At 25.5% G+C, this 144179-nt stretch overlaps 1 protein-coding gene across 1 annotated transcript; it reads right to left on the bottom strand.

Annotated features, from left to right (window-relative positions):
- Positions 1 to 39110: 39110 nt before the first annotated feature.
- On the bottom strand, positions 39111 to 124268 carry LOC129609605 (pair-rule protein odd-paired). Its single transcript, XM_055521626.1, has 3 exons — positions 123174 to 124268; positions 41032 to 41201; positions 39111 to 40128 (listed from the first exon to the last, which is right to left on the bottom strand). Exons 1-3 carry the CDS (start codon positions 124204 to 124206, stop codon positions 39352 to 39354), a joined length of 1980 nt encoding a protein of 659 aa, XP_055377601.1. The 5' UTR covers positions 124207 to 124268; the 3' UTR covers positions 39111 to 39351.
- Positions 124269 to 144179: the final 19911 nt, after the last annotated feature.

Genomic DNA, 144179 nt, shown 5'->3' with positions numbered 1-144179 from the left:
TTTTTGGCATTTTTAGGGTGTTCGGGGTGGAGGGGGGTTAAGGAAATATTAGAGGGGTAAAATTAAACATTAGAGGGGGGAGATAAGTAAAAATTATGTTCTACGAAAACTTGTTTCTAGCAAAGATCTATGTACATATAAAATTTCAGGTTTCTATCTTCAAGGGTGTAGAAGTTTTGTAAACAGACACACGGATAGACGAACGGACAGAGTGAAACTAATGAGCACTTTTTTTCAAAAATTTTTTGGAAAAGTGCTAAAAAGTACATGAAAAAGACAGCAAAAAGTGATATTAGTATTAATTTTTAAAAAAAAAATTTCTGACAGAAAAAGGAAAAAATTTAGAAAAAAAAAATCAAGCGATATTTGAGTTTTCGTAGCCTAATGCGTTAGAATATTTCTTTCGATAACTATTTACCTTATGCGGGTGCCGTAAGTGACTGCTATGACACGAATTTCAAACTAAATTATATGAGTTCGGGTTTAACAATATTCGTAATTTCTCCGGTATTCAGAATTTTGCTCTCCCCACGATTGTAATTTATAACGAGGGTGATTATGTTCTTAAAAAAGTATATTAACTTTTATGATGTACCTTTAACCTTTACAATGTAAATAAGAGAAACCTTTATCACCTTATTATACTTTAAAAAAAAATATTAACATTTCTTTAATCATTAAGCAGATAAATTTTGTTGCTTTATTTTTGGTTAACACCAAAATTTACAATTCTTGAAACTTTTCTTATCTTCGTCATTGCGGTTGTCTGACATTTATATGTCTAGAAAATTTTCCAAAACTGTCAAATTAGTTCACGGTTGTCGTAACAGGGGTCCGAATTTTTCATCATTTCCCATATGATTTTTAAATCAGTTTCAATTTGGTAAAATTTTTGATAATAGTTGGTTGTATAGTTAAATGCATAATTCACCTACACAAATATGTAAAAATAGAATATTTCAACACAAATTTAATTTTACACTGGAATTTGGGGAAACTGGAAGAATGACAATGAAAGTTTTTGCGTTATATTAGTTATTATATATACAGACATACAGTAAACTGATAGATCAAAGTGTTCAACAAAAAAAATTTTTATTTTGAAAGTTTTAATTCAAGTTTTCTCAAATTTAAAGTGCGTTGGTTATTACCGACCGATTGTAAACAATAAGTACAATTGCAACAAATTTTGGAAATAAGAAAGCGTAAATAAACTACTTCTAGAGAGATGGCGGTCTGGTAGTCTGTGTGTGCACGCGAGTATCTCAAGTTCGGCTGATCCGATTTTGATGAAATTTTGTATGTGAGATTATTTTGACTATGGCACGGATTTATCAACTTTTGGGATATATCAGGCCTTTTGAGCTGGACTTTTTGTGCGTCAACTTTACATTTTTGCATATATAAAGAAAAATAATCAACCAATTTCCTTGAAATTTAATATTTAAATTTGGGGTGCTAAAATAATGAACCTATAAATTTTTTGGAAAGATGAAAACTCTAAAATCGAACTAGGGGCGGAAATTCGAGTAGCACAAAGCGAAATTCTGTTAAGACTTTAAACTACATTTTTCTATGCATGTTAGCTAAAAACTTGCTAACTTCCTCAAAATTAAAAAGGAAGTGTTTAAAATACATTTTCATAATCTAATGTAACACTTTCATTAATCTAGGCAATATATATTGCGATCCGTTATGTGCTGATCACATCAGATTTTTCTTATTCTGTTAAGTCGCTTCATGGCGATCTAAATACGAGTATCTATGTATTTTGTCGTTTTCTTTTATTCTTCATAACAAAAAGCTAATTTGATCAATAATTTATTCTAAAATTCAAGTTAAGGGAAAATTTTTAGTTCTTATATTTTCTATAATATGTAATTTATGTGATTATTAATTAATATTCTCTTGAAAAAAATAGTACTGCAGCGTAAATAGACGCAAAATTTGTTTTCATTTTTCGGTGTGGGTTCTGTTAATACCTTTTTTTGTTATAATTGGAATATAAATCGTAATGTTTTATCGTTCAGGCTGCTTAACAGGTTTATTCAACTTGTGACTAATAATTCTGTAAATTTGTCATTTTATTTTAGATATAAAGTAAATTTAACTTCAACACACTACCCAAGATCAATTAAAGTTTTTGGAAAATTTATCAAATAACAGTAAAAATTTTATATTAATTTTTTAACAAAATTCAAGCATTTAAATTAAAAAAGAAAGTGTTTCAAAACTTTTGTTTAAATACTGCAAAGTTTTAGTTTTTTCGCAACCAAAAATGGTTCTTAACAAAAACAATATGTTACTTTAAAGGATGCAAATAGAATACGCAGAAATTCTGCCTTCAAAGTCTGACGTCGATTTGAAGAAAACAAATTAAATAAATTATTGTGTGAGAGAATATATTATTGATAACCAGAGAACATACTTTCTACAGCACCAAGAACAAAAAACAAAAATGTAAACATTAAAGAAGGGCTCTTCTGAATAAGAACAAAATAGAAAATTATAACAAAAAAAAAAATCAATGCATTTGCAACGTGAACAGGAACAAATGATAAAAGCGTAAAATAATGTGGGCGGATTTATTGTGTCAACTAACTTCGGACTTGTGCAATCAGATAGAAAATGAAAATGTATGAAACGTGTATTTCTGTGCTATATTCCTTCTCTTAGATTTTTATTTCTTATTTTACAATACAATATTATGTATGTATATTATAATTGTAGTTCAGAGGATATAAAGAATTTTCTAACCTGTCAACAACAGATAAATATTTATTCTCATTCAAAATTTTCTTTTTATAAATTTTGTAAAATAATGCAGTGTATACTGTTGTAGGCATGTATAATAAAACTGTCATACTACTCATAACTGTTTAAGATTACATAATTTGGAAATAAAGTCAAAGTTACCCTTAATGTTCCGTTCTTCATAAATTTTAAATGAAAATATATATAAATACATACTTATCAAAAATCTAATTATGAGGGAAGCTTTCACATTTATAAATAAATATACGTTACATATTCTAGTCTGCATCTTTTGAAGTCTGGATACGTCCTAATAATTATTATTCAAAATTTACTTTAAAATAAACCAAAATATATCAAATGCAGTAAAACAAAATTAAATATGAGTATCAATATACAATATATCGTCGGTTAAAAAGCAGAAAGCACTAAGTGCATTTTTTGAGAATTCGGATTTCATAGATGAATTAAATCAGAATAATTTAATCTTTGTTGTGGCAAAAAATCATGCAAATCCAGAATGACCAATCCCACTGCACTAATTGATTAGTTTTACAATTTTACGATTTTTTCAAATTGACTTTATTTAAAACACAGTTTCCTGACTTAACGCTTTCTGCTTTTTAACCGACGATATATCTATGCATACAAACAAACATATGTTATCCAATAATAAGTAAATATGTATGTATATGCTGCATTCCAATACAAGTATGTGCACTTCTCGCGTATAACTTTGTTTTTTCTGATCAATAATATCCATCCTATACCCTCTTCATGCAGCAAGCGTATACGATGGATATCATTGAATAAAGTTCCTGAGGAAACCCCCGCTCCATTTTCAGAATAGAGGTTCTGATTACGTTTATTTGAAACAGCAAAAAAATTAGTTTTTTTTATTTTTTTTAATTATCAATTGTAGGTTCTTCAAATTTTAAGTTACTTTTTGAGTTTGACGTGGTTTGTTTTTTTTTCTATTTTTGAAAATAGTTTCCAGTTTTTGATAGATTAGTTAAATAAAATCTGTAGGCACAAGTATACGTTTGAACGTCTCCATTGTTAAATATTATTACTAAAGAGTAAAAGAAAAAAATTATTTCATTTATTATAACTTCATATTATATTCATTATAACTTTTTGCCAACTAAATTAAAAAAGCCCTAATATGTTGCCCGACTGCCCGTCTTTTATTAAAACTTCTACACCCTTTGAGATATAGAAAAGTGCTAAAAACATTCTTAAAATACTAAAAATACCATTTTTTGACAATTTATTCATCGAAGCCACAAAAGTTTTTTGAATTTCGCGTAACCAGAAAAATAGAGAAGCGTCATAGTTAAACATTAAAATGACAAAGTGGCCGTTCAAATTATGGCAATTCAAATTAATATTGTTTTAAATTCACCTGTTAAATGGAAATTTCTAATATACAATTAAAATGCATCGATAATTTAATAGTTTTTTACTATGTATTATATGTATATGTATTTTGTTTAACGCAATATTTTTGAATTTAAAAGAAGAGAAGAATATAAAAAAAAATCGATTTATGCACTAAAAATTTATTTATTTTGGCATCTAAAGTTTGGATATTCTCTCTTCTTTTGATGTAAATAAAGGATTTCCAAAAAATGTCATTAATGAGCAGGTTGTTTAGAGTCTTTGTTTAAACACAATGTAATATTATAATATGCGTGTATTTAATATGTTTGAGCTGGCAAAAATGTCATTTATGTTGCTAAATATTTGGAGTACGTGATAATATTTTTGTCCTCTTAAAAAATTTTTCTAACTTTGGTTTTTTATTTCGGTTTTGAAATTGATATAAGAAATATCCTACATAAATAACTACAAAACAAAAATAAAACTAAATACTTGAAGCAAATGGAAAACAACATAACAATGGGTGTTAAGTTTTATACATGAGATTATGTATATTCTCATATAAAGAATTCTTGACTGTATTCAAAACAAGAAAATAAAAAATTAACGAAAAAAGATTTTTCATGAAAAATTGTAAAAATCGATTTCAAGTTTCACTAGAAATTTGCACAAATAATAATCTTTATGGCTATAAAGGTCCCCTTGATTTTTTTTTTACTCGTTTGTTAGAGATTTGTGGATGTGAAAAAGAGAGAAGTGATAGGTGGTGTAGCAATTTTATTGTTGCACTTTATGATCTTTATGGGTTTTTGAGAATTTGAATTTTTTTTTCAATATTATTGCAAAGTTATTTCCAATGCTTTAATGGGAATATTTAGAAATTTTATTTAGTTGCAGACTCAAATGATTTAAATGGATTTTTGATATTCGGAGTTTAAAAAAATAATCATAAAATAAATTTGTATGTGATATTTAAAGATGGTAATTATAAAAATATGATTTTTTGGGATTGTTTTCTAATTCTATTTGATAGAAGCTGTGATTCAAAATTATTCAATAGAACCAACACTTTTTGTATTTTTTTCCCAAGTTCCTCGCATACATAGCTTTTATAAAAATCTAAAATAATAATATTTTGTTTCTTTAATGCTTGTTCTTACTTTTAATTAAAATTCCGTTTACTTCGCCGGTTCGGCCCCTCAATTAGTTCTACATTATAAAGTATTAAATTTTTGGAACATATAAAACTTTTACTCATGAAAAATATAAAACTTAAACTAGAATTTATTCTAGGGATTTATATGTAAATTCACAATCTTGCAAATTGCCATAAGACCTTATGTGTTGAACTTTAGGTTTTTGCTTTTAAAATTTTAAAGATTTTATTAGAATTTAAAGTTTTATTAGAATTGGTCTACGATATATATTTTTTCTATGGAGATGTAAAAATTTTTTATTTCAAAAGTTATACAATTTTGTTAATCTTTTTAATAGTGTGATTCTATAACAAGAAAACCGTAATGTTGGAAAAAATATATAAATTTCTTCTATAAAAATTTCAAGGAAAGGTGCTTACTTTTTGATTTCGCAATTTTTTTTGTTTCCTTTTTTTTTGTTCTTGAATAAAAAGTCAATAAAACACTATCCAGATGGTCCATAACTGAATTTTTTCCCTAAAATAAAACTACAATAACTATAACAAAAAAATCTTAGGCTAGTCCACTCGTTTTAAACAACTGTTAAAGTTTCGGTACAATAATCGCGAACAGAAAAACAAAAACGAAAAGCGCAGGAATAAAAAAAAATCTTTATTGCCCATATCGTGCATATTGATCTTGTCTCATGATAAATTTTTTTATAGAAGAAAAATAAATAAAAACAAACAAGAATGTTGAAAAGCGACGATCAGCGCGAATCACTTCCTTGGAAATTGATATAATGTACTAGGAGGACCTTTAAAAAATAAAAGTTAAAATCAAAAGAACAGGAACAAATGCATTTTTGTATTTTTTTTTTCTTTATTTGTAAGCGATATGAGAGGCTAGTCGTGTGCAAAATATTTTTAATCTTAAAGTGAAATAAAAAACAAAAAATAAAGATTTCGAATTATGAAAAGGGTCGTATTTAGTCAATCTACATGTGTACAATATTGTATTAACATTTTTACGTTCGCAACTATGGAAAGTAATAAGGCGAGTGTTATCATTATAAAAAATTTATCCATCCCTACCTTGATCTGCCCGTCTGTGTACTGATCTATCGATCAAAAACCTGAGATCAAGTGGAATCGTCCAACCAAGTAATATTGGGTCAATGTCACACTTCTAAGAAAATTACAAAAACATTTTCTTGAAGTTTAATATATAAGCTTTGTTTCACCATACAAGTAATCGGCTATATTTTCGAAGAAGTGAAGGATTGGAAACTGGAATGAGTCAAATTGATATGTTTGACCATTTTTAATGGAATAAACAATCGATTTTCTCGAAAAATTTAACAAATAGCATTTTCGTGAAAATTAGGTTCAGAAACGTAGGTCTATTAAGAATTGATTTCACATCTTTCAACAACATATTACTGCACTCATACTGCACATATTGCTGTCATTTTAACATTGTGTCGTGCTTTTACATGGACAATTACACAATTATATACTGGATCAGCTTTTGTTCATTTTGGTTAAAAATTCAAGTTAAATAAATTGATCATGTATTTAATTAAATAATTTGTTTTTTATGAGAAAAAACTGTCCGTATCAAAATTTTGATGTCTGTACCGTAAACTTAGTACTGCAAACTTCAAGTTTCTTTAATACAACCAAAGTTCTGTCCAATTTTTTTTCCGAATAATATAAAATATAAAATATATTTTCTTTTAATTCTAAATATAGATTTATACAAGATACGTTATTACATACTTGGTAATTTAATAATTTTGCTATTTTTAGGTTCCATCTCTGCTGCTATCCAATTACATTTTTTAACTCACAACCATTTAATATCCTCACTTATGTAATTTTTTGTAGTGTTTTGTTTGTTTTTTTGTATGAAAGTACCTGCAAAATTCCCTATACGTAGTTAACAATTCGATTACTGTGTAATGTTTAGATTGTTGTTGGTTGTTGGATGATTCAAATCTCAGTTCTCGATTTTAGCTCGTGAATATTTTCATTAACTCAAAACAAATAAATGTGGACGAAATAATTTTTGATTAAAAGCTATTCGAATGCAGAACAAATGTAAAGATATGTAAAAAACAAACTGATATTCTTTTAAAATTGTCCTATTAAAAAGATAGTTTACAATTTTTATTGCAACTTCCATTATGTAAATTTTTTGTAATTGTATATTATTTTTTATGATGATCATTATTACCTCTTATATATAGCTATTTTGGCTATTCCGTGCTAATAATAGATCCTTTATTTGCTTTCAAGCATATTCCAAGCAAATCTATTAAAAATTTACTTATTGATTTTACCCTGTCTAGTTACAGCTACATTTTATATACACAAGTGCATAATTTGATTATTGTATCAAGACTATAAGACATTTTTAAATTCTTTACAGGTAAAAAAAAGCGAAAAACTTGCTCAATAATCATTTGAGCCAAAACAATTTAAAAACTATTTTGCGACATTAATATTATTAATTTCCTTGAGGCCCAAAATTGTTTTAAATTTAAACTTTGTATTTTGAATTTTAAATTTACGAAATACGTTTTAAACTTGTACTTTTCATTTTGAATAAAATTTTGGCCTTTAAATTCTTAGGATTTAAACAAAGTTTTTTGTTTTTAAAGTCCGATTCGGACATAAAAATATAAAACGGTCGTTGTTGTTGTATAGAATGATATTTAAAAATTCTCTGTAAAACTCTTATCTAACAAGTATTTAACCGACCGCATTGTGTATACAACAAGGTAAATCATGTGATGGCAACAAATTTTGTATATCGAGTTTTCGGTGGAAACACACTTCTCCATAGTAGGTGAGTGTAAAAAAACTATTTTTAGTAACCTGTCGGTCAGTCGACCTGTGTGTGCACGCGTGTATCTCAAGTTCAGCTGAAACGATTTTCATAAAATTTTATATGTGAGTTTGTTTGTTTTGGCTATGTCACTAACCAACTTTTGGGGTATATCAGTCCTCAGAAACTGGACTTTTTAACGGGAATGTTTTACACTTTTGATCATTCTGAAGAAAATATTTAATATATTTACTTTAAATTTCATATATAAGCCTCATTCGACCGCTCGCGAAACCTACTAATTTTAGAAAAAATCAGGTTTTAGCAACTGGACGTTTATTACGGGCCAAGTATACATTTCTGCTTATATAAAGAAAAATAATCAACCGATTTCATTGAAATTTAATACTTAAATTTGGGGTGTCAAAACAATGAACAAATCAATCTTTTGGAACGATCAGGGCTCGGGAACTAAACTGCGGGCCGATTTCACATTTTTTATCATATCTATGGAACTAATTGATGGAATTTCTTAAAAATTAATATTTGAGTTCTGGTTGTTAGCAAAACTAACTGGCAAGCACTTCGGGGAATTCGGATGGTACAAAGCGAAACTCTACTAAGAGCCAAATTTACATTTTTCTATGTATGTTAATTAAAAGCTTTCTAAGAATATGAAAGAAGTATAACAGGCATTGTTATAACATTCTGTAACACTTTCACTTAACTAGACAATACACATTGCGTTCGGTTACAACCTGATCATTGGTGCAGTGGTTATGACACCGGTCCTTTAACCGAAGGGTCCCGGGTTCAAACCCCGGTCAGGTCACTATAAAACTACATTCAATATTTATAACTTAATTACAATACTTATATAAATATTGTACAAAGTAATTTTCAAATATTCATAATATTTGATATTAAAAATTAAGAAAAATAAACATTAAATATTAATAAACTTAAATACCTTAATATAAAGAAAAAACTACGGCAGGCTAGTCACCTGCTTAGTTAAAATTCTATGACGCTATGAAACTAGTGCATGATATCATGCAGTAGCCCTATGCTCCTCCTAGGAGTGAGCAAAAAAAAAAAATGTGTTGACTACATCAGATTTTTTATTATTTTCTTAAATATTTAAAGGTTAATTTTCTAAAATTTACCTAAAAATATGCAATTTTCCACTCAAACACAAAAAATTTACTTTGTACTTTTCCTCACATAAATAATATAAAAGTAGAATTTTCTTGAACCTTTCACTTATTGAAACTTATATTAATAAATCATTAAACAAAAGTAAACATAATTTATTTTTATTCTCCTTATATGCCTTTCCTTTTTCCTTAGACCACAAAAACTTTTTCAATATTTTACGGACCATTAATATTGCTATGTAGGATGTAAAATTACTAAAAACGCACAGTTTAGCATTTATTTTTTTGCATTATAAGTGCTTTTATTATTTTTCTCTGAGGCTATTGTATAAAATAAGATTTCGTATATTGCTTTGCCCCAAAATAAAATAAAAAAAATGTCCCACAATTTTATAATGTTTATTTCTTTTTCTTTTTGGGAAAAAGAAAAAGTATAAAAAGTTTTTTAAATCCGGTTCCGGTGGGCCAGCAAATATAAGAATTAATATTTTCTTAAAGACCTTAAAAGAAGAACAAAAATTTTGTGAACCAGCGAAAATAGATTACTTCCTTAATAGTTAAGTCCAATTGTTATAAGATTCATAAAAATTGTCATTTAAAAAAGGAAAATGAAAACAATCTAAGAATATTTTTGGCAAAATATGAAAAAAAAAATTTAAAACATAATTTTTTTTTAATATTTTTTATTTACTGCGAAATGTGATTTTCACCACTATAAAGCACTTACGACTATTATGGAGTTATGGATACGGCATATTTTTTTCAAATGATGAGCTATAAAATATTCACGTTATCCAGTGATAAAACGCAAAATATTCATTGGTAAATATTCGTTGAAAATCAAATATTGAAAACCCTACATTATTACCAAATTTGATATTTTTTTAAATCAAATTTTTTTTCAAAAGAACAACGGGAATAAATAAAAATGAGATCACTTGATAGTGATAAATAGAGCTTCAAGTAGATTATAGAATGTCCTGAATTTTACCTTATAGTTTTATAGAAATAAATATATAACAAAAATTCATCCATAGATTGCCCGAAATAAAGTATAAGATAAAAATTTTTCGCAAAATCTACAATTTTTTTTTTTTTGAGATATTAAATTATCCTTGATATCGTGAAATTAACCAGGAGGAAAACTTGCCTTGCTAATTTTAATCAATTTTCAAATATCTTCTCAGTCTTATTTGAAGTAAAAAATGCACTCAAATGGCTGATGGTTTTTTTGGTTGAATCTTATTTTCGCGATAATGCCGACAATAATTTATAAATAAAAATCTCTTGAAAGTGTTAATTAAAAAATAGTTTAAATCTATATTTTTCGACCACACTTTCAAGAAGGTTTCTCAAAAAGTTTTAGAACTTCCAAAGCTATAAGTTTATAAAAACAAATAGGACGAATTGTAATAAAATCACAAGGAAGTAAAACAAAAGTTTCTTAAAAGCTAAGGACATATATAATTCAATGTACATTAAAGATGTAGATTTGTAAATTTTGCATATTTGCTTGTGTAGACCAAAAACATTTCAATTCCAAAAAATAAAATTTTAACTGTTGTGTGTTATTGTACAGAATTAAAATGATATCATTCCTCACGCAAAACTTGAGAGACGTTTACGATACAAAATTTTGTGGAAGGGAAGATTTTGAATTTAGCAAAGGGTTGAAAAATTGAAATCTAAGAAAAATTTTATACCACATTTTGTTACATATAAGTTATAGACCTATAAAAAGTTTAACTCCGGTTACTTTTTGGCAGTTCTAGAAAAATATTTTAATGAAACTCAAACCGAAACGTAATTCAATTTCGATTGACGACATTTTTTTCTTTGATTTTAAAACAGCACAAAAACAACCGTATCAATTTTAATATATTATTGACTAAACGTAACAGCTTTTAATTAGCAATAATTTATTTATTCTTTATTTCTCTTTTCTCATTCTTCGTATTGACAAAGTCAATTCATTTTTAAATAAGTTTGTGCCAGAAATTGTCATCATTATTATTGTCATGCGTACACAGTCATCAATTTGATTTTGAATTAAGCAGCCAATTTTCCGCTTGCTTAATATCAAATAAAAATTTTTATTTTAATAAATGTATAGAATAACAGAATTATGAAACAATTAATATTTTCCTTGCATTTTTTAAAATCAATTCAAAAACTCGGTGTTCTCTTTTAACACACAGAGTTTTTTAATAGGTATACTTAATTATATACATAGAGATATATGACAATATATATATTTTTTTCTTATTTGTAGAACAGAGTATATAATTTTAACGAAAAAAAAGTCGGCCTCTTAAACAATTATCAAAATACATATTGTATTTATTAATTTTTTATTCTAAAAAAAGTCCTTTTATTTTACAAAATTCCTTTAGACATATAATCAGAGTTGTCCTATATACATATGTATATAAAAAAAGGAAACTTATTACCACTCACTTTGTATTTTTATAAAATTTACAAAAGGTTAATTTTATAGTTGAAAAGAACAAACATCAGTAGCACTTCTCACTATAACAAATACTGTTACATTTTCTTTTAAATCACTGCAAATAGTGTTGTCGTTATGTGGTGACAATTTTTTTTTGGAAACAGCCTATATATTGTACCTAACTTGAAGCAGCTGCAGGCAGTGCAAAATATGAATCTTTACTTATCACTTTATATCTTTATTCACATACCTGTTTCAGGAATATTAGTATTTTACGTAACATATTGAAATTTATTAACACTAATATTTTACAATAAATAAAGCATTTCCCTTTCCATGACATATCTTAAGCGTGCCTTTTAACAATTGTACACCGCACATAGTGGTTATGTCTGTTTTGTGGATTGCAGCAACTTTTATCTCCATTTTGCTAATAGCGAATTATAAATTTTTTTGTGGTCATATGGGTAGTATAAAAACTCCGATTTATTTGAAATGCTTACTCAAATAAAACGTAAATTCAATTTCAAACGCAAAATTTAAGTTTTTTTTATTCGTTACATTTTATTCCTTTAGCTGTGATTAAAAAACTCATCATCCATAATTCATAATGGGGCGCTCGTGCAGAATTTTAATTTGAGTTTTGGGTTTTTTTTATATATGAATTTTTATTTCTAAGTTTTCATCTTATTTTGTATTACGTTTACTACGCTTTGTTTTGATTCTTCTTTGTTAAACCTTGGCGGTACGATAGATTTTTTTTTATTTTGTTTAATTGCTTTTCTTATACTGCCCTTTTTTATCCACCCTTAAATGATCGAAAATGTCAAAAAGCGATTTGAAGTGTTGTTTTTTTGTGGAAACTCAGCGGTGGTTAAAAGCAAAAAAAACACGAAAAGAATATGTGGAAGAAGTGCGCGGTATGTTAATATTTTTTTTATAAAAGAAATCTGGCAAGCTCTAAATATTTTCTCCTACCGATGAAAGAACAGAAAAGATTTAAATTTTAACTATAAACCTCAAAATAGGTAATTATGAATAGATTCTAGTAGTCATTTTTTTTGAACCCTTGAGGCTCGAATCCTTGTTTTAATATTCAATACGAAAAAGATGTGAATCATATCTTGATGTGTTCCTTTTTTATGTATTTCCTTTTTATTAATAAATATCAATTTTTAAGCTGTAGATTTGTACGGCATGGTCTCTTTATAATTCTGTTAAGAGTTTTTTGTGGTATTTTATATAAAGAATAAAACATATATGTATATAGATTATGTTTTGTTAAGATACCTTTAAATTCAGCATCTTTGAAAGTTTGTTGTTTGCGATTGGTTTCATGAAATTAACAACAATGTGATTATGAAAATCTTTGTTAATGGAGCAGTTGAACAATTATTAATAAAAGCTTCCACATTTTCCTATATGAAATACAAAACTTATACATTGAAAATGCGACTGTAATGTTGCTGTTATTTTTCTAAGGAAAATCAACGCATGCATATGTAGCGTATTAATCAAGACACTACTTTTATAAATTTTTATATCTTATATTTTTCAAAATTTACATGTTCGAATATTAATGCAAATTGTAGTATGCTACAAAAATAGCAATAATACAATCCAGATTTATCGTGATTTCTTGCCTGAAAGACAATTACTTTAAGTTGCATAAATTTTCAATTGTATATAAATTGTCGCTAACATTTTGCCGCTAAATTTCCGAGTTTTAAAATTTTGAAACCATATACATATGTATGTATGTATACTCGTAAAGTGTGTATATTGCGCAGAAGTTTGTGTGTATTAAATTTAGTAAAAATATATTTTCGTAAAAGAAAGTACCTGTCTTTTTTCTTTCAAAAGACTCATTTTTTGACTATTTGCTGTAATGAACTCACAAACATTTTTTAAATCTTGCAATTGCAGAAAAATAGGGGTGGACTTCTTCTACCGCGGCATAGGTGAATTTTAAAAAAACAAAATGACCGTTAAAATTCGGCGTTAAAATCCGTTTTTTTTTCAATTTTTTGATATCCTTTTTCTTCTAGACGGTAACTTATAAGATTCTGAAGTTTTGCATCTTTTAGATACACACAAACACTTTATTCCGTGGGAAGAAAATATTTTGCCAATTCGACTCTTTCTGAAATTACCGCTTCTGAAAATTTGAATTTTCAGCGTCTTATATTCCGCAAATCGCGACCGCAAACTTTTCCAAATTTCTATAAATCGAGAAAGCTAACAGGAAATGACATGCCATTAAAAAATACAATTATTTATCTCAACTCACGCAATTAATCGTTGAATTCAGTATTGTGTTAACGCCTCGTTAATATTTTTTTAATCTTATTCTAAATGTATGCAACCTTTTGATATATTTTAGTATATTGATGAAATTATGTAATATAAACAAGTAAACTGAAACTTTTCAGTCGATATAAAACGACCAAATTATACCCTGCACTTTGGCAATCTGAGTTTAAAATTTGTTTTTGAAATATCTGGAATTAGCTTTCATTGTTGTATACCAAGTACTCAAACCTGACAAACCACTCTATGGAAACTTCACGGACGTGTCTGACCTATAATTGGACACACAACTGCCAAGTTTCATGAACCTAACTTTATAATTTTTTTGAATATTTCAAATTTGCTTTTGGAGTTGTGTGACAACTACCGAAACCTGTGAAGCCAATCCATCAAAATTTCAGGGATACTATATCATTAAAATCCCAAATATTCAAAGTTAGCTTTTGGAATTGTATGGCAGCCACCCGAATCGGTGCAGCCATCGCACTAAAATTTTTGGAGCATATGTAGAATGTAATTGAACACACGTATACAAAATTTTACATTTTTACCTTTATTAGTTTTTGAAGTATATAAAATAAACTCTTTGAGTTGTATGGCAGCTACCCGAACCCGTTTTCCGAATTAGTTCAATTACAATAAAGTTCGTCCTTGGCACAAAAAAAACAATTTGCAAAAGCTTGGTGTCGATTGAATTATTCGTTTTTGAGTTATGAGGACCGGTATATCTAAATCAACGCAGAATTTTACGGTTAGCAAGAATATATATATGTATGCCCATACCGCAGAGTTAATATACATACCAAAGTTAATACAAACCATTTGTTTGATCAAACTTCATTTATTTCAATGTAAAATATTTTTTTATAGCTATTTAACATTTCACACTTCCATCACCATTTCAATTCTTAATGGTAATGTGCTTTTGCAAACACTGTAAGTTCGTTCGTTTCAGATTTATTAATTGTTTTTTTTTTTTTGTTTTTTTTTTGCAAAATATATTTTAAACTTAATTAAACTAGGTAAACAAATATAAACCAATTATAAAGGGTGAAGTTTAGAGTTAAAATAATTTAATGGCTGATAGTTAAACGTAATAACATTATTTTTTTGGTTTCATTGGTTTTATCTGACGTATAAAAACGTATAAATGATTTTTTCTCAATATTTGTAAAAAAAAATTTATTTGTCGGCGTTTTGATGTCGGTTAAAAATCTTTTGATGTTCATTTTATTGTGAGTTGATTTGAAACGAGACTTAAAAAAGATAAAGTAGCGAAACAATAATTTTCCAATGTTGTACTGAAAATTTCATAGTAACTCGCAACAAGAGAACAAAACATTTTAAAACAACGTTAACATTATGTTCTTATTTAATAGCATAGGAGTTTTACTTTGATTTTCGAAACAAATCATGAAATATCGCAGTGACAAGATTTTGATGTGTGCATGGAATAAAGGAATTAAAAATTGAAAATTTTCAAAGAAAATATAAAATGATAAAAAATTTTTTATTTGGTCCTTAATTATGATGCTACGACTTAGTTAGATTTAAAAAAAAAATAAAAGAATTAAAAATTACTGAAGAATTAAATTTTTTTAGTCAGTGTCGTTAATCTCAATTCCATTCAATTATAATTAATAAGTTTTATATTAGCAGAATTAATATGTTCCAAATTATGGCCAATTGGATTACTTAAATTTATTAAAAACCACATGTATGTATATTTTCCATTCAAGAAATTAGAGTTGTAACTAAAATTAGAAACCCTAAATTAGCATTTTTATTAAAGAACCAAACGTTTTCATAATTAAATTTTTAATTCTATACTATTGTCGAACAATATCATTTTTAGAATATTTTTGTCAATTGATTGAAAATTATCCAATTTTTACTGTAACAAAATTAGCTTGAAAGGTTAGCTTGAAAACTACCTATAAAAACATAAATAGAGTTGGGTCTAACCAATGGTTTGTAATTTGGCACTTTTCCCTTCAACAAATAAAAATACTGTTATTGCAATTAACAATCTACCCATGTACTATGTACATTATTAAAATTACTTTCATTAACATACGAAAAAATTTCACATATTACATACATTAAGGTTGATGCAAAAATAAAATTAAAGAGGCGTTAACTTAATTCTCGAATTTAAAGGTTAATAGCGTGAGTTAAAAATAATCATTATATTCCTTAATGGCATGTTGTTTCCCATCAGCTCTCTGCATTCATAGTAATTTTAAAAAGATTGCAGTTTCGGAAATGTAAGGTGCTCAAAATTCAAATTTTTTAAATTTTAAGGTGCGATAACTTGAGAGGGGGTGCAGATGAAAAAAAATTTTCTTTTAACGAAATAAACCATTTATTAGTGTCTAAGACCTGATAAAATTTCAGACTCTTACAATTGGAAAACAATATAAAAAATTTGGAAAAAACGGATTTTCAATAACGGTATATTTTAACGGTATATTTTAACGGCAAATTTGTTATTTAAGGTTCAAAATGTAGTGGCTGGTTTCTTCTACGTTACGGTAGAAGAAGCCAGTCACAACATTTTTACGTCTGCAAACTTATTTTATTTAGTATTTTTAGGTTTTTGGAGGCTTTAGCTTTTACAGGGGAAAGTTAGGTAAAAATTTTTTTTTACGGAAATTAGTTTCTAATAATGGTGTGTGAAAACAGAGTGAATCTAATAAGCTTCTTTTAAAATTTAGAAAAGTGCTAAAACTTATAGATTGTCTTACAAAATTTTCAAATCGCCACTTGTGATTTCAATTTTGGTTTATAGACATGTAAAGTCCCGCTGAATTACTTTTGTCACTTTTCTTATAGCAATACACTCAGTTTACAATTTAATATAAGGTGTACATATTATTTTATTTGTGCTTCTATATGATGATTGTACTATAGTACGGTGGTATAAAGGTTATTTTAGTTGAAAAAACTTTTTCAATGATATGGAAAATTGAAACCTTTTACATAACGCAAGCAGTTTATAAATACTAGATATAATAAATTTTCAATTTTAATTGAAAGTTATTCATTTACCAATTTTTAATTACAACCCTTTTTTGTGATCCTAAAAAATCCTTTAAAAATTTCAAAATATAAGAGAAATACAATCAAATTTCAATTGAAAAAATAATTTAAACTTAGTTTTTGAAAAACAAGTAAGGGCTCGTTTAACACAAATATTTCTTATCAATGACTGCTCTTGAAAATATTTAGCTAATTTCAAATAGATACAAAGTTTTTCCAAATAAATATAGGCAATTATTTGGCCACAATTAGACTGTGCTTTAAAAAAATTACGTACACCAGAATCCGAAGTTCTGTTTTATGTATTTTTACAATTTATACAGTGTAATAAAGTATATGTGTTTTCGTTTGTTATATTGTCGAATCAAACGATGCATACCTGTTATTTTTTCTTATTTTAATTTTTTGCGATGTCTGGATTTCGCTTTCAATATACCTGAGAAAAAGCAACAAAATACGAATTTTTTCCTACAGTTTTCTTTCCATCCTCATTCTTATCGTTGTTGTAGTTTTAGTTATATCAGTTATGAAAGTTGCGATGGTTATTATAATATTAATGATGATGATGTTAGTTCTTCTTGAAAATATTATGAAAAAATTAAACATGCAAAAACAGGACATAAAAATTTGTTATATCGATCGATTAAATAAATTTATAATATTATTATATTCTGAGTTTGGTTATGGCTACAAGATAATTATATAAAAATAAGGGAGAAATAAAAATATCCAGTTGTTCTTTCTTGCATAAGACATTTAAGTAACAACTGCAGTAACTGTACTTAATAAACTGCGAGTTTATTCTTTAATTTGGCCGGCCTATTTGCATGCACACTCTTTGTTATAATGTTGCAATTTAAACAAAAATGCTTTTTAAATAATTCTACAACACTAGTTGGAACACTGAATTAATGTTAGAATATTACAATATTAAAAATTTCTTATGCAAATAAATTTTTGCAAGAAACCTTTTTCTCTAGATAAAAATTTTTATTTAATTCCCCCTCTCTTTTTAAAAACTATATAAAATGCGAAAAATACCATTGAAAATTTATGCACCTAAATACCGTGATTTTATTCATCATTCGGTGAATATAGAAGGAACCAAACGAAATAGCTCTTGATTTTTTTTTAAATTTTTACATCGTTTTTTTTTAAGCAATACGTTTCGTAGGTCTAAGATTTTAACAATATCTAGAAATTAAAATAAACGATTTATTTTGTCGAAATAACATTTTTTCCAACAAGTTTTCCTTCAAAGTTATCGCTTCTCAAAATTTTCGCCTTATTTTCGAAAATGCAAGCAAATATTCCAAATTTCTCTTAAGCAAAAAATTAACGATAAATTTCTATTCATTAAAAAGCATAATTATTTTTCTTAAATCACCTCATTAGACGTAAAAGCGGATCTTACTAGACCTGAAACACGTTTGTAATTTTTGCTTTTTCGCCGAAAAGTATGCAATATATTTGTTCTAATAGAATTTTTTTATATTATAAAAATTTCTTTAAAAAAAAAACAAATATTTTAATTTGTTCAAGCGAAGAGTGCCATTTTGCAAACGATTGGTTTAAAATAATTTATTACAATTCTGCTTAGCTGGATGTTTTAGAAATATTTTAATCAAACTATAAACGTTCAAGCAATTTTTCTATATCTATTATGAAAAAATATTCTACACGTTGAACGTTTTCCATAAGATTTAATCAATTCAAGACTATAAATTTAATTATCGGACAAGTGTGTCGTCATTTAATTAAAAAAATTCAACAGATAAAAAATGAATAATAAAAAAATTTTTATTTTGAAAATAAAAAGCAAAAAAATGTCATATTTTCGAGAATTTATGGGCAATGTTAGATTATTTTTTATTCGCACTTACTGTGGGGTATTTTGGATAATGTTTTGGTTGTTAAGGTATGTCAATATTGAGATTTAGGTGTTCTCAATCTTTAGGCTGCTAACGTAGCTTTATCATTAACGAATTATCTAAATTTCGTACTTAGTTGTACGAATTGGATAAACAAGCTTTCTGTGCTCTTTGTTACTTTTTTTCTAATACGCTTTATAAGTTTTGAATGTTGTTTCTAAAAATCCCTACATAGATTTGTAACTTTTTGTTGAATTTTCAGGAACAATCATAGAAGTTCTCCTAATCTGATACATCATTTCATATAATCTTAACAAATCTAACCGTCTTATAATAAACAAGTCCTATTGACAGTTGTTTAAATTACAAAGCATAAAAAGAATGAAAAAAAAAAACAAAAAATGTCAGATCAACAAGTTTGACTATCTTCCTTCTCGGGAATACCGTATTACATCTCAGGCTCCCCGCTCTGAAAACAAGTGAATGGAATTTAATTTAAGTATTTGCAATATATTGCAGGTTAAAATCCATTGATAGAATGATTATACGCAAATAGCAAGGAATTTCGGAACAAGTTAGATAAAAACGATTTTCTAGTTCAATTATCGATCTTCTTACATTCAGATCTCTTCAACCGCAAAGTCAGGAAGCACATTTGCTTCCTGGCTTTGTGGTTGAAGTTTTGCACAAGCTTTTATGGCTCAATACCATAAATTAAATTCTGCCAAAACTCAACAAAAGGTGGTAGGGTACAGTGATATCAATACATAGCTTTAATATTTCAACCAGTAGGGTTATAATATTTCAACTCAGACTTGCGATGCTTTTTGTACTTTCATTTGGAGCTTAACATCAAATAGTGAATAAATAATAATTTGATAACTTTTTTATAATACCATAATATAGCGAAAGAGTAAAGGCTTAAAGTAGGCATTGTTTAGCAGTTATGTACAAGCCATTGTACTGTTACTTGTGATTTTCTATAATTGATAAAACGGGACCGGTGATCTTGTCTCTCGGGCCTAAAATAAAATATACTTTTTACTTAGCTATAAGACCACTATTTAGAAGTTTAGGAACTTTAAGTGAAAGAAATGTTGGCACAAGAACTTATGGCCATAAAAATGTCAAGATGAATAAACATGCAAAAGATTATTCAAACGTGGAGTTTGAGCTTTGTATAAAAGATTTTGAAATAAACCATCTCTTTTCAGAATCAATAAAAGAAAAATTAAAGAACTATATGCTAAATTTAATCAAATATCCAAGGATGGGGTATATCCAAGTCAGATCAAACTTATTCTAACATATCAAAAATATACCAAGCCTTATTACTCATCATGTAAAATCCTGTGCCATGGAGTTCGAAGAGAGCAAAAATGCAGTTCGGTATCACTAAATACGTATTCGCACCCGCCGCAGGCGAAAAATTATTTACCAAACAAAGAAATTCCTAAAAATTTAATTTAATTAAAAATATTGCATAGTCTTACAAACAAACGCAGAATTTAAAAAAAAAAACACCTCAAAGTCCAAATAGCCTTCTCATCAAAAATTGTAAATAAAATTTTCGAAAATGAAATTTGATATTAAAATAAAGTGATGTAAAAAGAAGAAATGTTTGTTTAAAAAAGGAAATAAAAATATTTTGAATAAAACTTAAGCTTCTTCAAAAAAAAAAACGAAATTTGGGTTTCGTTTACAAGCGGTATAAAGTTACAGTAAACAAGAGTTTTAAGATAGTTAATGCTTGAATTGAATTTTAAGTTAAGCATAAAATTCATTCATGGAAGAGGCTTAACTATAATATATATTAAAATGTTTTCCGCTGCAACAGTTTAGGACTTTAGGTGAAGTAAAATAAAAAAAATTTGATGTGATCAGCACATTACCGTATTACCCAAACTAGGTAATACACGTTGTGACCGCAATGTGTGAGCCTAGTTTAGGAAAAGTGTTATAAAATATTATGAAAATGCTTTTTCTTTTCAATTTTAAAGTAGTTGGCAAACTTTTAGTTAACACATCTAGAAAAATGAAAATTTGGCTATTAGTAGAATTTTGCTTTATGTCACAAAAATTCTCTGAAAAGTTCATCATTTAGTTTCGGTAATAAACAGAACTAAAATATCAAATGTAAAGAAATTCCATCAATTTGTTTTGTGGATATGGTAAAAAATATAAAATCGACCCACAAAAAGGTCTAGTTCTCGACGTCTGATATATCCCAAAACCTGATCAATCCTTGCCACAACCAAAATAATCTCACATATAAAATTTCATCAAAATCATTTCAGCCGAACTTGAGACACAACAGTGCACACACAAACCGATAGATAGACAAACCGAGATCCTTCTAAAAATAGTTTATTTACGCTTGCCTACTATAGACAAGTGCGTATCGACCGAAAGTTCGACATTCAAAATTTGGTGCAATCAAATAACCTACCTTGTTGTACGCAATGCGGTCGATTAAAATCGGTAAGAAACTCGGGAAGAAAAAATTCAAAACTACAACATGAAATATGTATGAATGAAAGCAAAATATTGACAAGAAATTTGAGAAACTTAAGCAGTACAAAAAGCTGAAAATTTACTTTTACATTATATTAAATCGAATTTAGTACTTAACTATTAAATCGCAGTACTTCTTCGTTTTTTAATCTTTACTAGTATAGGATATGATCGACATTCGACAAACAACAGAGACAACTGTCGTTTATTCAAATTATATTCAAATTTTATTAACACTATACTTAATTGACTATACAGAATAAAAGTCTCATTTTAAGCAAAATTTTAGCGAATACTTTTTACTTATTCAAAATTTGAAATGTTATTTTAGTTATACATCATTTTCTTTTTATCTTAGTGGTTATTGTATTAAGATTTCGTGGCACTTTATTTATTGAAAATTTAACTAACTAAACAAAATTAAGAAACGAACAAACTTATTAGTTAAAATACAAAACAAATTTAAATAAATTTACTAAATATTTAACATTTAGAAAATATATATTTATATTTTAAGTATTACTTTCAAAAGGAAATTTTGAAGGCGTCAAATTCTGAGTAGACTTAGCTTTGTCTGTCGCCCGTCCATCCGCCCGTCCCAACAATAACTCAGAAACTAAGTGAGTTAAGTTCACCAAATTTTCAAAAATGATTTGTTATAGTAAATGCCAGAACCCTATTTAAATTGGATATGGTCGGGTTTCTGGTTCGGGTAGTTGCCATACAACTTCAAAATTTATTTGGTTATATCTCAAAAACTATGAAAGCTGTGGTATTGAAATTTCACACAACCGAATATACTATTAGGGCCAACGGTTTTGATAAAATTCATAGAAATTGCTTGGCTTCTTCTGGGAGCTGCCATACAACTTCAACAGTAGTTTGGCCATATCTAAGGAAATATTGAAAATATTTTCTTAGATATGGCCAATCTAAGAAATCACAGTACTGAAGTTTTCCTTAAATTAATATGGTAATACCGCTATTAAAAGTCATAGTCATTACCATAGACAGATATGGTATATTTAATCGGACATACAATAAAAAATTCGAACGAGTTTCTGTTTTTTATTTATTCCTAGCAAATATTATTCTGAAAAATTCGAGCATTTTATGAAATAATTGCTTTGTAACACAAAAATATTAAAAAGGGGAACCTTATGGAAATTTAATCTATACCTAGTAAGTGCTTTATTTTCCTTTAATAGTAATATGCATTTAAAATGATAATTTCTTTTACAATAAAGCAGGGTGATCATTTTGAACACATCTTTTGGAAATTTAATATTACAACAATTTATTGTGAAAAATTAGGACAATCACCTGCTTTTTCATAATTTTCTTTAGTAAAAAAATTAATTTCAACAAGTCCTTTTAATTTCCAACAAGTAAAATTATAATGCGGGTTGTTAATATTTAAACAATATGAAGGGAAATTAAATATGAAGTTTTTGATATGATTTTTGTTTTTGTTAATTTTCAACATAATTGTCCAAAAATTACAAAAATGCATTTTATACCTACCCACACGTGATTAAAAAAAATCGATTCGTTACATCAATATTTTAGGAATTATAATATTTATGTTATACTCATTATTAGGAATTAATTATGAAATATTCAAAAATATTAACTTATGAATTTTTGAAAATTACACGAGATTTTTAATCTAACCGAACTTCTTACATCGAACTATACATGGAAAGGTTTAAAAATGACTCTTGAATTCAAAACAGAAGTTTCGCCTGAGTTCAATGAATACTACCGAATTTAACAGTTCGTCAAATACTATTATTGCTCACTGTATTTAATAGACCATAAATAAATATAAAAGTAAAATTTCATGCTGTTTTAAATATTTAACAGTTTTTTTTGAATTTTCAGTTTTTGTTACTTTAGTTTCAGAATAATTTCTGAAATTGAAAAATTTTTTAGCTTTTTTATAAATTTGTTAATAGAAACTAAAAAAATTTTTTGAATGCTCCTATTATTTAGTTTATTTAGGGGGCACATTTTTTGAAAAACTTTCGAGAAAACTGTGCTTATGTATTATCTTGAATTTTGGAATTTGTCGAAGGAACTAATTAATATTAAGTTTTGCCTGTTACTTTTTTGCATTATTGTGTTTAAACCAGTACGAACGAACGTTCAAAGGGCCTTATCATTTGTAACGCTAAGAAATAATTGTCTGAGACACAGACTTAAGTATATGTTTTTGATCAGCGTCGAATTCTGTGTGAATTTACCTTTTTTGTTCGTATGTGCGTCCGTCAGTCCCAACGATAGCCCAAAAACTAATTGAGCTAAGTTTATCAAATTTCCACAAATGATTTATTATAGTAAATGCCAGAACCTAAAATTTAAAGAGGATATGATCGAGGTATACTGGTTCGAGTACCTCGATCATATCTGAGTAGTTTTACCATATCTCAGAAAATATTGAAATTATAGTATCTACTGAAATATTGCAATATATGGTAATACGGACACTTTAAGTCATAATCTACTCCAAAGTCAGCTATGGCTTATTACTCATCTAACTTTATTTTTTGTAATATAATATGGTTGTACTAGATTTCTTTTATTGTAATCGTTTTGTATATTACCTCATAACAGGTAATCAGAGTATTTGGTATAGAATAAGACAAAACAGTTGTCATTAGTTTGAAGGTAATCTTTACACTTAATACAAACTTTTATTATTAATAATTTCTCGGAATACAAGCTCTGGCTTTAGCACATTTATAGAATTAATGGAATCACAAAATTGTTGATAATAAAAAAGTTCGAAATTCGATATTTTTGATAATAAAAGTTCATATAAAGTTTATAATAGATTTTTGTCAAGTTGGAAATCGCTATTACAGCAATATACATATATACAAATAGTATTTTTTATACATATATAAATAAGATATAAAGAAACGTAAATCTTCTCTTACTCCAAAACTTCAATAAGAAAAACGAAAATATTTATTGCAAATTCAATATACCACATTTTAACATAAAAAAAAAATATAAATAACTTATATATATACATATATAATTTATATAAAATATAATAAATATTTATGTATAATGCAGCGTGTTATTTTATACACATGTATAACCACATAATTGCATATAGACGTATAAAGAAGAAAAAGCAATCATTTGCCAACTAATTTATTTACTAACAAAATAGCAATTGAGCAGCTGCAACAGCAGCAATTTTCTTTCAAGCGATTGCAATTGAGCACCATGTCTTTTACCAAATCAAAAAAAAGAAACGAAAAATTGCAATCATATAAGAAAAAATATAAAATGTGTACACAAATATATATAAACATTTCAAATCAATATAATGAAACAGCAATGGATGAATCTTCAGTTTTAGTTTATTTATTGGTTTTTTGTCGTTTATTTTTTCTATAATATTCTATCTATCCATCTATATGCACTATATTTTATGCTGAACAGCAAACTGAGTTCAAATCGGCAATAAACTCTCATATATATTTCCATGATAGTATAGAAATTAAAAATCGTAAATAAAAATATGTCAAGATCCGCATTTCAGATAGAAAATTATGTCCATTTTCATTTCGTGTATTAATAATTTTTAGCGTTCAGTTGTGTTTTTTTCTTGCCGTATTTTTTTTTCCTATCATAGGAACATCCCCAACAAACTAGCCTACCTTATATTACATCTTTGTAAGCAATTGTATATAAAACTTACATTACGGGGGTATAGCAATATTTTACTTTTGTTTCTCTGTTTACGATTTATAGAAATGGAAAAGACGTTTTTAGGATTGAAAAAAAAAAGTAGTCATCTTCTAGAATCAGAAATTTTTTGATTGGTTTGGCTTCTTACTTGCCTTATTCTTATCTTGAAAATTGGAGTTTTTTTTTTTTTTAACTCTCTATGATTTGATAATAATTATGTTCCTTTGAAGAGTCAAAGAAATGCGATATCAATATTAATGGAATTTTTGATTTGTGCCGACTTTTAAAATTAAAAGTTTATTCATGAAAATTTTTGTTTTTATTGATGACGATTATTCTTAATTTGGTATGCCAAACAACATGAAAAGAAATGAAACACAAAAAAAGAAACTGTTTTAAAGAATAACCTAAAAAAAAGTTTTCAGAATAGGACGCAATTAATAGCTCTTACTCGAATTATAAGTAAAATATAATATTTTTTTCTAATTTATTAAATGTAAACTCAATAAAACAAGATAACGACCATGAAATTAATTGGCATCTCCAACAAAGTCATCTGCAGTGTTTTCGAAGTATTAAAAATATTTAAAAATTGAATAGAATATTAATAAGGATTTCGAATAAAATCTTAATAAGGGCGAAATTTTGAAAGTACATAAAATTTTGTTAAAAAGTTAGTAAGTCGCATGAAAATAACGCTTTGTTTCTAAAGGGTGCCCCACAATTCACTCAAGAAGTAGTTACGATAGCATATACAGGTTTATAATTAAAAATTGTAAATTTTTTATTGATTTATATAGTATGCAGTATAGGGTTATGTATGGAATAGCATATCGGGTAAATGTCCTCTGCGACTTTGCTGGCACATACGCACTATTTTGTTGAAATTTTGCATGATTGTTTTGCATAAATGTGACAAAATTTCGTTGATACAGCGCTTAATTTCCTCCTTCAAGGCGTGGGTGGACTTCAAAAACCCCCAAAAAAACGAATCCAACGGCGTTAAATCGCATGATCTGGGCGGTAAATTCTGAAAATTACACGACCAGGCATGCTGTATGGCATGTGGCATCGTCTTGTTGAAACCACATGCCGTTCACATCCATATCTTGCAAGTTTGGTAGAAAAAACTGGATTATCATATCCTGATAACGATCACCATTAACCGTTTTTATCTGACCAACTGCATTTTCGAAGAAGAATTTTCTGATGATTCTTTCAACCCAAAATCCGCACCAAACAGTGACACGTTGTGGATTTGCTTCTCAACAAAAACTTATGGACTTGCTGAATCCCGAATGCGGCAATATTGTCGATTAACAAAGCCATCAAGATGAAAATGAGCCTCATCAATCATCACTGAAGATTATTTTTTCGAAAAATCAGAATCCACTTACAAAATATTGCTTAGCAATAAAAATGTGTTGTTCTTTTTTGAAGCGCTTCATTTTTAATAGCCCTGAACTGTCAGCTGTCACGCTTTATTTTCTTTTTGGTTGGCAACACTTTACCGCACAAATGACGCAAAATTCAAATCTTGCGTGAATATTTGAAACTCATACTAGAATAATTGGATATTATTATCCAAATGTGTTAACATTACCATACATATATTTGTCTGTACACATATATTACATTTATAATGTATATTCAAAAATAAAATTTATGTAATTTCAATGTTTATTATAAAATATGATAACATAAGCGCTAAAGAAAACTAATTAATTAAAATATTATCGAAGTCTTCAAAATAGAATTAATTTTGTTTTGGTTTTTTGTTTTTTGTTTTTTGTTCTAAAAATGCTCATGTATTTATCGACTTATTTGCTATAGTGGTGGTCCGTAACAAACTTTTCAAATATTTTTTAAATAAATTAAAATTTAAATAGAAACAAGACACTCCATAAGGAATTTATAAATAATTTTTTACTTTCACTTAATCTAAACAAATTATTTAAATTATGTGAATTTATAAGAAATTTGATTTCAAAACATTGAAAATTCTACAATACACTTGCCACTCTAGACACAATGTATACATATTCAATTACTTCAGCACTTGCCAGATAAAATTTTCTAAAATGAAAATTTTAAAATTTAAGATTCTTTTAAATAAATAATAAAAGTTCTTAATAGAAAAAGCACGTTTATTATTTTATTTAAATTGTTGATATAAACACTAAATAAATTTATATACGGTCAAGTTAACTTACACTAAATAACAAAATTTGTGAAACACTATGAATATTTTTTGACATGTTCAAAATGCAGAAACAATGTAACGTTTACCTTTGAATATACTGTTACTCTTATATTAGTATCTACATCAAGTAACGTGCAGTTAAAAAATTACGAAACATAAGTGTTTTCGGCGAAATATTGATGTCTTCTTGTCATTATAACTGTCACATAAATTTTTTATGCAGCTTTTTGGAAGTTGAACTTGTATTGTATTTTTTTTTTGTTTGAGGTGAGTGTTTACACCACTTATTGTAAGTATTCTATGAAATACTGACACCAATCGATCCTTGAAATATTTGGTGTCTTTTGTAATACTATAGAAGTCCATGAAGATCACTAACACGAAACGAACAGCGCATATTCTATTACAGTTGCACTGTAATTAAAAGATAGGATAAACTTTGAAACCTTTTCTCAACTATAATGTTGTGAGGATAGCTCTTGCTTTAAATTTTATATTGGCTTATTAATTATTAAGCTTGAAATTTCGTTGAAATTCGGCATTCTATTTATTAACAATTCTGATAGATTCAAGAAGAATAATGTTTCATATTGATTTTTAAACATCAATCACAGTATATTTTGTGTCTTGTGGATACAAAGTTTTCAAGTAATTTTATACAATGTCGTATAAGAAATAAATAGCTGCATCAAATTTTATCAATTTTGTATAATAAGAGAAAAAAACCGATGAAACGACAACGTGCATTATTTTCAATATTACAATGGTGCTGATAATGCAAAGGTTAAAAACCAATTTTGCACCTACAATTTCGAGGTCTACATATCTATTTTTGCTTCAAAATTTTTGTTACACGCTTTGCATTTATGAAGAAATTCATTTATTCTATGTTTATCCAGACAGCAAGACCACAAATTTGGAGTATTATTGCAGTCTATTAGTCTAGAAGTTTATTAAATGAATATATATATAAGTTTTTATACATATGTTTTTGGAATGTAATGATGTTCAAAGTTATATGATGATATCCACGCGCCCTATGGTGATTATTAAAATTATATACATAAATTTCTATTAACCTATACATATTGTGTGAAATTACTAAATTAGAATATTGTTTGAGAGAACATTATTTTATTGTTTTCATTACCTCCGGTCTAAATATCTTGAGGAGCATAATTAACAAACATTTTTTTTTATTTTCTTTTATTTTAGTTTTTTTTTTGTTGCTTTGTTTCTTTCCAAGCAGATCAACCTAGACAAATTACTTTATTGACTTGTATTGAAAGTATTATGCTTGTACAGATCGGATGTTATTGCTTATATAAAGTCTGTATGTAATTTGGAAATTATGAACAATAATATTAAATACTGTTACTGTTAAAATATACATTGAATAATATTCTTGCTATTTGCTCTTGTATTAAAAGCACATGGCTCCTAAATGGCTATTAAGGAATATCAAAATCTTAATGAATACAAAATGTTGTAATGCGAAAGAAGAACGTATTGAAATCTTAAATCTGTTTGGATGCGTATACAGTTTAACATAGTGAATGTGGCATGGAATGCTCTTCCGTTTTCTTCTGAGCTATTAAAATGTTTGTAAACATCTTAAGGCGTTACAATAAATCATTAGTATCAACTAAATGTAATATGATTATTTTATTTCCACTGAGAATGTAAATATATTAAAACCATTAACCTATGTATGCGTAGATATACATATAGTATGTATGTGTAAATATGAAGAAATAAAGAGAAGAAATTTTATCAACATTATTTATTAAAGTGTTCAGTTTAAAAGAGGAAAAGTTCCCTATTAGTAGAACAATAATAAGCTTATTGAATATTTTTCATGATGTGATCGAGTAAGTACTTTGTAGAGTTGAAGTTTTTTTTTTTTATAAAATGTTGTTTAAATTAAATTTGGTGGATATTTATATACATTTATAAAAAAGTAATCAGTTTGAAAAACTCTGGTACAGTTTGCAACACTATCTTTATAAAGTGAGCCAAGAGTTAGCCAAAACTATTTGCGTCGGTATCTTCAAAAGAAGAAAATTTAAACTTTGTCTTAGTGACTGTTTATGAAGAAAATAACTTCCAATATTTGAGAAAAAAACAGGATTAAGAAAAAATTAGATAGACCCTATAAGTTGAAGAGGTCTTCACTTTAATTAAATATCTTGAAAAATAATGCTCATTAAGATCTATTTGTGTATTTCAGTTTTCCATTTTAAAGTGTTTTAAGTTTATAGTAAAGCATTTTATAGTAAAGCTCATTGCTTTGAAAGTAAAAGAATATTAAATATTGATACCACACATTCATAACTACCTCACATCGAAACCGAATTCATGAAGAATTTCATAGTCCCACCTTATTTTTTTTTTCAATTTTCAATATACTACTGCTGTGCTGAGTCATTTCATGTAAATAATTTAATTTGCAAATTTATATAATTGTGTATGCAAGTATGTTTGTATATATATATTATAATACTTACTGGTACATCTAGGATTTTATATTAGCTGTTAATTTATAGCCTATGTGTTGTAGTACATATTTATTCATGTTCTCCAGGACAATCATATGATTTAGTATTTTCCATTTTTAAATGGCCAAAAAAATTTTGCACTTTTTCATATAAAAACATAAAATTAAAAATTCGCAGCATCCAATTTTGAATAATGAAAAATAAAATGAGGAAATAATTTTAACTTTTTTTTAACTCATTGAGGTCAATTTTACTATATATCAGAAATTTTTATAAAATGATTAACATTACAAATGCATAATTTGAAATTAGCTTAAAAGTGGTAATTGAATGGTTGAATATTTAGAAAAAATAAAGGATTAATTTCAATATTGCTAAATTGAAAAAATATAGCAATTTGATCTTAGTTGGTGTACGGCAATTAATCTTAGAATTACAAATTATAAATATTTAGGATTTATGCACTTATAGGATATGTTCACATAGATGTAAGAATTTTAATTCTATAGAATAATTTAAGTTAAAAATTAAAATAAGTGAAATGGAATTTAAAACTTTGCAATTACATTTTCATAATTGTTGAGTTTGAGTCTTCTGCAAAAATGTATAATATGACAAAATAAACAAACCGAAAATTGGTATACTATTCATTTATTTCCTAAATCATTTATTTTAAAAATGTTGAGGTTCGAATTGAGGTTTGAATTTGCTGTTTTCAGTAATAGAAACACAAAGTAACACTATGGAGTTCGCAAGTTTCCAAAATAAAATCTTATCTGTGAATCTTGCCACTAAATAGTTTCTGAAGAACTTTTGAGGAAATTTCCACATTTCTATAATAGGGTAACAATTTTTTAAAAAATTATCAATTATCATTGTATATGAAAATTTAATCTAAACATATGAAACAGAAACAAACCTTTGGCGTCTCATACTGCTTATTAAATATTAAGTACTCTGATGTTAATTTTATGCTCTACTTCGATTAATTTTATGTTTTCATAAGTCATTCGTATATACATATTTATATAGAAATTACCAATTTGTTAACACAGTTTTTTTAAATTGTGTACATACTAGTAATTAGCAATATCTGAGTAATAATGAAAGTATACTCCTACAATCTTACATATATTTTTATATAAAATATTGAATTAAAAATCGCTTTTTTATAATCACGATCAAAAAATGTTTATGTTTTTGTCAATTACAAATTAAATTTCTGTTCTATTCGTGTATAATTTCAACTATAGTTTCTAATCCAAAAACATAAATAATGCAAATGAAAACCAAATAAAATCGCAAATCGAAATTCATGTAAAATTATTAAAATAATTATACACATATATATGTATATTTATACCCGGACGAACGTATATTCGAAGGGTTTTAAATTTGGCTTACCGTTTGTAACGCTAAGAAATAATGATCTGAGATATAGACCCAAGTGTATGTTTTTCATCAGTGTCGAATTTTGAGTCGATTTAGTGAGGTTCGTCCGTCTATCCGGTCCTCCGTCCGGTAATGCTTGATAAAAGCCGTTGAAATTTCTCGACTGTTTGTGAAAGCTTCCATACAACTTCAAAAGCTGAAATTTTGAACAAATTAGTTTTGTGATGTGGCCATCATTTTCAGTAAAACTCTTTTAGATTGTATTGGTTTGAAAGACAACTACAAAGCAAGCGGTTGTATGAAACTGTAAGCCAATTATCTTCGACATTTAAAATTATTTATTTGTACGTGTATCACAGAATTGACACGGTCAACTGTATCCATTCTGTTTTTTTGTAATTGTAATTGAAGAAACCATTGGTTAATGTAAACATTTTTAATTCCTCAGTCTATATACTACATATAGTTTAGAACTTTTATTTAACTTGATTGCTATGTAAAAATCATTGCAGTTTGCACTACAAAAAACGTTTTTAAGTTTAAAAGTACTTCATTAAGCAGCTTTTTTCATTTCAAAAGTATGCTCAATCTACATTCTGGTAATTGCCCAAAAGTTTTAGCACATTTCGTACAAGTTGGAAAAAAGTGTTAAACTGTTAATTAGTTTTTGTACGAGCAGTCGTACTTTCCGGGCATTAAAACTTTTCTATACCATTTGAGATATAAAGCTGGAATTTTATGAATTGATATATATATATCATATGATATATGTTGATATATGTATGTTGATATACGAGTATATATACAGATTTAATAAAATTATGGCCTTTGAAAGTTATTTATCAGGAATAATATTTCCTTTCAAATTTTTGGAATATAACTATAATTTTCATTATGTTGACCAATTTTAATCAAAATGCTTCAAATTTTATGTGAAGAAATCAAATTAATTAAAAATGCAATGGAAATAAGTTTTGTATGATGTTAAGAGCATAAAGTAAAATATTACAAATAATGTCTTTCAAAATAATTTAGTTTCTATTGTTTTGTGCTATTATATTTGCTAATTTTGTGACTTATTATATTAAACTTTACTTTATTCTTTCTTTTGAAGAGACTTACAAAACACCCTGTTCTAACAAAGCGTTTTACTTTATTTAACTTCATAACAATGTTACGTGAATGTAATTATGTTTTGATTCGTATGCTGCATGAATACATACTCACCTTACTTACATACTTAATATAAATTGGTTAAATTAATGTGTGTATGCATAAGGATGCATTTGTTATATGTTTTTTCAGTTTTATATTTTTATTATAAGGTATAAAAACATATTTTGTTAAAATAGCGGAAAAACAAAAATGAAAAATATAAAAAAAACTGCATGTTCCAGAGATGGTTTTTGTTTTTTTTCTGTTTTCTGTTCAGTCTGGAGATCAAATCTGTAGCAATAAATTTTCAATTTTCACAAGTATTCAATAGGAACAAAAATTCAAATTTTTTATTATTCATTTTTATTGTTCATCATATACTCGTATTGTTATAGAAAATTTTCTACCAAAAAAAAAATTAACAAAAAGTAAATAAAATGAAAAAGGTGAAAAAATATTAAATTTTGAAATTTTTGAATTTTTGAATAGGGGAGAGACATGAAGTTGAAAGCTAATATTAAGCTTCACCCGTGTGGTTAAATAAATAAGATATCAAATATTGCTTGTCTTATAAAGCAAAACAAAAATCTGATGGGGTCAGCACATAACCGACCACAATGTGTATTGTCTGGTTAAGTGAAAGTGTTACAGAATATTATAAAAATGTCTGTAAAATACTTCTTTCCAATTTTTAGGACATTAGTGCCTGTTAGCAAAAACAATGCAAAAGCGGCACGCAGTTCCGTTTCCGAGCCCTGATCTTTCAAAAAATTTATAGATTCATTGTTTTAACACTCCAAATTTGAATATTTAATTTTAAGAAAATTGGTTATTTCTCCTTATATGGACAAAAATCGAAAATTAACCCGAAAAAAGGTCCTGTTCCTAAGCCCTGATATATTCCGAAAGTTAATCCGTGACATAGACAAAAAAAACTTACATATAAAATTTCATGAAAATTGGTTCAGCAGATCTTGAGATAACTCTATATGTCAGTTTATTGCCATCACGTAAACTACCAAATTGCATACAATGCGGTCGGAGCAGGGCCCTATTGCACCAATAACATATTACTTTTCATTTAACAACTTACAAAATCAACTTAGTTTTTTTTTGATAAGATAAGTTTGTAAGTGTTGCACCAAAGTTTTACAAATTTCAATGTAATTTTTATAATTTGAGAAGAACTTATCATTACAGTTTTACTTCTTATTGGATTCAGTTTTGTTAAAAATATCATAATTTAAAATTAATTTTGTGTTAAAAAAAATTAAATTCCAAACAGTGTGCGAGCAGGTAATCACTAAGACAAAATCTTTGAGGTTGGCTAAACCAGGAAAAGATTGGTACTATTCTTGAGACCATCTCTTTGGTCTTTGGAAAAACCGGACTTTAGTAATAATATTTAATTTTTTTCATTGCTAAAATAAATTATTTTTTTATAATAATTTGAAGGCCAAAAGGGATAACTCGAAAAAAACAGGCACAGGCAGAGTCCAACAGTTTTGTTAACAATTGCTGCATCAAATAGAGTGGTTAACAATTGCTGCATCGGACATAAACACTGGTTCCTTTCGCTACCATATGCCAATTTTTACCAGAATATGGTCAATTGTAACATGTTATAAACGAAAGTTTTCTAATGTATTATAATCAAGTTCATAATTTACACTTGATCGTATTCTACGATCAGATGCTTGTACTGTGATTTTACCTTCTTCTTCAAAAAGATTTTCGAACATATTAATTTTTTAAATTAATTACAGATTTTTATCGCAATCTTAAACTTTACCCGAAACTCAATCAAAATTTCATTATTAAAGTACTTATTACCTTAATTACTCTTTCAAGAATGATCCTTGGCTTAACTTTGTCTTAAACCTTATAATACAAAATTAATTTACCTATACCATATACGTCCAACATTAAAATAGTAAATATATTTCATATAAAACTACGGCACCTACCTAGGAAACTCAATGATGTAAGAAACTGATGCTCATGGTTATCTCCCAGGAACGAAGTAGGAATAAAAAAATACCATATATGTAGGTACATACGTGTAACATATATAAATATTTTGATAAATAATTTTTTTATTTAACAAAATATGAAAAGCGAAATTATTCCAATCAAAAAAGCCGATGAGTTATCAAATACTTTAATGCAGAGTGATAAGTAAAAATTTTTTGGTGCAAATAAAATGCCTATTTTTAGATAATTTGATAAACTTATCCCTTATCAAAAAATTACTTACTATTTATTTTTTTTCTCAAAAGAAAAAAATTACTTACAGTTTTTTTTTTGGTGCAACGCTAATCTGATAATCGAGTGCTTTTTAGTTTTGATAAGCTTATTGAATACTTACCATTTTCACTTTTGGCGCAACAAAAATTTTACAAATTTTTGAAGTTAAGTTGAAAAGTAGTAAGTGATAAGTGGTTAGTGCAATAGGGCCATACCACTCTTTTTACTTGGTTTGAAGAAATTTTAATTTAATAGCCACCAAAAATCTGATTTTCTGAATTAAATTCAAATTCGCATTTTTTTAAAGAGAGGGTAATTTTTAATTAAAACGAGAAAAAATGGAGCTGAACGTATTAACTCTGTGATACCCGTACGAATTTCTTATCCTATGTGCAAGTTAGGCATATCCCATAGCTGACTATGGGACAGACTATGACTTTAAGTTGCCATATTACCATATTAATATATGCAAAATTTTAGTACTGTGTTCTTTTTGTGTACAAAATTTCATGGATATGGCCAAACTACTGTTGAAGTTGTACGGCAGTTACCACAAAGAGTCAAGAAATCTGAACGATTTTTATAACACATAACAATAGTTATGATATACGAGTACTTGTTTTCACGAGATTTCCATACATAATTCCAATAATTTCTGAGATAATGCCAAATAACTTTTGGAGTTGTATGGCAGCTACCAGAAGGACTAAGTAATTTCAACGACTTTTATCAAACATATTGGCCCTGCTAATGTATTTGCTTGTGCGAAATTTCAATACCACAGCTTTTATAGTTTCTGAGACAGCCAAATAAATTTGGAAGTTATATGGCAGCTACTCGAACAATTACTTCGATCATAACCAATTTAAATAGGATTCTGGCATTTACTACAATAAATCATTTGTGAAAATTTTGTAAATTTAGCTCAATTAGTTTTTGAGTTATCGTTGGGACGAACGGAAAAACCATTATTTCTTCTACTCTTTTTCAAAATAAAGAATTTAAGGACAGAAAACTTATTAACTATTTAACAACTATTTGATTATACATAATGTCGCTTGCTATGTTTTTCCTACAAAGAGAAATATTAAACATCTAGTGAAGTACTTTCAAATATTAACTTGAAAAATATGTGGGTTCAAAATAGATTTTTAAGACTTTGAACAGTATTTTTTTAATTGCTACTTTTAAGTTTTATGTTCAATTTAAACACCTTGTTTGTATAGAACAAAATCTAAGGAATATTTTAAAGCAAATAATTGAAAAAACTATGAGATCGAGTATTAAACAATTGGTACTCGTATAGGTTCCTTTCTTTCAAAAATTCTATGGCTGTAATGGTAGATCTAGTTCAATTTCTATATTGAGTAAAGTTTCAGTTTTATCAGTATTGAAAACATCTGTAAAAAAATTCTCCCATTGTTGTTCAATCAAATTTAAGCTTTTTCCCTAATTTATTATTCTTTCTGTTTTAAATAATTAAATTTATTTCATTAAATTTGTTATAATACTTACATAATAATTTTTTTTTAATACAATTTTTAATAATTTCACATATTTATACATAATTTCATACATAAATGTATGTATGTATTTATTTTATAATTGTTTTTGTAAGGATGATTTCATAAATTTCTACATTAAATAGATAAAATCATAATCATATATAAATTTTTCAAAAGTTAGGTCCAGTTTAAAAGAGGTCAATTAGGTCCATGGACACACGTTATTCAAAATAATCATTTATGCAATTTATTATACGAAATTTATTTCGAAATATTTTATTTGGAAAATTTCGTAGTTATTATTTTTTTAAATTTTCAAATTATTTCAAAATATTCTTGAATGGGACATGGTTCTATTTCAGTTTTAATAAATTCATAGCTTATAGAAATTTTGGAAAACACATTTTTTTAACCAATATAATGATGAAACCGTGAAAGACTTTAAATGTAAAATTCTTTGAAATTGTTTTGTTTTTGTTTTCGTGAAGCTTTCCTGAATAGATCTACGTGTAGAGAATTAAGTGCTTAGAGAATACTTCTCTTAATATTAGACGGCACTATTATTTTTCACATATATGTTTAGTTCTTCACGTTTTTGGAAACTTTTCCAAATATTGATTTTAATTATTGGTTATTCTTTGATTTTATGCGATGAAAATTTGAAATATAATAGGTGGTTTCATATAAATTTGATTAATTCAAAGAACAATATTGCAATTTATTGTTCAGTTTGCTGATTAATGTTACAAAACACTCATAGTTTATTATCGTAATTTCAATTATTAGTCTTTCGACATATAATTGTAATCAATTTTTTGTGTTAATTAAAAATAAGTGGCTTGAAAGCGTTAATGTAAGTTTAAATTATGAAAGCGATATTTAATAACAAAAGGTCCGAATTGGATTGGAAAATACAAGAATAATGTAGAAATTTCGAATCACATTTGTTATACAAATATCATAAACGTACATATAGGTATGACTCAAAAGTATACATATATACCTACATATATAAGTATAAGTACAAACATACATTGTAATAAATAATTTATGTTTTTTAATATTTATTTTAATTGTAATTCGAATTTGTTTTTTCTTTTCTCTTTATTTAACAGCATTTTATTAACAATTTACAGAAAAAATTATTTTTATTTTATATAATTCTTTTAGATTTATTAATAACTTTTATCAATTTTTCGATATTTACGTATTTGGTTATCGAAATTCGGTCACATTTAATTTTATTTTAAAATTTTTGTTATTTTTTTTTAATTCCTTAAATTTTTAATTGAATAAAGTTTTTGTTTCATTTTACATTTTTCTATTCATAATAATTATGTATGTATGTATGTAGTGTGCTTAATAATATAATATTCATTTTTTTGTTTATTTTTATTATTAATTTTAATAAAGATTGAAGTTTTTATTAAGCAAAAGAGAAGCAGCACTTTTTAGGCACGATCTGGTTATAAAAAAGTTTTTTTTCGTGTATGTATATTTGAATATGTTAAAAGAAAAATTTATAATTCATGTGTTCTTGAACTTTAAAGAATCGTGTTACTATAATTAATTTAAAACTCTAAGAAAAACTTATACCCAAATGTACATATGTAAGTAATACCTTATAAACAATAGATTTTAAATTATCATTATTTAATAATCTATAAACATAGCTGAAGCATAGCTGAAATTATTTTTAGCAATTGGTTAATGTGAGCTAAATTACGATATTTGCCACATGACCAATATTTTTATGATTAAACTATTTTAAATTTTATATTAAACCAGGTATTCCATAGATTGATTTGAAATTATTGGGAACACAAGAAATATTTAATATGGGTAGTATATTTTATAAATTGGGTAAACATACTTTTGTTACTCATTTTGATCACATGAATTATATAAGTTAAAATTAAAAGTAAAATTGTTTTTATATTAAATAAAAATTTTTTAAGTATTGTGCATGAAATTAGAAAATTACATTATAAATTTATTTCAATATTTTTATATATATATGTATAAGCTCTTGACATTCAAGTAATACATAAAGTATTATCAAGCTGGCAACACTGACATAAAGTACATTCTAAGTTATTTTAACAATTCACAGAATAAAAATTATGAAGGAGATTAAAAATATTTAGCTGAAAAATTAAATCACAACAAAAAATTCAAATTTAATAAAATTAAAAAAAAACATTGAAAAACTTCTCAATTTCGGAACTTGAAGAAACCCTCTATTTATTCATGTTAAACAAGAGAGTCTTGAGACACATTCTAAAATTAGATATTAATGTCCAGTAAAATATCTTGTACTATTTTTTGAATAGTTTAAAATTTGTTAGGAATTAATTTAATAAGCAATTATTTAAACTATTAGTTTTAAAATGAAAGCTGGTACAATCTAAAATAATTTCCTGTTAAAAAATTTATGCTGAATTTTATGTTTAGAATTTACAATTTTTTGGTGTTCTAGAAAATTAAGTGAAATCTTATAAGGAATCAAAAAAGTTCGAACCTTATAAAATTATAAAAATGCTACTACACATGTTCCTTAAATACAAACACAAAATTTTATTTATTTTACGTTTGTCATTTTGTGCTTCAGAAAGACATACTGGAACATATACTGGAGCTTTCTGGATTAGGTTAGAAATAATTAAGGTTACCAAGTTCATAAAAGTTGCATAAAACCGTTCTATGTTGGCCAATTGAAATTTGTTCCGTGTTTAACAAAAATTAAAATAAAAAAAAATTAAAATAATTTTACATCGAAAACTGTTCTAGCTTTATTTTTCAATTTTTTATCTATTTTACAATTTGTTCATAAGTTTTTTTTTTACAATTTTTTTTTTTGAATTTGTTGAATTCATGTTTGATAAAACTCTAAATAATATTACAATTATAAATTATTAACAAAGATATTTTTATTTACTTTTAAAATTGCCTTTTAATCTAAAGAAATTAGAGTGAATTTTTGCATTTTTTTAAATTAATTTTTATATTTTATATAGTTTAACTTTATAATTATTAATTTATATGTATTTTAAAATTTTATACAAAGCAGACTATTTAAACTTAATTTAGAGTTCAAAATAATTAAAATGCATTAAATAATTGAAAAAGTTATAAACGAAAAATAATAATCTACAAAAAAAAAAAAAAAAAGAAATTTCTAATTTACGACTAATTTCAATATGCGGTTGCAGCACCGGGATGCATTAATGCATGATGATGGTGATGATGTCCAAAATGATTCAATGGATGATTCATTGTATCTGTTGTTGTTTGAGCAGCAGCAGCTGAATGATACCAATCAGCTGTTGTCGCTGGATGATGTTGTGACGGATGATATAACAAATGATGATTATGATGATGCCCACTTACTAAAGCAGAAACAGCAGCCGTGCTACCAGGTGATACTGATGCTGATGGCGATACATGTGGATGATGTGGATGATGGGGATGGTGATGTGGATGACTTGTTGCTGATAATGCTGGTGGCGGGCCTAATGGTGTATGCAAATACGACGAATGTAATAATGATGACGATGATGTTCCACCTGTTGTTGATGATATTGATGATGGTGATGATAATGATGCTGGTGATTTTGAGCTATTTGAATTATTATGTGATGTTGTTAAACCACCAACAGTACCACTTTGATTACTTAATAAATGATGATGGTGGTGGTGATGCGAATGATGTGGATGATGGTGATGATGATGTAATAAACTATTTTCTTGTTTAATTGATGATAATGGTGATGTTTTAAGAACATTCATATTACTATCATTATTGTTATTATTATTACTATTATTATTATTGTTGGTATTATTGCCGAGGCGTGATGATGCTGATGGGGGTGTCTGTGCCCCACCAGTTACAATGCTTGATGAACTTGATTCTTCCCCTTCACTATCATAACCATGATGTGTTGGAGATTTCTCATCCGTTGTACCGTGGACCTATAAAAACAATTTTGAAATTGAATATTAATAAAAAATATTAAATAAATATGTAGGTTAATGATTAAGCTAACAATAATGAATAAATAAGGTTCAAATAAGGTTCAAATTTTCAAAACAAATAAGAAAAAAAATTGGATCACACTAATGATTTTGCACAAAACCATTTTTCCGTTGAACAAGTGCATTGAAATACTGCTTTCAAATGCAATCTGCCAAAAAAAATCAAATCATTGTATACATTGCGGATGAGCAAAGGAAAAAATTTGAAGCGTAAACATAATTCGAAGGTACGATATATAATTATATTTTTTAATGGCATGGTATTTACCCTTAACTTTTATGGAGAAACTTGAAAAAAAACATATTTTACATAACGCCTATCTTCAACAGTCATTTAGCCATTTGAGAAGCCACAGTACTAATTTTTTACAAACAATTAGAAAAATGTTTTCGATTTCGAAACGGTAAACAGTAAAAAAATGACATTTTTAGAAGTTTGACGTGCTGTAACTTTTAGAGCGGGTAAATATAGGTAAAAATTCTCTTTTAAAGAAATAAGTTTCTAGCAAAGATCTGCTTGCATACAAAATTTCAGGTTTCTATCTGAAACTGTTTTTAAGTTTGTAAGTAGACAAACGGATGGAAGAACGACGGGCGGACGGAGCGAATGTTAAAAGTATAACTTTTAGTATTTACAGTTTACTTGTTGAAAAACTGCTAATTAATAGCAGTAACAATATCAAATAAAAAGGAGACTAATTTATAAAAGAAAAAGAAACAGAATATAAATTCAAAACCTTTGAAACAATTCAAATAATTTTGATGATTGAAGAGTAAATTGTATAACATGATCTGACATAATATGGGTAAATAAAAATAGCACAATAAAAAAACACTTACTTTCATATGCTTCCTTAATGATGATGGATGAGTGTATGATTTATCACAGCCATTAACACGACAATTATATGGTTTATCGGATGTGTGAACATGCGAGTGTTTCTTACGATCTGATGAATTTGCAAATCTTCGATCACAACCTTCATGTTCACATTTAAAAGGTTTTTCACCTGTAAATTTAATATAAAAATAAAATATTTTAATTAATAAAAAAGTTTTGTTGTTCTTTATTATAAGTTTGACTTTATATAGCTTACAAATTAAATTGAATTAATTAAGTTAATTATTGAAATAATATTCACCACTAAAAAAAAACAAAAAACCTTAGTTTTAAAATGGAGTTGAGCCCACCCAATTTGTTAATTATTATTTGTTTTTTTTTTCAATTTTTGCTTCGACCATTTTATTCTTAATATTATTAATACCAATCAATAAAGGTACACTAATCTACAACCATATATAAATTGAATTCTCATCACATTAGATTTTGTGAATAATTTTAGCCTTCTCAATAATATTCATAACGATATTCATAGCCATGAAGTATATGTATAATGTTCCTTATTTTGTAAAGAGAACTTTTGCAACTTGAGAAAAACAAAGACTTGTTATTCAAAAGTTATGTCTCAGTTTTTGGTGAAAAAAAAATTATGAGTTATCGTAAAATCATTAACGATGATACTAAGGTCCGAAATTTTCCGCCTACCTATCACATTCAAAGAAATTTATTTCAATTTTCGCATTTGATATTTTTTATTAAATATTTCAAAAAGACACCAGCAGATGGATAAAAATTCAAAGAATGTCCCTTGGGTATTGGTAAATCATCGTCACAATATAATGAACATGCATATACTTACTTAAAGCCAAATAATTTTATATACGAATGACAAGAGAAGAGAAGACCCAGAAGAAAAAGGCTCAGAATTATTAATAAATATTTCGAGGCGAAATTTAAAAAATGGATAAAACAATAAAAATAAAATTACTTTGCAGTCACACCAAAAAAGCAAAATTGAATATCCAAAATAACCAAATTCTGATTTGAAATAATAAGAAAAAGTAATAATTTTGGAAGTGATATCTCCTTATATTTCATCTTTAAATTTTTGGAACTTTGGTGGCCTATAAAATTCTTTTGTGGACAGGTATGTTATATCATCAGGTATAAATACAATTTCATTTGAAAATATTCTGGTATTTTAAAGGTATATAAAAATTCTTTTCGTTTTTACACTACCAAATCAACAAAGTACAGTGCTACGCTTTCAAATTCGTAACAAATTTTGCTATGCTAAATATACTTCTCGTAACCACCTTTTAAATATTATACTTTTGATAAAGTTTTCAGTCACGGAAATCAATCGTATAACCTCGAACTTATTTTTGATTTTAAAGAGAAATTTTTAGTAATGAATTGTATATTTGTAATTAATGAGCAAACTGAATTTTTACAAAATTGTTCTTCTTAGAAAATTAAAATTGTTCACAAGAACGATTCCCCTGATACTTGACTTTTTTCGTATTTACTCTTGAATCAATGCATGCAAGAATTATAAACCGAAATTTAAATCAAGGAAAGATCATAAATCAACTAATATAAATCGGAGTAAAAAGACGTGTTTGTTTCGAAAAAATGAAAACGTTTAACCCCTATTACAGTTTTTGAATAAATAAAAAATTTTTGCAGAATTACTTTGAGCAGAGTTATGCGTAATTTTCAGATTGTTGAATATTAAAAAGTAATTTGAACATAAAATTAACTTGAAAAAATTAATTTTTTACAAAACTATAGTGAACTGATGTAAGCGCACAGTATCAAATAAAGATATTAGTTACAGTTATAAAGTACTCCAAAATTCGAAACAAAGGTGGAACTTATAATTATAACCAAATCAGGCCTATATACAGTCCAATGAACGTAAAAAGTAAATAACTATTTGGTCAAAGATGAATTTCATTATGAGCCACTGTACATTTATAATATAAAAAAGGTAATAATAATGATTTATGACCGATTTACTTCCAAAGAATACAAGAGAAAAAAAAAGGAATAAAAAATAGCAATAATTCTTGAAAAAAAAAACTCAGACAATACCATATTCTTTGTATTATTTAGAAAACACATACATACAAATACACTGTGCTTGTATACATAAACGTTTTTTAAAAATTATTGTTTTCAAAAGCAAAAACAAAAATTAATATTTCACTTAAATATTTCTCTCCTTCGTGTAAAAATTGATTTATAAGTTTGAAAGTTATCGCCAATTAAGAACAGGAAAATTATGCAGTTAAATAAATATTTAAATAAGAGTTGTGAAAGAGATAGGAATTGTTTGGTAAAGAAGAATAGTGCTAGTTAAATAACAAGTGCACATTTATAGTAAACTATTTACCTGAAATTACTGACCGTCACTGATTAAATTCAGCAAAAAATTTTTTGTTATTGTTGAATAAGTTTCAGTGTCAAGTACAAGATTGATTGAATTTGTATTTGATAAAAACAAAAATATTTTAATGTTTTCGATATCCCGAATTTTATAGAAGTTAGTTGAATGAAAAATTTAAGAATCAAAAACTATTTTCAGTTTTCTTTTAAGATTGCCATGAAATTAAATAAATTTCTTTTTTCATTTTTTCAAATGTTGAAATCGTATGCCTTTATAAATTATAAAATCAAAGAATGCTTACAAACAATAGACATAAGTGTCATAGCAATAATAGGCATCAAAATTTAATTTAATCAGTACGCAAAGACATTTTGACATTAAAACCTTCTTGAAGCACTAATAACGTTCTGGAAATACAATTTACACAAGAAATAATGCAGAAAATCGGTGTGGAATAAATTAAGTTATTAGTTACAATAAAATAAAGTTATGTTAAATAATAAGACGAAAAAGGATTTTACCACAAAAATGGAAATTTCTACCAAGGTTTCAAAAATATGAGAATTATAAAACCATGTTATTCAAATTTCTAAGCGAGTGTTGACTAAATAAACTAAAAATAAAGGAATCTGAAATCGAATAAAGATCTAAAATGTTTGTACATATATACATACATACACATGTTACGTATAAAAAATTTTCTCCTTTTTCGGATATGTAATGCAAATACGAAACAAAAGAGGAAAACTGAAAAAAAAACTCATTTTTGGCAATTAGAAGCGAAAATAGATTAAAAAAATTTTTTATTTAAAAAAACTACGAAAGATTGCAAGCAACTACATAATAAGCAATTTATAATGCACACATATGTACATATGTATGTATATGGCGATGAAAATTGTTTTAAAACAAATAAAGGTAAGTAAAATTGATGTCTTTGAGAAAATTTCTACAATCTCTAAAAATTTTTATATTATTATTAAAATGTACAATACAAATTGATAAATTTAGAGTATACAGTGCAATTTAACTTATGGTCACCGTAACCTACATTTGTACCTCATTTGTAGTAATAAATATGGGAAGAAGTCTAGTTAAAATCGCTTAACATTTTTTTAATATCAAATGTACGAAAATTTATTAGGCATAACCAAACTGAACGGCTGCAATTTATAAAATTTACAAATTGTTGTTGGCAACTGCACGAATCAAAAATAATTTTTTTTTTGTCTTTATTTTCTTTAATTAGCACTTAATAAAAACCGAAACCTGATCAATATTTGGGGAATAAAAATTGTTTTATTCATTGGTTAACTTTTCTCAATAACAAAACAAAATTTTTTTTCTTTATGAACAAAATATTTTAATTCAAAGTCTCATCTTACATTCACAAAACATCAGAGAATATTTTAATCAGGAAATATTTTTATCCAACATCAAGATAAGACAAAAACTTTGTCATTTCATTTTTTCCCTGATATTTCATTCTATTTCATTCTATACGGTTGCATTCTTATGCAATTTGAAAAGCAAAGGGAATAGGGGGGATCAATGTAAATTTTAAGAACATATTTTTAAGGCGCCAATAATAAACTTTTTTTTTTTTCATTTCTCACTTGTCTTTAACAAATTATAATTTGGTAAATTCCTGTTTAATTTAATCGCTCAAATTTCTTTCAAAAAAATTTCATCTATTCTCGTCTTTCTCATAATATATGATATTCGAATTTTTGTCTTTTAAGTATTGGTTAATATTTTTGAAAATCGTTTCTTATCTTTACCTGAAATAAAGGAGTGTGAAAACGATTAAATAACATAAATTTAATAAATTCTAAACATACACACATAAAAAATGTGATTGAAATTAAACTCCTTTAAAGGGATTTTTTAGTCTTAGCTTTTATATAATCAGATTGCTTTTTAGGGAAACAAATGAATCAATAACAGTTGGTCTCGCTTACTATTTGAGGAATTTACTTAAATAACGTTTTTATTTTGAATAATTCTTTAACTTATTACATATTGGCAGATTATTTTGTCACGCTATTTTTACTCGATTTTATGCTTCAAAAATATTTCTTTAAAATTTTTATAATCACATGATTGAAAACCTCCCAATTCTCTTGTTGCAAAATTATTTCAATTCACTTCAAATAATTATTGATTTTAATATTTGACAAATTTTTTTCCCTTTACCTTAACAATAAGACACTTATATTCAGCAGTTTTCATTTACGTTTACAATAATATATAAGTATATAGATAACCCTAGCTTTAAAAATTGATCAACGCTATCTTATTTGTCCTACCTTATTGTTCCTAAATTCTTTCTAAATTAATTTTTCTCGCGAATTTCGTGGTAAATGTGTAGATAAATTACGTACAGCGACAGCCATACATATAATATGCAGATACATTTTAGAATTTGGCGATTCAACTAACTTATATAAAGATGATTTTAATCAAAAATGTTATGTCAAATAACGTTGAATCAGACCAGTGCTTGTGAAGTAGCACTTTTCTCTTGAATATTTTAAGATACTGGTTTTAAAAATAAGGTACTAATCTATTTAAATTATTTTCACTCATATAAATTTTTTTTCCATATTATTGCATACACATGGGATGACAAAAAAAAATTTAAAAAGCGTAACAATAATGATCGAATTCAATGGTCAAGTAAGTGGGTTAAGGTAAACAATTATATTTTTTGATGGATTGGCGTTTAACGTTAGAAAATATTGCTTTGTTAGATATATTTTGGAAAAGCTTGCAGTTTCGAAAATATACGGCCTTCAAAATTCAAATTTTACGAATTTAGGCAGATAATATAGGAGAATATAGCAGCGAAAAAAGGGAATTTTCTTTTAAAAAAACAAGCGGTTATTTTTAACATGAACTTTATCATTGCAATGTTTTGCTATATACTTTCGCGACACAAATTGCCAATCACTAAAAGATCTTTATGGTTTCGTCAGAGGGGCTATAGTTTTAAGAAGGAAAGAGATAAGGAAAAATATTGTTCTATAGAAATAAGTTTCTAATTAAAATCTATTTGTAAATATCTACAAATCTTTTTATAAAAATTTCAGCTATCTTAAAGGGTGTAGAAGAAACAGACACACAGACGAACGACAGACGAAGAGAAACTATAGCAAGCACTTTTCTTTCATTTTATTAGAAAACTGCTAAAAATTGAAAATATTTTAAAAATTATGAACATTTGAATACAAACAGCGACCTTCTTCAAAGTTTACTCGAAATTTATGTAAAATTAAAATAATGTAGTAATAATCTTTACCATTTGATTTTCATCAACAGTAGACCGATATAGTCAGAATATTCTATGCGACTACAGAATATGATACTTATACCAGACAGACTAAAAAGCTAAACCATTCTTAACAACCATAATATTTTTTAATTCAAGATTTTAATCATTAATAAAAAATCAAGAATATAAAGTCATATATTGTATGAATATAAAAATGTATGTGCGCATATGTATGAACATACATACTAACAGAACTATGCATTGAAATGAATAAAAATTTTCAAAATTTTTAAAAAACTGAGAGAAAAAAATCATCTATCCATACACATAATTTGTAATAAATTCTTAAGATTTTGGCTCCAATTTAAAAAAAAAAAAGGAAAAAATTTAGAAAGAGTTGTTTCAACTACCAAGGTAATTCGGCAATTCGTTTGTTTTTCTTCTCTTTTACTCTTTTGCTTTTAGTTGCACGTCTTTTCATTTGATGTTCTTCTGGAACCATGTCTGGCACGTGTTTCATGTATTTTGAGATATAAAGAATTTAGGGTTCTCCTTAATAAATTAATAAATTGAAAAATAAAAATTAAACCATAAGTGAGAACGAGATTTTTGATGACAAAAAAAGAAAATAAAGTCAATACTATTTTAATTTACCTTTAAAGGAATTTTTATTATCTGCTCGTTCACATCTTACAAAAATTTTATTATTGGTCGTTTAAATAAAAAAAAAATTATTTGACTTTTTCCATTTCGCTATAATGTAAAATTAATTATTTCTCAATAACAAAAAAAAATTCCAAACAAACGGAAAGGGCTCGAATTAAGTTGAAAAAGTAATTTTAGATATTTAGTCATAATCTCAGGATTTGTAATAATTTTGATTTGCATTTGCAAACAACAGTTGCAATATGGATTTAATAAATTAAAACAACATTGTCTTTCTAGTTTTATAATTAAAATCATTTTTAAAATTGAAGTAAATTCTAGTAATTCTAGAATTTGAACAAAATTTTGTCTATATGTCGTCCCAGTTTTTATGATGCATTAGAAAGCATTATATTTTCATTTGCTGAGAATTTTGACATTGTAAACTCTTTAAACTGCTTCAACATTGATAAGTACCTAACTTTTTATTCTTATACTGTACAACTTGTAAGTAGCACACTAACGTCTAAATATGTCTAAATACAACTATTTTAAATAACTGTTAGTAGAAAAATTACGATGCGAGAATAAACACTAAATAAATTTTTAATTTATTTTCGAATAAAATTAATAAATTTTAATTTTTTTAACACAAATATCTAAAAACCTTAATATAAAAAAAAAAACTATTTTATAATTTATGATTATTTCTGTTTATTTTGCAAAAGAGGCATTCATTTTGAATTAAATTGTTTCACACATTTTTAAATTTAAACATACATGCCATTCAAATGTCAACAAATTAAAAGAATAAAATACACATTTTGGAATTTAATTTATGATACAATAAACTAATTAAAATTTAAGAAAAAAAAAGAAACTGTCAAGTTATAAAATTAAACATTTTACAACAAAAACACCAGTAATAAAAGCTATTATATCAAAGCAGCATACTTTTAACAAGTTTAGTGCTTAAAAAAACAAAGCCATAAAATTTTATTGTTGTACGTTGGCAAAAATAAGAAGAAAAATTTTGCAGCACCAATACTACAAAGTATGGTACAGATTTTATGTTTTATGTAGCGAAAACTTGTCCCGTGTACGAGTTGAGTTAGAAAATGTTTTATCAAGCATAAGCATTTCTGATTGTAAATTCGTTAGCAATGTGAAATAAAACTTTACAGTTCTGGCGTATTGTAAATCTGAAAAATATATTCAAATATTTTTATACAACTTAAATTCTGATTTATGGAATATTTCTTACAATATATTAGGAGTGATCGAGCATATTCGATTACAGTTAACTCTTAAGTCAGCACTGCACTAATTAAAAAAATTATAAATTTGTATTAAATTTCAATCAACTCTTTAGTAGACAAATAAATAAGTATGTTTTTGAAAGGCATGTCTTTTCAGCGCATTTCCAAAAAGATTGTGTGGGTTGACATAAACTCTTCTGCTCTTCAAAACAGCAAATTGAAATGTTATAAACAAATTAATCTTAATAAATACCTTGCCCCTTCGAAACAAAATTTTTATTTGCTTCTTTTTTGCTTGATTTTGCAAATTTAAAAAAATTCCTAGTTTCTGTACTCGCAGAAAAAATAAAGTACACCTACTATAAAAAAAATCCCGTAATTTATATTTTCAAAACTCCTTTTGTCACAGACGGTGACACAGCAATCTACTCGTATAATATTCAAAAACGTAGTAAAAACGAAAACTAGGAAAAAATTTGTTTTACATTGGGATTTTTTTTCTTACTTCTTAAATTTATTGAATTGCTTCTCCAAATTTGATTTAACTTCACTTTCGAACACACCTTGTTCCTTTGAAATTATATAGGTTTGAAGTAATAATAACCTTGTTGTAATTAGACCTAGTTTCTATGCAATGTAATATTTTTTTTCTCCTCCTAAATATATGCAAAACATTTTTTATTACAAAAATTAGTTTTCAAAATTTTAAATTAGTTATCGGAAATGTGCTGAAGTTATCGGAAATGTGTGTTAAAGAACAGGTGATTTAACTCGAATTTTTTTATTATTGATTAATTCAATTTAAAAGGCACATCAATGGGGAATATTTGAACTTTAGTAAAGTGCAATAGAAATAAATATTGCTTTGTTGAAGCGAATGATAAAAACAAGTTATGGCATTGACAGAAAATTGTAACTTGTATCAAGAAAAACATTCACTTAGTATAATTTCCATCAAGAACTCTACTATTTTGCTGCCTTAAATTTCACTAGACTTTCTACTTAAAGCTTACCTATACATGTTTCGTATATTATGTACACCTAACAAATTTATTGATTAAGGAATAAAATTTTCTACCATGTCTTCCATTGCAAAGTTATCTTTGAAATTCTATAATAAACTCCCCAATATTTTAATAACCTAAAACATCTTGCATACTTTTCGTCAAATAACTCACTTTTTAAAAAGTTTTATTTGTTTTAATAATCCAGAAAACCATCAAAAAAGAACCAGTTTAAGCATGTTACTTAAAAGTTTACGGATTTGAATTTGTTTTATTGAAGAATAAGGTCAGTAACTACTAAGTACAACGAATTAGAATAAAAAATACGTACTGTTATATGTGCAATTTTGCTGTTGATTTAATCTGTACTTGACTTTATGCTCCTATTTAAAACTTTAAATGTTTATTAAACTCTAATGAATATTCTTTTCTAAATTTAGCTATTTTTTCCCAATTACATATATTTATATAAAATATGTGGTTGTTATTATTTTGTTCAGTAATTTGCAAAACGTCCTTTACAGATAACATCTTTAATACTAAATATTTAAAAAACAAGAATAAAATTTTTGTTTTCCAGTTCCAACGTTCATCTTTTAATTTCGTTTACAATTTTTTTACATCTGCATCTTGTATAATTAATTTACGATATTTTCTAAAGATTCTAATCAAAAAATTAGATCCAACTAGATGAAATTAAAATAAAATAAAATTGTGAACAATTAAATTTTTTTCATAAATTTAAAAGCTATTAAATTTTAATTTTCTATAAAAATCTTCATTTCTTTATTTTCGCGTTAAAAATATTCTAAAAAGAGAAAAAACCTAGCAATAAAATTTAAATTAAAGTTATTAAATTTTGAAATCATCAACATCTTTAACTTTATTTTTATGCTATATTTGTTCATTCTTTGGGGCTAAGAGATCATATGTACAAGAATATACACACACCTTTAAAATATAAAAAAAAATAAGTGGTAAAAAAGACTATGACATTTTTTATTTTACTTTTTCTTTTTCATTTATATAGCTGACATTAACAAAAATATCCTATTTTTTATATTTTTATGATAATGCGTGAAAAAACCGTATAGACAACAAAACATAATATTATTTTTATTTATAGAGAGAAAAGGACATAGTCATAAATAACAACAAAAAATCATAAAAATAATATAAGAGAAATAAAAAAAAATATATTCAACCAAAAACATATGAGTTCACACCCTTTTTGAACAGAGAATTCAAAAATTGAAATGAGAAAGAAAAAAACAGGACATTTTTTTCCTTTTCCTATATCTTTAGTTTTCTCATTTTTATCGTTAACGTTTCTAATAAAATGTTGTGTGTATGCGTATGTTGCATAAATTATAATTTATAACTAACATCAATACATTGAAAGTATCTAGTATTTTTATATTATGCTTGTATATTAAGAAGAATATTATGTCTATATCATTGTTATTGAATGTCCTTTTTATATATATATATTACATAATGGCATAATGTTTTTCATCGGAAAACCTCTATTGTTATATATCAATATATGTATGTATATGTGTACAACTTCATCTTAATATATAGGAGTGTATATTCTTTCAAATTCTCTATTATCCTTTTAAACGTGGATATAAACATTATTATAAACATTTACAGACAACAGTCATATTAACAATGACTGTTCAATAATAAAAATGAGAAAAAAAGTAAATTTTATTCATTTTGTATTTTTTTAAGAGTTTAAAAACTCATTGGAGTTGTATTAATAATGGATATTTCATGGAACAACAAGGCTATACACAAAATTTTATTTTGACCCTGAAAAAATGTTTTTTATTTTGTTTTGTTTTATGGTTTTTTAATGGTTTATAATTTTTGATTGAATAATGTTTGTTTGTATGCTCATGTATGTACATTATAAGGGTGATATCCTTTTGACCGCAATATTTATTTAAATAAAAGTAAAATTTAATCAATTGATGTACAGATTTCAATGTATGTGTGGTGTTTTATCTTTAAATTTAACAGAGTTTGTGATTTACTGGCATTTCGCTCATAAAACTTAAAAATAAAATTCAGGGAATCTATTTGAATTTTATTGGAAAAAATTACATTAGATTTATAAAAACTTTATATCTAAATGTAAAAAGAAATTTAGGTTTTCCCTCAATAGTTTTCTCAAGAAAATCAATGTTTCCTGTTCTACATAGATCTCTTTTCAAAGATTCATTTATTGTAACAATATCCGCATATTCCACTTACTGTAAGATTCCATTATCTATATTATTCAGGTTGTAAGTGTATCCCAATTAAATATGGCCGCAAAGACTATAACCGCAAGTATGACTTTAACTGTTACTTAAATTTATCATGCTCAAAGAACATATAAAATACTGCACTAAAATGCTTACCACAGCAAATTATGTATATTTTAAGAAAATCATTCGGTGGATTATTCCAATAACAAACATAAAGTTTCGAACATTTTCTATTCATTTTATTGAACTAAGTCTGTTTAAGACTATGCCAGTATTTCATAAGTAAAATTTAGCTAAGATTTTTTAGCCTCAAAAACTTTTATTAAATTTGATGCTGTACTCGTTTTTGGTTCTCTTTTCTTAAAACGTTCAAAATTTATTTATTTTTAATTTCCCACTTGTAGAATCCATTACAAATTGCACCTGTGATCACCTTCAAAATCTAATTTTTCATTTGATTATCTTTTCTATACATTGCCCGAAAATATTAACAAAAGCAATAATAGATCATAAAAAATTTCTCCAATTGAAAAAGAAATTTATTTGTCGGATCATTATTTTTTTTAAATTGTCTTTAAATACAATTTTTATGACCCATTGTTAAACAATATCAATAATAAACTTATGATCCTTAAAAATATGCAGGCTAAAAAGTCAAGAGTTTAATTTTTTTTTTCAAATTTCATTCATTTAGTTTTGAATTAAGCGAAAACTGTCATATTCTTTTTTTTTTTAAATAAAATGAAAAAAAGGTGTACGCTTTCACATAATAAATTTTATATACGTACATAACTATTGTATATAAATTCGACATTTATTAAAATATAAATGGGGACATAAAGTATCCTTTTGAGGATTCAAAAAATATTAAATTCTTCGTTAATATAAAATAATATTTAGTGAAATATAAAAATCGGTTTTATTATCAATATTTTATGCTGTCATGATTAAAGATTCAAAATTTTATTTGTAGAAAGGAATTTTCTCATAAGAATTCTTTTATACTTTTATGTATAAAGGACCCACATTTTACATAAAAATGAAGTTAAAGTTAAAATGTTAATCAGAGTTTGTGGTCTTTAGTGCTCAGCAATAAATTTTATTTTATTAATAAAGGATTAATCCTTAAATTAACGAAGAAATAAAAGAAAAGGTGAGGAAATTTTGTATTTTATGACAGAATTTTTTTTTTTTATTCCTTAAAAGCGATCCTTTTTAGTATTTCATTTTGTTTGTAGTTGATGATCATATATTGCATATTTATATATATTTATTAAATTAAAATAATTCTGTATTTTACAAGGACAATAAGCTTTCAACATTCCAAAAAATAATTTTATTTCAATAGATGAGTTGGTGGTGCCTTTTATATCTCAGCAAAATGTTTAGACTTTTTTACTTTATGAATATTTTCACTTTGTCGTCGATGATCTTTTCTTTATTAAATTGGAGCAAGTTGGCCAAATGTGTTGTTTTTAATTTAAAACATTAAACTTTAAAAAATTATTTAATTTCTTAAAGAAAAAAAAATTGTTTTATTTAATTGTGACTTTCAGCAAAAATTTATTTAGCGATTGTTTTTTAAATAAAAACTTATTTTTAATTATTTTTTTAAAAAAATTAATAATTCGAATATATTTTCAAGTTCAAAGTTTAAATTTAATTTAGAAATAAAAACAATTAAATTTCAATACTTTTCTAGCTCTATATAATTTCGAAATTGAGTAAGATTGATTCAATTTTAAAAGACTGCAATCGAAACCTTAACGAACTCGATGTTGAAGTAATCAAAAAGAAAACCAAAATTCGACTTGAAGAAAATGATTTTGAAATGCGAATCTAATTTTTTTTAAAAATTTTTAAGAGTTTCGTGTTTAACTGCCGAACTTATTGGAATAGAGTAAACAAATGTTGACTTATTGTGTATATTATGAATTCAAATGTCTTAAAATGATAAAAATTATAAAACTGAGTTTATTGTCGAATTCTATACAATTAATATTCTATTTCTATTTGTCTTGATCTATCTATACATTTAAATTGTTTGATCCACCTAACTTACATTATAAATTCACAAATTTAACAGGTAATACCCAAAATCATACTTTTTCCAAATTTAAATTATTTCATGTTTTTCATTCTCCTAAATAAGCATTTCAAATTTGATTTAATATCCTTTTAAAATAACTTTATGAAAAAATCTTATTATAAATTCAAATTCCTTTTGTTCCTATATTTTCTTAAATTTATATAATTTTAAGGACTCACATAGGTATTCTTAAAATAAGAAAACAAACAAAATTGTATTTGCCTACCAAAAATATTTAAAAAAAAAATCATAATATCTTAATTTTTTTGTTTATATACATATATATTTTCCATTTGTGTACTTTAAATATTTGCTGAAAAAAATCTCCCTCTGACTCCTCTGTGTCATAAATTCGACTTTTAAATTTAAATTTAGAAAAGAAGCAGTACGTAGCAGCATTTACATAAATTTACTTATGGGGCTAATGGTAAAACATTACGCACATTTTCCTTTGATTTTTTAAGAAAACATTTCCCTTCCCCTAAAAGTAACATTATTTTAAAATAAAGTAAAATTAACTGACAATGGCAGCATTGATTAAATTTTTTTTAAGATAAAAATAATAATAACAAAAAGAAGAGAAAAAATGCAATACGTTACCCCAGGTAAACAAAAAAAAAAAAATGAAAGTTAAAGTACTTTCATAGTCTTAAAATGTTAGCCATTTTTAAGCTTCTGCCTGTCATAAATTTTCATACGCAATATGAATTAAATAACATAATATAAAATACAATATTTATATACATATACAAAAATTGTTATTTGCCCTCATACACAATCATATTTATGTACATTGAATTAGATGTATATATGCATGTATAAATATATTCAGATATAAAGTCGTAAATATTGTAGAGAGAAATTTAATATAATCAAAATTCGAAACATAAACTGAGAAAAACCTTCAGAATTTTTAGCAAGAATTGAAATTTTCTGGTTAATGGTTTGAAAATGTGGTCAATACTATATGTACGTTTTAGACGAAAAATAATATACATAAATACGCACTACTACATGAGCATATAATAGGAAATTTAATAAACGCACTTACATATGTACATACAAAAATAAATTTAAATTTTATTAAAAAGTTTATTTCTAGGTACTTTTTGAACGTAAATTTATTTATATAGTATATATATCAAAAACATATGCACACACCTAAGTAAAAATGTGTAAAAATTTCTGACGTTAAAATTGTGATTGTGTTAGTTTATGAAAAAGGAAAATTTTCATCTGTCAGTTATGTATAGTATGCGTATGTATAAAAAGTAAGCCACCCTCTATAAAACTTTGAAAATCTGGAACTAAGGGTGAAAACATTAGAATATAAACTTTCAACATTAAGAGAGAGAAAAAACATGTAAAATTTTTGAAAATAGGGTGAATATAAAAAAAAAAAACAAGAAATCATGGATAGATAGGGCAGGGTGAAAAAAGATTATACGAACTGTAAATAATGTTGCTGTTGCGTTTGTTGTTGTTCTGTCTAGGACTTAAAGGATTTGTGGAAATTCTATATGAAAATTATATTCATATTTCATATTATTAAATCAATGTATGTTTGAATATTCACACACATGCCTACATCGTTTATACTCGTATACATTATAGTAAATGTAAATATCAAAATGTTTCTACATGCATATGTAAACAAACATATTTTTTATATACATAAATAAAAACTGTCAGATACTGAAAACATATTTTCATATTCACATTTGTGTGTATGTAAAATCTATATCTATTTCTGAAATTCAATGTGTATGACAGTACATATATGTATATACATATGTATATGAACGCATTATATTGTATAACAATTGAAAATAAACGGCTTTTTTGTTCTTTTTATAAGATGTGTGCTTGTGTGAAGTAACAATAGAAAATATTGCCATACATAAATATTTGGGTATACATATATAAATAATGTATATACACACATTTTATTGTTGTTGATTTGATTACTTTCTCATGTTACGTAAAGGATATTTTAGATAAAATAATAATAATAAAAAATGAAAAAATAATAACTGAAATAATCGAAAAAGAAAATAGAAAATAGGAAAATTTAAGAAATGGGATAATAAAGTTTGTTTATGTAATTTTACCAAAATATACAAACCTTTCTAAACCACATGCCTACCTACCCATATTAACATATGGAACTGTCTATTACTGTTCTTAATAGTTATATAATATAGAAATAAGTATATAGGTACGCATACTACATAATACCGATTTTGTAATAAGCATTTCTAACACTACGAAAGTAAGTATAATGAATGAATAATGGTTATTTTTAGGAAATTTCATAATTTAATAAAAAAAAATTGAATTCTCTTACACTTTCGAACTTGAAGAAACGAAACAACTATTCAAATGTTAAATGAAATTTTTAGAAAGTAATTTAAAAGATGCCTTACAACATTATTAGTGACGAAAAAAATTTTTTATTAGAAGCTTATATATTTATGTAGATTTATGTATGTGTAAAACAAGGCCATTCAAAGGCAGAATTAACATCATTTATTTATAAAAAATCTTATTAAAATTTACGAACACAAATTCCATGTAGTAGAGAGTTGATTCATAATTTTTACACATTTTTGCAAATTTTTGAAGAATGCGTATAGGTAAGCAACAATTTTACATTATTTTTTAATTGAATCTTATATAGAGAAATACAGCTTGGTATGAAAATATTGTATTGGTGCATGATTTAAATCCTGTTTTTTATACTAAATTTGAATAATGCATAGGACGATTTCATTTCAAAAGTATATGAAAATATAAAAGATAATCTTTTAATAAAAACGAATTTTACATTGTATTAGATTACATACAATTAAAAGATTATCTTAATAGTAATCTGCTCCAGTCTAAAAGTTAAAAAGTATTTGATCAATCCTACATACTCATTACGTTTTCAATGTTCTATTTATCCTATCCCCTCAAATATACTCATTTATAAATAAATACTCATTTTTCTTTGTTAAACTCTTTTATTAAGCCATTTTTGCATTGAATGATTTTATTTTTGATTGTTCTTAAGAGTACAAGTTTTGCCACGAATTTAATAGTTTGTTTTCTTTTTACGTTATTAAGTTAACTTTGATGTAACAGCGTTATTTAGCTACATACCAAGATTGGTAGTTAATTCCAAACAATTAATGTTGTTCAATTTTTATATCGGGCACAAATTGACCTTACCAATATACCCAAATTACCCCCATGTTCCTTCTATTTCAAGGTCATGTTTAAAAAACAATTCATTTCATATTTGAAAAACTTTATCCTCCATTTTGGTTTTTGAAATTAATTTAAATATTTTTTATTATTTATAATACAAAACTTATAAGATTCAAATATTTTTAAATCCACTTATAAACATATTAATGCTTGAATCTCATATCAAAGAACATTTCAGTAAATATTTTAATATGTAATAATATTTTTATCATGAGAATTCCCTTACACCTATAAAGTACTTGAAAATGTTATTGTTATGTCATCATAATTTAGTATAATCCAATCTTAAATGCTTTACCTTTTAATAATTTAAGAAACAAAACAAAAAATAAAAAATAAATAAATAAAGATCTCCCGCAGATGGCCTAAAACCAAAATACTAACAATCCAAGTACAAAAACAAATATCCAAAACATCAACAAATAACACCCAAACAAACCACCTCTTTTGAAAAGAACACAAAAAAATGAAAAACTTAAGCGAGTAACGTAATAATAATAAAAACAAAAACAAATAAAAAAATAAATGGGTACATAAGCCTATATAATAGCAAGGCGGCATAATAAAAACCGCTTTTATGAATGGAAGCTTAAAGGTCATTTTTACACCACACATAACGTATCTAAATTGGGTATGTGATAAACTTCAACAAATTACTTAACAAAATTTATGTACACATATATGCATATATACGTATATCCATTACGGCTTGCATGTGTGTATGTGCTTATATTTATGCATAAATTTCTCTTCAAAAGTATCTTTTCATACCCGGTAGCTAGATTTTGATGTGATTTTCTTTTATTGTTACGATCTTCTCTTATTATTTCTTTCTTGTTTTCTTTAAGAATGTTGAACATACGCGTACAATGTTAACTTCCTAAAAGAGATAATGTTGAAAAAAAAAACTGTGGTGACACAGAACAAACCAATTTCTTCTTTTCTTCTATATTGTTATTTTATTTTTTTTTTTCTTTAGAATGACAATTCGTAACCACCCGCGGGATTTAAATAAAAACACATTATCTTTTTAACCGATTTAGACTTATTTAAGTATAAATCGTTTTTAAATTTTTTTGCCGCTGCTTCCATTTAGATTACGCATGGATATTTAATATGTTTTGTGCATGTATGAATGGATGGATGTATGTAAATGTAAAAGAATTCAAAATTTTCACAACTTTATTATCTTTACATTGTATACTAAAAATTGTTTTTATTCTTGCTGTAATTTCATTAAACGATATACAAAATCATTATTGTTATTTTAGCTTTTGTTGATCGCTAAATTAAATAAAAATTTCATATGCATATATGTACAAAAAGAAGTCTTGAAATACAAAACGTTTTCTTATTTTTTGATATTTTAAGTAAAATGGTCATTTATGCTGGAGATAACGCAAGAAAATGTCGCAATTTTATAAAAGGTATGAAAAGAAAAATCCTTTCAAATTGTACAACTTTTTAACGATGGCCTGTTAAGAACATAAATTTAGAATCTCGTATCATATCGTAAAACCTTTTGGAAATTGAATTTATTATATACTTATGTGTTTTACATTTAAACATGCAAATGAAAAATTTGAAAATAATGTTAAAAACAATTGTTGGAAGAAAACATATTGAGTAACCATGCTACAAAATATAAAATAAAATTTACCGACGGCATTTTGATCACTGCACTCAATGAATAAGGTTTCATATTTTAATTTTTTGTTAATTTTGAGTCTTTTATTTCTAGAAGACTTTCATTGCTATTTTAGCTATAAATTTACTGTTAATTAGAATTTTGCTAAAGTGTATTGAAAAAATTGGGGTTTCTTCTTTAACTGTGTTCAGACAAAAAGTTATAACATAAATATTATGTTGTGTCAGATATAAAAAAATCAAACCTTGCAATATGAACGAGCTTTATGAAAACTTAAATTTCTAACGGCTAAAAAGGAATATTCCAACAAAAAAAAACGCAAAATACAAAATGGCTTAAAATATTTTATCATTTCGAACCTCTTTGCTTCTCTAATTGCAATATATGACTTTAACAGCATTCTATTAAATTTATCCATTGTAAAAAAAAACCTTTTTAATAAATTTGTTATTGTAATACAGCCACCATTTTTTAACTTTATAAATTTAACAAATTTTTTCAATGAACAAGAGAAAAAAGTATTAAATAACAAGCTTTCAAATAAAGCCTTCAAAATAAAAATAAATTTCTATTCTTTTTTTTGCCACCAACAAAAAATTTTTTTAATTAAAGTTTTGTCTACACGTTTAATTTATTTTATTCAAACAATAAACTCCCATATTCACAATACAGCATAGTAGAAATTAATAATGTTAAAAAATTCAACACCCACAAAAAATCAAATGGAAAAAAATAAAACTTCTGTTAAAAAAAATCCTGTTAAAATGGGGCGCATAAAGCCTTACGATACAAAAAACAATAGAATGTCAAAAAGTAAAATTAAAAATTCTATTTCTATTAAATATTTTGCTTTTTCTTATTTTGAAAAAAGCGGAGCGGAAAGGGTGGGGAGAGAAGGAATCATCAACAACGATAGCAGGCTTAAAAAAATTATGCAAAACTCAAAACAAATAAAAATACCAAAATAGAATCCTTTATAAAAGTACTTTTGATTCAAAAAGAAAAAGACAAAACAAAAATAAAACGGGGGGGATTAAAAAAATCCAGATATATAAACAATGACATCTAGCGCGTAAAAAACACAATTACTGGCACAAAAGATTGGAAACTGAAATCAAATGATTTTTGGTATTTTTTTTAACACGCATAAAAAACACCCAAAAAACAGTGAATTTTATATTTTAAAAAAGGAAAAAAAAATATGGCGACAATATTCCTTTTATTTTCCTCTACAAAAAATCTATTTACAATCACAAATGCAAACGTTTGATATTTTTTTGTTCATTCATTTTTTGTGGATTGTTCCATATTAACATCTAACATTTTCAATAGTCAATTTGTTTTGTGTTTTCATAAATATTTTATGTTGCTTAAACTTTAAAAATAATGTTTCAAAAAATCTCAGAAACTTTAAATTTTTAAAGCTGGCTTACAGATATTGATTAACAAATCACTAAAAATTCTACTAGTCTTTTCCAACTTTACAAACTCAACAATCTTTCAAATATATACGTGGCTTCAATACTCCGTAATTACTAAAATCAAAGTACCGAAATAGGATAAAACGCTTACAGCTTATTAAACTGAACTACTACACATTCAATAATCTATGACTCGTGTCAGTATCGGACGGAGCAATAATTTTGGTTTTTCTAAATTACAATTTTTTTTGTAAGGCAATATTTCAGTCAGAATCCTTAACATAAAAAATTCTGCTTTACCGACGGTGAAAATAATCTTGTTTTACTGTGGTGAATAAATTCGCAAAAAAATAAATTTAAAATTGGAATTTAAACCTTTACACCTTTATAATTTTTAATACATGTTTATATGTATGACATACATATACGAGTATTTACGCAAAATTTACATATAGATACATAAATACATTAGCTTTTTGACAATTCAAGTTGACAATTTTTAAAAAAGTCTGCCCTAATTGAAAATTTCATTGTGATGGAAGAAACATGAAATTAAATTTATAGCTTTCGTACACGCACATTAACAGTTAGTCAGAAATACCGAAAGATTGTTTTTATATACAAACAAATACATACATATAAGCAAATATGTCATAAACAGAAATTTTTCAATTATTTTTTTTTTGGTACGAAATATTTTGTAACCTTTTTATAATAATTAAAAAAGATGGCGTATTGTATTTTATGGAGCACGTGACGAAAAATTGTGTTCTAAAAAAATTTCCCAAAAAATTAATTGAAATTTTTGGCTTTATTTGTTATTGAAGTTATTACTTATTTAATTGGCAAGTAACTGTATTGGAAATTTTATAATTTCTAACTATAATTTTTTTGTATTTATTAAATGATGGAAGGGATTTAATTTTTTGTCAAATACATAATTATCTTTTAAACCTTGGTTTCACTTTTCACATAATATAAGTTTTTGTAATAATAACTGTACTCTTGTAGGTACTCATAAAATTTAAATATTGTGTATGTACAAGTGTTATATTTGAAATGCATTATGTACATATGTATACCGAAATGTTGCGCAAATCAATTTTTATAAGGTATCTTGTTCCCACTAACAAAACAATCTTATTTTTTGGCTGATTATATCATTTTATTGTATTTATTTAGGACAAGAACCGAAATATTAAAAAAATATACGTAAAACGTAATATTTACCGAACGCATTGCATACAATAAGGGAGCTGATATGATGGCAACAAATTTTGCATTTCCAGTTTTTGATGGGAGCGTGCTTTTCCATAATAGGGAAGCGTAAATAAACTATTTTTAGAGAGGTCGGTCTATCGGTCTGTCTGCCTGTTTGCCTAAGTGTGCACGCGTATATCTCAAACTCGGCTGAACCGACATTGATTAAATTTTATGTGCGAGTTTGTTTTTGCTATGTCGCGGATTGATCAAGTTGTGGGATATATCAAGCTTTGGGAACTGGATATTTTTGCGGGCCAATTTTAAATTTTTGCCCATATAAATAGAAATAATCAACCTATTTCCTTGAAATTTAATATTTAAATTTGGAGTGTCAAAACAATGAACATATAAATTTTTTCGAACGATCGGACCTCGGAAACGAAACTTGGGGGCGATTATACATTTTTACAATATCTACGGAACGGATTGATGGAATTTCTTGAAATTTGATATTTGTGTTCCGGCTGTTACCGAAATTAACTGGCGAACTTTTTAGAGAAAGATGGCTTGGCGCAAATCGAAACTCTCTTGTAAGAGCCAAATTTACAATTTTCTAGCTTACTAACGCCCTAAAAATTGGAATGAAGTGTTTAAAAGGCATTTTGATAATTTTCTGTAACACTTTCACTTAACTAGACAATACCCATTGCGGTTTGTTATGTGCTGACCACATCCGATTTTTTTCAATTATGTAGTAGGTGATAATGCTGGTGTTATAAAATATTTTAGTAAGGTTCTAACAAGAAAAAAATTAAAATTTAACCTTTGCTTATTTAGATTTTTGACAAAAGTTTAACAAGGCTAACATTTTCAAATAAGATTTTGTTATTGCTTGAAAACTAATAAGCGTTTTTTAAATTTTAATAAATAATTGTCAGGGTATAAAAACGCGTTAGCAATTTGAAATATGTAAGAAGTTTCGAATGGCTACTTCGAATAATAATTTTCTAGCAGAGAAATTGACTTTTTATAGAACACTTTGCCTGCTGAGAGCAAAAGAATGCAACTTAAAGTAAGCGAGTTTTAAAAGAAAAATATTTCAAATTCATTTATAATTTATCTCAAAAGTATAATTTTGAAATATTGTTGAAAAACTAAAAATTGCAATAATCATTAAAAGAAACGCTAAAATTTCCAATTAAATCAGACTAAAACAATCTCATTTGCAAAATATTTTGTTAATATTTTTGCAATTATATTTTTTGGAACCCTCAAACATTAATGATGATCTTTGTTTTCTGAATACCAATCATTGTTTTATTGATTTAGTTTACCTTAGATCTTCTCGAATTTCAAAATTAATTTTCGTTTTGCTGAAGATATTGCAATCAAAATATGAAAGATGAGAAATTAAAATCGTCATCTGTTTTCGATTAAAATCTTTTTATTTATTTTCTATTCCTTTCATGTCATAACTATCAAGCTCTATTAATCTTTTCGATTTTTCTTCTCGCATTTTTGTTTATAGCTTCGATATTATAATATAAAAGCTTTGTACTGCGTATTTTCAAATTAATTTTAGTATGTGAAATATTTTTTTGCACTTTAAACTCTTTTATTACACTCAAACCTCCTTTTACAAATTTTCAAGATTTTGTATATTACGTACATATATATGTACTTATAAATATTACATTTTCTGTATAATGTAAGTATAACATATCATACAGTATGTGTGTACAAAATGTTAAACAAAATTCTATATGTATATGAACGTTTGGTGGAGTGCCTGCAAATGAAAGATTTACAATACTACTCATATACTTATGTATGTATATATAGCAAAAATATTATTAAATGCCTTATTAAAGGAATTGTTAACGACTCGACACTAAAGTTAATATTTGGAAAACAGTTTCTAAATCCATGTAGTGATGAAATCCATTTAAGGATTTTACCAAGAAATTCTATATTTTTAAATTAAAATAAAATAAATGTATTTACTGTAGTTAACGTATGTATACATAGTTCTGCCATACATGTTAGTATAAAGTTATTATTTTAAAGTACAGAACACGTGAATGTAAAAATAAAATTCGTATGAGTGTGATACCAACTAACGGTTGCGTTAAGAGCACTTTAAGTTACAGCTTTTAGGTTTAAACATAAAGCGAATTTTTTCTCTTTAACTTAATTAATAAGGCAGGAAAATTACAATATTAAAAATATAAAGTTATTAGAGAACACTTATGCAAGAAGAAACGAATCTCTTCTTCTTCATTCAACATCATAAAAAGATTTTAAAATAATTCTTTATGGTTTTGTTAAACAAAATAAAGGCAACATCATTCAAAAATTTTGAAATTTAAGTTTTACCAAAAATTGTGTTTAATATTTAAATTTTAAAGAATGCAAGCTTGTGCTCTTTGTAAAACAGTTTCTTAATGTAAATTTCAAGTGAGTACGGAAAAATCAATTGGTTTTAGAAAATGTTTAACTTTAACTTTCTTCTAAATCGCTTCAACAGTAATGTTTAATGAAATGTAATCCAATTTAAGCTGATTAAAGCCACAGAATATTTTTGTTTCAATGGGAAGTTGAAGAAGTTCTTTCTTTATAACTCTTTTCACTTAAAATTTAAAAATCATCAACATTTTTTTAAGGATGCAAAATATTTTTTTATAACTACAAGAAAAATAAAATTTTCTGATAAACGATTCACATACTTCTATTACTAAATCAAGTCAAGTGCTATAAGTATTAAATTTTAAAAACATAACATAAAAGCTATTCATTCATTCCATAGATGAAAGAAAGCACCTTTACAAAAAAAAACAAAAACAAATTCCTGTAACAAAAATTGCAATGTAAAAATCTATTTAAATAGAACAAGCGCTATACTTCTACATAAGTAAATATGTATGTATATGGAAATTGTATAGAATTTTACTTGCATTTCGTTGCAGCCGTTTCAAGGATAACAACAAAGTAAAACAGAAAATAAAAAAAAATTAAATAGTAAGAAAAAGTTATTACAAGAAAAATTGCTAATAATCTAACAAACTGGTAACATGGAGAGCGATTTATAAAACAAAATATGAAAAAAAAAATATTAAACATTTTGCATTTATGCTCGAGTCTCGAGTGAGGTTAAAAAATGAATCCTGAACGATATAAGGGAAAAAAACAAAGATGCAAAAATGTTTTTGACGTTATTTTCTGTTCTCTTTTTTTTCTATCTCCTGTTCTTCTTCCATGTAACAGAAATTATAGAAAAATTTTTCATTTGATAAAATTACACTCCGTTTTCACAAGAAAATTTTGATGACCACATGTTTCTTCTTTTTGTTTCTTGCTTTAATAATACCAACATCGATAAATTTTCTAAGAAAATAAAAGAGGATACTATACAGGGCACTCTGAAAAGAAAAGATTTCATTCTGAAATCTAATAATAAAATCTATCGCTAGATGACTAACATAAATTACAAGTTTTTTTAATCTTTAATTTAATAATTGCTATTTAGTTTAGATTTTTGTATTCACACGTCATATTTAACACGAAATATGATGCGTTGAAAAATATGTGTTACGAAACGCCAAGGATAACAAGTCAATTACAATTCAAATTCAAAGCTTTCATATATTCTTAACATTGGAATATATTCAACAACTCCTTCAACATTCAGCAATTATTCCCAGATGTACAACTAAAAACCAAAACATACCAGCTATACTAGTATGATAAAAAGTCTTGTGCAGACCTTGCATTATTTTTAATTTTTTTTCTCTTTTCCAAGTTTATGTAAATTTTTATACAGTGTTGGCAAGTTGTTGTACTAGGCGAAGTAAGCAACAAATGTTTTAAATTTGTTGTAAATTTTTCTAGTTTTTAATGTTATATTTTTTTTTATTTTTCGCTCATATGTGATCTTGTTACAGCAATTTTTTTCTAATTTTAAGTGTGTAAGTATGATTAAATTTGATTTACAAAATGACATGAAGAGTAAATGTTAATTTTCTTGCATGCATGAATGTAATACAGTTTTGACAGGATTCGTGATTTGTACATCGGGGTGTTTGCAAATTTTCTTTTTCTTTCAAAGTTGCTTTGAATTCAATTTTACTTTTCGGGTTTTTTTTTTCTCTTTCATAATGAAAAATTGAGCAATTCTTGATTTTGGTGTTCTAAGTGAAATAAATTATGTTTTAATATTTGTAAAATGAAGTTTTTGAATTTGAATTTTTTCTATTTGTTTTGTTGTTTTTTGTAGATGGAAAGGAATTTAATTTTCAACATTCGCAAGAGATGTCAATAACAATTTATATAAAAGGATGTTAATTGAATGTTGTATTTATAATTGTAAATGCTGTAATCAAATGAATAGAACAAGCAAAAAAAAGAAGGAATATAAAGTGTACCAATAGATTTATTACACTATAGAAAATAATTGTTTGCATACAAACTCGTTTCAATCATTTTAAAAATGAAATTGTTTTCTTCCTCAATTATAAAATTAAACAATATTTTTTACTTGCATGATAATGCAGTAACGTGCGTTTCTAAGAATTGTTTAGCGTACAGGTAATAGGTTGATGAGTGCAATTGGAAAATAAGCATTTGGCCTGCGTGTTTCGAAACCTTGTTCCTAATAAAAAAAATTCCAGGTTTGTTAGATTTTTATGAAATACACAATAAATATTTATTTATTAAACATTTGAATTAGTTTTATTCACTGCAGGGAAATATTTACAGTAACATTGAGAATCCAAAGTAAAGAGTAATGTTCAGCAAAACCGGATATTTCATAACTTGGGGGACTTGATTAAAATAAAAATAAATTATTTCAAATTTTGTGGGCGATAAATGTGGGGCTTAAGATATTTTATTCAAGTTATTTTTATACATTTTCTTTTCATTTAAACAATTTATATTATTCGGTATTAGTTTAATTTTTGCATTGGTTTAGTACGCCTTATGTAAATCCTATTACAGGCTTAAAATCACAAGTATTTTAAGTTTAGGATGGGAATTTAATGAACTTCATTGCTCAGAAGTACAAGTATTTAAATTGTTAAGCGAATGTAGCTATAGTCTACCATAGCTTTACAAATATTTAAAATAAAAGAGTATGTCAGATTATTTCAAACGCCGATAAATTTTCCTCTAAATTTTAACTAATTATATCAACTGGTCATTTAGTCACCGCGTATAATAAAAATTTGAAATTTAAAGAAAAACCCTAGACGGGATAAAATAAATTTTTGATTTGAGAACATTTATAAGTATTCAATAGTTTTTTTTTTTCAAATTTTATTTTAATTTTAAATTTATTATCACTTAATTATAAAATAAATTTCAATGGGTTCCTTTTTTTTTAATATTAATATAAAAGAGAAAAAAAATTTATAGACGATTTTTCAAAGTGTTTAAAAGCAGAAAAAAAAATATTTTTTTTTTTAAATCCTTCATGTAATCCAGTCAAAAATTGTAATCCTTTAAAAAAAAAACGTTTTGAAAAATCCAAATTCTCCAAAAATTTTTTAACAAAAGAACCAAGAATAAAAAAAATTATTCATATTTTGTTCCTTAAAAAATGTTAATACAGATTATATTTTAAAACATAATAAAAATACACGACTATATACGCATGAGTGTGGTACAATGTATACATAAGTTTGTATATTTTGGATATACGCAGACATACAAACACAAATCAATCCTTCGTAAAAGAACAATAAAAAAAATTTAAGATTTAAGTTGGTTTCTTCTATTTTATTTCATTTTTCTTATTCAACATTTTGTTTTTTTTTTTGTAGTTTCCAAAAATATAAAAAAAAAGTCAAAAAGTCAAATCGTCTTAAGCAAATGAAAACATTTCAGCCCCGTTTCCTTTTCTGCTTTGATTTTTTCATTTGTTATCGTTTTATTTCCAAAATTTATTTGTTTTTTTTTTTTTTTTTTTATACGATTTCCATAATGTTCTTAAAATCTTCAATTTTTTTTAGGAACAAAGCAAAACAGAACAAAAAATCAGAAACTAATCTTTGTAAACTGTGGAATACAACAAAATCATCTCCTTATCCCAGATACTTTTTTTTATTATCTATATGTTGTTGAAAATCTGAACACAAATCTGATAAATCGTTGTCATAATCACCATAAAAAAATGAAATAAAAAAATTATGTTCATGAATAAAAGTTTGTGTTCAAAATTTTTATATTTAAGTATGTATATAATATTTATACATAAGTATGTTTGTTTTTATATACATAAATTTATTATACAACACATTTATTATGTCATTCAGTTTATTAAATACAACGAAGTATAAAATTTAGTAATTTAGTAATTTAACGATTTAAGAGGGTCTCAGAACAGAATCGCTTTGGATATTAATTTTTCAATGTTTTCAGATCTAATATTTATTCAATCTTTACTTCTATGCAATCCCTTTATGTTTTTGATCAATGGACATACAAAAAGAGTAAAAGAATTTTCATAAAATCTAAATTATTTTTTTAAGTAAGCCAGTACTTAAAATAATTATTGAATTATAAATTTTATATAAACTTCTAATCAATGAATATTTTAATTACAATTGTTTTCACTAATCTACATATATATATAATACGCTATATGCCATATGACAACCCTAATTCATTTATAAATTCCTCAATATTAAAATTGTAAGTTTACGACATATTGGGTGTCTACGAAAATGCAAACCTTTAATGTAAAGATTTTTTTATAGCCGTAAGAACGTATGTTCGAAAGGTATTATAAATTTACATACCGTTTGTAAAGCTAAGAAATAATGGTCGAGATAAAAGAGTCGATATAACTATGTCTGTCCGCCTGTCCGTCCGTCACAACGATAACTTAAATAGTAATTGAACGAAGCGAAGCGTACCAAATTTTCACAAATGGTTTATAGTAATAAATTCCAGAACCCTTAAATTGGATGTGATCGAAGCGGTGGTTCGAAATTCTTTAACTTAAAATAAAATTGATGTCAAATATTTAAAATTGTAGACGCTCATTCTCTTTTAATTTTTCGTTCGTACCAAGTTTATTTTTAGGTCCGTTGTTCATACCTATTTTAAGTTTATGAAATAGTATTAAAGACATTACTTTTAATTGATATCTTACTCTACATAGATTGCTTCACCTTAATATATTTGTATATTATGTTCGGTAAATTACCACTATCGGAATTTTCAAATATCAACTTTAATAAATTAACTTACTATTCATTATTTCACATTTACTTTACTGGTAGTATAGTTTACTGCACTCTAGTGGTAGTAATACTGTACACAATTCATCAATTACGACTCCAACAATAACAGCTTCCTTGACTTCTAAAATGCTGTAATACGGTACCAATACACAATTCAACTTATACGTATGATTTGCCGAATTGTGTATTAATTCGGTATTATTGCATTATGGTAGTCAAGGAATATTGAAATTATAAAGTAGCGTAACTATTAACTCCTCATTTTTTAATATTTCCTGAAATTTTCAATATTTCAAAATAGTCTGTTGTTTCAAAATAAAATTGACTAAAGTTAGAATTCAGAATTAATGTTTTGTCAGAAATTGATTTCTGAACCAAAGTTGTACAACGCAATAATTATATCAACTAAATTTTAATTATAACATAAACATAAGTCACAGATCATATTCGTATTGCGAAAAGAAATATTCAAGGAATCCTTAATAAAAGAACTCAGATGAATCGGCTGGAAAACTAAATTAATCTTTGAATTTTGCCTATTCTTCTTTTTGTGTTGAAATTTTTAAATCCTTTTATCGAAAATTGGAATCTAAATGTGGAGAAAAAAAGTCATTTTTTCATAATTTTTGTGTTCATATACAACAAATCTGACATTTTGCCAGAACGTTTTTAAGATTACGTTAAAAAAAACAACAACAACAACAATGCACTACAACAATTTTTGGTTCGTGCGCTCTAAAAAAACATTTAGTTTTAGTTTTTTTTCTGTTTGCCTCTTCCAACAACAACAAGTCGTCGTGATATGGTGTGTCAACAATAATTTTTATTGCAGATACATTTTTATTCTATGTTCTATTATTTTGTTGCTTTTGTTGTTTTAATTTAGATAAATACAACCTGGTGATGATGGTACAATATGGAGTAGGTATCTTTTATAATAGGTGTGTTTGTGTTCATGTTGTTGTGCATGTGGCGAAATATATTTCATATTTTTTTGGTATTAGTACAATAAATGTTGCACAAAAAAAACAATCTATATATAAAAAATTTAAATTTTAATCACGAAAATATTTTATTAAAAATTTTACAAGTTGTATACTATGTATATATGTATAATAAATATTTGTATATCTACATTTACAGTACACACATATTTAATAAATTTGTATAATTTACAACATTTAAGCCTTACATAATTTATCATTTAGGGAAACTATTTAACATTAAAATATAGGTTAATGTGACATCATGAAAATAACTTTTCCTATGGTGTGCAACTAAAATGTAAAATACTTTTTAATCTATTGACTTGAAATGTTGTAAAAAAAGTAAAAAAAAAATTGTTGCAAAACATTAGAATGGTCTCGTTTTTTGTGTCACAAAAACCATTTTAAATAATCTAAAAGAATTTCAGTTCAATTGTAGGTCAAATAAGTAAGCATAAGAGTAAGAAGGTATGCAATATAAAACAACAACAACTTTTGTTTATTCCGTTGATTGCAAATTGTATAATAAACTATAATTTCCAAATAAGAAATTTATACAAATGTTGCAGTTTACAATTTTATTAGGCAATTACTACTTAATGGGTATCAAGCGGTTGTTTAACATTTTTTAAAACAAAATGATTTTGCATTCATCTCATTTCTTGTCCAATAAGCAAATTGTTTATTTCATCACAAGAAATTTTTTTTTTACCTCAACCCGATTTCAAGCTATCTCCTTTCGAAATTCATAATATTTGAGTTTTCAGCGCCTTATATTTCGGAAACCACAATATTTTTCAATAAAGTTGGGTCAAACCAATGGTTTGTATTGTAGCACTTTTCCCTTCAACAAGTGAAAATTCTGCTTTTAAATACAGCCTATGTGTAGCTATCACACTATTATATTTATTTTCATTCATATACAAAACTATTTCCAGGATTGCATATATTTAGGATGAATATATAATATATATATATAAATATAATATATAATATATTAGGATATAATATATTAGGATGAATATATAATATAATTATATATGCAGCCTTTGAAATAAAGCAAAAATTAATATAAAAAGAGGTTAACATAATGCTCGATTCTAAGGGTTAATTGTGTGAGTTAAGAAAAATAATTATATTTTTTAATTTCATGGAATTTACCGTTAGCTTTTTGCGTTTATAGAAATTTGGAAAAGCCTGCGGTTTCGGAAATATAAGGTGTCAAAAATTCAAATTTTACGAATTTCAAGATGTGATAACTTGAGAGGGGGTGGAGATGGAAAAAAATTTTCTTCTAACAAAATGAACTACTTGTTAATGTCTAAAAGCCCCTAAAATTTCAAGCTCCTAGAGGCTGGGGTCTAGAAGAAAAACGACATCAAAAATTTGGAAAAAAAGGACTTTAGATAACGGTAAATTTGAGCGGCCATTTTGTTTTTCTAAAGTTTAACTATAGTATACCGCGCAAGGGGAAGCAAGCCACTGCCTTTCTGCGTTTGCAAAATTTCAAAAATGCGTATGGTTTCACTGCAACAAATATTTAAAAAAGGCCATTTTTAGGGTTTTTGGGGGGTATAACTTCTAGAGGGGCGGAGATAGGTAAAAATTTTGTTCTACGGAAATAAGTTTCTAGTGAAGATCTATGTACCTATTAAATTTCAGCTTTCTATCTTCAAAGGTGTAGAAGTTTTGTAAACAGACACACGGACGGACGGACGGACGGACGGACGGACGGACAGAGTGAAACTAATAAGCACTTTTTTCAAAAAATTTTTTGGAAAAGTGCTAAAAGTTATAGTTATTTGTCTTAATTGGGTACTTAACCATCTCATTTAAACTACTTTAACGCTTCTTTAAATATGTAATTATCTTTTGCTCATTCTAAATCTATGCAACCATTTCAAATATTTTGTTACATTAATGAAAACTTATTATGCAATGAAAAAGTGCTGAATCAAGAAAAGAGCTTTAGTTCAACTTAAGAGATAAAATGTAGAAAGTATTAAAAAATATACATATAAAAATGTTTTATTTACACAAGCAAGGGCCAAATATTTTTAAAATTGGATCCTGAATATGCTTTATGGATAAGTAAATATAGAGTCCAGTTATTTTTTGTATATGAGGTCATAAATTGTAATATTTTATAGATTTATTACTTTTAAGTTGTTTGGCAAAAAAATAAAGATTTTTTTTATGCGTTAAACAAAATTTTATAAGTGAATTTAGAAATTCTTCCAGTAATAATTATAACTCTGACTTAATTCTTTACATACTCTGCTTAATAAATTACATATGCAATTGAACATAAATTAATTTATTTTTTGGAAGACAATCAAATATTTCTGCATAATTTAATTTTATATATTGAATTTTATGATGGAAGAGAAATTATATTTTAAATGTCCCTGTAAAATTATTAACCCAGTAGCATTTAATTGTTACTAATTCGTTTTATAGAAGAAAACTTAGAAAACAATATTAAATTTGGTTTGGATTAATATTTGACCTCAAGCGTTTCAAATATAAAGTAGTCATAAATGAGTTTAAGTTTCAATTGTGTGCAATAAATTAGACTATTAATTAGATAAATATTTATCATAACTTAGCGTTGTGAACTTTATTATTAAAATTTTTTAAGTAAGAGTAAAATTTACAAATCATATTAGAGTAAAATTTTATTTAACAAAATAAAACAAAATTAATAATTAAAGTAAGTATTCAGAATAATCAAGATTCGTACAAATATTAATTAATCGAATGATCCCAGTTTCCCTTATTTAAATTGTTCAAATAAGCTGTTCAAATTTTGTACAAGCGGATCAACCCGATTCTGTTGTTTTTGTTTTTTTTACAACTCGCACTGTAGTGATGATTGAACGCAAAACTAACTGAGTATTTCCATTTTTTCAACCTGTTAGCAATATGATTATACACTAGCTATTAAAATATATTTCCGGAAGTTATCTCAAGAGCTACATTCCCTAAAAAACATAATTTTTATTGCATAATTTCAGTTCTTAGGTATTATTCACGAATAAATTTATTAAAATTAAAGTTGCTTCTGTGGAGAAAATAAAACAAGATAGGGTTAGCGCTTCAAAAGAAATTTAAAATTAAAGTAACATAGTCTCGATTAATTTGCGAGTGCCATCTCCGCAAAATATAAATATTATAATATAATTATATATAATTTGAGGGAAAACAGGCTTTTGTTAATGGTTAAACTCAATAACCACTAATATTTTGCGCTCACAGAATAAAGAAAAACGTTTGTCTTTTCGATGCAATAAATAATTAAGAAATGACATTTGTAAAACTTTCAGAGACACATTTGTAAACAAACACGTGCGAGCGGACGAGCAGACAGAGTAAACGTAAAAAACACATTCTATCCAATTTTATTAGGAAAGTGCAAAGGAATTTGTAAGATTGCTGGTCAAGAATATCCATCTGTTTTTTTCACCATTACATCATTTTCTTGTATTCATACCATTTTTTTTTAAGTTTACTTAAATTTCAAATACAGATGACCCAATAATTAAATTTATTAGATCTCGAAATAATGTAAGAAAAATTTCTTCAACTCTACAGTCATAAACGTGACTACTTATACATTATATATTATTACTCTAAAGGAATGTCCAGGGAAAATTAATCCTCAAATTTTAATAAAAATAAAAATCTAATAATTGCAGATGATCTGAATGAAAAAAATAATTTATTTTTTCTTCAATTATATCAAATAGGTTTTTGTTCTTTATTTATCATCCTCTTGAATTGAATGCGTCCTCTATATATACTTTTATATACATTTATTTTTAAGAATTTTAAAGAAAAATTTTTTTACACAATTTTTATTTGAATAACGCGGTATTCTTTGTAGTGGTATTAAAAAAAAATGTTTCTCTCATAACATCTTATAATTATTCTTGAAATCAAGTAAGGATTAATGCACACACACATATTCACACTTATATGTAATTTTATTTGTTTGTTTGGATATTTTGTGGTGTAAATTTCTCTGCCCTATATATAAAAATTCGTCAATAAAGAAAAAACAAAAAAAGCAAAAGAAAAAGAAAATGTGGGCAATCTATGAATAGAAGCATTCAATTGATAAATTTTTCATTTTCAGTAAAATAATATAAATCTTATTTTCTTGCTTTGAATAAGATTTAAGTAAAAAAATTTTTAAATGGCAAAAATAAGACTGAACAATTTGGATATAAATTTTTTTTATTTTAGAAGAGGATACTGATATCCTTCCTGATTTTTTTCTATTTTAAACATTAGAAAATGATCAAAAGAGAATGCTTTAGAAAATGATAAATTATGTGTTATATTTGTACACACAAACACACATATGTATGTACGTTTGATCTATATAAATATTAAAATCTCGGAATTCCTATTTGTGCTCAATGATTACTATGAGTAGAAATTAATGATGTGTAAATAGAGTGGCACTAATTTTTAAAGGATACGACGTAATTAAAAATATATAGGGATAAAATGAAAAAAAAAATAACAGAGGGGGAAAAATTCAATTTATAATGAAAATGAAAAAGATGAAATACTTATAAAAGAAAGATCATTTTCAAATTACGAAACTTCATTAAATATTTACACTCTATATGTATAAATATATGAATAAACAGTAGGTTTATTGTGAAGTGCTGAATTAGAAACAAAGAAAAATTAATAAATTAATTAATAAATAATTACAAAGGGTAATTTGTCAATAATTTTTTTTTATTATTTTATAATTTTATTAATATGTGTTATTTATACTAAAATTTATATGTGTTATTTATTTTGATAGGTAATAGCATTAAAAAAGTTATGATTCCACACTTTCATTTCCGTAACTTGTTATAATCATTTTTTAGTTTTTGATCTAAGTTCACTGCAAGTATATATCTCACCTTGTAAAATTTCGCGGAATATAACAATTCGAACAATTACTTCAGAACAATCAAATTGCAAAATTTTTAGTAAAATGCGCTTAAAAATTAGTTTTAGTTACAATAATTGCCTATAAAATTTACACTGAAACGTTTTAATTTATTAAGATGTAAAATTTACTCCATTCTCACTCTAACTTACATTTCTTTAGAAGTAAGTTTTAAAAAATTCATGGATTTGGCATACAGAAAATTAAAAAAAAATCAATAGAAAATGTGTATTTGGCCTTTTTATTAAATTTTGTTCTTTCGCAAAAAAATGTTATTCTGATCTTTTGAGCACTCTAGAAGAGCAAAAACAATCTTCAAAAATAATCCTTTAAAAAGTATCCGATTTTTTCATGGAAATCACAACTTGTGCTCTCCCATTGCTTTAAAAGAGCACAGCTTTAAACCTCTCAAAAATTATTTAATTTTGAAACTTCTCTATTTTTATGATATGGTGTTCGCGACTGTTTGTACCATCAACCCAAAGCTTCCAAACAAAAACACGTTCTCTGTTCTCACTTTTATTTTTCATATCTTTGTTCTTCATTTACAAACTTCACGAAATTTTCTCCTTTTTGTTTTATTATATTGAAATCACTCAGAAAAATAACAAACTTCGATAAAATCTAATCGAAAAATTTAAATTGAAGTCATTTAAGATATGAATCCTAAAAATGTAATATTTTAAAAATTACTCCTTACAAACTGTAAAAAACCCGTATTGACTTCTGAGTGATAAAATTACCAAACATCCGTCTTAATAAAAAGAAAAAATATTTATTTAATTTTCAAGCAAAAAAAAAAAAACAAAATTTAAGTACCTTTCAAAAAGACAAACATAAAAACTAAGGTCCTTAGAATTTTAGTTTTCTTTCATTACCTTTTTCATTAAAAATTATTACGTATCTTATTGGAAGGATAATCCTATTACAATACATTCTCATTTAAAAAAAAAAATAGAAAAACCTCTCATTTATACCTTGAGTCTAATTACTCAAAATAACAACAATAACTGCTCAGACAAAAATTTTATCTGCTCTTTTCAATTGCGTATAACAATAAAACAAAAAAAAATACAAGATGTATTTAGATTCAAGACGAAAAATGGGTAAGATCAAGGATCAACACCCAAATACACCACAAAAATAACAAACAAAAATAAACTTGTGAAAAATAAAAAAATATTCAATATACAGAAAAATTTATACAATGTACGTAAGCGTGTATTTTAAATTATATTGTAAACGTATTACGTATATGTGTTTATTTTTTAAAAAGGATATATTCACAATCTTTCATCAAAATGTATTTTATGTTGTTTTTAATCCTGTAAAGCTGACGATCGGTGATACCTAAAGGACAAAAGAAAATTATAATTTAAATAAGGTATTTATTTAAATCCTTAAGAAACAACAAAAAAAAAAAACTATTACCACTTATTTTCATATATCTATGTTCAAATTCAAGGATCAAGAATATCAGATTTTCAAGGAAAAAATAAACACTCATCTTTTTTTGGAAAACATGATGGACAATGACAGTATAAATAGAAATTACAATAAAGTAGCTATAGATTTTTAATAAGAAAGTTGTTAATTTACAACAAAAGTATAAGATGTCACAATAATGACTGATGTTGATCAGTTACAATAAGAAGGAAATGAACGATTTTGTACCTGGAATCTATATCATAAAACCTACGTAACTATATTATACAATTGCCAACAAAAGGTTTCCTCTTTTATAAACGAAAATAATCATTAACAGTTTCTCTTAATCTTTTGATGTTCATATGTTTTAAATTAACTTATAATTTGTATCTTCAATTACACAAACGCAAAACTACAAGGCATGTTTATGAACACTAACACTAACACTGCTAATTAAACAGTTATTTCCTACATAAATAAGTTTTTAGACACTAAGACAAATTTTAATTAATTTCATTCATATATTTTATAAAATTTTTTAATTAAATTAAATTGCAGATACCAAATTATTGTTCAGAGCTTTTAAGTGTTTGCAAATAATTTGGATTTTATGTAACTTCTATAAAAGTCAGTATATCTCAATTACTAACCTTAACCGTTTAAGTTCGGAGGAGCGCCAAAGCGCTCCTCTTGTTATATGCCAAAACTGCGGGAAGCGCGATAGCGCTTCTTTTGCTTTATGCCAAAATTGCAGTGATAGCGCTCCTATTTATTGTATCATTTTGGTTACATTAGCGCTATGTACATTTTTTTCGTACAATATAACATTTTTTTTGTTTTTTTTTTATCGTACGACCATTATTTATACAGTCGCCGCAATGTATACAGTATTATTGACAACATCGAAAAGGAATGGTTGATGCATAGAAATAATGCATATAGGGCACCTATAGAACCTACTCCAAGCAACAAATTTGCTCTTGAAAAGCTACCGGGACGAAATTTAAGGCGGTGTGTAGAATGTAGTAACAAACAGGGTAGAGGAGTTAGCAGATCAAACCTAATTTGCTCTATTTGTAAAAGAGGGCTTCATGCGCTTTGTGCAGCAAGCCATTCTTGCAAGGAAAATTTGTAAATTTCAATTTTCTTATTGTTTTCAAAGAAGTAAATCAAAGACAATGTATGAACCCTATTTCTTATGTTTTTATGTATTTAAAAATACATAATGATCTAATTATTTAACTACGTTTGTGAATTTTTTTTTATATATACCCAACTACTACCGCATTTTTGGCATATATCCACAAAATTTGTGCCGCACTCAAACGGTTAATGTGCTTAATTCAACTTCAATGGAAAGCTTCGTTTTTAATAGCTTTCATTCATAAATTTCATAAGCCATGCAATAGCACCGAATTATTTTATTTGTGCAAAATCAGTTTTATTTGAAAAGTGTTCAAATTAATTATAAACTTGCATTTTATATTAGAATAGATACGAGACACCGAACAATTTTAATTATTATAACTTAATTAGGCAATTTTGAGCGAAGACCATAATCATTTTAATAATAATTAAACTCAAAAATGGTCCTTGTTAGACTACATAAAATTAATACAGTACATTAGCATTACCTTATGACTCGTTGTGACGTTTCGTGACAATTAATATATTTTTAATAGTTTAAATTAAATTGGCAAGTAACATGCGCTAAAGATGCAATCTTGCTACACGTACATGTAATAATATAGGAATTTTATGGTTAAAAAAATGAAAACTTAATTTGAAAATTACATTCTTGTTATTTGCAGCATTTTAAATGAGCACGCGATTAAAAATATTTTTTCATTATTTTTAAAATTATTCTTTTTATCATTACTCTTTCTACTTTTTTAATATTATTTTTTAAAATATTTATAAAAAAAATGAAAATTGAAATTTTTTTTCTAAGTATGAGAACGTTGTAAATAGGTTTTTCTTTTTTTTTTTTTAATTTTTGTTTTTTTTTTTTGGGTTACGGCTCCACTGATGATGATATTTTCTTTCTTCTATTCAGATTTTCATTTTATTGTTGTTTGAATTTTTATGTTATATATTTACAATGTATATATATACATATATGAGAATGAAACTGACAGGTTGTTATTTGAAAATTGTCAGATTTTTGTTTTTTTTTTCTTTCTTTTGGTTTTTTGTTGTTACATAAATGAAATCTGCCATTTAAAAATTTGATACAGTATGTCTCATAAATATTTGATTATAAATATGTTGTATATAAATATCTTTGACGATGATAGTTAATTCCATTAACTGAAAAGTATTAGAGAACTATTAGAGAACAAAGTTATCAGCAATTTGCTATTATGTGAACGTTTCAGGGCTTTGAGCGTTTGAGTTATGAGACTATTTGACAAATAGCTCGAACTTTACATTTCAAGTGAAACGAAGAACATTTTTGCTTTTAATTAAGAACTTTATGAAATATTGTGATCCACAAACATTTTTTTTTAAGTTGAAACCGAAGTTATTCCTCTTATGTTGATAGAAATAGTTTTTTAGACAGAAGTGGAGAAGTGGTTTGTCATAAAACATATGAAAAAATAGGATATAGACCTGTTGAGAGGATAGAGGGTGAATTCGAAAAAATTTACTGATAATTAAATTTTCAATTATTAACATTTCGATATTGGCAAGCCAAAATTTTTACCATTATCGAAGTGTTTATAATCAAGTATTTAGTTTTTTATTTATATTTCAAATATGTTATAAAAGTTCAGTTCAATCACGGAGAAATTGTAAATAAAAACTTGTTCAACATTTACAATTTGGCAAGGAAATTGTGAAATTAATTTAAAATAGAACAGAACTTAGGATTTACCGCAAATTCCGTGAAATAGAAAGGAGGCAATTGTATAATACGACCGTTCCTTATTGTTCCGAATTTACATAATTTTTTCTCTTTGCGTACAAATATTTCTGTTAAATTATTAATATATACATAACTCTATGTTTTATGGTATGTATGTTTAGTATATAAAAAATAAATTACATAATCTTGATATTCTTACGTTTTATTGTTATTGTTTTTCATTTCGTTTTTCTGGTTTGTTTCTTTTTTGTTTTTTTCTTATTTTTGCAGTAATTGTGTGTAATTGTTCATGTTGTAATAATAATGTTAGCATTCTATATACTGTAGAAACATACAAATTACAAACGAGTATTTTAAAAGACACTGTATATATTATATACATATATTATTCTCCCATGACATAAAAATATTAAAGGAGATGAGGTTAGAAAAGTTTCTTCTTCTTCTTCTTCTTCTGATGTGAATTTCTTATTTGAAGATTTTCTTTATTCTTAATGGCTTTTTTTATTGCTAATATAAAAATGATTATAATTTTTTTTTCATATTCAAGCATATAAAATATCAGTAGAGGCAAGAAAGTTAATGTTTTTGACACATGGAAATGTATTCTCTTTATATTTTAAAGAATCCTGAATATGTAGAAGAACAAAAAAAATACATAATTTTTTTTTGTTCAATATAAATTACTTTTGTTTAATATAAAGGAGTGGTTGGGCAAAGAAGAATGGCAGAAGAAGGATCCAACAAAATGGTTGTTGTCAAATTAGAATTTTTTTATTTATTATTTTTATTATTATATAAGTACGTGTGTAAAATGAATTTTAAAAATAAAATATTTTACATTCTGTTCTGTTTTTTGTACCTTTTTTCAATATATAAATAACTTTTAATATGTTTATAACATATTTAAATATTTATGTTTGCAAATATTACGCGAATTACATAATACTAAGTTCGAATTTAAAATCAACTTTACTACAAATATGTTGATTCTTAAATCTTAATCTCATTAACAAATTTTAAATAGTTAAACACTTTTAACATTTTCTCTTATAAATTTATGAAAACAATATTTATAAAGATCCTGAATTGAATAAAAATTAATTGGAATAATAGGTGTTAGTTATTAGGTATTCACTTGATAGAAATTTTATAAAAAATCAAGTACTCAACCTCTGAAAGCCCAGAAAAAAAAAATCGAATTTTTAGAGAATTTCCGGGATTCATTCATCCTGGGCATTACATATTATGTTCGTACAAAGTATTTTCTTAGATGGAATCATAAATTTATCACACAGGTTACAAATTAAAAATCATGTTTATATTTTCCGTCATTTGTACAATCGTCATTTATTCACTCGTATACTAGAAACAAAATAATAAGATTCTTTAAACTTTCATAAATTTTTTAAAATATAAAATGAGAGAATTTTAAACCGAATCTTACACTGAAATTTTATATTTCTACATAATTATAGGCATAAAACAATAAGTATGAACATAAGTTAAAGTCTCATATAAAAATATAATAGGCACTCTCAATTCAAATTTCATTTCTATACTTACGAGATTTTTTGATCGTATAAAGTAGTTGAACATATTTTCCAAATGTATAAATAAATTTCTATCAATTTAATATTTTGAAATTTTTAAAAATTTTTTGAAGAAAAAAGTAATGTTTTCCCACACCCACAATTTGGTATGAGGTACTCAAGGCAGAGTCACATTATATTTGCAACATTAATAGTTGACTCAACATTATGTTCCTTTTGATTTCAATATATCAATTATTTCAAATATGTATCGATCCAAATCATTTCAAATGACAATTGTTGAAATTAAAATTTAACTAAAACTTTTTAAATTGATGTAGATCTTTTACTTGTTAAATAATTATTACATTATTGATTTTAATTTCAAAAATATTAAATACTTTTATTGATGATCTCATTTTGATATTTTCGATTAATATTGTGTATGTCATAATATGTATGTATGCGAGAAAAACTAGTAATCTGCAAAAATCGCGATTCATTTTTAATATTCCTCCTTCGTGTACATGATTAAATAGTCATCAATAACATATAAAGAAAATTAGTTACAAATAATATAGAAGGAAACAGAAAATTTCAAAACACTTTGGAAAAAATTGAACGCGATTGAACATTCACCTATAAAGTAACGTATGTGCTGAAGAATAAATCCAAAAAACCACATAAAAAATGAAATGTAAATCGTAGAGTTAGTAAAGAAAACCAAAAAAAAAGAATATTAAGAGAACAAAGTATAAAATAAATACCATGAGGCTACAGTACAAAAATAAGAAAAACAAAGCTAAAAACCATGAAAATTATTTTTTGCTTGAAGCTATTAAATGAAAAATTATGACATTGTGGGAAAATGAATCTTAAGTGGACAACATATAATAATATTCATACCACACCATACCAAATATATGAATGACTCCGCAGACAAAATGCATTACACAGATTGTGCTATAAATATTACAATTCACAATAGTTTTTAGTAACTACACAACTACACAGCTTTACAGGTATATTTATAAGGGTACAAATATATATTATATAAATGTAAAATTATATAATGCATTGCATTACGTATACATCTATGTATGTATACAGATACATTTACGTAAATTTATAAAAACACGATGTCAATAGTAATATGGAAAATAAAAAAAACATGGAAGAAAAGAAATAATTCAATCCAAGTTAAATGAAAATAATCATAGCAACACTCAAAACTATATATGTATTTACACACAAATAGTAAAATATAGGTATTTATATGCACACAATATACAGACATATGCCACATGTAAATAAACACTATAAAATGATTTAGTTGTTGCAAAAAATTGGTGAGTTGGTTTGTTCCATTGCTTTTACACTGCCCATACAATATTTTATTATTATGATTTTTGTATAAATTATTTTTTATTATAATCGTTTGTATATATGTAAATAAAACAATGTTCTTTGAAGGGTTTACCTTCAGTACTGCTTGTGATGAAATTTAAAATCTACACACACATTCAGTTTTGTAGTTATTCGATTTAAACTTAATTTTTATTATAGGAGTGATAAATTTCAAATGAAATATTAGAATTGCAAGAATTGTCAATCGCAAGACCGTTACCACTTCGACTCTTCGAGTTTCTTTTTGCCAATTATATTTATGTATATTGATAAGGAAAACTAATATTAGTAACATACAGTTTACTGTCATGTCTAAGCCAAAGTCAGGCTGCAGTCTTATTCTAACAAAAAATTAACAAAAAATTTCCTGTCGTTTCGACTTCTTCCTCACAGAACCGCTGTTTTCAGAATTTCACTCACCGCTTTTCCCTCTATCAACTCGAACTCAATGGATATGCAGGGTACAGTGCGTATCTACAGAGACGTTTTTTTGAAATCTATAGAAAGCCAATTATAATGCCTTTGTTGAACTCCTGATCCCAATTAATATGACCAAGGAGTTTAAATGCCCATCATTAACCTATTTCTACTAAATTTTTAACAAGTTTTATTGTAAGATTAAAATACTAGATTATTTTATTATCTAGTATTCTGATTCTAAATGAATCAATTAGTTTGCTTATATTTAAATCTCTGGAAAATATAAACATCTGGAAAGCCATAAAGTCAGTGCATATAAATATTCTTAATAATATTGTTGGTGTAAATAAATTACTTCAATAAACTATAGTGAGCATGTTTTCTTCAGATTGTCATTTCATTTGCGAATACGAATGGTGTCCTGTTCAACGAAAAAGAGAAATTTTTATTTTAAAAAAATTAACAAAATAAATTTAATGCTTTAATCGAAAGTATTTTTATCTCACTGAAGCCAAATTAGTTCAATATCATTATGAAAATGCTGCATGAAATATTTGCGAAAAAGAGAAAAAACTAAAAGTATGTTCTACTAATTAATCAATTTTTCATTTTGTGCAACGATAAATTATTATGAATTTAATTAAAAGTTGCATGTAATGAAATTAACTTGACATGATTTTGAATGTTTTATTTTTTTTTTCTGTATAGTTTTCGTTGCCTTTTCTGCAAAAAACACAATATGAATTTGAATTTAATTAAATTTAGTTCAATGTTTATTTAATTGTATTTTAAAAAGTTCGTATTAAGTGCAAAGACTCGATGTGCTTATATTTGAATGGTTAATTTATTGAAATAAGTCAGAAATAATTTATGTTAGCACCTAATTGTTTTAGTGTTTTTTTACGCTCACATTCAAAATATTAAAATTTAGTAAAGCTTAAATATAAAACCGGAACGTGACGGCAAATTAAATAAGTAGGAACACCATTTTTATTGCTACACTTAATATTCATCTCTTTTTCTTTTGGAAAATATATGATTTTAATTTAAAAAACATAACTTTTATGAAAAACTAATTTTCTGATAATAATAAGGATAAAAATTAGCAATTGAAAATGAAAAAAATTTTGATTTATTATAAAATTATTTTAAATTTTTAAGGAACTAGAACAACTTTTAAAATATTGTGTTTTCAAAATGTTATCGCGTATATACAATCGCTTTAGATTTCAAAACTTTACCATAAAATTAAGCACAACTCTAAACAAAATCAAGATTAGTAAATTGCAAATCCTATGTTAAACTATGTAACAACAAAAAATGAATCCTAAACTCCAAATTTAATGGTTTGCGTTATTTAAATTTCTATTATGAAAATTGTTTAAAAATACAACCTTCTTATCCAACGTGGTATATTTGTATAATCGTCTTAATTTTTATGTAAATATACATTAATACATTTGTTTTCTATAGTTGTAAATTTTTGAAGTAAGCATATAATGGCATATAAATTTAGGCCGTTTATCAATTTAAAACAAGTTTAGCAGCGAACGAAATATTGTAAATACTTGAATATTAGAGTGTAGGTGTTTCAAAAACATAAAATTCAAATATTGTTAGAAATACAAGTATGAAATTGTCGCATAAAAAAATTTAGATTTCGTGACATGTAGAAAATTAGAATATTATTGGAGCTCCCAGGACAAACTTAATTTTATCTGTATTTCAAACTTTTTGCTAGGTTATTAAATTGTAAGAAAGAGCTTACAATTTAATTTTAAATAAAGTTTTTCCCTCAAATTTTAATTTTCATAATATTATAATAATAAAAATAATACACTAATAACAAATAATAACAAATCGAATATGATGTACCATGCATCTATACCATGTTTCCAAAATTTATTTACTTTATTTACTATCATATCCAAAATCAAAATTATGAAATAAGGGAGAAAGCTTAAAATTGAAATATTTATTCATTGTGTTTACGTTCTATTGTAAAATTTTTTAAACCTACAAAGAAATTAACAAAATGATTGCATATACCAAGGACCAAATTCAAATTTGTCATATACTATTGAAAATGGTACGAAAATCTTCAAACTGGAAATTGATTTTGATATTAAACGTGTTTTAAATATGACAGTAACTAAATGTATAGGTATATACATATGTGTTTCAAATGAATTTCGCATCGGAAACTAAAATTTTCTCCCAACACTAAATACAATTTTTAGTAATATCATGATCATTGTAAATTCATGTCATAATTTAATTTTATACATCGCTATACGAAGAAGTGCATATGTCATTTAATTCATTATTTTTTTTTTACAATTTAAATTTTCTTCTTTTCATGTCAATAAAATATAATAGTCTAAAAAGACAAAATGATCTGCACCAGTTGAGGTATAACAAATAAAATTCATTATTTCATAATTTTTCGCTCAATTTTTTTTTTTAATTTAATCGATGAAGATTACCATATTGTTAAATAATTGTATAATATTTTGTCAAATCGATATTTTAAAGAAAATAAAAGAAATATTGAAAAATAAAAAATATTTAACGAATAAATAAAAAAAAATGTGCAGTTATCGGATATTCCTATGATTTCATTCAATAAATTTTCATCGCTTCGATTTAAGCTTCTCGATTAATACAGGTGATCAAAAGTTATATTAAAGAGGGATGGAGGAGAGTGGAAAATATCAAGAATTGAGGGGTAAAATAAAATGAAATCAATTTTTTTATTTTTATTTATTTTAACATTTATTTCTGTTATTGTTATAAATTGTGTTCAATTTCAATTCAATTCTGATCTAAGCATTAAAGATCACCATATAATATGAGTGAAAATCATAAAAAAGATGGTTTAAAAAAAATAACAGCAAAAAAAAACTTCGATTGGAGAAGAAAAATTATTATTTCTTCTATATATCGTTTATGTACATACAATTATACATACATTTTGTATACAAAATATATTTAGGTACATATGAATGTGTTTTTCTTTTTTCTTACATTTTGAACTTTGTGAACAATACTCGTGATATATAAATTATTAAAATGCTTTGGTACCTACTTATATTTTATGAATGCTTTTGTATTACCCATTTTTCCTGATACACTTTGTATAGCAATTGGTAAATATGGCGTATAGGTAAATTTTCGAGTATATAGCTATAAACAATTATAGTGACCTGAACTAAAGAATTTTATAAAATTATAATAAAATCAAAATAAAAGAATAACAAAAATATGCAATAAAATTAAGAAAATAAAATACACAAAAAGAAAACAAAAAAAAACAAAACAGAAATTTGTTTTTATAATAAATTGCAACAGAAATCTTATTTGGATTCTTGATTTTCTTTTATAATACACTGACTCCACTAGGATATGGGATTACTCTAAAACTTTAGTAGATTAATTTTCCATATTATTATGAAAAAAGAAATTCTCTTTTCGGAAATTCGAAAAGAGAATGCGGGTTTTCGATAATTTAATTCTATCTTAGATCTTAATATAAAACACGATCGATAAATCTGATAGTTGTGCTTAAAGTTCGAAAGAGATTTTGTAAGATTTTTTATAATTACCGCAAAAATTTTATAAATTGATAACAGAAGCTTAATAGAAAAATGTTGGAGATTGAGAAATTGCTGGAGTATTGTTTATAATAAATAATTTTATTTTTCTGTGATGGCACAAGTTAGACTTGGTGACTTTAGCCAATACATGACCAAAAATTTATTTATAAAAATTTAGTAAATCAACCTACCAAAAACCAATTACGTTCCATTCGAAAATAGAAAAAATATCTTGTACTTGGCATTAAAGTTATTGTTTAGAAATCAGCTGGTACTTTAGGTATGTTCTGTTTTTCACACTTTTTTATACAAATTAACATTAAAAATTTTCGTTTACGCCTATTTTCCAAATTAAAATGTACAAGTAATTCTAAAAATTGATTTTTACCTAGTTTTTTTTAGAAAAGTTTTCCTTTCTGAATCCATTATTTCTTAATTTTTTTCATTTATTATAAATAAGTATGTACAGCAACAACATTAATAACAGCTGATATAGACATTACAAATCTGCAAAAATAAAATATTCAGTTTCTGCAGATTTGTAAGTATGTGTAAAAAGATGTTTGACATTTGATTTAGAGCTTACACTGCCTGTCTGAACTATCGAAAATCTCCAATTTTAGATCAAAAAAGTTTACGCACACTTCAAATTTAATTATGTAATTAAAATAATTTAATGCTAACAATAATGAGAAGCATTTTAAGTATTTTACGGCAAAATATGCAAATGGAAGTATTTCTACTCAAAATATTAAACTAACTATTACATTACATCTTTTTCTAAGAATTTGAATAGAAACAGTACCGCTTTTCATGAAATAACAATTCCTTATTATTCAATATGAGCATAGTCCTGTTCTTTTGATTTTCTTGAAATAAGTTACGTTTTCGATAGGTTACTTTCAGTTAGCCACATGACTGTATACGTTTTAACTAAAGCTTAATTGAAATATAGAAAAAAAATTTAGTAAAAAGTATGCAATATGCATGCATAAATTTGTACTTTCCTACTGTTTCCTACTGATTCGCCATACAAAATCGCATTATTTGAAGTGAATAATATTCATATGAAGTGTTATTCAGATCTTAGAGTACAAAAGTATTTTAAATATTAAATAATTTGTTTTATAACATCCTAGAGTAATGTGGAATCAACACACATTAACGTTATTTATTCGATTCTTTGTTATAAGCCAGACGATCAAGAAAGAGGTTTCAGAGTTCACCTGAGATTCTAAATACAACACAAAAAAAATCAGTTTTAAATACAAATTATGAAAAATTAGGTTTATTTTTTAACAGGTTATTTCGTTTTTTAAACGTTTTAGTTTTTTTTTTGTTTTGTTCATAATTTTTTACTGTGAAAAAAAGTCATGGTTTTTTTTTTGTTTCTTAATTTTTGTCTTTTGATCTAAAGAACTGGCTTTATTTTTTGTGTTTCAGCATTTTGAAAATTTGTTAAGTTGAATCGAGTGGCGCTCATTAAATTTGTGTATATGTACAAAACTGTTTCGGTGGGTTTTAATTTCTTTAAATTTTTTCTTTTTAATTTTTTACTCTTTTATTGGATTGGTTCTGGGTGTGTTTGCCAGCTATAGAAAGATACTTCGAGCGTAGGTTAATTCGATTGAATCATTTTAGTTTAAATTATACTAAAAATGACAATAATAATATTTAAAATTAACAATTTAAAGAAAGAAATTGCTGTTAAATAAAATTAAGTTGAATATTTAAGAAAAAAATTAAGATTTTTTAACATTATGTCATGAAATTAACAGATAATTTTTTTATTAATTCATAATGAATACATTATTCATAACTATTATAAATTTATTGATATACATACATACATACATATTTATATGTCGATAGGTATTGAAGTTAAACTATATGGAAATGGAACTATATATCAAGCATAAATTAGGAATACATAAGTAATTGAATTGTCATATTTAAGATTGATTGAATGTAGAATTTTTTTTACAATTATAAGATAAATTAAACTATCACATTATCACACGTACATACGTTATTATTATTAATTATTAAATTTTAATGCCACAATAGTGAATTGTTTTTGGTTGTAGTTATTATTAAGCGTAATGCCAAAATAAAATTTAATATTAATCAACGAAATTAAAATTTTTAAGGTTTACTGTAAAGGTTTGAGTCGTTGTTTGTACTTTTATATACAGTTCTGAGTTCAAAATTTTTCTGTCAATGATTCTATAGTCCGTTATAGTATAATTCAGATTCATAATCTAGTTGATACCAATCAAGAACTACAAAAATTTTTCAGTGTTTTTTTTATCACCATAAAATGTTGTTTACCATTCAGATGTATTTAAGTATTGAAAATTGCATTATAAAATTTAGAAATTCAAGTAAAACTGCAGTAGTAAATGAATTTTGAAATCTATTCATTTCTTTTAAATTATGTATTTTGTTTTCATTAAAAATGCCAAAATAATTTTGACAATATCAGAAAACAAAACGAATACATTTTCTCATTCATATCAAATTACAATAAAATGTAGAGTTGCCAGATTGATACAATTTTGATTATGCTGTATTGAAAATTATGCTGCATGTGTTTGAATAAATTACTTCTCTCTATTAGTTCTTATATGTCTTAAATATCCAATTTCAAGAATTTAAAAAAAAATATAGTCGAACATTTATTTAATTTGAAATATTCACAAATCAATGAGTTTTTAATTCGTAACCTTGTTCTACATAACATATAAACCTGCTGAAAATTGACGTGTTTAATATTTTTTTTAAATTAAAATCATAAATGTAAAATAAACAATTAGTAACACAAGAAAATTAGTTAAATTTGATTTGTTCAATTACTTTCAGTTTTTGAGTGAACTCGACCTTATTAAAAGTTTTTATAAAACTTTAAATTTAAAATTAAAGTTAGCGCCTAAAACTATGGTTAAAGATGCGATTTGGCGACAAGATTTATTATTAATTGATTGCAAATAGGTCAGACTTAATACGCTCATAACCACTGGATGATAACGTTTCCTTGAAAAAACTTTTAATATTTTGATGGTCGTGTCTTCTGTGCCTTAAACTTCTTGAAAAATTTTTACCCAACATTTTTTCTGTTTTGTTTCTTCCTCTCTTTTCTTTTGAATAATGTTTTGATCCTATTTTCAAATTGTAAATGAGACTAAAAGAGGTTGATTTGTTTTTATCATTTTTTATTTTTAAAACTTTATTTCGTTACCTGTTTATCTAAATTATTTTGTATTATCAGATAAACTGAATTAAAAAATTTTTTGAAAAACTACCGAAAATAATTGAGATCATATTTTGTTGTATAAAAAAACAAAAGGAAAAAACCAAAAAAAAAATTAATACGCGCGACTGGACGGTGTTAATATACATGTTGAGATACAAATTGTCATAAAACAAACACACACACATATCTACCGCATGTATAACATGAGTGAGTCTGGACTGGATATCAATAAAAAAAATCCTATATAATATTATGAAAAGCGATTATTTAATATCATTTGAGTTTTATCTCATTCTTACATATTATTCTTTATGCTTGTTTTTATTAACTCTTATGTTTAGCTCAATTTTCAAGGGAGTAATAAAATTAAATATAGAATGGGATTCGAGAACTCAAAGGTAAAAAAAATACCTATAATCGAAAATATTGATATGGTCATTTTGTGTCATTTTATGTACATATGTATGTGAACTAGTGCACATGTTTCTATGAATTATATATTGCATGCATATTATACATACATTTTGGAAAATGAAATATTTGAACGATTCAAACAATTTCAATAAATAGTCGAAAAAAAGTTTGCCTTCTTTTTACGTTTTTTTCCTTCGTGAATGATGGGTTCATAAATTTTAAGATTTTTTTTCCCCCGATGTTAATTTTAATTTGGTATGAAAATAGTAATTTTCTCATAACCTCGAATTATTAAAAAAAAAATGTAATGTGATAAGGGTCTTAGGGATTAATATATTATACAAATACAAAATATTCAATTATAATATAAACCTAGTATGAATAGAGGAGCGTAGAAAAAAAACAAAAAAACCGAATAGTTTAAATAATTCAATTTTAAAGATTCAAAATTTATAAAATATACACATATACATTCTGTGTAGAAACAAGGAATGAAAAGTAAATGAACTGGTCCATGAAATGGGGGAGTTTTTTGTAGGTTTTACATTTAAGGTATAATAATGATATTTTGGATAATAATGAACTTGTTATATGATATTATGATATCACGATAAAGAATTAAATTTTTTACAACTAAAAAATTAGGAAAAAATAACAAATTTCATGAGTTTTTCATTTATAATTGCAAATTGTTTTACACTGTAATCGAAAAAAAGGGGATAAAATTTTTATTATGAAGTTACCTCAGTTAATTTTTTAATTTTATTATTAGCTTATAATGTACAATAGTTACAGTGAACAGGAAGTTTTCATTCATTTATATCGAATCTTTGAATTTGAAAAATACTAAATATTAAGTGCGCCAAAATTAAAAGCACTAAAATCAAATTAAAATTTAAGCCAATAATAATATAAATTTTACAACAATGTCAGTTAATTCCGATTAAATACATACGTACATATATCCATTTGTTGACACTGTTCAAGCTTTTAAAATTAATATTCGTTTACCTTATGTGGAGCTTTGTACTCACTTTGTATAAAATAAATCCAATAAGATTTAAGAACTCACCTGGAATAAAGAAAGTATATTTAAGTATAATTCATTATTGAAATGTTAGATACAATATAAAATTTATTATCTGCACGTGGTGCTTATACACGTGAAATAAGTTGTTACTGGTGCCAAGAACGAACCATATTGTAATTGTACTAATTCGGACAACGGGTTCGGGTAGCTGCCATACAACTCAAAGAGTTTATTTTAAATATTTCAAAAACTAATAAAGGTATAAATAGGAAATTTTCTGTACGTGTGTCTAATTACATTTTACACATGCTCTAAAAATTTTAATGGGATGGCGGCATGGGTTCGGATGGCTGCTATACAACTCCAAAAGCATATTTTTTATATTCGGAAAAAAAATATAGTAAGTTTCATGAAACTGGGTGTGTCCAATTATAGGTCAGAAGTATTTTTGAAATTTTAGTTGAATTGCTTGACAGGTTCGGGTAGCTGCCATAGAAGTTCAAAAGCAAATTTTAAATATTTAGAAAAAATAATAAAGTGAGATTTATGAAACTTGGCGGTAGTGTGTTCAATTATATGTCAGACATGTTCGTCAAATTTCTATAGAATGATTTCACAGGTTTGAGTAATTGCTATACAACAATGAAAGGGGCATGATATAATTCAATCGGTTTATACCGACTGAAACGTTTTTACTTGTTTTTATCTCCTTTTGCATAAAAATATAATAAAGTTGGTAAGTTTTTAGATAAACTGCCAAATGTTAAAATCATATGTATCCGAATGTCAAAACATACAGCTGCGATTTCCATAATAAAACCACAATACTCTACAAACCTTTTACACTGCAGCATTTAAAGCGGTTAAAGATTTTTTTTTAATATAAAAACAAGGATGTATCAAATTCATGAATATGTATATCGAACTATAATTAAAGTCACAAAAGCTGTTATGAAGTTAAAAAAAAATAAAATGAAGTTTTTAAAATTTAAAATATGCAAGTCTCGGTAATGTCATTATAAACGAAAGGCGAAATATTAAAGACTTGTCTTAATGAAAATTTTTTGTGTTAATAAATTTCGTATTCTTTCTTCCAAAACGTTTTGACATCCTTATTAATTCTTCTAATTAATACAAATTTGTTTGTAGTTCACTGTTTGTACTTTGAAATATCTTCTGATTCAAATTAGTTATGACATACGATTTGATAGAATGCAAGCAACCATGACTTGCTTTAGCATACACAAATAATTTTATTAATGACTTCTGCTTATGGAATTACTATTTGAAACTCTTGCGAAATTAATCTTGAGAAAATGTGAATTCCATATAATTTTCAGATCAATATAAATAAATTATTTTCCAAATTAAAAAATACTTGATGAAGTTTTTTGAAAACAAAAGCATTTTTGCGACGATATAGAGTAGCCTTAGGTATTGTGAATAATTTCGTAATCGAAAGTCTCAATAATTTTCCTAAGCAAAAGAGAAATATCTTCAGTTTACTACAGTTAATATTTTGTTACATAAAATTATTTAATCTTAATATTATTTTAGATTTCTACATTATTGACAAGAGAAAGAAAAATAACGAAATTTTCTTTTTTAGAAATTTCCACTAAGAACTCCCATCATGCCAAGGAAAATAAATGTTTTTTTATTTATTTTTAAATGTAGATACATACATATACTTGTGTCTATAAATTTTATAGAAAACAAAATTCAAAACAGACAACCAAAAACTAAAATAAAACAGTTTTCCTTTATAAGAAGTGAAGTTTGCTTAATGTTGCAACCTAGTTATCAAAATATACAAAAATGGAAGATTGTGTAAAAATTTTTTTAGTAAATTGAATGAAGCAAAGAAAAACAAAAGTACATTATTTTCCTGAGAAAAAATTTTTTTTCTCTCGTTACGTCACAAAGTTTTTCCATCAATTTTTCAAATTTTCAATATTTTCATTATACGCACATAATATATGTGTACGTATATGTGTCCGTATTTATTTATTTAGCGAGAAATAGAAAATTGAAAAATGTTTTTTCTTTTATTTTCTTATTTTTATAACTCAGAATCACAGAAAACAATTTGAAAGAGTCTACAAAAGATGTCAGAGAAATAAAAACATTTTTAAAGATATTTAAACATTTTCGACGGATTTTTAAATAATTTGTTCCTGAAAGAGTTTTTATTTCTAACACAATTTTTAAATTGAGTGATGGATGTATCTTTAAAATCAACAATGCGTGTTTCATGTACGGTAGGTACCTCGAGCATCTTCAACTACATCTGATGTTTTAAGTGTTAAATGATTAATGTTTTTGTTTTTATAATAAAGAATTTCTACATTAGAATATTACTTAAGTATACAACATATGTATGTATATTTAATTTGCAAATGAGTATGTGAGTAAACCTAATATGAGTAACTATAAGCAATTTAATGGTCTTCTAGGCCAAAACACGTAAATTTCTAATCAATTGAAAAAAATTTAAAATTTTCAATTTCTCTGCAAATTAATTCCGCTGTCCCAACTAAACTGCTTAAAAAATGGAAATTATCTTATAAACGGAAATGGTTAACCAAAATGGAAAATTAATTTGAAAATCTATAACTTTATTCAAGAATAAAAGGAAAAGGCATAGTAAAAAGAGTAAATCGATACATCGGACAATCATGTAGTACAACGAAATTACAATGTAACATAACATCATCTATCTACCGTTTTTCTAAGCATTCATTCCAATTTCCCTTTCGTTTGATTTTCTAAATGAGCAAAATTTTAAACATTTTGTAAACAGAAACCAAGGTAATCACTTAAATTAGCTTGTAAACATATAATACGAGTATTCAACCTTTTTGTGCAAACTATATCTTAAATTACTAACACAATATTTTGTTTTCAAAAAATAATTCAAAGGTGTTAGACTGTAAATTAATTAAACTGTCACATATTTAAATTTTTATGGAAACATGACAAAGAACAACATTAAAATATTTTTGATGCCTTTTTCTTATTTTTAAACTAACTTTAAATCCTAAGTCGCAAATAAAAATATTTTTCAACTAAAAACCAAACGATAAATTTGTCATACACCACAAAACAGGTAATCTGGTTCTTCTCACAGCAGTAATTTCGATCTGTTCCTAATAAAATAGATCATAACGTTTATAATTTTGTGATTGTAAATATTTTCCCATATGGTCAACTTTTATAAAAAAAAATATTTTACAAAAATATTTTTAACTTATGAAAAATAAAGCAAAAGGGACTTAAAAATTTTCTGAAGTTATTAAAGTTTTGAGGATAGAATTTCTTTGAAATGAGCAATCAAAAAAAAAAAAGCAAAAGCAGAAAACTATTCCACACACATTTATACTTCACACATTAATGTACACACACTCATGGCAATATGTGTCAATTCGAAGCTATGATAATCCGTTGTGGTCAAAGTGAAAAGTTGAAGAATAAAAAAGGAATATAGCTAAATCACAGTTTCTATAACATGGTTTAATCCCACCTTTTTGTCTTCAAAATTATTGTTTCAGAATGTGGTCAAATCACTCGAAAGCCATCTGATCAACAGTATATGTCGAATTAACTTTTTCATCTTAAAAATATCTCCAAATGCAAAAGGCAAACAGTTATCCAAAATTCTTTATTGCCCGCTTGGCATACCAAACTTAGACTGAGGTTAAAATATTTAAAATAGTTCCAAAGTGGCTCATTTGAATTCGGGTGAAAATTTAGTGTTTAAATTACTAATCAGATTTCGGACTTGGTTCATGACGCATATTTTATATAGTGACTATTTGATTTTGAAAGTTAATTCGGATTAAAAGGTACTCTGAATTAAATCGTTGGAACGGAATAATTCTACTTGTTCTGGTGTTTTTATAATATTTTCCTTTTCTGGGGGTTATTATGATTATTTTATGAAACGTTTGATAAAAAAAATTAATGAAATTGGTTTAATTTGCCGCAAAAACATCATGTTATCCTCTTTTTATTGTTTTTATTGATGTTAAAAAGTAAAATTTAAAATTCTACAAGAGATAAATTTTAATGTGTGTGTGCAAAACATTTTACCGGCAGATGGAAGTTTAGTAATGATACAAACTCCAATAATAAAAAATATATAAAAAAAAGCAAGTAAATAAAAGTTAAAAAAAAAGCTAAATTGACAACAATAAAATATCGTAAAAAAATGACCGAAAATAAAGGAGACAAACTGAAATTATGACTACGCAACAACAACAAGCTAGAACGATTACAATAAAAAAGAAAATAACAAAGATTTTTTATTCAGCGAATTTTATAATTTTCCTTTTTGTTTAAAAGGAAAGAGAAAACAAGAATTTATCGAAGCGGCAAACAATTTGAGATGACAGTTTAATTTTATTCGGTCGTCGCGCACAATTTTCATTCGAACGATCAACGAACATCGTCAGTCTTCTATATATGGAAGACAAACGTTCGTTTATTATTGTTTTTGCCTCTTTCCTGTGGTTAGCGTACATATTGCTTTAAAAGTTATTGGTGGTGTTCATACTTTTAAAAAACATTGCAACAATTTGTTGTATTTATGGTTTTTGCGTTAATCAAATTATTTTAGTATAGCTGCAAGTTAATTTCATATGGAAAATGAAATTAAAGCATGTTGCACATCTTTTTCAGTAAATATGTTTTAGAAAATTTTAGTTTAAATTACTTAGTAACATAAAACGATATATTTACAAAAACTTGAATAAGAATTTTATATATTCATTTTTAACACTTTTCCAAAAAACTTTTGAAAAAAGTACTTCTTAATTTCACTCTGTCTGTCCGTCCGTCCGGTGATATGTTAACAAAATTTCTACATCCTTGAAGATAAAAAGCTGAAATTTTATATGTATATAGATCTTTACTAGAAACTTTTTTCAGTTGAAGAAAATTTTTTACTTGCCCCTCTAAAAGCTATACCCTCCTAAAACCCTAAAAATGCAATTTATTGACTTTTTATTGCAATGATACCATAAACATTTTTCAAATTTTGCAAACGCAGAAATATAGTGGTTGGCTTATTCTTTTGCGGAATACGTACTATATTTGAACTTTAAAAAAACAAAATGGTCGTTAAAATTTACCATTATTTAAAATCCGTTTTCTCCAAATTTTTGATCTCGCTTTTCTTCTTAACCTCATGTTTTGAAAGTATAAAATTTTAACAGGTTTTAGACACTAATAAATACTTCATTCCATTAGAAGAAAACTTTTCCCAACCTTCACCCCCTCTCAATTTAACGCCTTTCGAAATTTTGTAAAATTTGAATTTTTGAACTTTAAATTTGAATTTTTTCACATTTCTGTAAACACAGAAAGCTAACGGTAAATTCCAATAATTAAAAAATATAATTATTTTTTTTAGCTCGCACAATTAACGCCTAAAATTGAGCATTATGTTAACCCCTCTTTGAATTTATTTTTACTTTATTTTAAAGACAACATAAATCGTTCTGCCTAAATATATGCAATCCTATAAATAGTTTCATGTATGAATGAAAATAATTTTAATAGTGTAGCAGGTATACATATATTGTTTTTAAAAGCAATATTTTCATTCGTTGAAGCGAAAAGTGCTACAATAGAAACCATTGGTTTGACTCAACTTTATTAATAAAACATTAAACTCTGCATTAGTTATCCATGCCGACTCCAACATGTAGATCATGATTGTGCAAAAGATCAAATAAATAAACACATACGTGTGAACATGATTGTTTCATTATTTTGTTTTGTATTTACGTACTTCATTAATTTCAAACAAATTTTAGTCCTTATATTCTACTCTCCATTAATTTTCAAGAATTTTTTTGGAATAGCACAAGTGTTGGAAATGTGCGTTGTAACAATTTGTTCAATGAAAATTTAATACTTTTAAGGAAAATGATAAATTTTAAGGATATTTTTAGCAATTATTACAAAATAAAGTTATTATCGAACATTAGTATAAATTTTCCAAATCTTAAATTTACGATTAACATTAGAACAACAAGCTATTTCATAAAACATTTTAGACCTGCATAAATCTGCTTTGTTGAATAAAGAAAACAATACGAAAGTGTCAGACCATCCTAATTTTAATTTTCATAAAATTTTGATTTAAACCAACTCTATGTTATACTCTTTTTATTATTTATCAGCTACATAAGTATAGTTTTACATAGGTACATAGGTATAGTTTTGAACATAGTTTTGAACACACTCTCCAAGATTGGTTTTACGTTTTTTCTTTCATAGAAAAATATATTTTATTGTAGAGATGACCACAAGTGTATGAAGCATTATGGGAAAATACAATATTTGATTCTAAACGTTCTTTAATACTGTTATAGGTCTTTTCGCTGTTATGATTTTTCTCCAGAATTTATTTTGAAGTAGAAAAGAGAACGGATACAGTTCGTAATTTTTACGAGAATAAAGAATAGATTAAAAAAAATTTATATGATTCATGATTTTTGTTTAGCGTTTGTTTCTTGTTGTTCACTTCTTCGTAAAAGTAGACAGTTTTCGTTAAAAAGTAACCAAAAGTGTCTACTTTTACAACATATTATGAGTTTTATACAATGTGCAGCATTAGAGTATGAATATGTGTGTTGAACAAATTTTTTTTATATATTTCTGGATCGAAATCTTTTTGTTTTACGAAAGCATTAAATTTTTAGGGAAGTTTTGCATTAAAATTAGAAACCGCTATTTCTTAAAAAAAATTGCCTCATAACCTCTACACTTTTAACATAATAACTTATAACGTGATACACTTCTACACCCTTAAATATAGAAAACTAAACAGTTGCAGACGAAAAAGAGACTTTAGTGAAAGTACAGTGCCTGTAGAAATTTTAATGTTATATTCTCCTTCAGTTATCGTTTCAGTTGTTGAAATCAAACTCATTCCGCACGAAAACAAATTTACCTTTTGCACAAACGGAAAAGTGAAAATCTATTTCTTTTTCTATAAAAAGCTATAAACAAAAATGGTTCTTTAATATTTTTTTTCATACACGGCAAATCGGATTAGTTGCGAATACAAACTATTTGTAGGTATCTATAAAATGTCATTATAGTTATGTATGCAGTATATGTGAAGAAGAGCTAATATGAAAAAAGCTCTTAACGTAATTGCCCCATTATTTTAAATTTTAAATTTAAATTAAAAATAATTCCGTTCTACATTTTGGCAGTTAAGCAGTACATTATTTTTTAGAAAATTAGTTTTTTTTATATATGTATGTAGGTAACTTAAAACAAAACGGTTAAGTAACCATTCAGTTATAACACATTACGTTAATATTCAACAAAATTAAAGATTTAAGCACTTACATTGTATAAGTATACATATATCTAATATATATATTTCTTTCGTTAGGTAGTTTAAAACTGTATCTATCAGAATATGTGAGTATTATAGAAAATAACAAATTTTTTCCGGTCACAATAGTTGTTCTATTTACCCACTTCTATTCAAGGCAGTTATGAAATTTTTTTGGATAAATATTTTACATATTTTTAAGTTTTTTTTGTTCAGCATTATTTTTTTCTTACAATTGAAATTATAAATAAACAGGTAAATAAGTTTCAGCCGGTATAAACCCATTGATTCATACCCTGCATCTTTTGTTGAGGTACAACAGTTACTCGGATCTATGAAACTACGCTACAGAAACTTTACGGATATGTCTGACCTACAATTGGACACACAATTGCCAAATTTTATGAATTTGGCTTCATTATTATTTTTCAAAATATTTAAAATTAGCTTTTGGAGTTGTATGACAGCTACCCGAACCCGCAGAATGTCCATACTAGGGACGACTCCTTTAAGTGATTAGTGATTACAAATTCAACACCAAACATAAGATGCAGGGTATGTAAAAAATAGTTTGAAATTTTATTATATAAAAAACAAAATTAATAAATGCACTATGTCAAAGAACAAATTAAAAAAAATCTGTTGTGGTCAGCACATAACCGATGTGCAGTGCTGCAGGGGATTATGAAAATGTCTTTTCAAACACTTCTTTCCAATATTAAGGTAAACGTGCATAGGAAATTGTAACTAAGGCTCTAAGTACAGAGTTTTGCTTTATGCCCTCTGAATTCCTTCGATATTTCTCTAAAAATAGATTATTTACGCTTGCCTACCATACAGAAGTACTTTCCCACCGAAAACTCGGCATGCAATATTTGGTATCAATATATAACCTCCCTTATTGAATGCGATGCCGGCGGTAAAAATGAAATGTGATTAGGTGTAATGATAAAAACGAGAAAAATAGGGTTGATCGTGTCAATTCTGTGATAACCGTACGAGTATTTTTTAAAAGCTAATATTTGTATAAACGCTATCATTTTATTAGTTTATACAAAATTTGTGTAAAATATGCTTTATTGGTTTCAAGATGTGACCAAATTATTTAAAGAGTTATGACTAAATTTGAATGAAATAGTGGCCTTCACATTCCACTAATTTATTTAAAATTGCAGGTATACAATATGCTTTGCAATCATTTGTGCAAAATTTCAATACTATAAGCTTTATACATAGCCACTGTTTTGATTTTGATTGATGAAAATTTGGTTAGTATAGTTTAAAGGGGTTTCAGTTATTGCTATGACAGAGAGACATGGCTAAATCAGCTTAGAATTCACGTTGATCAGAAACATATATTGGTGCTTGGTCAGCTCATAACTTTAAAAACAGAAAGATAAATTTATACCCTTCGAATATTCGCTCCTTCTGGAAAGTGCAATTTTCTTAATTTTACAATAACTAGATATATGTTTGTTTTATCAAATTGATAATCGTAATTATTTGGGCTGCTACATATCAACTTCATATATAACTGATATAATTAGAAAGTCACTGGAGTTGGGCCGACGACTTATGAAAGATTAGGTTTAAGAGTCTACGAAGTTATTTTTTTTTTAAAAATCAATTAATAATTTTGTATGAGTTTTTTAACATTGTTGGAAAGTTTCCATTTGTCTCTTGAGTTATAGTAAAAATATTTGGAAAATTAAATATTATTTTTCTTTTGTTCTTGGACTTCAAAATTATTTCATCTATTGGGCGGCAAATTTGCATTTCCTACACACACACAAAATATTTCAAGAACCGGGCATGATTTTAGTCTCCCATGAAGTTCCGCATAAAAACGGAAAACGTAACTGACAAATTCTCTTTTTTATTACTAACTTTTGTATTTGATTTTTATAAAATTTATTTCTTTTTAAATTTTTGTCCTTGGTACCACAAACCTATTTACCAAAATAATAAAAAAAAAGGATACTTTTCTGAAAGTCTTATTATTTTTTTTTATTTTTTAATTTATAATAAAACAAAAATGAAGAAACCTTCAATTGATTGATGACTTTATTGCACAAACAATATTCTGTGCAATGATAATGCTAATACTAAACTAGATATAATGTTCGGTCGAAATTTCAAGAAAAATATGAAATGTGCATTGTGACTTTTTTGTATTTTATGTGCAACAAAACAAATAAGAAAAGAAAAACAATTTTTTTTTTGTTTTCGAAAAAACCTCCTTAAAAATTTTTTGTCTTTGTCCCTTAAATTTTTTCTTTTTTTTCATATCGTTTCGTATATTCAAAAGACTTCAAATAATTTTTCAATTGAAAGTCATTGTCCTTCTTAGAAGCCTTATCGGTGTGTCATATATCATTGTTAGAAAGCAAAACAGCAATTCTTTTTTGGACTGTTGTGTTGTTGCAATTATTTCTGCTGTAATTGCATATTTTGTATTTAAAAGTATGGAATGTGAAGACTTTCAGATTCTTAATATTTCTTTTTCTTTTGGCTCTTAAAAATTTTGAGCATAATTGCACATACATATGTACATGCATTGCATATTTAAGGATAGTTTTGTATATATGTAATATTTAATGATTTTAATATTTGTCTTTTGGGATATTAATTATGATTCCAGTTTAAGTAAATTTCAAAAAAAAAAACGTAAAACCTAGTTAGTAAGTTAGTTTAGAGTTGGATTTACCTTATTTGAACAACTGCACTATAGTACACATATCAATAAGAAATGAATTAGATCTTCTATCGAAACTTGTCTTTGGTACATTGTATATGAGCTAATTCAAGTACCTAACACCAAATTTTCTTTTCAAAAATCTTATTTGATTGAAAGCAATTTGTGTAAATAATAAATAACTTTGTCCAATAAAATTACCACTTTTTAGAATATAGTCCCTAAAAGGAGACTGAGCTGAGCACTAATTATTCTGAGTTTCTTCATAGGACTATTAATGGGACACCCTATTTATAGTTATCGACATTTCGTAGATAAAAACCGCATTTACGTTTAGATTGATAAAATAATGAACCTGCAACTGGATTTTTATTTTTCAGTTTTTTTCTTGTTAAACTTTAAATTGACTTAGGAATCTTTCATGAAAATTTCGGATAAATACGAGCCAAAAGACAAGTCACGTCGGTGGTATAACGCCAGTTATAATAATTATTAAGTTAATTATTACAAAGTTTCATTTTTGCAAAGATATAGGTCAAAATCACTTACTTTACGGTATTTTTCTAAAGTTATGATCCCTTTTAAAATAACTATTTTGATTTTGTTACTTTTATTATGCAAATATGTGTATATTACATAATATAAAAATGTATGCATATATAAAGCATAATGGTGTTAGTGAATGAATCCTTGATCATACTTATTGAATAAAGAATGATGAGATTATTGCATTCATGATTTCCGTTTGCTTAACACATCCAAACAATATGCCATTTTTTTGTTGGCTTATTGTTTTCCTTCTTTTACTAAAACCTTATATAAAACGATATCCTTGAAACATTAAAAAGGGAAAAAAAATCCTAAAATATTTATTTTTTTGCTTTTATCTAAAACTCTCATTATTAAATCTGGATTGCACATTTTTATTATTCTTACTTGCTTGTTATTTTCATTGTATATTAATATTTGCTACTTAGTAATAAATCCTTGCCAAATGCAAAAAAAAACGCATATAAAAAATTGAGATTTTCCTTCGAATAATAACAAACTTATTAAAATATGTCCTGATTTTATAAAAGACGACAAAACTTTGAACCCTTCGTAAAAAACATCATTTTTAAGGTTAGCAATAAATATATGTATATAAATAAAAATAATCGTACATTATGCATGTGTATATATATTTGCGTATAAGTATAAATTGGGCCCTAACGTTTACATTCTCTACATAAATAATATTTAGACGGAGTCCTAAGAAAATGAGAGAGGACAATGTTCATTTGTGTTGTGATTATTATTTTTTATTGTGTTACTTTTATTATTGTATATGTGTGGCAAATTTATTTTTGGTAATTCTCAAATCATTAACGTTTTTGTTTATAGTAATTTGATAAGGATCCTTGACGAATTAATTTGGAATAGAATGAAAATAACATATACATATAAGAATTCCAAAGGGAGAAAATATTGTAATTTTCGAAATTTAAAGGGATGTGCTTGATTAATCGTTATTACCTAAAATCCTAAAATATTTGATTTGAATGACTTTTTATTAAATTTTGTTGTTACATTACGTAATTTTTAAGATCTTACATAGAAAAAAAGAAACGTATATATCCTTTTCATTAATTTTTCATTGCTTATGTAACAATTATTCAGTATTGTTAAACGTTTTTTGTTTATATTAATGAAGATAATAATGACAATGGAGGTTAATTTATAAGGTGTCTAATAAAAGGTTTGGTATCTTGAATTTATAGGAAAAAGGTACGCAAATATTAAATTAAAAATTAGAAGATTGTGTATACCTTTGCACACTCTGATGGCAACAACTTACAAATAATGTGTTGAAAAATAAGTTGTACTGCTGAAAATAAACATTTAAAAATGCACAAAAATTTTCGGTAGGTCTCAAACAATAAAAGAAAAACTAATTTATTTGAATAACTTTTTTACTCACTTTTTATTCACTTTCAAATCAGAATTCTCAGTATTTTCTAATGGATGTTTCACTTTCCCAATAAGATTGCTCATTTTTTTAATTGAATTTTTGAATGTTTTTCTCAAACTATCGACAGAACGCCTCCCTTTTACAAATTTTTAGGGTAAAAAGCTAAAATAACCAAAAAATCATTCTAGTAAAATTATTTTACTAGAATTACTCTAAAACAAAATTTCCAACTACTTGAAAAGCTTACTTCTTTTTTTCAAAAAGTTTATAAAAAAATTTAAAAGTGTCAACTTGATTTTTCTAATTTCTCGCTATTCTATGACGTTAGTTTTCTAATTATTTATGCGATTTTTCTTAATCAAGTCCAATGTCTAAGTTTAAGATTTTAGCAGATTATTAAAATTACTTTGTATCTCTCCTTCTGAGCTATTACTTCTCACATTTAGCATAACTGAAACTGCAGCCGATAATTTTTAATAGAGTAGTAAGGTAAAATAAAAAGTTTTCATCAAAAATTTTCCATATATATATTAGGAAATGTACTCCATCCTAAGTGTGTGCATAGCCAAGATATATACAAAGTATAATAAATAAATAATTTTAATAGAATTTCTTTCTTTATACTTCCCGAAGTATTAATTTTTGATCTACATTATGAACTTGAAAAGTGTTATTTGTCAAACCATCAGTTTGATCAAAAGTATTTCTTAAAACTTTCTTAATACCATCGGTATAAACATTTACCTTTATGTATGAAAATTGCATAAACAAAATATAGTTGTCACGTTTATTTGTCGATTTTAATTGTCATTCAAATTATGCGACTAGCAAAGTTTAAGAAGAATTTTTTCCACTGTTTTTAGGCGCGGTAGGCGCAGTAGGCACAGTAATCCACCAGTCATCATAATTATTTTATTTTAAATTTGACTTTATAGCACCACAAAGCTTGCCATTATCATTCAATTTTCGCTTTAATTGCTTTTTATTATTGAAAATATTTGTTTCACAGTTAAATGGGACCATTAATTTAAAATGTTTTAAAAGTTTATTTGAATGAAAGTTGCTCTGAACAATTTACCAATTGATTTACCAATTGGCTAGGTGTAAATTATGCGAAAACAAATCAATATTAAATTCATAATCATTAATTTTTTTATTCTAATTGTATTTTATTATATTTTGAGAAGATTTAATTTTTTTATTTCATACTTAATTATGTTCTACAATAACAATAACTTTATAGTTCAAATACGTAATTGTGAATCTTGCATTTTATTTGAAATAAACGCATGAAATATACTGAACTTGTTGTGTAAACAAAAGAACGAAAACAAACTCATCAATTTCTAATGATTTTTTTTCTTCTTTCAATATAATTTTCCGTGTAATGAGAAAGATGTCACAATAATAATTTTGGATGAATGTCAAAAACATAAAAAATCGTTTTCTCTTCTTTTTTTTATGTTTCCCACTCTCTTCACAGCCGTCCTTCATCTTCCTTTTATTAAAATATACTTATTAAAAGTGACATACACACAAACGTGTGCTTTGAATGTATCTGTCCTTAATAATAACAAAACTTGAAATACAATGCGTATTTATTTTGAAAGATTTAATAATGATCCTATCACATCCTCCATTTATTTCCTGATTTTTTTCCATCTTTTTTTACTATAAATATTAACAATAACAAAATTAAATAATAAAGAAAATCCAATTTTTAGTCCTTATTTTTTATTCTTTCAAAAATTTAAAAAATTCTCTATAATATTCTTTATGTGTATGTATATATACAAAATAAAAAGCATAACAAAAATAAATTTAATTATACATTTTGTACAGTTGACAGAAATAAAAATTGTTATAAAAAATAAATTTTTTCAGATGCTAGTATAAGCATAACGTAAGACAAACAGTGTCCTGCAGCACTTAAACTCAGTTTTAAAAGACTAAATGCTGCAAGGCCATCATTGAAAGGCTATTATGGCATAGATCTAACAAGAACTATCACGCTTGTTATTACGTTGTACTAACGTGCTCATAACGTTTTGATTGTCACTAATTTGATTGTGACGGTTTGAATAAATAATAACTAACTTAAAATTAAATTCCATGAGCGTTACAGCCTTCATTTGTACTTACTATTTTTGATTTTTCATGAAAGTTAATTATATAATTTATAAGATGATTAAAGCTACAAAGGAATCAATACAAAATTTAAGTCTTTTCCATAAATCGCGTCTCTATATTGCTATTGTTAAATTTAATTTATAAATAACAATAAGTTTTCAAACTTTTTTAAGTTTTTCTTTCTGAATCGACTTGTTTTCTTAAAATTAAATATAGTATTTTCAAAATTTTCACTACAATATGTATACATAAATAATTATTCTTTTAATATTTTGGCTCTGGAATATTTTCTAGCAACAATATAAGTTTGGTAATTCAAATATGTGGCAGTTAGTAATTAAACCTGCTAGTTCTTGGTAAGAACTTCATTGAATTCCCAAAAACTACAAAATTTTTATGAAGAGTTCAGACTTGGCAATAAAACACAATGGCTCGATACTCGCATTGACTTCGTGGCTTTCATTAGCGGTTTCACTACAATAGAAATCTTAACGAATTATTAATATCACGTTTGTGAAGAAAAATGAATTTTAGCTAAGAAAGAAAGCACCTACAATTTTAAAGCAAAAATTGAATTGCCAATATATCAAGAGGGCCAAGTGAACCAGTAAAACAAAATCATATTCAGAAACAAGAATAAATCAATTGTAGGCATATGGGAGAGAAAGAGAAAATAATTTTTTATGATATCGTCAGCCATTTGTTTTTTTTTTTTTAATTTTTTATATATTATACACTTTTTTTTTTGATATTATTTTTCATCCAGTTATTTAATGCCATAAAAAATATAATAAAAAAAAGCTGAAATATTTTGAGTATGAAAGTGACAGGCAATTCACAATAGTATTTGTAACAATTGTAATGAGAAAAAAAAATTATGTTTCTATCTCTTTTTTATGCATTTGGTCTCATTGACGCCGTAAATTATTTTACGCTATATGTTTTCGAAAGGATATTTATTTTAATATCATTAAAAAAAAAACAAGTTTATTATGCAATTTGAATTTTTAATCTTTAATCCTTTATAATGACACAAAAAATAAAATAAACTAAAAAATGTTTTTGTGTTGATGAATGAATTCATAAGCAGAAAAAAAAGAGTATAAAAGAAGGGATTTAATAAAATGAAAACTAAAATGCTTCAATGAACCGATAATTGAATTTTTCAAGTATAGACAAACATATAGTTTATTTCATAAGGATACTTAACATTTATAATATTGAAAGGATTAAAATTTAAAATGTAGCTATAGGTTATATTTCCACCAATACCCGATGCACACACATAAACCCTTCATGTACCAAATAGATTAGAATAATAGTTGCTATTAATTTCATTTTAATACAAATTGTGAGTCTAAAAAGGACTAATGTTACTTCATATGCATTTACGTACATTCTGTCTATGTATTAATAATGAATTTAATCAATTGGAACCTGTAAACCGATTAAAAACTGAAAAATTTTAACGAAGAAAATAATAATGAGCTAAATGGTATTTAAATTTTAAATATTTTAAAAATGGCCTATTTATAATTCAAATTTACGCGTGAATTATAATTTATGTTTTGATTTAGAAAAAAAAAAAACATGGCGTAAATCATTTACGGTTTACTCAAAGGAAAAAAATAATTACGCTTTCAAATTTAATTTAATTTGTTATACTTATATAATTATTATACTTATACCAATTTATGTCTTTGGTTGCCAAAACTCAGTTATTATAAAAATTTATTAGTTACTCGTAATATAAGAAAAATTATAATAAGTGGATTTTGTCTTCCTGGTTCAGTTATATTAACAGCTTTATTAAATATTAAAGGAATCCAAATTAAAAGAAAGAAAATAAAATACAAACGAAATAAATTGACGATATTTAACTTTTATGATTTTAGAATTAGAACGAGATTTTTTGATTCTTATTCTTTCGGTACTTGATTTACATCGATAAATAATTTATATATATATAAGAATGTGAAAGCTTGAAAATCATTATAAATAATTTTTCAAAATTTTATTTATATAATCGCAAGCATTTTCTTTTATAGGATTTATAGATTAGTTAAACTTCACATGAATGAAGAGCTGAAATTATTCACAATTTATTTTATACTTAAAATAACAAATAATTCCTTGAATTACGTATTGCAAAATGTTAACCATAAAATTCTAAAAAATGATTAAAAATTATCTAATTGGAAAATTTTATGGTAATAAAATTCCCAAAGCTAATTTCTTTCTTATTGCAATTTAAATCACTAAATTAAAATTTAAATCCTATTTTAGATTAACGTACCTAAATACTTAAGTAAAATGAATGCACAAACACAATTTCTTAAAATTTTTATTAAATTTCCCACAAATTTCCCTCCTTAATTCTTAAATATAATTCATTGCATGAATTTTAAACACAAGGTTTTTTGTTTTTTTTTATTACATAATATTTCTTTTCTCTGGTTTCCTTGTCAATTATTGTATATCCTGAATTTGTTTTAAACTCTTGGAGTTCTTTTCTTTTCAGTTTAAATATTTTTATTTTGCTATGATAATAGCATATTTAAATATATCTAAACATTTATATCAACGTCCATATATCCTTTTTAAATATGTATATTTATTTTCAATATATATAAAAGCACAGACACATACATCTATATGTGTGCACAGATATATCATATACTTGAGTAAGTATACATATTTAAATATCGTTGCTATATAAAATGCAAATGTACATAAATATAAATTTATATAATATCCTTTATTTACGATGAAAAAAACCATAACTGGATTATATTGGTTTTATGGAAAGGCAGCAAAAAGTGAGAGCTTTTCAAATAGCAAAGAATTTAAAGTTTTTATTTTCAGTTCTCTTTTTCTTGTTGCTATATTGTTGTTTTCTCTATCACGTTTAACATTTATTACTACAATGGTACTGTGGTCTTATTTTAGAGGTTTTATTTGTTTTCTTCAAATTTCTTTTGTTTCGGGGTGAAAAAAAATACATAAATAAATAACTATAAATTTAAATATAAGAAAGGATATAGCTTTGATAGTCAGTTCTTTAAAATATGATTATATGGATGCCAAGTTCTTTACTTGCTCTTTGTACACTGCTATAAAGTCCTTATAGATACGGGCGAACAAAAAACAAAACAAATATGTATACTTGTTCTATAGTTTAAATCCTTTTATTTTGTGTTATTCACGTTGATTCACTTATAAATCTGTTAATTTATGTACTTTCACTGAAGATGGCTGTTATATTATTGTCTTACTTCATGCACAAAAATTTTTTTAAAGGGCATTATAGTTGTAGAAACAAAAATAACATATACAAAACCAGAAAATTTTAAAAATTGCATTAACTTTATTTTAAATTTTTAAAGATTATTGTATAGTAGTCGGGGAACTTTGTTTTAGCTTGACTGGATTTTTAAATCACAAATCAGCTGAATATTTAACAGAGCCAATGAAAGTAAAATTAAAAAGCGTTAATTAAAAAAAGGTGGTTTTGAATATTATAATTTAAAAATCCACAAAAAGCTAACATCACAATTTTGATCCCTTTATATAAATATAAGCAAAAAATTGATTTGAAAAAAATTTTTTGCTTAATTTACATTTCGGGATCAATTAAGAAAAAATTTTTTGAATAACATTTTAAAGAAATTAAGGAAGTAATTTTCATTTCAGTCTAATTCTGGGAATACAATCAATCTCATATTAAATTAATTTATGAACATAACTTTACTCATGTTACGCTAGAATTGCCAGAATCAAAAATTTATTCCTCGAACAAGAAGTGAAAAAAGCTGACTTCCAATGATATATTAAAAAATATTTATATTTAGCATTACAATACGAAAAAAACATTCATAGAAATCTTTCTAAATCGAAGAACAACTAAATTAATAAGCTACCTGAAAGAATTATGTATTCCAATGCCAAAGACTTTATTTATAGATAAGTCGAATTTATTTAATTCTTTTAATGCCAACAAAATTGTAAATATTACCATTTTCAAAAATTTAAGCCACCATTTTATACCTTAAATATCCAACAGTTTACATCCTTGCAAATTGATATCATAATATTATATTTTGGTCATTAACCTGCTGTTATCTTCAGTGATTTGATAGCAAAATATTTTCATATTGTAATTGTACGTATACATATATACTTTCTCAAATGACATAAAATAAAAGCAAGGCGAAAATGATGAAAATTATAGGACAACATAAAAATTTAAACGAATCGAGTAAAAGTCAAAAATAATATGCAATTTAACGCTTTTAAATGTTTACATACATTCATAGTACTTATATAATTTTATATTACGTATACGTATAGAGTAATATTAATTAATTACTCGTATTATAAAATATCAAATATCCTTTTCCATAACACTTCCTTATTAATATTGCAGTATTGTATTTTTCGTGTACATACTGCTGCCACTGAATAAATGTAAAGGAATAAAAATAACACAAAATTTCACCTCATTAACTTTCTTTAGAAGAAAAAGAAAAAAAAGTCAGAAGAAAATAATTTTATTAATTTTTATGTAGTTTTTAGGTTTTTTCGTTCAATTTCATTTTACGCTTTTTGATTTTACGTCAAAATATTTTGTCCACCCCAAAAACAGCAAAAAAAAAAAAACTTTTGTAATAAAAACTATTTTTATTTTCTTTTATTTTTTTGTTTTTTTTTTGTGTTCTGTTCTTTTACGCTTGTTTTCATCTCACAAAAGCGTTCTCGGATTGTTTTATAAAGTTGTTCTTATAGTCATAGTATTCCATTACCACCGTTCTACATTTAATATTGTTGTTCGTCAATAAAGAAAGAAATTTTGCGGAATTAAGGAGAACACCAGTACCGCAACGTAGCACAGTACCAACACCAAAAAACCCAAAATATCTAAAGATAAAGCATAATATAATTTTAGAAAAATTCAAAGAGAAAGAGAGAAAGGGAACCACCACACCGCCATTCAGGATCAATTTCGTTGGTTATGTTGTTTCTCGCTTCAGTGTTGTTTTTTTTTCTTTATTCATTGTTTTGCACCTTTTTTATCAGTATTTTTTTTTTATTCGCTTGTTCGTTACGGTTTCATGTTAAATTTTTTACATTTTTGCACTTTTCTTGTATTTATGCTGGTATAGAATGGATCGAATTTCCATGTCAAAAAAACAATATACATACATATATATGTATACAAAAGTAATATAGGTGGAGTTGATGGTTCTGTAGAAGATTTTTTTATATTGCTGCTCCTGGTGCTGCTGCTGATATTTTTAATGTTGTTTCCTTTTAAGTTCTCAGTTTTCTATATAGTTTTTTTTTTTGCTAATAATCTTTTGTCAAGCATAAATTGATCTTTGTATTTTGTTTTTTTTTCTGATTTTTACAACTATTATTTTATTTAAAAAAAAGCAATTTTTTTTTGTATTTTATTTTTTTTATTAGCATATCAAGTTGATGATTTTAAATGAAATATGATTGGGAAAATAATTTAAGGAGTATAAAATAAAAATGCATTGTAAAAGAAGAAAAAAAAGATTAAATTCTGAAGAATTGGGAAAATTGAAAAATTAGTGGAATTCTTGTTTGACATTTAAAAAAGTTGAGCGGGAGGATAAGCAACAATTAATTAATATAAAACAATTAAGAGGGGAAAAAAAAATATTGAAAAGAAAAATTAATTTTTGATTAATAGAAAAATCCATTTTCTGACAGTTTCATTTGAAAACAAAAAAGGCAGAATATAAAAATGTTAAAAAATGTTCATGTATCTGAAATGAAAAGCGAAAATTTAACGAAAGCATCACAAAAATCATTTGCAAGTATGACTATTTCAATAATTAATCACATTTAAAGATGATTATTATAAAAAATATAGTACTTGAGTTAGGCATCTACATATGCATACTATGAGAAATTTTCACATTGGTATTTAATTTGTGATTATTCATAACGTTTTTTGTGAAAACCGGAGAATAATGTAAAAATTCACAAAGAATTTATGAAATTCATAAAGATGTTTTAATATTCAACTATACATAAGTACATATAACTTTCATAATAATGGTTAAATCTTACTTCTTTCACAATTCTGAAAAAGTCAGAACGACTGTCTTGTTATCAAGCCTGAATCATAGTACATGAAAAAACGACAAATAAATATTAGCCTAAGCTTTTTAACAATTAATTATCGTAATAGTGTTGTATACGATTTCGGTTTTAATAAGTTAAAACTACAAAAATTAATTTTAAAAATTTGATATTTTATTACATATTGAAATTTTCCATAGTTTAATACATGCTCTGCCAAATTTTTAATGCAAATCAAATCCAATCGCCCATTATACAAAATAATATTATATAGTATCTGCATAAAAAAACCATAATAAAATTCATTTCACGAACAAAACCTTATTTAAAACTTGAAAACAAAGCCACTTTCGAAGATTGGCGTATCGAACTTAATAAAATTAACAAAATTTTAATACAAATACCTTTTTCAAATCAAATTAATTTTTTTATTGTAGTATTAAATGGAAATTAATTTACTTAAATTCATTTTAAATACTCAGATGTTAATCTGATTTATTAATTAAAAAACTCAACAATTTCAAAAAAAAAAAAATTTTGGAGACGAAATTCTTTTTAACTATTATTTTGGTTATTTTTTTTTCTCTTCCTAAATCTTTATTTATTACGATCAACATCGATATGTAATACAATTATTCGATTATCATCACTAAGTTCTTGATTTCCATCTGTTAACAAAAGTTAAATGATTTAATATTAATAATAAAGAAAAATTATAAAACAAAAAATGAAAGAGTCTTTAAAAAAGTATAAAAAAATCAACTGATAATTGGATTGTAGATTATTAAAATTGACTTAATCCAAAATTTATGATCGATTTATTATTCACGATTTTTAATTCTTTCCAAATATCTAAATAAATTTTTTTTAGTATTTTTGGGTTTTAGATGTTGTCCATTAAGAATTTTGAAATACAATGAAAATAACAAATTTTAAAACTTGTCTGTCTCGATTTGAATATTCAAGTATATACACACATATGTGTGTACATTACATGTGTGTATGAACGCATGAATTTGAATCGAATTAAAAACATATTCACTTACATTCTTGTTCATCGTAAATAAGAGTGTATTTCTACAAATTTAATAAAAATTCAATACTTTTGAGTAGAGCTTGATTTCATTTTTTCTTTTTCTTGTAAAAAGTATATTTGACAGATTGTAACCTTTAAATTTAGACATAACATGTTCAATTTATACAACTATATGTAGATATGAACCTCTTAATGTATTTGGATTACCAACTAGTACTTAATTAAAACTTTTCCAAAAAATATTTTGAAAAAAAACTGCATATTAGTTCCACTCTGTCCATCGTCCATCCGTCTATCAATGTAGAAGCCCGACGGTAAATGCCATTCCATTAAAAAATACAATTATTTTTCTTAACTGACGCAATTAATCCTCAAACTCACCAAATTCGCAACTCATCCTAAATATACACAATCTATGAAATTTTTTTGGTATACGAATAAAAGTAATTTTAACAATGTAATACATAGATTGTTTCTAAAAGCAGTATTTTCACTTGTTGAGGGGAAAAGCGCTACAATGAAAGGCCCACAATTTTTTTGTATAGCTATGTTTTAATATTTCTCTGTGGTAACCTTAATCAGAATTTTCTGGAAATTTCACTCAGTTTAACTATAAGCTCCACTTGTCCGTATTATAACAATATAATAAAATTTGGAAAACTGAAACTTATTCCATTTTTTGGCACTTGGATGATTGGATATTTTATCTAATATTGTTAGTTATTGAAATTGATAATATAATAATTTGAAACTATTTTACAATTTTACAAAATTTTCTTGCAGAATAAAGAGAAGACGTTTTATGAATAGTTTAAGAATTAAAAGGCTAGATTGTAGATTCTAAGGGAACCGAGTGGGACAGGAGCATCCCCCCAAGTCATCAATTGGGATAAGAACTCACCGGTTCTAATCACAATTAAAAGTCAAATGACGAATAGTGTATTATGATTGTATATGATTATAACTACACATCATACTAATTAGTACAATACTCGACATCGAATTAAAAGGCTAAAATATGCATCAAATTGGGACTCTAAAAATGTTTGTTTTTTCGTAACATTTTGAATGACTGTATTGGTCTCACAGTCACTTATCTGAAGTCTACCAGCTACCACATTAGAATCTAATTTTATTTAATCCTTACTACTTACTAAACTAAAATTAAATTAGGTTTTTCACGTATTATTGGAATGAATATAAAAAAATAAATTATTTTATTTCAACAATTTGGTATAAAAATTATAAAATTTAAACCAATTATTTTTTTTGAAATTTCAAATACCAAGTGCATAAGTATTTTTTCCTTTTTCACCACTTCTTTGATAAGATTTGAAGGTATTAAATTATCTTAATAAATATTTTGTACCATTTTCCAAATCTAAACGAAACTATGTAAACTAGCTCATAATTTTAAAAAATTCTAATATGATTAGTTTTCAATTATCTATTCAGAAATGTTTTCGGCTAACTAGATTGAATTCATAAAAATATTTAAAGTTATAAGATATTTGAAACATGCTCTAAACATGATACCAAAAATTTTCTAAAAATAAGACATAAAATATGAAACCATCAGATAAGTATGGCTACATAGTTTTGATAAAAATCTTTATTTCTATAAACAGAAAAACTTAAACTACATCATATGTCACTAACAAAATCATATTCCATTATCAACAAACTTTTTTTGACTATTTGGCATCTTTATTTTGAATATTTTACTTTCTTTTTGTTGCTTTTGTTATGCAAATTTACAATATTTTTTCCATATAAAATATTCTGAAAAAAGTCTCCATTATCAATTTCATAGCTAAATATATTATAATTTTAGAATAACCATTGTAGGGAAATGTTATATCACAATCATACATATATATTATGCATATACATATGTACGTGATAGAGTTTTGGAAAATCATTGAAATCATAAAAATTATTTACACCCAATTTAAATTTAGATCATTATTATAAGGTTATATTGATGCCTAAGAATCTCGACAAAATATATTGCTTCATAAATCGTTTAGAAAAACCATTGAAAAAATTTTTTTAGAACAAAAAAAAGAACGATTTTTTTTACTGTTTTTGTCCATGCCTGGTCTGAATGCAATGAAAATGACTGACTGACTGGACCTTAACTTATATGTTAACCTTTTTACTTATTTTTTTTTTTAATCTCAGTTAGGTCTAATAGAATATTAGTATAATGTTATAACTCGTTTTTTTTTGTTATTACAAATTTATACACATAATATATATATACATAGGTACGTATGTATGCATGTGAGGTTTTTTTTTCTGTTTTTATTAGAATCAATAAAGATATTTTAATTTTTGAAAATTTCATTCTTTTGTTGTAAATTAAGGTAACAAGTCAAATAATATGAAGAGTGGATTGTGACTATAAGTCAATTGTTTACACTGAAAGTTGAAAAGAAATCTCAAAGATCAAATTTTGTATATAATTTAGGCGTTGATAAAATAAGATTAGTTCAATTAAAAATATTTACTTTTTTTTTATATTTGTATAATTCTTAAGAAGTGTGGTAGGAAATCTTATAACACTTTACATAGTTAGGTCTCTAAATATTTATGTTGGGTCGCGAAGTTTTAATATTTTTCTTTAAATAAAACTTTAAAAAGACCAGTAAATATGTAAATATTGTTTTCAATTTAGACTAAAGGTTATATTCGTGGTAAATCTCATCACTCTTTTTGAAAATTTACAAACAGCAAAGTTTACAAATAGGCCATTTTCTGTTTCAAAATTTTCTACTTCTCCGCCTTGATGATTTCAATTTTTTAATTTTGATTGTATTAAAAATTAAATTTTTAAGTTTTGGTTACACTCTTGCCATTTTTTCATTTTAATTGAAAAATTGTTATTTCTTCGAATTTGTTTTCGAAACCATTTAAAGTACATTTAAATTCTAACATAAAATTAATATTGTAAAATTATTATTTTTCGCGGTTAAGAAATTTTTAATAAAGCAAAAAATAAATATCTTACAGTAGATTGAAAATTTTTTAAAACCGTAAAAAAAGCATGATTTTTCCATGATATCTTTTATCGATCATTTATCGTAACACCTATCATATTAAAAAAAATTTTATCGTATTAATTAGTAATTCGATATTTTAATTAAATCAAGTGAAATTATATTGGTCTTCTAGCTTACAAATTATAGGACAACCCTGTTCAATGGTTCAGCAAACATACTTATTACATATTCATGACAATTAAAAATAATTTTTTAATTTAACCCCCTCAAAAAAAAAAACATCAAATTTAAATTAAAATTGACGTAGCATAAATACACGAACTATTTTCATAATGAATGTATGTCTCTATATGTATAAGTATATATACATGAATTCACATGTACGTGTACAAATTGAAACAAAAGACAAGGTTAACTTTGAAACAAAATGATTTTTATTTTTACAAAAGATTCTGAATTTGATTCTTTCCCAAAAAAAAAAAAAAAAAACAATAAACGAAAAAATAAAATCAAAATTACACGAATCCCTCACTTTTATTTTTCTTTTTTTTATTACATTTCTATTGTTTTTTATTGAAAAATAAAGCACATAATGAAAAAACAATAAAAAAGAATTTTAAATGAAAAAAATTTAAAAACTTACACAGATTTTGTTCAGATTAAATCTTATTAGGTTAATCTGGTCGGGTACAACACAGATGTATATAAAATAATAACAACGAATTGAAGCAGAAACTGAACAGTAACAAATTCAAAAATTGAATAAATTTGAAGCCAAGTAAAAAAAAAATTGAATTCAATTGAAATGTTTCAGAAAAGGTGTTCATTCTACATGGATTCGATTTTGATTATTTTCGGTTTTTATTTTCTCATTTTAATATTAGTAGAGTATAACATATATACATAGATATACGAGTATGTATGTACATAATCAAAAGAGTGAAATAGACAACACAAATATAACAACAAAAATAAGACACGATTGAATATTTAAGAGAAAAACTTGTAATGACAATGCAGAATAGTGTTGGAAAACAATTTGTTACATAAAAAAAAAGATTCGACAAATACACTTAAAAAGCAATACTAATACAAAAAAAACATGATAGCAAAAAATCATAGAATTGAAAATTTATTCTTAATCATACAGAGCTAAATTCAGTTAACCTTGATTGTATTTAATTTCAATCAGAAAAAATAATTGAATAAATTCAAGGATCACCGTTTTTTTTTCCAACTTAATATGAGTAAGTATACAACGATTTCTAGTAATTTTAAATTAATTTCAATGTTAGGTTTTGGATTTTTTTATTTCTCATCATTATTATACATCATTGTTCATGAATGTTTTTATCTATTCAATTTTAGCAATTTTTTACTAATAAAATTTAATTATTTTCAAACTTTAAAGTTAAAAATCCAATAGCTGAATTATTAATTTATTAGCTCACAATTAGTTTCTCCCCTCTCTTTTTGTTACCTAAAAACAGATAATTACAGTGCTAAAAGTATAGCACTGTACACAGAATTATTTGTCAGAAAAGTTTAGGAACATTTCAAAACTTTTGTACTCAGTTTAATCACGACTTATGTACTCAGTTAATCAAAGTTTTCTAAAATTTTAACTTTTATTGCACTTTTATATTGGACTTTAAGGACGTTTCTCTATTTTGTTAAATTTATATTATAATAATTTTGTACAAAAATTGGTTTATTGATAAAAATTAGTCAAATTTTACCTAAGTAGTCCTTTCAATTTAATTAAAAAGGATGAATTGAATTCTCCAAGAAATATTAATAATGCTTATCAAAAACAAAATAAACTCTAGCTTTGTCGCACGTCATAAAGATTAGTTATAAAATTTTTTACATTAAATTTAAAGAAGATGTTGGTAGAATGCTAGGAAGAGTAGTACATGCAAAATTTAAAGTATTCGACAATTAAATTATTACTTAAATCAGGCACAGCAAATTATGTAGCTATTTGATCAAAAAATTGAGTAAAAAAATAGAAAAAAATTCTTAGTCTTGAACTTGAACAGTTCCAGCTTTAAAAAATTTGTAAAATGTGTTCTAGTCTTTATTCTTATGTTAATATTCATTTAAAATATTCGTTATTCGTTTTTGAAAACCCACTCATAATTTTATTCAAGTCTTACATTCTTTTTTTCTTTCATATATTTTTTTTAATTCATAAATTTTTTACTATTCAAAATTCGCTTGACTCCATTTTTCAAATTTCTACGATAATTTTATTTAAAATAAAAATAAAATAATGAAATCAAAACTAAAAGTAAAATTATTTTAAACTTAAATAAAAGGAAAAATGGAATTGATCGTAAATATTATTGAATAACGTCAATTGATGACATTTAATTTGCATAAAAATATGAAAAAAAATTTCCATCAACGCAAGCACATGGACGTCAGTTCACTCATTTATGTTATTTTTAAACACATGTACTCGCAGAAAAAGGTATATTTATTTATAGGTACAAAGTATATACATACGCACAATATGTAAACTTTATAACGCATAATTTATACCATTACTAAATTATTAATATAAAACTTCAATATTTATGAATCGAATTTAAAAATTAAAAATTTAAATATCCTTGAATATTCAACACTTCACGATTATGTCACGCTTATTTTTCTTACAACGAATAAAGAATATGCTAAAAATCTACAATTATTTCTGTTAATTTAATCATATTACAACTTTACATGTTCTAAAACTCATGAATTACATCATTTTTTATTTATATTTTTGTTTTAACTGGCGTCTTGATACACACGCAACGCTTATCGCGACTGATTTCAATAATCAATGCAATTCTTTATTTAACAAACGCAATATCATAGAAAATCACAATTCTTTACCTAAATATATACTTACTGCCAAAAAAGAAATTTTTCAATTTTGTCTTCTAACACTCGTTACAATTCTTATAAGCGCAGGAATAAAATCATAAGAACAAATTGTTTAAGAACTCAATGGAATCGAGTAAGTAAAATAAATTAAAGTTGGACGACCAGTTTTGATTCACGACTTTTGTGATTATAAAAAGCACTGGTAAAACATTTCATAAAAATCAGGAGTTCTCAACATTATCAAACACAATTTTTTTAAGAACAATTTAATTACCTATGTACATTAATGTGATTCTATTTAAAATATTTAAAATGTAAAAAACGCCTAACTCTAATAACAATTGAGACCAGTTATCCTTGTTAAGTTTAATTGTCTTCTTACTCAATATACTTCGCCCATAATTAATAATTCAAATATACTCCACCTATTTTATTTTCATAAAATGTATTTCATAAGAGCCTTTGATATCATTCTTCATTTTTTGCACTTAATTTCTGTAAAGGATTAAAACTATAAAACATTCAGTATTTTACTCCTTTCAACACGCACATATGTATAAACGAGTGCACTTTAATAGATACTTTACAGTTAATGGGTATTAAAACATTGTTACAACCGCAAATATCTTACCCCGATTGGAATAACAACAATTCCTAATATAAAGTAATATACAAAAACAACTTATGGAAAATCGTGTTATTGAAAGGATATAATCATAATTATTACGACTACAACCTCACACACATTTTTATTAGTTTCTTCGTATAGGAAATCTTTAATGAAAACTTCAAAAATAAAACAATTTTATTTTTCATTAATGCATTCTAAATCCATGCAGTGATTAATACACAGCACGTTATTACAATGGTTATTCGTAATAGCTATGACACGTGTCATATACATACATAAGGCCTTCAACTTTCTAAATACGTATATTACATATTTATAATTTCTAAATATATTTGTGTTATTGTTCTCCAAAAAAAAAAGACATAAATACATACAAATATTATGTATTTTAAAAGCTGCACAGTGTTTATCAAGTCTTTGGCAGTATTGTGTTGTGACGGTTGCAGTTATTGATTTTACACTGAAGAAAAATCTAACTAAAACTTTGTGTAATTTATTTTATCAGAAAATCCCCTTTAAGTATTAGTTTAAAGATATTATTGAACAATATATTAAACGCTTCAAACCCAAATTTAATTTAAAATATAAGATGCACGTTATATAAAAGGTAAATTTAAGTATTTATAAGCAGGCATGTTCATTTTAATATATATCATTGTTAATATATTGTCAATTATTTCTGCGTATACATATATTATTTTTTGTAAACTAAATGACATACAAAATGTCTACAAGAGCTTAATATATTCTCCATGCGACTCCATGCTGTATAAAATTTTAAAATAATATTTATTGTTGAACTTGTGTGTACACATGAACTGGTTGAAAATAAGGGAAAATTTTGTAAAAGCATATAAGCTGAAATAAAAAGAATTTCCCCAATTTCGCAATGAAAATCTTGCATAGATATTTGACCTGAAATAAAATGATTATCCATCAAGCAAATAATTGTACAAATATATATGTATGTCTACAACATTAAATATTTTTTAATACAAATTTAAAAACAAAAATAATTAACATTAAAATTTACATAAGTTGATTATGTACATATACACACACCTATGTATATTGAAAATTTAACCCATTAAACTTTTCCAATCATATTTATTTAAAACAATTTTTTTTAAATAAATTAAATAAATTTAATAAACTAAATTAATCAAAATTTTTAAGTAATTAATTAAGAACAGCTTGTACATCCATATTACATACAACCATAATTAATTAATAATTACTAACGCTCATATATTATCAATGTAGTTAATTTATTATTCCAATTAATTTTATTTAAACACATTCTCCTATAAACATTGTTGTCGTTTTATAATTGGGTATTATAACAACAACACTCTATACAAGATTATAAAGTTGCTCAACATTATTGCAATTGCTACTGTACTACCAACTTATTTGTATGAGCATACATTTTTTTAAGCTTTTAAGTTTCTCAAATTTTATTAATCACATAAAATAATTAATCATTCGTAAAATAATTATAAAAAAAGAAGAGATTTATAAACAATATTATTAACATACAACGGTACCTACATACATATTCCTATATATATATGTTATAATATGTAAAATTGTATGTATTTGAAATGAAAAATCGATTTTTATTTTAAAACTCATAAATTAATTCTGGCATGGTACAGACAATGAAATGGATAAATAATTGAAAGTTTTATAGTTCATTGTGATTTTTACTCAAATAATAAGAAAATGGAGAACATTGAACCTAAATTAATTATGAGAAAATATGATTATTGTTATGTTACTGTTTTGGTAATAATAATTGGTTGTAATTGTTATTAAAAGGCAGCCTAATCACTATTACTTTGTGTAATATAAATGTGAAAAAACTTTAATTTAAAAATCTTTTATTAAACTTAACTTTATATTGAAAATAAACGTAAGCGTTGCATAACTTGGTAGACTCAATATTTATATTAAATCTGTTTATTGGGCGAGATCTGAGTCTTTTAGACCAAATGATTTATAAAAAATGTTGAGAAAAAAATTCAAAATTTTTAATTGTTTAAAACCTATGAATTGTGGATTTTTGAAATATATCCAAGATTCAAAAATTTTTAATCCGACATTTTATTTTGTAATGTTGATAATGTTTATGGTAGGTCTGAAACCTATTTTTTTTGTAATACATAGATCTAAAATTTTTAACAAAATCAAAAAATAATGTAATTTTACTTTTATTTAAACGTAAATCATACATTGAAATTTATTATTCGTTAAAGAAATGAGAGCAAGGAGAGCAAATGAATGTATTCCGTCTATGAGACAACCGATATTTGTATATATAACATAAAGTTGAACGTCCGTATTTAATTTTATATTATATGCAAATATAATTGTAGGCATTCCTAAGAATAAAACTCCTGCATATTATTATTAACCTGAAGACGCTTTATCTTCTACACCAAATTTTTTTTAAGTAGCAAATATTTGAAATTTTAAATTTATAGCAATTTAAATATTAGTTGTCACATATTTTTTAAGAATGACAATGACTTTTACTTATTATTTCAATTATAATTTAATGGTGTAGTAATAGGCAAAACTTAACCTTCCATTAAATTGTTAACAAATTTTTATTAATAATTTTTATTAATAACCAATACGTGAGTGTTCGATAATAAAAAATACTTTTGAATATTCCATATGTTAAAAATTGTGACCCCAAATTCCTGCGTTCTGCAATTTTTCTTCTTTTCTTATATTATTTCGTAAAATTTTTTTTCTCTGTGTTTAATTTTTAAATTAAAACTACATTTTTTCCTCCCTTAGTTTAATCTTCTTTACTCAATTTTTATCCACAATTTCCATAAATTATTTCTAAAAACAATTTCTCTCCTTTTCAAAAGATCCAAACAGCACCCATTATACTAAAGTATTTTCTTCTCAAACACAAAAATAATAACACCTTGTCGAAATCACAATTTTTACCTATTTGACAATAAATACCTAAATTTAATGAAGTCAAGAGGATGTAATTGACATTTAGATTTTATATAATTTTCAATTCGATTATGTTTACTCATATACATTTTTTATATAAATTTAAGCATCTATAAAAGGGGGCGCTTTATTTTGTTTTGATGTATAAAAAGAAACTTTTAAGGATTGAAGTAAAAACAACTCTTTCTATTCTGATTGAGAATATTTACTACGTCTTGTAATTTAAATTACATGAACGGAAATATTATGATTACAATACACATACAAAACACAAATTATTCATTTATTTAAAAAGGAATAGGAAAAACATTAAGTAATTGAGAAATTCGAAATCAAAATTACTTAGACTTTATAAGTTTTTAGTATTTATTAGCAGTTATTGAACAGTTTTATAAACAGTTAGTACATATATACAGTTAATCAAGTAAAATCGACATTTTTTATGAAGTTTAGATTTTATTTATGACACAATACAAGCATGTAATTATCCTTTTTCTTTCTTTCAAGAAGAATCAATCAAAGTCTTTATTTAGTTTTCAAGGAGCTACTTGACTCGATTTTTAAGTATTCTTTTAGAAATTAAAAAGAAAATCAGCAGTTAAACGAACCGATGAAAAAAAATTTGAAATAATGTAAAAAATCGAAGACTAAAAAGAAGAGACGTTGGTTTTAAAAGTAGTGCTTGAGTGATACTCGAAAATATTGAAATTGGCGTTTGCTGCAGCAAAAAACAACAATACTATACAGGAAAAGATCAAGGTAAATCCGTGTAACTCAAATAAAACTGGGTTCCTTTCATCGTTAATCTTTCGCTCATTTAAAATTAAAATGTCAATTCGTAATTCATAAATATTTATCCTGATGTATAAATACGTATATACATATATTTTCATTAAGTTATTCAAAATATTTTCATTTATTTGTTTGCTTGTTTATTGTGAATCTTAACAAAAAACTTCAAACAATAAGAGGAATTTTTCATTTTTTTCTAAGTTCCTGAATGAATTATTTTAGATCAGAATGGGTTATTATTTTCTATAAAAAGGATTTAAACGTATAATAAAGGGAAAAAATAAAGGATCGATGACATGGATACGAAAAGGATAACCATCATTATGAGGGTGAATATCAGTTTACATATTTCTTTTATGCACACAATTTATGTATTTTCTTACTTATTTGAGGAGCGAACAATTTTATTTACAATTCGAAGTTCACGATAACGTTGTGCAATAAAAACCTACCAAAATATTCGAGAAGTTGAAAAGTTTACGTACAACAACAAATTACAAAGAAACAGGTATCTTTTATCTTGTCAAAAAAAACTAGTTATAATAATGATTATAAACAGTGTCTAAAAGTTATTTAAGTTACTCAGTGTTAGCGAACTTTCTGATAGTGGATACTCTAAAAAATTCAGTAATGCTAACACCCCTATAAAATACTTTAAAAATGGAAACTTTACTTCAAATAATTAAAATTATTGGAATTGCCGTAGGTAAAACTGATATCCGATTCTCAATAATGTAAATGAGAGAATGTAAAAAAAAGTTAATTGCGTTAATAAATAAATTATTAAAAATCTTGTGGCCATAAAATTTTTATATTAAATTTAAAATTTTTTTCTCTTTTTCTCAAAATAATAGAAAAATATAAAATACAAAACTGTTTCTCTATATGCTCAAAACAAATAAAATATTTTGCGGTGATCATCACGAAGAACCAAATTTGCGGGTCGTTAACTAAACAATAGTTTAAAAAAACATTTAAAATAAAATTTGCACTTACCAGTATGTGTTCGCTTGTGAATTTTTAAGTTTTCACTTCTAGCAAAAACTTTTCCACATCCACTAAAAGGACATGCAAACGGTTTCTCACCAGTATGCACTCTAATATGATTAACTAATTTATATTTGGCTTTAAATGGTCTACCATTACGACTACAACCGATCCAATAGCATGCATGAGTTGTACATTCTGGCCCGCCAACATGTTCAACTGTTAGATGACTAACAATTTCATGCATTGAATTGAAAATTTTATTGCATGTTTTACGACCTTGTGGTCCCATCGGTTGATCCGGATCAACCCACAAGCATTGCATTTCTTGTTTAATTGCGGATGTTACAGCTGGTTGATGTCGCATATAGCGAAAAAATGCACCAGCACTTGGATTCATGGCGGACATTGCATGTGCTGCAGCAGCATGATGATGATGTACCGACGGGAAATGTGTTTGGTGATTTGCTGGATGTGCTGGATGATATGGATGTGCAGCATACGCATCTGCTGTTGCAATACTTGCCATACGCATTTGCTGATGATGGTGATGATGATGAAAGGCTGGATGCTGCCCAAATGCTGTCGATTGATCATGCATTGTTGGATAACCAGGAAATAACATTGAATCAGTACTAGTAGTTGCCGTTGGTGCAGCAACCGCTGCAACAGCCGAAGCTGAACCAGCTGCTGCCGATGTCATATAATCATTATCGCGACCACGTAACAAGAAATCCCTTGGTGAATATGAACCCAATTGTGTTGTCATGTGCCCCATATGCCCATAACCAGTATTTTGGTATGATGCTGAAGATGACATATCAGGTGTACCACCACCTAAACCCATTGCCGTAGACATCAAGCTGTTTTCCAAACTATCATGTGTTTGCTGTTGTTGTTGCTGTTGTTGCATTTGTTGTTGCTGTTGCTGCTGTTGCTGTTGTTGCTGGTGCTGCTGTTGTTGTGTTGTATTTGGAGACATACGTAATCCATATGACGCTAAATGATTTGTCGATGGATCAACAAATGCGTTCATCATCATTTTGCAAAATATTATTGATAATAGACTTCTTAATGGAAAAAATTACTTATATACAAACTAGAAATTTTGTTTATTTTAATTACTTTAATTCAATTAATTTTTGTCATTCTAAATTTAATTCAGAAAATGTTTCACTAATTTTAATTTTTAAATACTTTTCCTTTAATAAACTTTGAACACTTAACTTTTATATAAGACAATTGAATAATATTTTTAAAGATTTGAAATTATTCGCTTTCATTATTAATGCTTAAAATTAAGTTTGATTAGATGAATCTGAAATTTTTTTTTAATATGAACAAAATTATGAAATTCAATATGTTTTAGATTTCACATTATACTATATAAGTTTTATTAATTTAATATAATTTTAATATTTTACACCAGGAGGCGCGCTAAACGCGGTAATCACACGTTTTATTCAATATTCCTAATATATATTATTATTATTTTTATTACTTATTTTTAAAAAGATAATAATTTGTATAATTGAATTTTCTATTTTATATTTTTTAATAAGATTCGATCTAAATTAATTATTATTGATTAATTATTTTGATTTAGTTTGAACTTCTATTTGAAAAATATATTTTTGTTTTTTTTTTTTTATTTTTTCAAAAATTATAACAAATCAGCATGAACCGTACGATTCGAGTATCGCAGCAGGACTGAAAACTCCTGAATTTCCTCAACGGGTTCATACAATTTTTTCTTTCTTGTCTTTCTTATTATTTTTCATACTGTATTGTTATTATAGTTATTATTATTACAATATGTATACATTATTTAAAAACATAATATTTGTGAAATGCAAGAAAAAGAGAGAAATATACTTCCATGAGAAAGAACATGTAGAATAAAGAATGAAATGGCATTAACAAGAGCAATATAACACTATGTATATTGAATTTTACTTTATACGTATATAAGATTGTAGATTTACAATATTTTTAAATAAAAGGCAGGTATGTAAAAAAACACTCTCGAATAAAAGCAGTAAGAATAAAAGAGAACAAAATAGTAAAAAAATTTGTGAAAGAACGAATAGACAATATAAAACAACAACAATAAATATACTAAATTTAAAATATTCAATACTTGTATTATACCGTTTGCAGCCACTCCAGGGTTTTCGTCTAATATAAAAGCAAACAACAATTTTAAAACAAAGAAAAACAATTTTCTCTTTAAAAAGCCTCAGAAAATATTTATTGTTATAAATAAATTTTTAAGTGTGTGTGTAAGGAAAATTGTGTATACATATTTCTTAAATATTCTGCAAAGTTATCCATAACTAAATTTATGAATTAGTAAGTTAATACCATACTGATTAAAGAGTGAATGAATGCAGTATACTTTTTGCAGAAAATGAGAACGACATAAACACATTCCATTCTAGCAACATCCTTCCCAAATCTAATTTTTTATGCATTAGAGAGAGTCAACTAGTTTTTTATTCTTTTTTTTTCAAAAATATATTTTGAGTTAATGTTATTTACTCGGTTTTGCTATGTGCTCACATTAAATTATATACATCAAAGAAAGAATAATCCATTTCAATCCAATTGGATAATTGGATTTTGTTGAAATGCGCTAGAAAGGAACAAATATATAAAACAAAATTTTGATATATAATAATTATATAAATGAAATTCTCCATTTCCATTAACATCTCATTTTACCAATCGAATATTTACAGTTTAAAGCTCCTCCCAAATTTCTGTAAAGTAAGAATTATATTGAATAGGCGATAATTGGATAATAAGTAACTCTTTCTTTTTTAATTTTTTTATTTTGCAGATGAAGTTTTTTTATGTGGTCTCTTTCTAACATATTAAAAAAAAAAAAAACAAAAATTTTAATTTTCCTAGAGCCAATCAGTGAATTGCTTTGTAAACTTGTTTCAATATTAAATTAAAATGTGTATAATTTTGTAAATGACTACAATTAACAATTAAATTATAATTTATTTTGAACTAAACCGTTTGTGTAACGATAATTTAATATACGTACTATAATATTATACAAAAATATGAGAGTTAACAGGCAAGTAACACAACTGTATTTCAATATACTGCAACAATACAAGACAACAATATGAAAAAATTAAAAATTATGTAGTTTCTTTAATAGTTTCTTCACCAAATATAGAGGAAGATATTTATTAATTATGTTATTAACGTCAAGAAAGCAATGAATATTTATTTCAAAATTTATTTTGAAATAAATATTCATTGCTTTACTCGTACAATCATAAGTTACTCGTACAATCATAAATTACGAAAGTATTATGAAAGTCATAAATTATAAACTATTTTGAAAGTTCATTAGATTTTAAAATATTCACACAATCACCATTGTTAATTTAGTAAATTACAATCAAATAGTTTCCCTTTGTTTTCTTTTAATTATAGTTTCCGGAAAAATTATAAATTTTCTATTAAAGATTAATTTTTTATGAATATTAAATCATAATATATTTTTATTTATTTCAGTTAAAGTATTTTTTAAAATTAATATAATCAAAATAATAGTTAATAGTTTTTAATCAACTAGAATCTTGATTAACTCTAAGCTAATCAGAATTTTGTATTTTAAAATAGTTCATTATGTATCTTAATGGGCCGCTAGATGTTATGTGTTTATACATACAAATTTTAACAATACATTTCAGAATTAATGAGATATTTTCTTCCTTTACATCTTCTAACCTTTTCATGCAGTCTTTTTGAATGCTCTAATTAAAAAATGGCAAAATTGTTACATAATTTATATAAAATACATTTATAGTAATGTTAGAAGATTTCATTTCAACCATATGTACGCATTCATAGATTTAATTGGCTTTAAAGTGTTTATGGCACTGGTCGTTCAGCCTGAGGGTCCCGTTCTACCCCGGTCAGTTTACTATAAACATTTTATTAAGTATTACTTATATAACTTAATATCTAACACTATAAGTTAAAAAAATTAATACTAAAATAATTATATTGATAATATAACAATAATAAAACAAAACTAAATAATAAACGAAAAAAATGTCAATAACTTTCCATATACAATACAAAGAAAAAACTACGGTAGGCTAGTAATCCGCCTAGTTAATTCCTAATAACAAATCAAACAGAAGTATGATTTAATTATGACGTCATCCAACAGCCTTAGACACGACTTAGGAGTTAAAAAAGGAAAAAAAATACAAAAATTTGCTTCAATGGGAGAAGGAACAAAATAAATCCTGTCTATGATAAACAAATAGGATCAAATTCTGTCTATGACCTGTATATGGTAAACTTTTATCTGACACAATGTTTCTAAATCTCAGATTAGAAGTATTTTGTGTTCTCTTTTCACCGAACTATAAATTTTAGCGAAGCAAACTCCTTAATGTTAAGCAAACCCCCCGAAGTTATAAAAGTTTTCGTATTTCCTGATTAATTAAATTTTGATCCTGACATCAAAATTAAATTGATCATCTCTTAATGCAATTAAATTTGCTATTCTAAAAACTCTGAATATAGTAAAATATTTAAAAATATTTCGTTTACATTTGTAACATTTTATAAAAATATTTTTAAAGAATTCTATACACCAGTAAGGTTTATGACTCATAAAACAATTTCGTTTTGATTTTAAGATTTAACATTGAAAAACAAAAGCTAGGAAAATTTTACCTACCTCTTTGTTCTTTCAATCCTGTCATAAAATTTCATTGAACAGAAATAGACACAAACTCTTATAATTTACAACTTCCACGTAATATAAAATTGCCTATCTTTATGAACAGAACTTGACATATTAAAAATAAATATCCTAAATGTAAACATATTTCATATATCTTAGAAAATTTTTCCAACTGCATTCTTAAAGGTCATAAAACGGTTGACTTTTAAATATTTTTATAAATTTATTTTTGGGCTTCTTTTGTTTTAACTCATTTCACACACATTTTTTTTTTATATATGTACACAATTTTTTCATTACAATAAGGATACATGAAAATTTCTTTCAAAGAAAGTTCTGAACCTTTTAAAATATATGGGATTGACTTAAATTACGCCTACGAACCCACAAACAATTTTATAACTTATTTACAAAAAAGCAAAAAGATATATGAATAAAATAATTTTTTTTCTAAAACCTTCAAATTTTATCAAGGATAAACCCAAAAATAACTGTGTGCATTCATAAGGTATATCACACTGAGTATGTTTAAAAAATCAAATATCATTAAGAATGACTTTCCAAAAATAAAAATTATATTATTTAGCAATTCACATAAAACACAAACCGAGAGAAAGTTTCAAAACTTTTGAAGAGAAACAAATAGAAATCCTTCGTCCTTTTTAATAAAATTTTTTGTGATGATAATTGGAAACAAAAAAAGAATTTCAAAAAAAAAAATTTCGCAAAACATGATTTATGATTTAATTAGCAGACATCAGAATATTCCTTGGTCATAAATAGGTGTAGTTTAAGGATTAGTAAGTCAAATTTTTAGTTTACTGTACAAAGTTAAATATAATCCTGTTTAATAAGAGAGGAGGCATAAAATTATTTACTATCACGGTGCAAATCACTTGTTACATTCTTAATATCCGTTGTTTGTAAAATATTACCCGCTCTTTGGTATTTATAGAAAAAAAATAAGGTCTATTATATAAAATTAATTCCGTACTCTAAAATTTATAAATTATTTTTATAATTTCAAAATATTTGTTTTATTTTCATTTTTATTTCACGTTAGTTATGAAAATTTTGCAAGCGTTTAGAAATATTTGGTATTGTTTGACAAAAATTATTATTAAAAGATTTTGTCGTAAATCAAAACGAAATCCAAAAATTTATTTTTATTACAAAAACTGAATAAATAAATTTAATTTAAATATTTCAATTTAACAATTTAATTACGAGTATATGCTATTAAAAACAAACAAGATCATATTAGAGTAATGTCAAGGAACGAAAATACATTGTATCGAAACGATACACAATTATGCAATTAAACATTAGGTTTAGCTTTTGAGAATTCTTAAGTTTGAAATTTTAGGCATATCGCTGTAAGTTAACCTTATAAGCATGGTTATCAGGTGTTACGATTTATCGTCATTAGTATTTTTTTCACAGCAATTGTGAATAATAAAAAGTCCGTCAACGGAGTATTAATATCAGGTTAATATTTGTAAAAATATGGAAATAGAAATTTTTTGGAAAATAATTTTAACTTAAGAATGGCAGTTTATTTTTCCGGAGATGTTACCTTTATGCATGCCTAATGTCTTTCATGTTCACTCATACTTCCAATTTGCAATTCAATGCCGCAAAGACATTTTCGGCAATGAATTTAAATAGATCTAAAATACAAGCACTTTTTTCAAAGATAAAGAGATACTCTATTTACGAAAGAAGCCTTTTTTTATAAAATGAAATCCTGGTTCCAGCTGTCAATGAGAATATGATATCTAAATTTATTAATAATAAAAGAATATACATATATAGAAAGGTAGTATTAAAATACTATGAATTCGTTATTGGTTCCTTATTCAAAAGTATATTTTTTTTTAAATGAATGCATTTTAAATGCTAAGTACTCAAAAAATCTTTATTGGAAAAAATATTGGAGTAAAATAAAAAAAATAAAATAAATAAAAATGTAAAAATTAATTAAAGGTTGCATGTACATTATTAAAATAACAAGCTTTAATTGATCTAAAATTGAAAATACCAAGAATATTACATTGAAATATCTAATATAAATTGAAATAAATATTAATATATATCTACATATTTTAATATAAATATATGTAAAATACATAAATGATAAATTTGGCAATAATGCACGGCTTTATTGACTACCACAAAACACATTTGGAATTTAAGATTGAGCTAAATCATTGTGCAACACTGCACACAAAAAATTTTATGAAGATTATCGTGTTGTGTCCATAACATATATTTTTTTTTGTTTGGTTCGTAAGGAACCGATTCTTCTCACGTTGTGTTTTTTATTCCCGTCTAAATGAGTTCTATACCTAGGCTCTTGAAACACTGCAAGAGGAGTAACGCTTAACGAAGCATCTGAGCAGCAGGCGAAACACTTCTTCGCACTTGCGCAACATATTGTCCTCTTCTAGGCAAAGACGGCCTAGACAAAATCTAGGCGATCGACCCCTTTTTGCCTGAAAGAGAATAAAAATAGTTTCGTCTTCTTGTAGACAAAGACAGCAGATTTCGTTCTCCACTTCGTTCATCCTCTTCAGAGACGGTAGACCTACCAATAACCTCAAATTGGGGCCACCCAACGTAATCAGTACACATTTAAAATATAATGATATATGAACATTTTTTTCTAATTTAACACACTTAGATTTTAACAAAGAAGTTTTAGATAAAATTTTTAATAATTTTAATAATTATAATTTTTATCAGTTAATAATTTTTAAGTCCAAAAAAGCTTGAACTTAAAACTGAAATATTTCTAATTTTTTTTGCTCGGGGTGTAAACTACCTCTGAGTCAGACTGTTGAATTTTTCTTGCTAATTTACCATACTGTTAAAATTTTCAAATTAATTAAATATTTTTTGATTTGATATCATCATTTATAAACCGATAATTTTCAATCCTGCATCATTATTTTTTTAAATATTGCAGTAGACAGAGTAAATAATAGTTTCAAAGCTTCAAAGATTCATTCCCGTCAATTTTGAAACTCAGATTTTGAAATATAGAAATGAGCACGAGACTCGCAAGTCTCTAAAATTAAAACAATTTGCTAAAAGTATTTTTTTGTGGGTTTTTTTCTCAAGTTCTAAACTATCAAAGAGAATAAATTTTCTTTTTCTGGAGCGCAGTTGCGAGGAGGTGTTGTTTAATGATTTCCAATTTTTTCATGAAAATTTTATTATAAAAACTAGAACGGATAACATTATTCCATTATGTAATAGATAGCAGAACGTGTGTATTAAATCTGTAATAGCTAAAATTCCCAAAAACAAACCAACAACCTAAGGGATTGTCATTAAATACTATATGTACTGGAATCTTATTTTATTATAGAATAAGTTAAACGTATGGTCACTGATTTTGATAAAATACATTAAACTGTTAAATAAAAGAAACTTTTCAATTACATCAGGGGCATTTTATAACCTTATAGGTTTCGTTTTTTACAAGCTTCCTGTTATTATAAACAATACCAATTTTTAGCAGTTTATAGATTTTCTTTTAAAAAATATTGTAGATTTTCTATTGTAACATTTTTGAAATAATGTTCGTACGGTACTTATTCGTTCAGTTACCACATTGGCACGGAAAAATTTAGTAAATTTTAAGTAAATATAATGAAAAATTAATTAGAAAAACAGTAAATCATCCATTTTTTTATATTAAAATAAATTTAATTAAGTTTTCATTTTAGGTCGCAACACACCTGTGATTAAAAAACAAAAAGAAAATTCAATTATACTTTTTGCTCTGGTTTTTTATACCCAATGGAAATTAATTTTTAAAATACAAGAAGTTAATTAAATTCGAAAAACCAGTTCAATTTTAACTCTTCCTTTTAATCCTTCTTTTCTTTTGTGTCCAAAACAACAACTCCAACTAAAAGAACATATAAGTAAGAAAATTATAAAAAAAAAAAGAAACAACTACAAAATTTACTTTTTACAAAACGGCAAGAGAAACTTCAACACTTACACAAATGAAAATGGGAGGCTCCAATGCGTTTCTAATCTTGTAAAACATAAAACAAAAAACATAGAGAAAAAAAGAGAATAAAAAACGCTTGCGTGGGCAACGTATTCTTAAAACAATAACACGCCCCTATTGTTTTTATTTCAATATTAAAGAAAACAAGAAAAAAAAAGAGAATATTAAAAGAAAATGAGTGAAAAACAAGTTTTCCACTACTCGTACCATGCGCTCACCGCTGACATGCGTTATATCAACATCATTTATAGTAGTAGCCCCTATATAGATTTTGTATTTGTAGGAAATACTAAAACTCCAATAGAAACTACTGCAAGTGTAACACATAGACGAAAATGATCGTTTCTTTTTGCTGGGCTATTTTTTTTTTTTTTTTTGATATAAAAAAGAGAAAAGTGTTAAAATAGGAGAGGACCAGCTATACTTAATGTTGACGCAAAGATGAAAAGAAACAGAAATTTATGTTTGTAGTTTGGTAATTTGGATTTTTCTTGTTGGCGTTTTATTATTTTGTGTTGACAGAATATCTCTAGGGAATAGAAATTGATTTTCTTGCTTTTTTTCTTTTTTGGGTGTTTTACTTTGTTTTCTTTTCTCATAAATTTATTTATTTGTTTTAAGATATTAGATAAATGATAAAAATAAACAAAAGAGTGAAGAAAAAATTTTGGGTGTCACCTCCAACAGTAAAAAAGCATAGAAACATTGAAATTTTTAAAATATATTTTTTGAAAATATTTTGAATAAAATTAAAAATTTACAAATTTTTTTTATAGAAAAATAATTTATGGGAAAATAAACAAAACGTTAATGATTTATTCCATGTTATTCAACGGAAAATTTCTTATTTGAGGAAAAATGAATTTGGGAACGTTTAAAATTAATTTCGGAATTTATACTGAAAACAGCCTAGAAGTGCAGAGTAGTATAACTAAAGTAAGATGTTTATGATATATTGTGAACTATACAGTGTAATTTGTGATATGTAATTTACTATATTTCCGAAGTTTACAAACGTAAACAAATATGTATATTTTGCTCAATTTGTAAGCAAAATTTTTTTTTAATAATTGGTATTTGAAGCAAAAAAGTAGAAAATAACATATGTAGTTAAGAAGGAAAGCATTTAAAAGAATAGAAAAGAAAACTTTGTTGATTAAATATTTTGCAACCAATATGATTTTATGAGACACATGATGGTCGTACAATGAAGACCTGGTGGAACTGTCGAGGGAGTTTTCGGTACGGTTTTTGAGATTCGCCAAGGAGATTAATTGGTTCCCATAGATGGTTTTTGGGATTGTATTACGTAAAGGTTGTGGGTTGATAATTTGAGGGTTGCCGAAACAAGGAAGTGGTTAGACATGTAGACGCGCGGGTGGCCAGGAGGCGCCCCGTCTCTTATTACTACTTACTAAAGACACATTAAGGGCGTCCTGAAAATTTTGAAGTTCTAATTCCAGATGGAATTGATTTCTTAATTTGCAATTCAGAAATTCCTCGGTTAAAAAAAAATTTCCAATTAAGTTTTAAATATATGACCAAAGTAAAACAATCACCTGTTTTATTAAAACTCATACGAATGCAAAATTTAAAGCCTTATTTAAAAACATTTTAAAAAATCTATTGTTACAAATTTTAATCATTTGTAAAACGAAGAAAAGGTCGGTATAAGTCAAAAATCGAAAATAATTAAGTTTAAATTTATTTCTTTATTAAAAATTATCCATTAAAGTCTATTAATTATTACTATTATTAATCATCACAAAATAAAATTTAAAAAATCCTTTCATAATAAGAACACCATTTCGAATGATGTTACAATGGTGGCGGAAAAAATACTTTGATACACCGCGCATTATAAGCAGAATGATTTCTTAAGAAAAACTTTTTCAAAATATTTTTTTTCTATTAATTTCTAATAAAATCAAATCGAATTGAAAAAAAGAAAATCAAATTGAACATCCCCCACATTTCAATCGATTGAGGTATTATTTTTTATCTTTTTGTCTAAATTTTTCCATTAATTTTATCAATTGATCCAATGAACTCTTTTCTATATATTGACAACACTTTATTTATATAGAAATGAAAGGAGACAAAAAAAAATTCTCATGTTCTTAAAATTAGTCGAAACTGAAAAATGATGAAAATGTTTTCATATTTTCTGAAATTATTAAATAAATAAGTGAAAAAACATATGAACAATCGTTTTTGAAAAAGAACAATACTGGAACAAAAAACGTTGTGTTTTGTTATACATCATCAAAATTTATTTTAAAAAAAAATTAAAAGTTGATGATGACTACACAACAAAACTAAATAACAACAAATATACATACATACTCATATGTACATATAGGATATTTTACTTTTCAAGAACCGCCAAACAAAAGGACTCCAGTGTTGACCAGGAGTTCATAAAAACATCATTTGTCATTTTTGTTACTAAACAAAAGCACACTGAATTAAAGTATTGTAACAAAAAAAAAAATATCATTTTGAGGTTGTTGTTGTCGCTTTGGTTCTTCAATTAAGAATTTATTATGCGATTGTTATGTATACATGTACATATATGTACAATAAAATAAAAGATAAAAATCTTTTAAGCAATTGAAAATATAATCAGCAATAAATGAGCATCTAAGTGCTGCTAGGTTTAATTCAGAGTACGAAGGGAAATTTGAATCAAAGAATTAAGATTCTTTGGAAAATTTGTAGAATTTCTGAATGCGTTATGTTTTTGATCATGAAGCACTTGTTCAATATAATATACATAAATATTAGCTCATCACTTCTATAAATTTTTTTCCACGCTATTTCAGGGAAAACGGAAAAATATTTGAGCGATTTTGTTATATATTATCACACAAGCAGCTCGAAAGTTTGCCCAGCCATCTCCAAAACATCTTTATAATGAATATCTTAACAATGTACTTAATAGTAGCAGCAACAGAAAATGGTGCGATAAAAAATTTTTTTATTTTTTCACTTTTTTTTAAATTTCTTATCTGCTTTACGACCGTTTTTGGGCTTTTGCCTTTGGTTTTCGACTTCCGCAAAACTTAAAAATCCTAGCATACACCAAGTGTTAATTGCAAAATCTGAAATAATTTTGTTCTATATACTTTATTCCACACACACAGTACAAATTTGTTATTTCAACATGACAGCTGTTATTCTAAAAATAATCTAAATTTTCGTAAATTCGAATTGTCATTTCTTCATACACTGTTTCTAAATTAGAATTCTAAAAGATATTATATATGAGACATAACAAAATCTCATATGGGATGCGAGAATTTTTAGCTATTATCACTTTGATTTTGATTATCATTTCACTCTAACCTATAATTCCAATGCTACACAATATACCATATATTGTAGGCAAATGTTTTGCATGGACAACTTTGTGGTCCATCAGTCCAAATACTCGATTTGTTGTCTTCTAATTTTCTTCTGTTATTATTTCTTTTGAATTAAAAGAAAACCATTTTTATTATATTTTCTTGTAATTAAATGTTATTCTATTGTTGAATGTCAAAATGAATGGTAAAGACTATGAAAAATTAGATAAAATGACAAGCGAATCAAGTCCTTCTATTATCAAAATTTTGTTTTATATAAAAGAAATAAGAATAATAATAAATAAGAAAAATATTTTCATTTTATATAAAATTTCAAATTGCCATGTTCCATTCAATATTTATAGAATAATAACTTCCATTATTGTACAATTTTATTTTTAAAGAAAACATAACGAAAATTTGATTTTATTTTTCTTCTATATTTTGGTGTGGTCATCACTCACCCAACAAAAAAAAACATGGCAGAAGGTGTTTTTTCATTATATTTCCCGAAGCATATGGTGGAACACATACGTTGAAAATATGATATTATTCTTTTATATATTTCAGAAATTGTGATAATAATGATTTGATGCTTTCTTAGATCAGAATTTGATGTACTTATTGCTTTTTTTAGTAAAGATTATTCAAATAAATTTATTCAAAATTATTCTACTATTGCGGCAAAACATTAATTATTCAAAAAGAATAGAGAGAGAGAGAGAGAGGAAAAAAAAGCAGGCTCTTAAATAATAATGCCAAATAATAGGCCTTATGCTTTTTTTTAAAAAACAAAATTCAAAAATAATATTAATGGAATTTGCCTATCAAACTGAACATACTGGACAGATGATTTTAATGTGTATACGGCCAACGGGTGTCCATCATTATTTAATAAGACTTTTGAATTAGTCTAGGTATACGTATACATTAAAATTGGAAATTGATTAATTACTTAGAATTTGTGAAAAAGCATGTAATTTTTTTTTCTTTCAGAATGACCCAATTATAGAAACGTAATCATAATTAAGAATTAATAGTTATAACAATAACCTAAATTTTCTTATTATTATAAATTTTAACACGAACACTTTGAAATTATGTAATGGATGAATAAACTGAAAACAAAACATTTCATCAATTATTTTCTACATATACAAATTTTTATTGTAATTAGACTTGAACTGAATTATTTTTGTATTCAAAGTCTAAATACACTCAACGTCTAAGCAAACTAATGGCGACAAAAATTAATTTTTATATAATTTTATTTTTTAAAATTTAAAAATTGAGGCAAGTCATACAAGATCCTTAAAGTCTCTTAGTATGAGTTGCCGAATACACAAAATTTTTCATATTGTGCTAGAGCAATAAGACGAACCCCATATTGTTTCAAAGTATTTAAGGGCAGAAGAAACCGAAAACATCTACGGCAAGGGATGTAAATTAAGTTTTATCTTAAAGTTGAAAGTATTTTCATTTCATAATAATTAAAATCCTTTTTTGCAAAATGGTTTTACGGAATGTTATTGAAGCCATAACTCAAAGGAATACTCGCTTACATACTTATGTATTTGACCACATATTTTACCTTAGTTTAAGAAAGCAAATATTAAATCAAAAGTCTCATGATTTAATTTCTTAATATTTTTGATGAAAAATTTTATACATATTTTTTACGTGTGTTTATGATTAACCCAATATTATATACTGTAGTCCCAAATGATATGAGATTCTTTTAAGTTACAGAACTTGTAAAATGTTTTCTTATTTTCATTTTGCCTCACCAAAAACTTACTTTTATATTACTTACTTGCTTACATAAATTATGAGTAATTCCAGTCATTTTTATTGGAATGTTATAAAACGAAATGAAAACCCCAGCAAACTTATACCTAACGTATAGGTTTTTCGTAGAGTATCTATAAAGTTTGCACAGAGTAATAATAAGAGACATCCATTACTAAGTGAATACATGAAGAGAAAAATATACGAACGTGCAAACAAACTGATAATATTTCATAACGACTATTTTTTTTGTTGTTTTTTTCTATTGTTAAAGTTAGAGAAGATAAAAAAACAGGAGACACATAACTTCGCATTCGTTACTTGTTAGTGTGCTTGGAAGTGTAATGTAAAATAATACTTAGTAGCGTTCTGCCACTTAATGAATTATAACCAATATTAGTTTCATAAATTGCTATAATAAATTTTCACAAAAAAAAAGAGCATAATGAATGTATGTATAAGAAAAATAAAAAACAATAATGAAAATATAAAGAATTCCCTCATTTGGTCAAGCCATTAAATTTCCAATTCGATGTGTACATGTAGACGATATGATCATATAGGTATAAACTTCGTACATATTTAGTTATTATATATCGATGTAAGGAAACGCAAGTTGGTATTTGCTGCGTGTTTTATGAGACAAGAATATTTTTGGAGTTTTGTTTGCAATAAATATAGGAAATTCAATTATTACCCATTATTAAAAATTAATTCAAGTTTTGCGTTTTCGAAAAATATTTTATTTCCTTAGAAAGCTGGAGTTTATTTCGAAATTAAAAACTTTTCAAATTTAACTATTAGATAATATCAATGAAAATTATTGAAAATTTTTAATTAAATATGCTATAAAAAATTTTGTAGTAAAATATTTTAAAATAACTGTTTTCTTTAATTGCTATTCTTAAATTAAATATATGCTATTTCCGGTACCAGGAAGTGACATTTTAACTATGATTATTTCAAAAAATCTATACTAGTATTTCATAAATTATGATGGAATGATATGCATCATACATTATACAAGTGTCATACATTATTCAATTGGTTCCACACTTGGTTTTACCAAGCTTCACAATAACGACTTTTGAAATCATGGTAATAATTACTTTGGTAAGAACCTAAAACAATAGTTTTACGTTTTAACCATTCGTTATTGCACGGTACTAATGTTGTTTAAAACGAAAAAAATGAAGAGAAATGTTTTCAGATTCAAAAATTGATTTCTATTGATTTCTAGGAAGGGTGCTAGAGAGAAAATTTATTGAATTTATTGAAACGCCAATCATATCTGAATTAAAGACAAATCAAAAACTAAAGTACACATACATACATGCATACATATGTGATGGCAAAGATATTTTTAGTTGTTATTTTCTTAGTTCAGCAATCCAAATTTACTAGAAATGCTTAATATGGAAGCCACATTATGTCACTAAATTGAGCTAAAAAACATAGGGTGTTATAGATTAAATTTTAATGAAATAATTTCGAACTCATAAACGTGAAGTTTTATTTTTGACTTTCTTTATAATGAAATAGATTCTTCAATGTTAATATGAATTCGATTGCTAGATCGCCCACAAAACCCTTCAATACACTTTATTTTTAAATAAATGCGCAAACAAAAATTCAAACACTGTCAAAACACTGTAATTGGGATGTTCATTAAAACCAGGTGAAAGATTTTTCAGTATCGTCCAGAATTTCTGGTTGTAATGAATTGTTTCTCGTTTCTTTTAAATATTCTATACATCCTTGATGATGCCTTATTCTTATCGTAAACATTTTCAAATTTTGGGAGAACATACTGAAAACGTTTTCATATATCTTTGATAAAATTCGCACTTGGCAGTTTCAATCCTATTTAATGTGGGTGTACGGGCAAGGGGTGCTTTTCGGCTTCAACAATTACAGAAAAATAAGTGGCAGAGATTGGTATCGGTCTTGTACTATAGGGACGCAGTAATTTAAGAGAAAAAGTTTTATTTATTTTCAGCCACAAAACTTTATCTATGAACGGTATATAAAGGTATTTTCCAAAATCGGAGTTTCTATATACCTACACAGTTTCTTTATGAAATTTCGTTTTTGTTAGAACATATGTACGTACAGAAAAAAATATTAAATAAGAATGTTATGTTCTTCTTGCAACCACTGGAAATATAAATCTTAAATCTCTTTTTATGAATGCAAACTAAGAATCACAAATTCCTAATTCTTATTTTTATTCATCTAATTGCATGCAATAAAGGGAATTGAAATTGCATCGAATTCCTTGTATTTTTAGCGAGATATTTGTCGATTAATTCGTCAGCACACTCCATAGGACCATAGCATCAGTGTTTTTTTCGACTTAGTATGGTATAAGTTTTGATTATCAAAGAAGCCGAACAGCTTCGAAGTCAAATGTAGAGTAATTCGTAAAGAATTGATTTTAAAAAATAATATTGCAGAAAATCTGAAAAAAACACAATCCTTACATCACACTTATTAATATAGTTATGTAACCTGCAGCTAAAAACTTTTGTTTCTTGTTAATCAAAATTCTGTGGTTAATATCTGTGCTTAGGATAATTAGTGTAATAAAAAAGTTGTGTATCATAAAGAATATCGAATTTATTATATTTCAGTTTCCAAATTTTTAGGTTTAGATCAGTAATATATTAAAGGAAGGAAATCTGGGGAAATTTCAGAGAACTGCGATATTTACATAAAAATCCTCATTGATATTTTGTAAAAAAAAAATTGTTTTCTTGTAAAAAGTGAAAACAATACATATTACAATAAAAAGTAAATAAAATAAAAGTGGAAACAATATCAACACAAACAAGTTCCTTATACCTGTTCTGAACATCTTGAAAACGTCAGCGATGAATCCATCCATCCCTGTTTTTTTATTCTTACAGTCTGTTACTTATCCCAGATTCCTGCAAAAACACTGTCCACAGAATTGAGACAAAAAAATTCCTTGTTTTTGGTGATTTACCGCACAAAGATTGCCCTCTTCTCCATTATTTTAAACTAAACCTTATAAGAATGCTAATTTTTTTTTGTATTTTCTTCAATAGAGTTTTCAAGTATAGTCAAATTATAATAACACTGCTGATATATACAATATTCTACAACTTGCCTAATAGTATACGTATGTGTTTTACATGTAGATTTAGTTGATAATCTGAAAACTTAAAAAAGTACATATTTTCATTTATAAGTTTTAAAGATAGGGAATGGCTAAAAAAACATTCGCCTGCAGTGCGTGTTTACACCGACCAACCACTGGGACCTGGAGAATGAACGTCGATTTATTTATTTATTTCTTCGTTTTATTTTATTTACTCATATTTATTTTTTATATGCTTATACATATATTTGTATGTACAAAAACGAAAACACTGACTGTAATTCTACATATGCTTTCTTTCTGAATAAATAAAAATAAAAAATCATTTTCTGAATTAAAAGTTACAAATTTTCTTCCAAAAAAAACTTGAGAGCAAAATTATTTTTTGTCTTTTTTAGCCTATAACAAGCTTCCAAGATTTGTTTAGTTTTTCTTCCCCATTGGCATTAATTATGTTCTAATCTAATATTTGTAATTGAAAATTTTAAATTTTAAATTTATGTCTATTTTGAAAAAATAAATGTATTTTTTAATTAAAATTGAAATTTTTAATTAAATGTTCGAAATGAAATAAATAAGTTTTTATTTTGTACAAAATATTTAAAAAATTTTAGTGCTGAATTTGTATAAATAAAAAAATTTGTCTAAAATGAGTTTTTTTAATTGAAAATTCTTATGAGTAATTTATAGACGTCTTGCAAGGAATATAAGAGTATTTTAAAGTTATAAAACAATGAACTTAAAAAAATTTCACAAAAGGCAAAGATTTACAATGACCAAGATATAATTTTTTGGTACCGCAAAATAAAATGATAAACTTGATTAATTTATTTAACAATAAACGCAACTTAACGGTTCCATCAATGCTGTTAATTTAATTGAAACGATCGTAAAGAATAAAAATGAATAAATTTTAAACACAAAATTTTTACGAAATTAGAAATTATCGAAAATGACATTTATAAGTTCTGAAGTGTTAGGTCGTGCGAAAACGATTATGCAAAACATAAAAATATTTGATATTGAAAAATTTTTTAATTAATTAATTTGTACTTTGATAAGTTAAAATCAATAATACTGTTAGCTAGAAATAATTCCATTTTGAATATTTGATAAATTTTAAACTCAACCATATCTTCTGAATTTGATTTTAAAAAAAAATTTCAATTTAAATCCTATAGTGATGATTAGTTTTTGCTCTTAAAAAGCATTTGTCAAAATTTCAAGAACATTTTTTTGATTTAATTGGCAAGTCATTAGTATTTTGTCACAACTTCTATAGTATTCCATTGCTATATGATTTCCTAATATCAACAATCAACAACTACGATTAACTTTAAGACGTGCTGAGTGATAAACTATATCACAATATGTACCTTGATTTGGTCATATAATTTCCATTTATAAGCAAATACTATTCATTTAAACTTGTTGTCTTCCTGAGCACATTAATATTCATTAATAAAATAATTAAGCAAAAATATATGTATATGAATATGAAAATTATTAAAATTTTGAAAGCTTTGAAAATTGTCTCTTAATTAAGAAATTAAAGTAAACTGTTTTAGGTCATATACACGTTAACGACGTAATATACATAATTATAAATTTATTTTATACGAACATATGTATATATACATGCACCTAAATATATATAAATTTCCTTAATTTATATGCAAATAGTTGTAAATTATATAAATTTCACACAATTTATTTGTCTCATTATTAATCTGAAAATTTTTAAATCGAAAATGGTTAATTATTTTATCCATAAAACTTTGTTTGACAATTTTTAAGGTAACTTGTGCCAGAACATTCTATGACAAAAAAGTAAACGTCATACAATGTTCCAATTTTCAACTAAAAAAACTAAAACACAACATTTTTAGTTAGTCGTACTTCAAAAAAATTTCATTTTGAGTTTGTTTAAATAAATATAGGTACATAAGTCCTAAGCTTATTTAAATTTGTTTGCAAAGGTGTTTGCCACAAATATGTGGTAACACTTTACTGTTCATGAGGTTAAAAAAAACCACATTAACCCATAAACTATTCTTCAAAACAAAACTTTATTTTAAAACTTAATTTTGAATGTGTTATGTCCTCATACTTTTATATATTCACATATGCCCATCAATGTATAATTTATTGATTTTTCATACAAAATTAAATTTACATAAATTTTTATGAGCTTTATTTGAAAATGTTACTAAAACTCCAACAGTGCTTTTCGATGCTAATTTTAACACCATAAAAATTTTGACACCAAAATGAAAAACAATTTTTTTTTTATTCAAATATTTATTATAAATATTTTACGATATTCTAATTTTCACCTAGTTCAAATTAAAGCTCAAAAATAGTAAAAGCTTAAAAATTTCATTTTGAAAATTCCGAAGTTTTTTCATTTTAAAATACTGTTGAAAAATTCCTCTAGGAACAAATTGGTTAATTATTAGTTAACAACAATTATCAAATACAAAAGTACATTGTACAATTTTGATTCACATGATTTAATAAACTGCACTATCGGATTTTAAAAATATTTTGAAGTTTTAATGATGTTACTCTTACTTTCTGAACATTCCCTAAAGCAAAATAACATATTTTTAATGAAAAATTTTAGTTGACGATAATATTCTCGACAGGAAGGCAAAAATTTTATAATACAAGAATTTTTGACAGATTATATAATTAAGGTAATCATTCATTCACAGTATGTCTCAATAGAGAATAGGATCAGATAAAAACTGAGTATATTAACATTTTTTAAAATAATTTCACTTATTTTGCTTAATTTCAGTTACATTTCATCAAATTTATTATGATTCTATAATAATAACTGTGAAGAACTTAGAAAAAGCTCCTATAGTGCAGTTGACTCCGCAGGTGCTATTTAATGCATGTAAAGGGATATAGATCTGTAATTTATCTATGAATTTTACTTTTGATTTTTTTACGTAAAAATTTAAGTGATCAGAAAAATCAGAACAATCCGCCATTTTTATAGAAGATTGTACACAAATTTTAAATGAAAAAAGCGACAAAATAAATAATCAATAGTAATTACACATATTTGAATAAATAGTTTTGACAACGACCACTTGTTGTAAAATCGTACACACAAACAATAATTATATAATATAATAATCATCATGATCGTCATCATTCATGATAGTGATGTTGATAAAGTTAACGATCATCGCAATGAAGTTAAATAAATGATGATAATACTCGAATCAATGAATTTTTGTATATTTATGCATAAATATTAAAAATTATGGCAAAGAAAACAGTTTGAGATCGATATCTCTGCATCAGGTCAATCTATTTTCCATAAAATTCTAATAAATAAAATTAAAAAAAAATTATTTGATAAGTATTATAAATAATTTTTTTTATTTGTTTTTATTTGATTTAAATTTTACATATTGTAAAGTATTCATACGTTCAAATTTACATAAGTTATTTTCTCCTTACAATTTTAGGCAGATAACTTCGACTCTTCAGAAATAAACGAACAATGTAATTTTAATTATTCGTTTGGTTCTTTGGAAATTACAGTTCACATTTTTCGTGATCATTAGCAATTAGATGAATTCTAACTGAAGTATTCCAATCCCCATTTCAACATTTACTTCAAATTTACCAGTCACGTCTATACAAAATTTCATGAAATTATTGTAAATTTTTGAAATGATCCTGTACATCTCGATTTATACAAAATTTTTCGCATTCACGTTTATGCTACTATGGAACTTGAGTTTGTAAACGGTAACGCGAATATGAATGCAAAATCACAATGCACTTGTAGTTTTGCTTTCACAAATTTACTTAAAATTTTGTTGGATAACTATTTTGTTAACGGTTGATGCTGAGATAAAGGTTTTATTAGAAAATATGATTGTATGAACTATCTTTGAAAAATGTAAGCAAAATAAAGTTGGAGCAAACCACTGCTTTGTAAAATAACAGTTTTCCCTTGAAGAACTAAAATTACTGC

The sequence above is a fragment of the Condylostylus longicornis genome, unplaced genomic scaffold, assembly GCF_029603195.1.
Source record: "Condylostylus longicornis isolate FDR11 unplaced genomic scaffold, ASM2960319v2 ptg000040l, whole genome shotgun sequence".
Classification (NCBI taxonomy): Eukaryota; Metazoa; Arthropoda; class Insecta; order Diptera; family Dolichopodidae; genus Condylostylus; species Condylostylus longicornis.
Note: the sequence above shows the minus strand (reverse complement) of the source record. Positions and strands in the feature narration are given on the sequence as shown.

Excerpts from the sequence above, each read along its gene's own strand:
- LOC129609605 (XM_055521626.1), bottom strand. The coding sequence starts at position 124,206 with ATGATGATGAACGCATTTGTTGATCCATCGACAAATCATTTAGCGTCA. Across the intron at positions 41,202-123,173 it reads TCACAAGCGAACACATACTG|GTGAAAAACCTTTTAAATGT; the intron begins GTAAGTGCAAAT and ends TTAAATTTACAG. Across the intron at positions 40,129-41,031 it reads CATTAAGGAAGCATATGAAA|GTCCACGGTACAACGGATGA; the intron begins GTAAGTGTTTTT and ends TTGTTTTTATAG.